The sequence below is a fragment of the Diadema antillarum genome, unplaced genomic scaffold (genome assembly GCF_040938485.1).
Source record: "Diadema antillarum isolate AM-2024a unplaced genomic scaffold, OU_Dant_1.0 scf00000036, whole genome shotgun sequence".
Taxonomy (NCBI): domain Eukaryota; kingdom Metazoa; phylum Echinodermata; class Echinoidea; order Diadematoida; family Diadematidae; genus Diadema; species Diadema antillarum.
The window spans coordinates 3980364-4124542 of NW_027270925.1; the positions used below are offsets into that span (position 1 = coordinate 3980364).

The 144179-nt window shown below is 37.8% G+C and overlaps 1 protein-coding gene across 1 annotated transcript; it reads right to left on the bottom strand.

The window, feature by feature from the left end:
* Positions 1-7041: 7041 nt before the first annotated feature.
* Positions 7042-114849, bottom strand: LOC139708346 (importin-13-like). The gene is given in 26 exon segments (XM_071620307.1): positions 7042-7862; positions 58148-58329; positions 67674-67763; positions 68574-68699; positions 71632-71684; positions 72403-72499; positions 74424-74561; positions 76046-76279; positions 76711-76845; positions 77650-77789; positions 78875-78943; positions 79744-79891; positions 80507-80596; positions 81126-81175; positions 83607-83745; positions 85774-85854; positions 91611-91730; positions 92934-93018; positions 93850-94069; positions 95409-95481; positions 96174-96326; positions 97606-97714; positions 99358-99416; positions 113429-113483; positions 113485-113539; positions 114846-114849. Coding segments are annotated over 26 exon segments (2799 nt in total). The 3' UTR covers positions 7042-7768.
* Positions 114850-144179: the final 29330 nt, after the last annotated feature.

The window sequence follows — 144179 nt, forward strand, 5'->3', positions numbered from 1 at the left end:
CTGCAGCCCCAGCAAAATCAAGTCATAAAGCTTTCGATTTGCAGTTGCATTGTCAATTAGCCATTGGCTTGAATTCTCATAAATCTATTCAAGGAATTATTAATCGCCATGTGAAAAAACAAATCTGGTTATGATGTTCAATTGGAATAAAATTCTGTCAAAAACTGTGACTCTAAACATTTAGGCAATAAAACACAATATGCTGTTTCTTGGCTTGTTCAAGAAGGAGAAATATAAATATAAATATAATATAAATTTAAATTCAAATATAAATATAAATATAAATACAAATACAAATATAAATACAAATATAAATGAATAAATGATTAGATAAATATATATTTATATTCATTCATTTATATTTCTATTTCTATTTATATTTATTTCACAAATAATGTCATTCTCCTGTCCACATCCATCCATGTAACATTTTAAAGCACACACACACACACACACGCACACATGCACAGTGATATTTACTTTGTTCGATGCAACATTTTGAATGAGCATCAAATTATTCATTTACACAAAAAAGAAAAACAAAAATCACTACAATACTTGATTGTCTTAAGATGCGAACCCCACTTGACTCACAACTCACACAGACACACATACAGTCTGGATAAGTAGTCTATAATGTACTTTTGTGTCTCCTGTAGTATTCATAGTTTTCATTATTTCCTATATTTTGCTACATGTTCGTTAGCTCAGCTATATATTTGTTCAACTATGATCTACATGGGGCCTACAACTTACAACCAAAGCTTTTTGGGAATCCCTCTATTTCCACCACAGTTATTAACTTGTATGATAACATTTCTTTTTCTTTTGTCATTAAAAAAAATATCCGTTTATGAAAGAGATTACTGTGTTTCATTAATTTGCAATTTCTATTTGGCATATCACTTTGGCAAACATGCCAGTAAAAAAATGTATTTTGTTGATGGATATGAAATAAATTCCATTACAGATTCCATTTGATTTAATTCTATCGATATTCCATTCGATTTTCCATTGAAAAATATATCATAAATATTCAAACTTGGCAAGAATCAATATATCATCCATTCAAATAAAAAAAAATATCAAATACGCATATGGAAAAAGCATGAATGTCACATACTGTACAAGTATACTGTAAAAGTGGATATTATATTAAAAGTGGATATATCTTCTCACCCGTGCTTGGCCGAGTGAGAAAGTTATTGAGAACACGCCACAACATTGCAAGCATGGTGCTTATCAAGGAAAGTTCATTGACCTTTCGACCTTCCACCATGTTAAACTTCCCCCATATTCAAACTTGACCGACTTTTTTTAGGTTATGTACCTCTGATGTGAGTTTGGTGGTCATGGTTCAAACTTGAATGAACTGAAAGTAATTGAGAGTATACATCAAATCGTTGACCACGCTGACGCTGACGACGGAAAAGTGACGTCTATTCTTGCTTACGCTACTCAGGCGAGGAAAAATGAAGCAAAGTCAGATGACGAGAAAAATATACTTGTTGACACTGCTTTAATTCTTGCTTGACTGATTTACAACAAATTAAATTCTGTATGCCTTATCATATCAAAATTATCAAAATGTCTTGATTCTCCTCTACACGTTGCCATTCCATGATATTTCATTAAAAAAAAAGACAAATACTAATTTCTGCAGTTCTTACAGTTTTAACTTAAGAACTGCAGTACACATATTGTGTGACATACATATAATTGTCATATGAAGAAAACATGATGCAAGAACAACGAGTAAAGATCAGTAGACCTATGTCATGAACACGAAGATCACAAAAACAAAAGATTAGAGTTTATAAAGTGTAAACATATACCTGCACATTATTTTAAAATTTTACAATAATCATATTCAATTTACAAGCTTCTTTAGACATATAATTGTGGAGTAAAAGATGACATGGCACAGCACACACAGTAATCACTATTATGTTAGACATGCTATATATTATAAGCAAATATAACATTTTGTCATACTGAAGAATATGTGTATGCCACTTGGCAGTGTATAGTGACATTAATGTGTCTCTGCAGAAATCATAAAGCCCACACAACTACACGAACACCAATGAATAAATTATACACACTTTGCTGTACATCCAAGACAAAGACACTTTCATAATACATTTTTACAAATGCACCAACTGTCATAAAAATTGGGATGACTGCCACACTTCTTAATACTAAGAGGCACCTTACCATGTGCCTACATGTGATTGAGTTTACAGATTATGGACATATCCAATAACCAATCTATAGCATCATTTTGATGGAAGTTTCAATACAAGTTAAGTTTACAAGTTTCTTTCATTTGCTTTTTAAAAAAAATTCAGACAATTAAGGCTTCCTGTTGAACACTTGTAAAGAGCAGGCAAACCGACTCTGTGTGCTGAGTTAACCTTATTTTCTCTAATTTATTAAAAAAAGTAAACTAATTAAAACTTTATGGACAACAGTCTCTTTTAACGCTTTAAACAAAATCACTACAAACACACACATTCTGTATAATATTCACATGTCTGCATCTGTCCAATGAAGGCAAAACTGGCAGGGTTTTAGGAAATAATGGAAAATAATGGGAAAGCATTTAAATCATTGTATACATGTGACCACCAAGTTCAAAACTCACAAAAAGCTGCAGATTAGGATTCTCTTGTAATGGACCCAAATATCATTTGACTTTACCAAACAATTTTTTTTTTAATTTCTCTACCTACTGTCAGCATTTGGTGGTTTAAAACAAATCCCAAATTAGTATATCAGTGTTTTTGGTCTGGACCCATTTTTTTTTTTTTTTAGATACTTTTGCACAGCAAGCCTGCATGACCTCAATATTTTCTTCTTTATCTCTTTTCTCCTTTTTCTATGAATCTGCACCTCGTATCTTTCATTTCAATCACTTTTTGAATGGGTTACAATGGTCCAATTTGAACAAGTTATAGGGATTTCAAAGCTCACAGCTAAGTCTTTTGAATATGTAGAAAGGTAGAAATTCATTTTGGCCTAATTTTTGTGGGTTTTGACCTGAGTGTTCTGACATAGATGTTGTTCTTAAGCTGTGAAACAATGGGGAAAAAGTTGTAAGCTTGCTGTATCTCACAAAAAAGCAGAAGTGTGTGTGTGTGTGTGGGGGGGGGGGGAGGGGTATATAGAAGCACTCACATTTTCAGATTCTGTTTATAAGCTGTGACAACTTTAAAAGGTAATAACATATGGACTATCACTCTGTGGGAAGAGTTTTGTTTGACATAAACAAAAGTTGATAATCTGCAGCTAGATTTGATAACAGATATGAAAACCATTTGTGATACTGACATTTAAACTGTGAAGGAGTGCCACATGAAAATATTTATCCATTGAGAATGACATTCGTGAACTACACTCCAAGACAGACATTCACATGTGGGAATCTGAGTAATTTGTTTTCTGTCTTGGACAGGTGGAGGCGGCATGGTTCCCAAGAATTCCTTCTACAAGAACAGAAACAAAATGGGAGACATAAGAATTAAATGTGTAACTTTCAAAACATAGCCATCCATGGAAAAAAAAGTACACCCTGTGTGTTTTCAACTCCAAGTGAAAATATTTGGATCCATTATAGAATCAGGTGATGCAGCTGGCCTTACTGTCAGAAAGATGTATGTACACATCAGAGTTTATGTGACAAACATGTATGTGGAAATGGAACAACGTAAGAGGGATGTACTGGGCTGTGGAGCAGCAACGTTAGAAATATTGCTTTGTCATGAAAACTGATGGATTGAAAAGATACAGTGGACTCCCGTTATACCAAAGTCCTCGGGACCGGCAGTTTTCTTTTGTTATATCGAAATTTTGTTATAACCAAACGAATAAACAATAGAAAAATATAGAGGCGATAATTTTGCAGCCTGAATATTCATTTCGTTGTAACCGGAATTTTGTTATATCCGTGTTCTTTACATATAACAGGAGTGCACTGTACTGAATTGACAGTGTACACATAACAATCTTGTCACTTTCAGACTAAAATGCAGAGGTGTCTGATGCATGTGGAAATATTAAGTCAGAAACACCAAAACTAACCTCTTTCCACAAAACTTTGGAACATTCTCCAAAACTAGATTAGAATATTTAAGAAGGATCATAAGTATGTGTCATACTCTTAAAGCAGAAGTTGAAATTAATGCATTTCATATCTCACACTTATATTCTAAGTAGCTCCAGTACCACTTTGGGCATTTCAATACATACATTTGTAAATTAATCCTTTTCAATTCTTTTGACTGGCAACATACAGTAATGTTTCTCCAAAGTATGTAAGACATTTACAACTAACATGAATGAAATCTGCACACAAAAGATAGATGTGTTTTCCAATCCTTGGACCTTACTCAGACAAATATTAACTTGATCGAAGTGCCAGTCATTGGTACTGGTATTTGTGGTCCAACAAAGGGTGAATAAATATAGAAAACCATTATTTTCCCTCCAAATAATTGCACAATGAGTTGGTATGTACAGAGCAAACTCTTAAACAATTTAACATACAAATGTCTACAAAGTGAGGTGCAGTTTTTTTGGTTTTTTTTTTTGGGTGGTTGTTGTATCTACCAGAGTGCCATGAAATATGACACACAAGTTTGCAGCACTCTTTTCTGTCATGCTCAGTCACACAATGATGAAAGGTGAACAAGTGATTGATTGGATTTGAATAACTTTTTCAAGTTCACATAAGTTTAGTTCCTTCATAAAATCAGGAATTTTCCCTTTCATTTAAAACAACAAACAAAATGAAATCACGGAAAGAAAATTAAGACATAGCGGCACTCTTGAATAGTCTTTTCTGCCATTACTGGAGAGCAGAACAACGAGACTTTGTGATAGTTTCTGGAATTTCCACCAGCTTTCGTTTTTCCATTTTGACTCGGCCTTTACAGTGGCATATGTCAATACAGGTGACTCCATTACAACAAAGTCCACAAGATGGGGCAGTTTTGTTTCATGATATCAAAATTTCATTACAACCGACCAAGTATAAAGCATATCAAGATTTACAGATGATAATATTTGGGACCTGAATTTTGACTTTGTTGTAACGAGGACTTCGTTATAACGTTAGAACCATTGTTCCTTAATAGTGGGAGTGCACTGTATACGTTAAACTCTATATGCCAATTGAGCAACGGTTGCTTGATAACTGTGATGGAAATTGCATTTCATTATGTCTCTGTAACTAACACCTATCTTCAGAATGTAATTACAGGAAAAGGTTGCGATTGGACTTTGGTCAGATGGGTAATAATGACTCTCCCACCCCCACACCCTCTTCAACTGATATCCTGTCCACTGTGCATAACTCCTTAGAATGGAAGGAAAAGTTGTGATTGAAATTAAACGATGAATTTGTCATTATGTGATTGACGGCTGTACCCCTGTGCAAGTGTAGTTTAATACACCAAAGTTTTCCTTTTGATCGTGTGGTACAAAGACATGTGAAAATACTTATATCAAGATCACACGACAACAGCTGGTATCAGCCTGGTTACAATGCAGCCGTGTTGAAAAAGCTGAGGGTAAAATCTTGACTCACCTTTCACATCGCTCATAACAATGATGGCTGGTGATGGAAGTACACATGAATTTGAATAACTTGGTTATTTCCACTTAACATTTCCAGCCAGTCAGCTAGCTTACGGAGCTTTCCTTTACGGTGGCGTCAAACTGTCCCAGAATTAAGACAAGATGGCAATGTGAATATGAAATTTTCAATTTCATGCGAAGTTGGCTCTAAATATGGTCAAAGCCCAATCAACAGCTGAAGCAAATATAATGCCCACACATGAGGTCAAAAGATGGCATCCAAACCACATATACAGACTACACGAAGATGCAAATCTTTATCAAGAAGTTTACCGAAAGGACACATGAAGGGAACACAGTGGCTACGCGAAGATTTTGCCACCGTTCACGAAGTTGCTGCTGGAGCCCGAGAAACTCCATCGGTGGCCATATGATGGCTTAAGATGCTCTCATGAAATTGTGATGAATGACCAGGTGTTTATACAATCAGAGCCGAAATTTGAACATTTCCTTTAAAGGTCCTGTTTACCTTTGGGAACAGTGATTTAAACAAATTTCAAGATATGACATTCAATGCATATATATGTGTAGGTCTGTTGTACCACAAAACATCCTATCATATAAAGTTTTCACGATAAAGCCTAAAATATAAGGAGATATTTGTATTTTTCTCAAACCGTAACTGTAGACGGTTTAGTCTGGAAACATTTTTATCATAACTATTGTTCACATTTTGTATATTCAACAATACTTAACAACGATTTTACGGATTCAGATTTTCACAGTGGTTGTTTCTATCCATAACTCAGATTTTAGAACTATTTCAAAGCACCAGTGCTGGGTTTTCGTTTCATCTGCAAATGGCAAATTATGCCTTTGATATCATGTGTCCATCTTTGTTCATTTTGCGGACAGTATAATGCCTGCATTAGAGTCCACATCATCCCTGCTATGCCTATCTCTTGCAAAGTTGTCATACCATATACACCATAAGGTGGGGAGCAGTCCCTTCACAAACTGTCTCCATTTTAACAGAAATCCATTTAGATGTGACGTTAGAATGCCACACACCACACTGGCAAACTTGTTACAGTACTCGGCACTAACACTCTTGAGCGTTTCTGTCATACACTTTTAAATGATTATCTCGGGGCTAACAATATATAAAAAAAATGCTTTGCCACATAGTGAATACTAATTTCTATCATGTCAAAATATGCTTACACGAGTCTCAATATTTATCATGTTATAAAGACTTTCTTCACTTAGCTGCCCCCCCCCCACACACACACACAGACACACACACACAATAGAAAAAACGTTTCAATTGATCTTATGAGTATCAGTTGTAACTGTATGGTTATTAGGGTAGAAAACAAACTTGAGATCACTACAAACTCTCTCTGATTTTCATTCATATTACCCTACATAATTATGCCCCATTGAATGCTGCTCCCCAGAGCCTATAGTGGATACTCACAGGAGATTGCCATCATACACAATGCCAAACTTTTGAACTTGTGATAATTGTAGTAACTAATGGCAACAGCCAGATGACACCCTATCAGCTGCAAGCATTTTTTGATGACCGCAATATTTGAAACCTTAACCCATTGAGGACGAGTCTCAATTAGCCTATACTTGGGCAAGTGTCTATGGGAAAACGCATGTTGTAGCAAAATCAGTCCGTCCTCAACGGATTAAATGACAGCCAACGGTATCAAGACCTGGACTTTATAACTGGACAGTACACAGACCACCAGGGGAAAGTGGCCGTCACAACACTTGGTTTCACTGGATTGTAATTTTGGCATTGAATCTGATGCCTGTTTGACAGGTCTTCAAAATCAACCCTTTATGCTAGATTGTAGGGGGATACTAAATTTGCATAGGAATCAAAAAAAGAAAGGATGCGATTCAAAAGTGGAATATTTTATGTAACAAAGAATAAACTTTCATGGCACATAACCCACTGGAAGTAATCTTTCATGGCAGAATATTAAGTACAGTTAGAAACATTCCATGTTGCTAGATGGAGGCCTACACCAAAGAATCGGCCATCTGCTGGCAGACTGAATCATTGCATCGTTACTACATTCACACCATCTCTGTGATTGTCTTCCCTAATAGGGAAACCGGTCTGTGCTGCTCCTTGCTCCAGCATCAGTCATCTCCATGGCGACGGGAGTCAGTATTCAGCGTACTCGGTGCCGTGGAGTCCCCGACAGATGAGACTGAATTCCTTCACCAGGGTCCTAACTTGCCTCTTGTTGGAGCGGTGTCTGCATTGGGAAGAAAACGAATGGAAATACAGACAATATAAAGCAATGTCAGTTTTTTGTTTTGTTTTTTGTTTCAAATACAGAGCCCTTGCATTTCAACAAACACAGTTACAACGAAATAAAATGGTTACAATGAATTTAAAATTCAGATCACAAAACTATCATCTATATATATTTTATACTTTACTGTTCAGCAATAATGAAATTTCCATATGACAAAAGAAAACTGCCAGTCTCACAAACTTTGTTATACCGGGAGTTGCCTATAATGTAAAAATATACATTTTCGGTGCGACCAGAAACAAATGCCAGAATAAAAGGTCACAAATACTTTTACTTGTTACAGTTGAACCTCTCGTATCCGGACAAGTCGGTACCGGGGCTCATCCGGATAAGGGATTTGGCCGGATACGGGAGACTCAATGCTTTATACATGTACATATACATACACATGTACTGATGTAGCCCATTGTAGTACCACATGTAGTAATGTGTAAACTGCAACCTTTTCATTGTTACATTTGGGGATGTTTGGGGATGTTAAAATGTAATATGTAATTCATGTGTGTTTGTGTAGAAGTTCTCAAGGAGTTGGGAACCCCCCTTTCCTCCCGTAATTATCAAAAAAAAAAAAATCACAGCGAGATTGCGTCCGTATAATAGAGAGATCCGGATAAAGGGAGGCCGGATAAGAGAGGTTCAACTGTATATAAAACATTAAAAAAAATATTTTGATGGCATGGAATTTAAGACCCGTGAAATTCATTTTACCTGGCGGAGCATGAAAGATTACTCGCACCAAAATTTCCACTTTTACAGCAATTATGCATCACTGCATTTCACACATACAAAAAAACAGTAGCATGAAAGAAGGACAATTACATCTAAAACAATATCATACATTCAAAATAATAATTGTGGCTGGTACTCAAATGCTGAAATATCAGTACGTTTATGCTAATAAAGGGCAATTTGTCAATCAGTTGCAATATAAAAAGATCAGGTGGAACACTGAAGTTCAGTGTGCTAAATCTAAACTTGGGAGTTCTTCATAGCTGACAACAAGTGCCACGTTATGGAAAAGATCTCATCCCTTAAAGGTTATTTTGTGTTGGTGGGTTTGTTTGAGATTAGCATAAGCAAATATCATGGACATGCTGATAGGAATGAAGTAAGTTGAACAACAATTCACAATGACTGACTGAAATCAACTAAACTTGCTATATTTGTAGAATAAACACGCAATAATTTAAATGAAAGACAATTCAACCTCTCCCATGTACACAAAAGTACATGAATGTTCTCACCTACTTTGCAAAAGCGATGACACCCAAACCAAAACACCAGGAACAGATTAGAAATCACTGGTTTGACCTTTTGACAAAAGTACAATGACCCTGAGCTACCTGGCGTCATTTGAACAATGTCAGCGCTCTACTTAGAGCGCAAATCCTTGATGTTGCAGTATCCGTGAAAACTAACATGGGGATACAGGAAGTACATTTCAAGTCTGTTGTTTTTTAGAACTGAAGTTACTTATTCAATACAAACTAAATGATGTACCAGCTGCAAAAAAGTACGATGAACCATGCACAATGTAGTTCAGGTACGTAAGCTGCATACATCAGTGGCCAAACTACCTATGGCAACAAAATAGAGAGAAGATTTCTATCCTTTTTTGTGAAGCTGAATGCAATTTAGCTTATTTTGCAAATATTTTTGATGTAATTTTTAGTGGAATACATGTTTACTACATCTTACATTTGTAGCATTATTATCATCATTGTAATAGAATTGCAGAGACTCCAAGCCTTCTGCTTTGAGGCCACTTTTGCTAAGTCTGTGCAATCTTTGGCTCTAACTGTGTGTGTGTGTGTGTCTTAAAGCTGTATCTTGTAATGCTTAAAGGCATTATATAGTTTGGTTGAGATGGGGCTGCAGGTTTTCCACTCTTTTTTTTTCTGAGAGATAATGAGAAACCTCTAATGAAATCTGAAAGAGCATGCAATTCTTACAGGAATTCAAAGTTTATTTGATGAAAAATTGGTTTTAAAATGGCTGAGATATATACAGAAACAAAGAGGTCCTAATAAAAGGTGGGACCCACCTTTGATAGGACCACTTTGTTATATTTTTTTTTTGATATCCTAATCATATCAAAACTGATTTTCATCAACAACAACAAAAACAAAAACAAAAACCTTTGAATTCCTCTTAGAATTGAACGCTGTTTAGTATTCCATTATCACTGGTTTCTCAGTGGCTCAAAAAAATTGGAGGTTTAAAGCTTCATCTCAACTGAAACTACAATATACCATCCCTTTAAGGTTAAGCTTTCTCCCGCCCAACTTCAGTTTGGTCATATACTGAAAAATAAGGCAAAGAAAGCACCAAAGAGCATCGATATAATCCTAGCGTTTCAAGGTCCCTTTGTGGGCCGAGAACCCCGGCTGCAAGGGATGTTGTGTTTTGCTAACATGATGTGCACTATGCAAACATAGTGCACATGTTCCCATAGTCATAGTCTCCAGCTTGCTAGGGAGTCTAAGCGGGAGAATCTCCCCTTTAAGAGGTGCTTAGGGCTGGAATCTCGTGATTTGAATCTGGTCATATATATTTGATATGACTACCAGTATTCCTCCACAGGCAGGAAACATGTCCACATCAGTTGAAGACAACAAATGGGCATCTGACTTATACATGACCCTGCAGTTGGTTAATCGCAGATTGATTCATCAAATTATGCCCAGAATTAAAATCTTAGCCCAGGTGTTTCATGAGAATGGCAATAGAACAATCATATCAGAAACACATATTTCATGTTCAGGGGAAAGAGGGAATGTGACTTAATTGAAACCTTCCCTTATGGATTGTAAGTGTGGCATGACGTGATGGATGGTACGCATTTGTTCAGTGCTTATAATCAGTTGATTTGAATTCTGTTTCCAATGAAAGGTAAGCCGTTACAGGCAGTGAACAGAGTTTGCGTTTGGGACACTGATACCCAATCTAATACTGGTATGCATAAAGTTGGGTACAGGAGTGTTCCTGAAGCGCTTGACGTTACAGTATACTAAGTACTCCTTTGGGTTTGTTCTTGCACAGAATAACGAAGACTTCACACAATCACACAAAGTGGCTGAGAGGAGTATAACTACAGGGCTGCCAACATTGGAAACTAGTTGAGAGTGAGACTCCCATTGGCCAATGCTATAATTTAGGAGTCAAAATGAGTGAGATCAATAGAAATGAATGCAAATGAAATAAAGTTTTAGAGTGAGAAAGGACCAAAATGAGTGAGAGTTGGCAGCCCTGTAACTATCATGGTGACCTTTGTGTGTAAAGAAACTTCTAACATACTATCTGTATGCATCTTAACCCATTGAGGACAGACTTATTTTGCTACAACATGCATTTCCATCACCTGCCCGAGAATACTTAGGACTCGTCCTCAATGGGTTAACAGCATGCACTGCACACCATTCGAGAGCACTCTAAACATTTGTGACAGTTTATACAGTTTGGAGCCTATCAGGAGTGCTCCTGAACCTCACCTTGAGAGGGGCATAATTCTAAAGCATTCCAGGGCCTGATCATATGTTCATACAGAGTTTAGAGTGCTTCAGGAGCACTCCTGGAGCTCTCTTAATGCCCTGTATAAATGAAATGACAGACACACACATGGGCGAAAATATCACAACACATGACCTGCTGGTCAATGGTAGACCCAACCTCACACAGCTGAGTTGTATAACACACCAAATTGTAAAAGTTTTTGCCCCTTGCAACTGCCCCCACCCTCCTCCCCCCCCCCAAAAAAAAAAGAAACAAAGAAAGGAAGAAAGATGAATGCTTTGGCTAACTGCAAAGGTCATAGAAAAACAAACAAACAAGCAAGCAAGAAAACACAAGCCCAGCGTGATACACTTTAATCGGAAGTCAGAGAATCCTGTACATACCTGCTTGTTCTATTAAAGTGTCAACTATCACACGTGTTTGCATCCCATGACAATAATTTTCTGCTACATCCATGAGCTAGATATTGAATCTGAAGGACTATGCACTGTTCACTGCTTCTGCCATTTCCTCTGTCATGAGGCCAACCCACTGGCTAATGTATGTACAGGCGCCACTGGAGATGTCATTATGTTGGATTTTACACAACCTTAAAACAATATTAGTCAATTGTCATTACTACTGGCAAATCTAAATCTGTGCACATTTCCTAGGGTTTTCCATGGACAAAGAAAATATTCAGTTTACCACAAGGCACAACAGAACAATGCTAAACTAACTCATAGTCTGAGTTCCAGACACTTTGTCTCTATCACAGGGCAAAAATGCTTACTGTAAAAAGAGGAATTTTTGCGTGCATTTTAATTTCGCGAATTTCGCGAGCGCCAAAATTCGCGAAATTAAAATGCACGCAAAAGCTTTTGTCTACACTACATGCATTGAATGCCAGTAGCAATTCGCGAAAATTTCATGCCACGAAAAAGGCTGTCGGCTCCAATTCGCGAAAATTTCATGCCGCGAATATATCATGTTTTACAGTATCTTTCTTAAGGAAGCTGCATGACATAATGTAGTTTGCAGCATTTTCTAAAGATAGTTATTTTTCTTACCAATTCTTCGATGTGTCGTAAGGACAAATCAGTATTCCCTGTGCACAAACATGATCATGCGGCTAGAACTCTATCCTATGGCTCAGGTCCTTTATGTACACATACAAACAGTACATAGACTCTGATGTACTAACATATCAATTATTCAACTGCTATCCAAGCTTTTTTGACGAGTTTCCCTTTCAAATTCCTCTTTTTGTTTCAGTTTCTAAATGGCTTTAATCGATCTTGGTGTCTTCAAAGGTGTTTGGCCATACAACTCAGTGGTTGTCATGAGCAATATTACAGAGTAACTGTACCTAGAATTTGACTACCGGTACACTGGTAAATCAGTCAATAGAAACTATTTAAACCAATTCTTTTAAAAACTTTATAAATGATTTTGCAGCAGCAAGGCAAGGAGACTTGTTGCCATGGTGATGCCTACATTCACAATACAAAACAAGGGCATATGCACTTGGTTTTTATCTCTCTCTCTCTCTCCAATATAATATGGATACATATATGTATATCATCTATCTATCAATGTACAGTCATGCCTGTCAGCAGTGGCCTTGTAAGAGAGGCAGAAAAAGTGACTGTTGTAGGCAGGTGGCCTCTATAGACAAGGTCTTTAACACAACTTTTCTTGGGAGGGGGGAGAAATTAGTGGCTGTACACGGCAGGTTGCTTCTAAGGCAAGTTTGACTGTATTTACATATATATATATATATATATATATATGCACATATATATATACATATATATGTATAAAATATATACATATGTTACTGGTACATAAAGAGTGTATTTGCTGACAATAATGTGCACTTCCAATACTTCTAGATTCCTTGACGATTTGGTGACAATCTGCTTTTAAAGTTTTCACACTTCAATGCACTCCCATTTTATCTAAGTCAAAATTCAGGTCCCAGAATTATGAACTTTATATCTTTATTTACTCTACTTGTTCTGCTAGAACAAACTTTCCAAGTGACAAAAGAAAACTGCCAGTCCCAAAGACTTTGTGTTTAAGGGGAGTTGCCAATAAATTTGTGCTGGTGGAATTGGTGATTCAAATGTGTTTTAAAACAACTTTTATCAAGATTCAGGAACTTGTCTTTGATAAATATTACAAACATTTATTGTCACTATGCTTCCATTTGGCTGTTTGAAGTCTAATCTCTCAGACTCATGATTTAATACTTGTATTAAATCCAACAAACATTTTGTGAAAACAATAATTGGGAAAGAGAGAGAAAAAAAACTTGTGGAGAAAATGCTGTGTGTAAGTTCACGTAACCTCTCAATTAGCAGGGTTTTATCAGTACTATCTTTAGCGACAGATAGTATATCTTTCAATTCTTGGAATGGGTATCATACCGCACTCATGTCCATGGTGTTCTATCAGCCACAAAACATCCTGAATGTTCTCAGTATGTGATACCAGTAGGTGTTGACACACCCACTGATAAATTCAGTTTAACACTTTACGTGCCAAGGCACCAAGCATTTATTTCTTGCTAAGCTTTTTTTCCTCAGTGCTCAGTATTAAAGGGATGGTATAGTTTTGGTAGAGGAGAGATTCAGATTTTAACTTTTTGTCAGATAATTTGAAACCTCCTATGACATGTGAAAGAGCTTACTGAAACCCACTGAAGACGAGTCCCGAGTATACTTGGGCAGGTGTCTATGGGGAATGCCTGTTGTAGCAAAATCAGCCTGTCTTCAACGGGTTGAGTGAAGCAATGCGGTTCAGTTCAACTGGAAGGTCATGCAGATACGATTGGGATTAGAAGAATAAAGTAATCTCTATTCTTGGCCAGTCAATTTCTATACATGTGTAAAGAGATGGCAAAGAAACACACTTGTTAAAGGAAACCAAAGTCCAAACATAGATAAAATTTGTGGAATTCTTGTTATATTTTCTTTATATTGTTGTCCATAATGACATCATGAACTGTAGCCGTCTTCTTATCCAGCCATGACAGCACCAAAACTTTAAGAATCATAACTTTTGAATCGATTTGTCTGTCTTTCTTCAAACTTTCACTGATGTATTCCACAAATTAGATATTACTGCTTCCACTCAATCCACATTAATAGTTGGGCTTTGGTTTCCTTTAAGGGTTAAAGGGAACTGACTTTTACTCTGGCTTTGACAGGAGTCACCGGGAACGGTTGGCTCGCACTTTCGGGCGGCCTGACCGCTGTCGTGTCCACACAATCTGATAGTCCCTATTGTAGGGAGAAGAAAAAGCTGGCCTTGAATAATAAGCTCATTTCATCTTGCAGAAGTAGATGATGTATTAAAAAATTGTATCTATGGGTGCATTTATCAACTCACCTCTGGTGCACAATTAAGGTTTCCAAACAACTTTTATGGAGTTTTGAACAGTTGATCAATGCAAAGCTGTTTTGATTATGGTGTTAGAAATGCATTTCTGAGACACCGAAAAAAGTGTGATCGCAATGCACTTTAGTCAGAAATGCATTTATGTAGAGTTGATAACTGCAAAGTTGTTTTGAAACGCATTTATAGCTTGGACCTGCCCACGCCAATCACTGAAAACTGCACATAAGAATCTCCTCTCCTTGGGTCAAACTGCACATTGGAGCTATGCAGTGACAAGGCCTCCCCATTGACTCTTGACAGAGTTGATAAATGCAACAACTCAAGAAACATGATCCGAAAGGCCTTTGGAAGTTTTGATAATGGGTATTGAAACACATTCAAACATGGGAAAGTTGATTAACATAATCAAGATCAGTCAGCAGCAATCTACTGATACATCGTATATATGCTACAATTATATTTTTTTTTTTGTGGAAATACTACTGCAGTTGTTAATGTGAGACAGAGAGTAACAAGAAAGAAAAAAAATGGAGCAAACAGATATGACTCCACGAGGTGATTATTCAATTGTTATTTTAAGCTTCTATTGATTGCTGCTTTGTAAACTCTTATCATAACAGCACCCACAATAGAGCTTGTATGAAATTTGATCACTTCTGTTGTGTAATAGATGGTCAAAATGTCATAAATAGTGGTTCTTGTTAAATGCAAGCAGAGGCTAAACTGTATGATGGTAATGACTTTATTATCTTGTTCTTATTTCAGTGCATCTAACTGCACATGGTTTCATTTACCTTGTGTACTTTTAATTATGCAGGTATATCATATAATTTACAAAACAAAACAAACAAAAACACCTATCCACAACAGTTAAAAGCAAATAACACAAGAAACTCTTGTGGCACAAGCTACTCTTGTGGCACAAGCTGGTCTTGTGAGCTATTGTGAGAGGTTTGACCCAAACCCAGAGGTTTGACCCCAACCCAGGGGCTAAACACCACTGATTGGGTCATACATAGCTTGGTAAACATCGGCCATCAGTGGACATACAGTGCTCCCAACATATCTGCGGAACAATCATGGCACCTTGCCAAATTCTCCCCGTCATCTCAGCAAATTGGCACTTATTGTTGTACAGGTGGATGATTCCCCTTTATACCAAGCCTAGCAAGTTAACAATCTCTGAGAGCAAACCAAATAGTGTTGGAGATATTGTTTATATCACTTATTTTGTTGTATCTGACTGAAATTAATCCATGTTCTGTGTGCCAAACATAATTGTCCTCAAGTAATATGTATGGCAATTGACTGTTTCATAAAAAAGAAAACAATCAAATGGTCTTTAAAAAAAAAAAGAATATGGAATTAGCAATACCATATGTCCCCCCCCCAAAAAAAAAATAAAATAAAAATTACAACAGTACCCTCCACAATGATAACTTCAAATATAGAGAAACAATCCAAATACAACTAGAGATTGTAATTTGTCATCACTGACAAATTAAGGTGATCCGATTTTTTTTAATCAATGATTCGAGTCCTGATAGTGCAAAGTCTCAGCTACAACATATTAAAATCTGAGAGAAATTCACCGAAGCATAAGTGAGCTAGTGCTCGATAAAGATAGTCATGTCAATTTTCATTTCCATAAAAATTGCACTCCCATAGAGATTACACGTAAACTGGTCAAATTTGACAAGGTTACCTTCAATCCATTTTTTCGAGGTGATGTCGTCATTTAATCAAAAATATGTAATTACATTACTGAAAGAGCATCTCATAAGCTACAACATATTGAAATTTAGATGAAAATTGGCAAAGGATAAGTGAGATACGCTCGAGTGAACTTGAAATTTGGTGACGTCATTTTGAAAATCTACTTTTTTTACTTTAGTAAGAAATTTGATATCTTTTAATCATTTTTCCAGCATTGCCAACCCATGAAATGACATGTACAACTCATCAGCTTTCAGAATATGTAAAGAAAATGGGGGGTCACCGTCCATCCTGACGAGTAAAATCGGGTTTAAAATTGGCGGTTTTTTTGGCATAGTTGCACTGTTTAGCGCCATTGACGCGCGCGCGGAATTTCAACTTTGACGGGCCCGTATGACGTCATATTGAATCGGATCGACTTGAAACTTGGTAGAAATATTCCTTGACATTTCGGACATCTGATCCGTGTGAAAAAATTGAAAATTTCTATTTCATATTAGCTGTGCGTGCAAATATGTGCGCGCGCGTACGCGTCCGTCCAATTTTTTCAATTTTTCAAAAAATGCTCTAAATGGTCTGAAACGTGTGCAAAAAAATTTTGAGCTCGATTTGAGCATACAAATATTTCAACGCGCGCGTACGCGCGCGTTTTGAGATAAAAATGAATTTTGAGAATATGAGTAGAATTCGCTTGACTTGAAATATATGTGACGTAAATTTCACTGAAATATTCCATTCCATTAATGAGATATGCATGAAAATGTGTTTTCATATAATGACGTCATAGTGACGTCACGGTCGACTGATCACTATGATTTTACTTGTGCTGTCGTCTTTGCGACATGATACATGTATGGTATAAGTTTGACATTGAGAGGCAATGCACTTTCTGAGCTAACCTCTGCACAACTTTTGAGGAGAAATCCTATACTATAATACTCGAAGTTGTTGTTGTTGTCGCGGCCTTATGTATTTCCTGTTTTATTTCGGCGTTGCTGGTTTCTCTATCTCCTCCCGAGCCGTCGGCTCCGGGCAGTTGCGACCGGTGCCGTCGGCCGCAGGAGAGTATCCTACATCGAATGGCGTGGGTTTCGTCCCCTCTCCGCCTCCGTGTCGACGTCGAGGACGAAAAAGAAAAATTAATTAGCTACATGCATAATGCATTTTTGTGCGTGACGAAAGAGCCGAGCGTTTCAATATTCACGGAACCTGCGCTGGCCTCCTGCTTTCTCGATCTTCCATCTTTTAGCTTGCAGAGACACTGGGGGATACTAAAGATGATGGTGCAGCGAAATCTCTGACATCTTCCGGCGGACGCGCACGCACACACACAATGTACCTCGCAGAACTCTATACACACTCTACATATAACACTGTGTGTATATAGTTCTGTGATGTACCTTTGCCTCCGCCTGTTACGTGTACTGAATGTATTGACGATGGTTACACGAATCTGTGTGTGCGTGACATGGACTACAAGGGCATTTACGTACAGTTCGCCATTATTGGCGTCCCCAAATGAAAACAACGAACGTTGGTTATGTAATTGTATTTTGCACAACTGCAGAATACTATATGCAGCTCAGGTACGTCATTTAGTTTGCTCGCCGTTTGCTCTCAAGTCCGGTGTCATTGTACGCAGACTGTTTAGGACGCGGCTAAATATATTTGCCGATCGTACCCTTACATATCAGATTACACGCGCAGCTGTGTCCATTCGTTTACTGCAGAGCTGCTGTAATCATACATATTCATAAGATGAGCGGACGTAGAGGAAAACCTCGCTTTGCCGACCGCCTATTTTTAAAATTGCAAGTGGAAATAGAATGTGTGGTTCTATGGTCTATCAAACCAAGTTTTGGTGACAAAAAAAGAGGGAGCAAATGAAGACGAATGCAGTGATGTATATATTCTTCTTTCTTCCATAACATGGGAAAAATATTAAAGAAAAAAATACGAGGTCGTGAGAACCTACTCCCACGGGTGCCTATTAAACCTGATGACTATGATCTCCCCCTCCCCAAATAATAACAATGATGATGATAATAATAATAATAATAATAATAATGATAAGGATAATGATAATAATGATATAATAATAACAATAATAGGAGCAATAATTGTAGGCCTAATATTAATTATGATAATGTACAATCTGAAGCAGATGTAGTTCTATATTGATATGATATATCAAGCCAAGTTTTGGTGATTAAAAACAACAAGGAGGGAGCAAAATTATGAAGACGAAAATATCTTATTTTTCTCTCATAACGTGGGGAAAAGAAACATGAAAAAAAACACACAAAACAAACCGAGGCCTTGAGACCAGCCGTGGATTCCCGCGGGTGCCCGCGTGGATCGATGCAAGAGCAGGGGGTAATCAAAGTCATAGTGTTAATATCTTCCCGTTTCAACGGGAACAACCTGTGGGCAGAACTTTCGGGGAATCTCATTTGCGTTTTTGGTAATTTTTCCCTGAATGTTTTTGTTTTTTGCCCTGCGGAGATGGAAATGGAAAAAAGGGGTGAGGGGCAACAAGACAACTGTTGGACTTCAACGGGTGCAAATAACCCCTCGAAACTCAAGTTTTATAATAAAAGCAAGTAGTGGCGGGAATGATCCCTACCAATGGACCGGATCGCCTGGCATATACTACAAAAATGTATTATAAAATTTCTGGGAAGGGTGGTCATTTAGAAGACAGCACAATTAACGAAAGAATGAGAAGACTTTTCTTTTTATTTCTTCAATAAAAATGTGCAAAATCGTATTATGAGAAAAAAAAAATAAAACCCCTCAGACCCGTGGATTTCCACGGGTGCTGCTAGTAAAGAAAGAAACAAAGAAAGAAGAAAGATTCAGTACAGATACAGAAGGTGATCCGAGAGGATACTCGGATCACCTAACAACAAATACATATGACCTTTGACCCACCTTTAAACTCCCAAGATGGCATCTGAGGAAAAAGTGGTTATTTTGTGAAATGATTCTTGCGACATCGTCTATACGTGTGCAAAATATGGGAAAGATAGGACAGGTATTCGCCAAGATACAAGATGAAACATTTATGACCTTTGACCCTAATTTACATGTACCCAAGATGTTGTCCGATCAAGTAGTTGTTATTTTATGAAATAATGTACGTGACATGAACTAAACATGTGCAGAATATGGGGGTGATAGAACGTGTTTTTCTTGAGTTATTGCAAAGAAAGTTGCAGAAAGAAAGAAATATCTCAATACATAGAAGTTAAGCTTTAATTTCAACCAAGTTTTTTATCGTGATCCCGACATCGTATGAAAAAACAAAATCGAATTTGACGATAACGCAAAGTCTCAGCTACAACATATTAAAATCTGGGAGAAATTCACCGAAGGGTAAGTGAGCTAGTGCTCAGACAAGATGGCATCTGAGCAATAAGTGGTTATTTTGTGAAATCATCCTTATAACATGGTCTTTACGTATGCAAAATATGGGAAAGAAAAGACATGTATTTACCAAGACACAAAATGAAACATGTATGACTTTTGACCCTAATTTACATACCCAAGATGGCGTCTGATCAAGTAGTTGTTATTTTATGAAATAATGTTCGTGACATGAACTAAACATGTGCAAAATATGGAAGTGATAGAGGCTGTTTTTCTTGAGTTATTGCACAGAAAGTTGCAGAAAGAAAGAAATATTTCAATACATCGAAGATAAGCTTTAATTTCAAGCAAGTTTTTTGACGTGATCCCGACATCGTATGAAAAAAATGGAGGGCACACTAACAATAGCCCAAAGTCTCAGCTACAACATATTAAAATCTTGGAGAAATTCACAGAAGCATAAGTGAGCTAGTGCTCGATAAAGAGAGTCATGTCAATTTTCATTTCCATAAAAATTGCACTCCCATAGAGATTACACGTAAACTGGCCAAATTTGACAAGGTTACCTTCAATCCATTTTTACGAGGTGATGCCGTCATTCAATCAAAATTGTGTTATTATATGAATGAAAGAAGATTAAATAAACTACAACATACTGAAATTTGGGTGAAAATTGGCAAAGGATAAGTGAGATACGCTCAAGTAAACTTGGAATTTGATGACGTCATTTTGAAAATTTACTTTTTTTACTTTATTAAGAAATTCGATATGTTTCAATCATTTTGTCAGCATAGCAAACCCATGAAATGACATGTACAACTCATCAGCTTTCAGAATATGCCAAGAAAAAGGGGGGTCACCGTTCATCCTGACGAGTAAAATCCGATTTAAAATTGACGGTTTTTTGGCATAGTTGCACTGTGTATCCCCATTGACGCACGCGCGGAATTTTGAATTTGACGGGCCCGTATGACGTCATATTGAGTCGGATTGACTTGAAACTTGGTAGAAATATTCCTTGACATTTTGGACATCCGATCCGTGTGAAAAAACTGAAAATTTCTATTGCATACTAGCTGTGCGTGCGAATATGTGCGCGCGCGTACGCGTCCGTCCAATTTTTTCAATATTTCAAAAAATGCTCCAAATGGTCTGAAACGTGTGCAAAAAAATTTTGAACTCGATTTGAGCATACAAATATTTCAACGCGCGCGTACGCGCGCGTTTTAAGATAAATATGAATTTTTGAGAATATGCGTAGAACCCGCTTGACTTGAAATATATGTGACGTAATTTACATTGAAAAATTCCATTCCATTTATGAGATATGCATGAAAATGTGTTTTCATATAATGACGTCATAGTGACGTCACGGTCGACTGATCACTATGGTTTTACTTGCGCTGTCGTCTTTGCGACATGATACATGTATGGTATAAGTTTGACATTGATAGGCAATGCACTTTCTGAGCTAACTCTTGCACAACTTTTGCGGAGAAATAAAGAAATAAAGAAAGAAGAATAAAGAATCAGTACAGATACAGAAGGTGATCCGAGAGGATACTCGGATCACCTAATTCAGGGTATGAAACTATAACTCATTGCCCACATCTTACAGAAAACCACATTCGATTTGCTTCAGTGGTCAACTCAAAGAGAAATGAGGATCTTTGCAGAGCATGTCACAAATCCCTTCTGTCCATGTTCTGTCCACTGTGTTCACACATTAATGTGCAGTTCCAAGAGCATCCAAGTGCTAAACTTGTGAGAAACAGACCCATGACATGTTTTACATAGATCCACATTTCTCTGTGACCACTTAACCAAATTGAATGGCGTTTTCTGCAAAATATAGGTAAGATGTTATTGTATTCACAATCAGGGGAAACCAGAAGTGTGTGACCATGTACTAACTATTGAACTTCACAATGGAAGAGTAATAGATAACTCACACTCGATGAAATGGTAAGTGCATGAACTCCAATGTTTCCTCTGACGAGGCCACTCATATGAGATTCATATTCATCTCTCATTACAGGAAATATCCAGGATTGGTCAAAGTCATTTCCAATGTGTATGAATGGAAGCTGAATTTTAGTGTGGATATATGCCTTGCACATCACATGTGGAAGTGATGCAAATGACTGATAATGGATATATATAACAAAGCAAGAGTACATTATACCATTTATGCAAGAGCAAAGGTCAAACTGATATGCACAAAGGCGCATCAACTTGATGCATTTAAAAAATACATATTACATCTCTTAAAGGGGAAATCCAGTCCAGTCCACGTTACTCAACAGTCTGATAAGAAAGATGTAGAGTAAAATATTACATGTAACAGTAAAATTTTGATTGAAATAGGGTGAAAAATAAGGAAGCTTTTGGAGAAAAACGGAGGCAAAAGAATAATAACCTTGCCGCACTCTAACTTTATTACCAGCTCAAGTGTGAATTTGGCACATGGATATTAGTCACTCCTCAATGTCAATTTCTAATGATATTTTGATGGAGGTTGGGAAAGTTTGCAAAAGGTCACACAAGTGTTGTGAACTGTTTTTCTCCTTGTGTAACATCCTAAATTGCTTTTGTTAAGGTTACAGATAGAGCAACCAGTCCACACAGGTTACCAAGCAGGCATTGTTTTGCAGTTGGACCAGAGAAACAAAACAAAACAAAACAAACAAAACAAAACAAAACAAAACAAAACAAAACAAAACAAAACAAAACAAAACATTTTCCTACTAGTATATGGTGTAGCAGTGAGAGGTGGATCTGTAGTGAGGTTTGTGCAATGTGTCCTCTAGAATTCTACATCTTGAATGACAGTCATCTCATCATCACTACAGTGGTGCATGGTACTAGGTGTTTCAAAAAACATTTCCCACTTTTGATCATTGATAGTCCAAAAACTATTCATCCGATAAATTTGTCATTGATATGAGTAATAGCTGAATAGTGTACAATTTTGTTGAAGGTAATTTGGATGAGAAAGCATGAATCAGTTTCATTAAATCTAAGATTGATTTTGAAGTAAGGTTTCAGATTTTGGTCAAATTTTAACCCTCTGTACAAAAATGAACTTTGCACAGGAACCAATGATGTGTATGTGAGTGTGTGCTGACAATGGCCCTGAACAATGGACATGCCTGAACCACCTGTTGACTCGGCGTCAGTCTCGCGCTCCCAGGCACATGAATGCTTAATCAATAATTCATGTTGATTGCCCTGGGCACTGCTAGTCTGAATTCATGCACGATAAAGGGTAAAATGCATGCACATGGAAAAAGTAAGCACATGCTTCCATCATGTGCTCGCAAACACCACATTTCATTCCAGCTGGCAATCATTTTCAAATTTTGCTTCACATATCACTAAATCTGGGATATAAATAAGCGTAAATGATCTAAAGTTTTTCATTTTAATACAACTGTTTACTAATATTCTGACAAATTTGTCGATTTTTCGATAAAAGAGATCATTTTTGGTAAAGAGTTCAGCAGCATTTTTCATTGGGGCGATTTGTTTCACAGTTGTGAGTGGATTTATTTAAGGCTCCGTATACACAAGTGTATACTCTCACTGATTTTCTTTGCTTCCTGTCACCTTGTTTACGACAGAACAGAAGGTATTCATTGGAATTTCGTTTTTCAGAAGTAGGGAGAGCACTGTCGCCACTCAACGACAGTATCGGCAGGCGTTTCACTTTACACAGATACTGCCAGAGGCTGAATAAAGACTAGTTGTGATAGTGGAATTTCTCATGAATAAATAATAAAGCATTGAAACCCTGGCCATTGTTTAGGACCATTGTCAGGGTGTTAACCACACACTCCCATACACACCCACTGACCCCTGTGCAAAGTGAAGCTTTGTACAGAGGGTTGAAAATAGAGCAAAATCTGGAACCTAACTGTGAAATTAATCATGGATTTCATGAAACTGATTTATGCTTTCATATTTAAACCACCTCCAACAAAATTGTACACTATTCAGCTATCACTAATATCAATGACAGTGTTATCTGATGTATAGTTTATGAATTATTAAGAATCAAAAGTGGGAAATGTTTTTTGAAACACCTAGTACTTCATATAATTTCTGACATAGTGAGATACCTGATATGACAAGGTAATTTTACAGGTCCCATTCCTTTATGATATTCTTTTGTTTTCATCAATGATAAAAAAACCCAAAAAACTCAGTGGTTCCCAGTGGCTTGTTATAATGGGATTCCCATTTACTAGAAATTTGCTAGATGTCGTTTGTTCTAAAGACTGAAATAAATGTCAACGGTACGTGTGTACACTTATTTGGAATAGCCATAAAATGTTGGATCTGTCAATGAAGTATTATGGTGCATACATTTATTACAAGCATAAACTTGAATGTCAATAGACATGAGAAAAAAAAAATACAAGTCAAACGAAAATGTAGACCAAAAAACATTATCTAATCTCATGGTGATTTCAGCAAATGTAATTTTAGATTTTGATTTGAAAGTTTCCAAACATGTACTTAATCTTATATTTGCAGGAAAGCCATTTCAAAGATCAGATCCACCATGCACAAAAGTTTGATCCCAAAACCAATTTGTAAATTGTACTTTGGAACAATTAGCTTGTTCGGTTTATGGGAGGATCACGACTGTGTAATCATATGAGTGATTCATGGACACAATTCAAGGTTAGTAACAAACTGGAATGTTGACAAGTATCAAGATTAACAGCATATTTCCCAGAAATATGATCATGGAAACCCAAACATTTGTATATAAAATCAACATGCATTTACGTAGATGGCCATACTGTACTTACACTTTGATTTAAAGGGGATGGCTAGTGGGAATCAGTGGGAATGCTGGAGGATGATTGTTCCAATCCTTGTGGGATTCAGTTAAGAGTACATTATATATCTATTGTTGTGTGAAAATCATTTGCTTCAGAATGGTCTCATATTCAAGTAATGTGCAGTTTAACGTTTCCAGGTTAGCGTGCCTGGTCAGTGACAGGGCATTAATCTGCACATTACTTGAATATGAGACCGTTCTGAAGCAAATAATTTTCACACAACGGTACAAACTGTAGATATATAATGTACTCTTCAATGAATCCCACAAGGATTGGAACAATCATCCCTCAGCATTCCCCCTGATTCCCACTGATCGGTTATTAGCCATCCCCTTTAAAGTCAACAACCATCAAAAAGAAAGAAATTGATGAACGTTCTCTGTGTGTGTATGTCTGTCTGTGTATGTGTGTCTACGTCTGTATCTCTGTAGCAGTGAATTGAAGAAACACTGATTACTTCTATACCTTGAAGGCATTTGGAACACACTGAGCCAAACCATACAGGCAGTATTCTCCATTCAGCCTACCAGTTTTCTTCAAATACCAATATTTCAACAGTTCTCTCGGTGCTGGAGTGTAGAGTTTGTTGACCCCAGCCCAGAGGGCTTTCCCTATTGTGTATCTTGGTCACACAATTCCAGCGTGGAAGAGCCGTGTGGAGCAGTCGGAAACACGAGGTGTAATGAGCCAGCTTCCTGCCAGATCGTCAAATGTTTTCCTCAGGAACTATCCTAAAATCTCTCCCCAAATCGATATTGACCACACTGGTGGGTTGGAGTGGTTTTGACCAGTTTTGTCACAAAGGACAACTCTAGGGTGTCACCCACACACACGAACACTGTAGTCGGCAGATTAAAGGATAACATCTCTGCTATCACACAGTAGAGACGCATCCTTTTCCTCAGAATAAGACGGTTAAACTTATATCTCTTTCTGATCAGGGAGGTGGGATGTCTCACCTCCCTGTTCTGATCAGCTCTACCTGTTAGTTTACTGCCTAGGTGCAGCTCCAGAGAACCAGGGCGGAAAATTCAGCCTACAGGCTACAGTACCAACCATGACTCTCTCCAAAAATGCCACTCAGACCATGGAACACTATCATACTTAAACAGAAATGTGATGAAACACAGATGAAAGTCATGAGCACAAAACTGTCAATCTATTAAAAAGGCCTATCAGTCAGCTGAGTGTGAGATCCATTGTGTCATCTCAAGGTGGTATCACACAACTCCTTTATAGTCACCTCAACAACTAAACCAGGGCAGTAAAAGCACAGTGCCCCTGCGAATCCGTAATGTTCAAGAATTCACCCCTACACCATGAAAATGAGGCACTTCTAATGACAATGTTTATCACTCTACATGATTCTTGTGTTGAGCAAATACTTTTAACACCTCTAATAAAGGATGATGAGAAGAAATTAAAGTAAAGCTATAGGTGTACAGACATGATGTAATCAGTGGGAATACAATGCGTTATAAAATGTGCAATTCTATGTATTGTTCAGGTCACATACATGGACTTGACTTCTCGAGACCGTGGACTGTTTAAGAAGTCAGATGCTATTCATAGAAAAGAGGAAAGCTTCACCTCTCCTACTGATTCTGGGAAGTGGTTTTGTAGTTCAGCAAATCATGATACCTGCTACAGCTTAATGTTCACTCATGTACACCAGGGAAACTAAATAAAAACAAACTAATACTGTAAAAGTGGATATTTTCGTGTGAATAATTATTTGCGCCTGGGCGGGTGAGATGATTTCCATGTGTTTTTAAGTCCGCAGAATCAGGACATTAATTACTGGTACATATGGCATGCAAAAATATTTGCATGCTCGCAAAAATATTTGCATGCTCTTATATTCTCGCTAACTTCTGGTTGGGTGCAATGCGTAAAATTTTCTACGCAGTGAAATTTTCCGCTTTTACAGCACATTTTTCCCTCAAGCATTAGCATGTAGAAAAAAGAAAAGAAAAAGGAAAGCATGTGGGAATTAGGGGTTCATGTGGCTTATTGTGGTAAGGTGCACACGATCCAAAAACAGGTGCAGAAGCTTACCATTAAAGGCATAATTTACCATTTGCAGATGAAACAAAAACCCAGCATTAGTTCTTCAACATAGTTGTAAAATGTGTCTTTGGGACAGAAACAACCAATGTAAAAATTTGAACCAGTATAATCGATGTTAAGTATTGTTAAATATACATAATGTGAACAATAGTTATGATAAAAAATGTTTCCAGACTCAACCGTCTACAGTTATGGTTCAATGAGAAAGATAGTGATACCTTCTCATATTTTGGGCTTTATTGCAAACCTTTTATATGATAGGATGTTTTGAGATACAACTGACCTACACATACTGTAAAAGTGGACATTTTCTCGCATTTTATGCTACACGAAATTAGCGTGAAAATAAAAGCATGCAAATATTTTTGTGTGCCATATGTTCCAATAGTTGACATCTTGATTCTGCGGAATTAAAAGCACGGGAAACTCTTCTTATCCGGCCGAGCGCGAAAAATTAGTCAAGTGAAAATATCCACTTTTACAGTATCCATCAAAAGTGATATCTTGAACACTTTTAAAATCGCTGCTCCCAAAGGTAAACAGGACCTTTAACATAATCCTAACAGTGGCATAAGCCCAAAAAGATGTGGTCACGTGACCAAGAACCAGAATTTTCACATCTTGGATGTGAGCAAGTATTATACCTTAGAAAGGGTCTGAGAAGGGATGGGTAGAACTTTGACGAAATAGACTTCTGATGTGGGTTCTTTTTCTTTGGGCTTTTTGCCGAGTTTGCAGGTAGTTGCTTATCAGCTTCCAAATACATTGTACTACCAAGACTGTGAAAATAACTTGTGATGCTGTATACTGTAAAACGAGGAATGTTCGCATGCATTTTAATTTCGCGAATTTCACGAGCGCCAAGATTAAAATGCACGCGAAATTTCTTGTCTACACTATATGCATTGAACGCCAGCGGCAATTTGCGAAAATTTCATGCCACGAAAAAGGCCATAGGCTCCAATTCGCAAAAATTTCGTGCCGCGAATATATTGTGTTTTACAGTATTTTTTTTCCCTATCAATATTTCTTCTTTTTTTTTCAATGAAAATGTTCAGTAATTTAAAGCTTGATCCAAGAGGGCATTAAACAATGGTAAGTGACAACTCACTTGAAACTAACACACGCACACACACATATGAAAACAACAACAACAACGACAACGACGACAACAACACAGCCAAACAATGCAGAGGTAAATCCTTATTTTATGAAACAGTACAGCAAACTCCACTTGCCAAATACATCAGCATGGATCGGGTGACTTCCACTGACGACCTCAGTAGTTCTGGGCAGGTTTTTTTTTTTCTTATTTCTGGAGCACGCTTCCTAGTAACATACTGTAGTACTTGGTGATACCACATCTGAATTATTTCATTTTGTAGCAAGTACATGTGCTGACAGTCGCAAAGGCAAAACTGAAATATGATTATGCTAGTCTGTATAAAAAAGAAAGAATAAAAGCCCCAGTAGGAAATGGATGTGAAACTAATGGTGTACCTGTCAAAGCTCTGGTGGATTTGTTGAAATCTACTGTAAAACCAGAATTTTTTTGTGCGCATGAGACTTTTGTGAATTTCACAAGGAGCCAAGATTCGCAGAAGTAAAATGCACATAAAAGTGTTTGTCTGCACAATGCATTAAATGCCAGTGGTGATTCGCAAAAGTTTCATGCTGCGAAAAAGGCCATACAATCGTAGGCTCTGATTTGCTTAAGTTTCGTGCTGCTAACGTTTTCTGGTTTTACAGTAAAACTGCAAGTCGGGACAGAACATCTTTCAAAATGAAAACTTCCATAAACTGCACCATGACTGCACGTATGAATTCTTGTATTTGCTGCAAGATTGAAATGCTGAAAACCTGTTCTTTATGCAGGTTACCCTCTATTTAGGAGCATTTACATCGGCATAAAAAAATAAAAAAGATAAAGCCACCCGCGAGTTTACCGGCCTTTCGCAAAGTGTCTCTTGTTACAGCAACCTCCACAAGTTCCCAGATCTTGGGTGAAATTTGCTATGCATGAAAAGGGGTATTAGAGATGGCTGATTGGCAGAGCATGGATAAACTCTGTGAGGTGAGTTAGCCTCCAGATGTTTGGGAAACTACAAAAGAGTTATAAAATTTCACCCAGATGAACAAGTTGAATGTGTGATCTTCGAGGATGAGGACAAATATGGTGCTTGTGCAAACATTTTTAGATCATCTGCAAAAACATGTGTTCCTGCAGGTGCTAACGATTTGTGTATCAATTTCAGATCAAACAATGTGTAACTTGAGTGACCCTCATAACACGACAAGGAGTATACCTGGTGCCTTGAGAAATGTGTTCAGCAAATATGGCCATATTCAATGACAATGACTCAGTTTCATTTTACAGCTCTATTGTTACCATCTGGTAAATACAGCAATATTTACCTTCCTTGTAAAGTCAATATTTTCTTTCGCTTTTTTTTTCTATAGGTTTCTCAGAGATTTTCTTGAATTTGTTGGTACCTTCGAGGGGGCATTACGAATCTATGACTTGTTCAACATGCCACGTTTATGTTTACACGCTACATCAACTGGAGTAAAAACTTAATAGGTACATGACGAGATTAAAGAACCGATATCTGTTTACCTTACACTGTATTCTAGGAGCTGTCCCACTTAACCTGTCTTACATCCTGAATATTTTGATCAAAATTAGTGGAAGGGTTGAAAACACACACACACAAATAAACAAAAACAAAACAACCCCCCAAAAAACAACAAACAAACAAACAAAAAACAAAACAAAACAAAAAACAAAACAAAACAAAACATGGTTTCCAGGCACACCTATTCTGGCAAATGTTGGCATCAGCCTCATCTCAACTAATGGCAAGTTTGTGTATATAAATGCAATTGTGAAAGTGTTTTCAATCTGAAAGCATTGGAACAAAAGATGTTGCTGATCTCTCCCTTGAAATTGGCAAGGCAGGGTTAATAACTTACCTATTGTGGGCAATGAGCACCCAGGAGAACAATTCGCTTAAAGTGAAGCACCACTCCATGTCCTTATACTGACTTTGTTCAAAAGAGTAAATTCACACAAATGGAACAAGTAGAGATTGAGAAGAACTGGACAAGTTTTTTTTTTGTTTTCACATTTATATGTCATCTTAGGAATTTGACATGTTTCAAAAACCCAGGAATTTAAGTCACAATCACAGAATGTGAATTCAACAAAGGGATGATGTCGAATACCTCACTACTTTTCCATCAGTTTGAATGTAAACACATCCGATATCCCTTATAACAATGCTATTCAGAAACCGAATTCCCTTCCTGTCAAAAGTTGTTTAATGGTGAATAGACAGTTTCTGTAAAGTGTAAAATGAGGAAGTATAAATTCTATAACTCTGAAGTAATTTCCACTGTATTGTTTTTCTGATCATATTCTGATTTATTAGTCAACTTTAACATGTAATACAGTATAGGCCTATACTGTATTACATGTTTCTATGCTGTACTACATTTTTGCTTCCTTTTTTTTTTTTAGGTAACTTCAAGCCAATTTCTACTTTAAGGCCATTCCAGGTTTTAGCATGCCAGGCGGTGTCATTTCATTGTTGCTAGCAAAACAGAAACTGCCTGGTAATGATACTAATTCACCCCATAATAATGCAAGTATGAACTGCCTGCTGAATGACATATAGAAAAAAAATAATGTATAACTTCATATCAATATACACACACAACTTAACATACATATAGGCCTACAGTCACTACACACTGTGGTAATAGAAACCATGTTCCTGGGGGTACAAACATAACTCTACTGTACACAAACCAATTCCTTATGTGCAAAACTGATTGGTCTTTACAGAGTGTACATACATCCAAATGATCACATGCACTGGCACGGAACTCTTCAGTACGTGAGGTCAATAACACAACAGTCTTTGTGTAAGACCCCTATACATCATGGCCTTCTCCTATATGTGGGACTATCACGGGGACATGTTTTTGCTCTCACGAACCCTCACGGACCAAAGGCATTACTCATTTTCTGCAACCTCAACCACGATTATTACTAAAGTGTTCGAATAAAACTTTTTTTTTTCTTTGTTAGGATATCATCTTTGCCTGATTTTTTCAATTCGTACAATCAAATACACAGTCAGCATTTGGTAGCCTTGAATTTTTGTTTTTAACTTCTATTTCTTCCTTTTCTTTTTGCATTGTAATGTTCATGGACAACTTTTCATTACCTGTAGAACCCCCCCCCCCCCAAATATTTAATCTGCTCAGTGTCAAGGAGGCATTTGAACCTGAGATGCTGAAATATCGACTGCACAGCCTGCCATTTTGAATTCACAAAACAACAGCTACAACCTCAAAACAAACAAAACAAAACAAAACAACAAGTTTAGAGATATGCAAATTTTTAAAAGGCTACCCAGTTTTAATCTCTCATGACATCATGGAAATATGTAGAAATGTTTTATCTTATTATTTTCAGTTGTAATTTAAAGCTTACAAATGGAACTAACAAAACACAGCAACTGAGAGAAATGTCAAACAATTGATTAATTCACTGAACTCAACTTAAGAAGAAAACACCTAAGTGCGTAAAGAGGTCCGACTTTCATTGAATACTTTGCTTTTGTCATTTCCACAAGCAGCTTCTTTCTCTAATCTCACTCAGTTCCAAAGAAAATTCAGGCAAAACACTTCCAAGAAATACAGCAACCATGGAGCAAGACACTGTTGACGAGGAATCATGTGTTCCGGGTAATCCAGGCCCCGGACTTCAAACAGCACCTTTAAGGTCTACTCCATTTAGTTTAATCATCAACATGTCAATATGTGCATTGGCAGCTTGGTGACAAGCTCTTCTGTCATCTCTATTTGCAACGGCCAATAGCAGGAGGGAGGGAAGAGATGAGAGAGAGAGAGATGGAGAGATACAGAAAGGGAGAGAGAAATATATAGAAAGAGGGAGAGAAATATATACACTGTAGAAAGAGGGAGAGAAATATATACGCTGTAGAAAGAAGGAGAGAAATATATACACTGTAGAAAGAGAGAGGGAAATATATACACTGTAGAAAGAGAGAGGGAAATATATACACGGTAGAAAGAGAGAGAGAAATATATACAATGTAGAAAGAGAGAGAGAGAAAAATATACAGAAAGAGGAGAGATTGAAGGAATAGAAAGAGGGGGATAGGAGAAGAGAAAATGAGAGGGAGGTATAAAAAGCAAGAGAGAAAAGGGGAAGATATGAAATCTAAGAAGAAGGGAAGATATGGGAAAAGATGGGGAGTGTTGAGAAAAGGGATAGGCCTACATGAAGGAAAATGTAGAAAAATAGAGGAAGGAAAAGAAGGAGAGAGAGAAAAAAAATGCAAAGGAGAGAGAGAGAGAGAGAGAGAGAGAAATATACAGAGAATAGAGGGGCAACGAGAGAGAAGAATCAAGAGTATTGAAATTACACATACTGTATAAGGATGGAAGAGGACAAAGTCCGGGGGAAACCACAAGTCAAGACTACAGCTGGTGACCTGGGAGAATGAAACACAGCATGCTCACTGAGAAAGGCCAAGTATATTTTTAGCCCATCCTGTGTTGTCAACAAGCACTTTCAGAAGTTCCTCATACATACATACATACATACATACATACATGTACATACATACACTCCCAGCCTGTCTATGTCATAACTCCAATCAATAGCAAAGACTTCTTATATTCACATTCAAAGATATTGACCAAACTAGGAAATATTATTCGAGTTTTGTGATATTACATCCAGCTCCATCTTAATTCCCTCCGCAAAACTCATAAGGTGTGAGAGATGATTCTTAGTTACATTGTATTAATTTGAATTTCTAGCCAAATAGCAATGCAGATGGTATTAAAATAAACACAGCTCTGCCTTTGACAAGTGGTACCCATGACAACGGAACATTCCATAAGCGTACCTAATACCCCCCCCCCCCCCCCCCCCCCCCCTTGCACATCTTCAATTACAATGTAAAGCCAGGAATGACAAGAAATGACAGTTAAAGGGTGTGTACAGTTCTGGTCGAGGTGTAGATTTAGCTTTTAACATTTTGCAAGATATTCAGAAACCACTCTATGAGATGTAAAGGGGCAAGCAGTTCTAAGGGGTATCAAAAGTTTATTCGACGAAAATCGGTTTTGAAATGGCTGAGATATCCAAAAACAAGGTGAAACAAAGAGATCCTAATAAAGTTGTGGCATGTCGCCTTTTATTATAAGCACTTTTTTTGATATCTCAGCCAATTGAAAACCAATTTTCCTCAAATAAATGTTGAATCCTTCTTAAAATTACATGCTCTTTCATATTTCATAAGAGGCTTTTCATTATCTCACTTACTATTGTAGGAATGTTCAAAACATGAATCCCTACCTCAGCTCCACCAGTACTGTACAGTCCCTTTAATGACAAGTGTTTGCCTCCAGGAAGAATGACTACAAGGGGACAAGGTTGGACCACAAAAGCCTAGACACCTGTCCTGTGCACACAACATGAGTACACACATACACAAACACACACACATACACTTGTACACACTGACATGGCCCCACATGCATGGAGGACAAACAAAATAAAAGGGAGGGGAGGGGGAGGGGGAGGGGGTTAACTTGTTTTGCAAGGCCAAGGGTTTAATTGCCAGTCAAATAGTTATCAACAGCAAAGCACATACACCTTGAAATGTGTGCATGACAACTGTAATGCTCTTCTGATAAAGTTTAATGTAGATGGCAACCAAAGAATCTCAGAAGGTTAACCCCCTATTGACTAACCAATCTTCACCCCCACCTCTCACCCCCACCTCCCCCCCCCCCTTTCACAAACACACACTCACATTACAGTACATACATTGTACATGTGCAATGGGTGCAAATCAAGGAGGTATACCAGTACCTCCTTGGTGCATATCAAGTGTGTGAGCTATAATTGCAGAACATGTCTGCATACAACATTCATGCCTCTTTTGTCCCAGAAAAGCACGCTCCACGTTCAAAGGCACTTTTATGCGAAGGGCTTCTATTGGGAGACATTCACATGTTTTTCAGCCCCCCTAATTCACTCTCTATTCTCATCACACTGGCTATTTGATCCAGAGGCAAGGTTAATGCTGCCCTGGGAATTATTTTCGTAAGAAAAAAATCACCTCCAGTGGCAAGGTGAATGCTGCCCTGGGAATTATTTTCGTAAGAAAAAAATCACCTCCCATTAGACACCACAGCAGACTGAAGTGAGGGAAAGGTTTGAGGCAGCTTGGGATGAAACCAAGGAGTTACTACGAACTCCTTGATGAAACCAATAAAACTGGAGAATATGGGAGGGTACAGACAAAACCAAAAAAAGCTTCATGGCCAAGTTTGAAACACCTGTGGACTATGATTTTGTGATGACATTGAGGTTTAGATTCTGCAGGAAATGTTGACTCATGATTTATGACCATAGCTACGTGAATTTCTTTCCTGATACGCATGAATGTGAATACCAGAAAAATCCATCAAGGGGCTAGGCTGTCAGGAAGACAATGGCATCATATATTGTCCAGCAAAGGAAACAAAAATGACAATAATGAACCTGAAGCTACTGTTGAACAAGTCCCTCATGCATAAAGGAGACTCCAGGACTGCTGATAATTATCTGTCATCCATGGCTACACTCCACAAAGTTTTGTAAGGCGTGTCTTCATCAGTCCAAAGTTTCAAACTATTGCATTATTTTGCAGTTTCAAAACTAGCCCTATGTCAAAATAGCACGCTATTTGTACGATGAAGATGCAAATAGTGCGCTATTTCATCGGGAAAATTTTCCCCAAAATCTTGGGCTACATGTAGTTCATGAACTAGCGCGCTAATTTGTAAACGAGCGCGCTAATTTGTAAACTAGCAGGCTATTTGGAGTGCATCTGCATCAGCCCCAAATTTTCTCAATCCCACCGTACTGTACGTGTTTGTCTGGGCTGTATCAGGAGCTTCTGAGAGAAGAAAAGAGCACTGGAATGTGAAACTGGAATTGAATCAAGTCCAGCAAAGGGGTTTATAAATCACACTTGGCAACTAAACCAGAACGTGCGAAGCTCTATACACAGGGCGTGATGACTATTCAAGGGTCGTTTTCATCAGGGTGTCTGTAAAAATCTACATGACTGCAGCTCATCCAACCAGCCTAGCTGGAAAGGAGAGCTGGAACCCTGGAGTTATGTAATCCTGTAGCCTCAGCTGGAGGACAAAGAAGGAAAGAGAAGAGAGAGTGAGAGTGAGAGAGTTTGGAGGGAAGCTGCAAAGGGGGGAATTCATGCCTTGTTATTAATTCCATCCACAAAGTCACCTTGTGGCATGTACAAGATGTTTATAGACTGCTTGTTGTGATTGCTACTGTGGTCCACTGGTCTCTTGTGCGCCTTTCTCTAGACACAACTTTGCAGTTTGAAAACAGGAGAATATACATTGTACAGCAGGGTAGGAATTAGCTTACGCCCCCCCCCCCCAAAAAAAAAAAAAAAAACCAACAAAAAATCAGTGAAGTACAAAAAGGATAGTATTGATAGGAAGAGCATAAAATTTGAGAAGTATCTTTTCTTTTCTTTTTTTTTCCCCTCACTGGGATATTTATTATTCTCTTTCATCTATACACATATTACAACATATTTCAAATAACATCATGTTTTTTTTTTCGAATTCAATACAATATACATCAAGAAAAAAGGTGTCTAAAAAAGACACCATTTTTTCTGAAACACTTGCAACTTATGATTTCTTTTTTTAATTGTAGTATCCAGAATGGCAAACTCATAAATTTGAAATGATTGGTATCTTTAATATTGAGACCAGATGTGCAGTATTGATTAGGCCTACATGATTATTTCAACATGGCTTACATACCATGTTTAATACATTGATGTCCCTACATTGAAAAAAAAAAATCTCAAATAAGAATGTAACATTTTCTCTGTGAAGGGTAATGCACATCAGAGTCTTTATGTGAAAAGGAAAGTATGATGCATTTGAATGCGGTCATTACAATGTACTGTAAGTGCTGTATCCACTTACTACAGGTCAAAATCAGACCTTGGCTCAATTGTTTCATTTAAAAAAAAGAATCTCATTTGTTTCTCTTACAATTTATGTAGATTTCCTGCACAATTTGTATTAAGGGCACACATTGTTTAATTGTCCCCATTGATAATTTGGAAAGTGCAGCAAACAACCAGAGAGAAAGGGGAAAACCTGCGCAATAACCCACTTCTATGTACAAGTGTATCTCATCAGCGGACATTATATAACAAATATGACACATGGAATGCCCATGGCCAATGGCATACGTGATAAAAGCCATGCCTCATAGATTGTGAGAAAGTACAACATTAGCCTCACATTCAGGCTGAATCATAATGTCTGTGACTGCAAAACTTTCTATCATGATCCTAAAATGTGACACAGCACAAAATGCACTTGTTAGCGAGCCTTAACAGTGTGACAGAGACTAAAACTTCTGCTGAAGAGCTGGGGGGGGGGGGGGCTATGTACTTGACAGCTTGATATATATATCCCATTTTTGGCAAAGACATTGATTTTCTCTCCATATAAGCATGATCTGCAAGATGATCACATTACTCATATTGTATTTCCTTCTACTTTCTCTTCTTTCTCTCTCTCTCTCTCTCTCTCTTTGAGTAACAGTCTTCCTGTTATTGCTCAGAAGACATTAAAAAAAAGGTCAGCACCTAATTGACCATGTACTAATCTTCCTGTCCTTTTTAAGTGGGAAAACCCAACAAATCCTTTATCTTGACATAACCTTACATTCTTATCACACACCAATATAACATCTGTCAAAGTATGCTTTGAAACACGTAGGCACAGTTTGGCCATGTCACACCTTTCATGTCAATATCAAAGCCTTGATGATCTTGATTCCATTCCTTGTTTGCAGTAATACATGGATGTAACTTGTAAGGATGTGTGCACCTGGTTACCAAGTCACAGGTACCAGCTACATGTTCATCATACAGATTTAGTTACACCATCAATGTCTCCACACTTTCAGTATTTTTTGAATACACAATTATGAGTTTGTTTGGGCAATGTAACCAAGGAGCTTCATGTCGAACCTCCTGGACATAGCTCATGTGTAACTTTGGGGATTTACATCATTGCATACTGTAGGAGACCAACCAATGCCTAGTATGTTTTGTATCAATTTTACTACCCTCATAATGCAATGTGCATCTCCCTTAGGTCACAAATTCTAAAACGTGCATTATTTGATATGTGGAACAGGTCTATTGTATGAACATTTTCTAGACAATATGTCTGATTTTCATAAACAAATAAATTTGGTTGCATTCTACGTATGGCATTTCAAAATTGATCTATTGAGCTCATAATTGTTCTAATGAATGAGTCTCACGTTAACCGAACACAGCCATGTTCACAGTTTGTAAACTGCTGGTGGGTTAGCACAACATAAAATTGAACATGACCTATCAATGTGCACACAAATGTTATCATTAACTTGAACATCACAGTCAAGCACATCAACAACGATTGATTGCTGAGCAAGTTGTGGGACCAGGAGGGTGTTTCATAAAGATGTTCATAAAGTTTTGCACGACTTTACGAACGACTGAAATATGGCAAGCCAAGTGGGTTTCCTAATCGTTGTTGATAGTTAAAGTTGAAATATGTAGATGTTAATGATTATTCTGAAATTGTATATTTGCCCCAATATACAAGAAATATTGATATGCAGTCATATGTACCTTGTTAAAAGGTAAGGAAAAAAGATGGGCACACATATTTGGCACCTCATATTCCAGTCGTTCTTAAAGTTATGCGTAACTTTACGAATAGCATTATGAAACGGGGCCCAGGGCACCGAGTGCAAATTACAGACAGCGCGATGCACATAAAACGTCTCGACATGTGACCTAAGGACACGTTTGCCAGTTGCTTTGTTCTTGAACCTGTCTTAGAATACAAATTGTACATTTAATACTGGTGATCAACAAGCCCAGAGGAGCTAATAGTACTTATGTTTCCCTCAAGCACAGACATAGACAATACCCAGTGAAATGTAACAACCATTAAATACCTTCATGTCAGTATCCCATTACAAGTTGGTTATATCATTCCTGCCACTCGGTGATCTAGTTTGAACATTACCTCCATGTAAACAGGGTGTGAAAGAATGCGTGTTCCATTCTTTAATAGTGCAAAGGTATGAAAATGATCAACTTTTATAAAATACTGTGGAAATTCACATGAAAACTATGTGTATGAGCTTCAGCCTCATAAACCCACTGTCTCTGTCATCCTTGTTATACTGTAAAAAAAATATATGGAAAAAAATTAGAATATTTTGTCAACATTTGCAGCATTACAATAAGTGATGCTAATGTCTATCAACTGCTGAAATTGCTACATGCTTTCCTTGGAAATAATTCATGAACACTTTTTGCAAAACAAAAGACAAAAAACAAACAAACACAAAACAAAAACAAAATCAGCAACTACTCCCCAGCCCATCGAAAAAGTGTATCATTATTGAACTGTTGCAACTTTGGAAGCACAAACACAAATAATAACAACAACAACAACAACAACAACAACAACAACAACAACAACAACAACAACAGTGATAATAATAATAATGATAATAATAACAATAATAATAATAATAATAATGATAATAATAATAACAATAATAACAATAATAATAATAATAATAATAATGATAATAATAATAACAATAATAATAATAATAATAATAATAATAATAATAATAATAATAATAATAATGATGATGATGATAATAATAATAATAACAATAATAATAATAATAACAACTTGGCTAAGATTTGTGTTAGGGAATGAGAGACCTGGGCCCTGTTTTATGAAGGGTTAAAATTGATTATATAGTTGTTTTCAACTGTAAGTCTATGGCAGCCTGTGTGGTAAGGAAATTTAAAATCGATTTTATCTTAATTTGATAAGATAGGGCCCAGGGATGCAAAAACCTCATCTGATTTGCATCGACATCACTGTTCTGGAGGGAAGAGGAATGTGAAACTTTAATAAATCCAAAACTATCTCATCTTATGTGAAATACTATAATGTATTAACGCTTCTTCCCTTCTATTCACTTCATCTCAATCCATTTCCTAAAGTCAAATTAACATGGAGTATAGGACTTTTGCTTTCATCTGTGGTTACCAGAGCCATGTTTAATTGTGCAATGCAGATTGTTATTCAAGTTTTGTTCTTTCTCTTCTTTCTCTCTGCCATTTAAAATGCAAGCATATTATTCCATCCAAGTTTCATTTTCTCTTCCTTTTATCATTGAATATCACTTTCAGGAAAAGGCCTACCCAAAGTCATTTACTTGTATGATGTGACAATGACACCTAACACATCTGTTGATAGATCTGAATGACCTGTAAATAGATATTTGAGGTGTGTAATCAAAACAACAGCAAATGAAAACCCTTGCCACAGGATGATGCATTGGGTACAGTTGAGATATATGCTTGGCATTAGAGGGCGCCAGATAAGAATGGTTTCCTGTGGAAGAACCCTCCCCTTCAAGAACCTTCACTGTGTTGCTGCAGAAAAACAGCTAGCTTACTTCAGTTAACTACTGTTACACATTTGTAACTCTCTGCACTGTACAACTTTAGAGCCACGTCAGACCAATTATAAGCATTTAATCACTTGACTGTGATGTATGTGAGGTTTTTAACTGTGTACATTCTCTGCTAAGTCCAGGACACTACCATTACTAAGTCAAGGACATACATACTAAGCTATGGCTTATTTACTGTATACGCTATATATTTCGCGGGGGTTTTATTTTCGCGAATTTCGCGAGTCGGGAGCTATTCGCGAAATTAACAACACGCGAAAATATTACCTTCCAAAATTAATCCCTTGCCTTGATGATACGAACATTTCAGTACTAGAATACCATGTCACGGCTTACCGATCACAGACCATACTGGCTAAGCTTGTTTACGCACGTCCACGTCTACTTCCGAATACTGTAGAGAGCCAATCCATTATCGCAAGGGGACCACTCGTCAGAAATTTAGCGCGATGGACTTAACCACTTCAAAAATGTTGAATTCTAAGTCACTAGTTCGCAGAGTTTGGCAAGTCTTTTTCATGCAGTGTATAACTAGTATCATTCTTATATGCTAGTAAGTTGAAATTTCACACTTTCTTTGCCACTTCATATTTTCTCTGGTCCCCCAATCGCGAATTTAACCACTCGCGAAAATGTGCGACATCGGCAATTCGCGAAAATTTATGTACGCGAAAATTATAGCGTATACAGTATGTCATCTTGAGTACCTGATATAACCTCTATACTGGTTTACCATGCATAACTGTATTCACTTTAAGGTTTGTCTATGCAATGTTTGTCACTATCTATATCATACTTTTATATTCCACTGACACAAAATGGCTTGACTCTTCCTTTATAACTGCACAGTAAGAGATAGATTTTTTAACTAATTTTCTGAAGTTGACCATAAAGAGCAGAAAAAGAAGAAGTTTTGTGTTGTTTGAAGGTTTGCATGGTGAAGTAAATGAGGAAGAAAGATTTGCGGTGACACCATGTGTATGTAGTCCTTAATCGGATCGCTGTTTGGCAGAAGAGCCTAGAAAGAGGAGAAACGAAGAGGGAAGCGACATATGGGGGTTGTGAGGAGGGCAGAAAGTGAAGAGTGGGAGACAGTAATGGGCTAGAGGTTGAAGTTGCACTAGTGGAGACGGTAGAGAAAGGAACACAGAGAGTGGTAAGGAAGAATAGTGTGAGAATCAAGTAGGATGTTCGGACATCGTTAGAAGGGGAAAGATGAAATAGAAGGGAAGAGGAAGAGGAAGGAGTTGAATGTTGGAGAATCATGGAGATAGGAGAGAGCAGTAAAGATTCATGAAACCAAGAGAAGAAAAACGAAGTCGGCGAACAGTGTGGCTATGGAATGCGGAATCAATGGAGAAAGGACGAATAATCCCTCGAAGGAAGGGTAAGTAGAGGAGAGATGAGAATATGTTGATAGAAGGGAGATAGAGAGAGAGAGAGAGAGAGAGGCGGGGGGGGGGGGGGGACAAAGAAAAGAAGAAAAGAAGAAGTTTGATATACAGAAGTCTAGCATCAAATTGCAATTCTACTTCATCAGAATATCTGGGTCTTATGTCAAGTTGCCCAATCAACATAGCATGGCTCCTCCTATCAATTGTTAATCCCATACTCAAACACAACGAAGCCAGCAGACTGAATGATAACGGGGCAAAAATCTGGAGGAGTACATCAGTGGGCCACATTACGTGACTGATGGAATTGCTTCGTACCTCCTTGGTAGAATCAGGGCCAGGCTTCAAGTCCATGGAAAACCTGTCAGACTTATCTTCCCGCAAATGTCAAAGTTATCTGATAAAGCAGCTTGAGCAGCAACTTATCAAGCAGAAACTGCCCAAAGTTTAAAGCTAGTTTTCTTCTTCTTTTTTCCCCTCTGACTTTTGGCGTACATTAAGACGTTACCTCTCCAACAACTACTGGCTATCAGAATGCATTAGTATGTCTATGTTTTGATTTAGTAATTCTGATAGGTTTAAACAGTTCACGAAAAATCTGCACCGCTATTCAGGTAAAGCAAGGAATAAGGTGAAACACCTTATTCCTTTGGCACCTACAGGTTTCTCAAAACTTGAATTTTCATTTACTGAAGTGAGAGCTCACTTCAGACCTATTCCTGCATGATTTCCGACAAACGCAATGAATGTGTGTTCATTGAGATAATTGAAAGGAGCTGGATAAACCAAGGATTATATAATCCAAGTACTGTAAAAGCGGGAATTTTTGCAGTACTGACATTTTCGCACATCTTGCGCAAACAGAAACTAGCGCAAAAATAAAAGCACACGAATATATTTGCTTCCAATGTGTTCCAGTAGTTGATGTCTTGATTCCGCAGATTTAAAAACATGTGAAACTCTTCTTTTCTCCCCAAGTGCGAAAAATAAGTTGCGCAAAATTATCCACTTTTAGAGTATAGGAAGAAAAATACTCAGGATTCTCACATCCCACATACATACAGACACACACACACACACAAACACACACACACACAAGGAGGCCACTGTTGGTTTAGTAACTTGAGGGAGGGGCAGCCACAAGTCCTAAAGGGTTAATCTGTAATATATCTTCCACCCCTTTGCCATAGGGGCACACTGGAGTCTTCTTTGCAAAGAGATGACAAGGCATTAGTAGAACAAAGGAAAAGTAAAACAAAAGACCACTCAGAGATAGCACTAGATATATGTAACAATTAATGAGCAAAGGTCGTGAGGAACATTCTAGAGGTAGAGGTATTGCAACAGATGTATGCAATTGGATGAATATGTGCAAAGATTAGGCTTCAGAGAAGCAAATGCTTCCAAGAGGTATACAGTATGAGCAAATTTGAACATGCACATTTCTGTATTGAAAGAAAAGTATGTGTTGAGCAAAATTAAAATCACACTTCTTGAATCACCAAATAGGGATATACATACATGTCATAAAATTACTTTAAATGATGGCAACAAAGCTGAGATTTCTTAATCACTACAGAGTCACAAACACTGGCTGCAAAATTAAGAGTTTTGTTCGAAATCATATATGAGGAGAACTTTCTGAATTAGAGGCATTTGTGTGTGTCTGTCTATGTGTGTGTGTGTGTGTGTGTGTGTGTGTGTGTGTGTGTGTGTGTGTGAGTGAAAAGTTGGCCACAGCTGGATATAGCAATAGCATACAGTATATATGTATATCACTATGTACTTTTGAACAAGCCATAAAAAAACCCCACAAATACATGATGGAGTAATCTGATAAAAACATCTGTGGCTAGCAGAGTACAAACTATTATCATTACTTTAATTATATACATGCAAACACACAGCACTAAATGGCACATTATATCACTGAAGGAATGCTATAATTCATGTAGTTCATCATGGAGAAACTGCATAATTTACTGCTTGTATTTCATCATGGAGACATTGCATAATTTACTGCTTCAACTCCGATATTGATCTGATTTTACTCAATGCAACTGACCATCATATTTGCCTTGACATCATAGCCATTGGCAATAGGAATTCTTATCAGCACCTCCTTTGGAATCGAGGCTTGATAAAGGCTGAAGGACATGACAAAAACAGCAGCAGCATTTAATGAGTCATTATCGATGACAGAATTTTACATAAAAGCAGTTTCAATGTGAAAAAAAAAGAGGAAGAAACGTTAGACAAACTGCTTAAAAAACAGGATGATGATGATGATGATGACGACGATTACGACAATAACAACAACAACAACAACAACAACAACAATGATAGAATACTACTACTACTACTACTAATCATCATCATCATCATCATCTGGCACAAATTGCCTCCATAAGACTGCAACACCATTGGATGAGGGAGATAATGTTTTTTACCAAAGAAAGATGCTGTTATTGGTTTTAAAAAATGCACTAATGAAGCATCACACACATTATCCTAAAAAGGGGAATTAATTCAGAAGTAAATTTTCAGATTCATATCAGTTGCTTGGAGGCTTGTTGTTAACAAAAGCTGATTGATATTTTCATTTCACATAACAAAAACTATCAAAAGAGATTCATGAACAGTATCATAACAGTTCACAGTTCATAGTATCCTAACAACAATATGGCCATGAAAAAATTATCTTTACACCACAAGAGAACCAATATTATCTGTGATAACTGATTGTGTTTTATGTATCAATACCTGATTATGAGAGGTGGTATTGATCGCCTTGATCTCAAGTAATGAAGCAATTTCACTGACAAAAACACCAGAACTATACAAGTGTAGAGTACCCTGTAGCCAATAATTCCAACAAATTACAGATGTTACACATGCAGTATTCTAACTTCTGAGGTGTAAAGTGTAAAATACCAAATGGAAGAAGGACCATGGGAACTTTACCCTCCCAAAAAACAAACAAACAACAAATCTATAGAAATATCTAACATCACAATGTACAAATATTCATACAGTGTGACATAACATATTTCTAAAGATGGATATTAATGAGTAGGCACTTCATTACAACGTCATTTTGTTGACCAGAGAAGAATATCTCCTTTCTGAGTGCCATGTCTTTTATAATGTGACCCTGCATCATAAAACCACCCCCCCCCCCAAAAAAAAAAAAAAAATCATCAGTCATGAATTCTTAGTTAAGGACAAATTCTGCAAAGAGTAGACTCTTAAGCTTTGAAACGATGTATAACTCAATACAAATGAAATTTCCTAAACTATCTAAATAATGCAAAGAGAGTACACACTCTGGAAAAGTGTTTACTGAAAAAAAAAGGCTTTGAAATTTAGGGTCTATTCACATACTTTATAACCCTCATACAAGCTGTGCTCTGTGTATCGAATGGGACAAAAAAAAATGGCATATACACCTCTACAGTATTAAACCACAATGAAGGGTGTAAAGCTGAAATTTTGCACACCTTATGAGGACATTTTATTCATTACTGATACTAATTTTTAAAGCACTAGCATTATTCTGTAAAAAGTTATTAGAGTCGAAAGTGAAGAGTGTGTAAAGGGCTTTTAAGAAAATGAGAAGGGGCCATTGAGCATGCTTACAAGTAACTACTATTTTACAATAAAGTGTCAGAGAAAAACTGAAAAAAAAATCACAATTTCTCAGTTATTTCATGATCTCAAACTTAAGAATTAGGTAGAAGAAGAACTGCTCTTTCAGGAAATATAAATAACTACAGATTGACTGTACAGTTTAGGTTGAACCCTTTCACCTATTCATAGTCCCAATGTAAAATCGGGGAGTGCAACTTTCTGTTGGTTTTGAGATGCACAGTCACACATTATGTTTGCATTTTTCTCTGTTTTGGTGTGTCTGTCATTAAATTAGAAATCATATTTCAAGAAACATGATAACAATATTGCTAGTTTAAATACATTCTTTCAATCCTTTTATTACTGGTAAATTTGATATGGCATGAGAACAAAATTTGTGGACTTGTGTGATCATCAGGCACATAAATCCATGCTATCAATTATATGGTACACACACTAATATACAGGTATATAATTTGGGTATACACTCAGATTAAAAAAAAACCCAACACAATAACAAACATAACAACTATTCTGCAATGACACTCCTGCCCCCTTTATAAAGAAAATGGTGTCTGAAAATGATTGAAAAGGGAAATGAAAGTGACTTTGACAAACAGCGGGCATTATGTCAATTTCACTTTGTCACAGGTGAAGCATAAAGAGAGTGAAAGAAGTGGATCAATCCACAAAGAAGGTTACCTTCATCCAAGTGGCTACAAACTATGGAAGGCCATTTGAGATCTCAGCTTCCAGGGTACAATGAATAACAGATCAAACTAAATGATAATTTCACTATGACTCATTTGCTTTTGAAAAGTGAGTTGACCAAAACAACTCTATTAATTTTTGGCCCCTTTTTGATAGCTGGTCATGAAATTCAATTCCATGTATAAAGTATTCATGGATGATGTGTATGAAGCTGTGATATACATGTAACTTCAATATACATGTAGGCTTTCAAGATTGGTGAGCCTATGTAACGTTACTTTTGTAAAGATTCAAGAAGAGATATACCTTTAAATCCTTCCAAACCGAGATAAGAAAAAAAAAAAAAAAATCAGCGAGTCCATTTTTGAGCTCTTGTTCCCTTCACCTGCCGGGATAAACAAAGAGATTACTATGAAATTCACCTTCACGGGACAAGCGTTCTTGGGATACAATGGAGGGGAAAAGATGGAGGCACAGCCCTGCCCAATTGGCAGCTGGTTGGTCGCCCGTATCTCTACGAACACTGCCCTCTGGAGATAACAAAACTTTGTTGTTTGATATCGAGCCCTCCTTCGCTTTTCTAATGTTTTCCTTCGCATCAAATTTGGCTGGGGTCCAGGGCTTTTTTGGGGGATGGTTGTTTTGACCATTGTCAAACACATTGTGAAACCAAAATCAACAAGAGGGCAACTATCGCTTCAGCATATTTGTATTCTGGAAAAAGACTATTAAAAGAAAAGGAGGAAAAATCAACTGACTGATTGACTGCTGGTTTTTATAAAATGAGTACACTATGAGCATATCATGAGCACTGAAAGGTGGACCTGTGCGCTATACAAGTAGCCACTATCATTACTATATGTTACTCGTTGTCAATCACTACAGAATAATGCCTTGAAGCAAATATTTAAGGACTTTGCAACGCCCTAAAAACATCAAGAGGTGTATTTACATGTGAATTACCATTGTATTAGTACCACAATAATTTGTCAATACCATTCACATTAGCGAGATACAATGGTAATATAATATATGCTGCGGTATTTCACTTGGTACGATTCCCATTGACAAAGTACCATGATATTTCTGGCCTGAAAGAACATCTCTCCAAGGTAAGCAAAACACATACACATGATCTCCCACACTCAGGAGATGTGAGAAATATGTTTGTACACCACAGTGTGCATGATGGTTGGTATTTCGTGACAAGTTTCGCACTCAAAGCTTGCATGCATATTTGCGTTCACACAAGAAAATACCAGTATTTCACCATACAGATGTATGTGTGAATAGGCCTAAAGCGTAATTAGTGTAGAATGTCGACATACCTGTAGAATGACACAAGAAACACAAATTCATTTCCAAATTTCGAAAAGCTCAAATTAAAGGTTTTTAGAGCTAAAGATACTTTCTTCAAGATAAGAAGCATATGCAGATGCACAGATGATACACACACACACACACACACAAATCAAATAGAAATGTCAAAGTTGCAATGCCAATCTGTCATCAATCGCTCCTCATACTTTTACATGAGGATCGGTGGAAGCAGGCATCATGCATCACTTGAATTCCTCTAGCAAAACCTGGAACAGGAAATTTGTGACAATGCAGTTTAAACAGTTCATCATGTCAAGGAACATATTTGTGGTATACGTGCAGGAATGCATAAAGTTCTTTGCTTCTTGCTTTTCCAATTTTGTTGTTCTCAATAATGACAAAGTCATACTCTCACAAGCAGTGCACATATTAAGTGATGAACCAAAGCTTTAAAAACTCTTTAGAAGTTTCTGTGATGTAGCCCTACTCATCAGTTAGTATGTTGCCTTTAGCTGCTCTGAAAATGTGTCGGCAACTAAAATCACTTCTACTGCACAAAGTTCTTAACTGTGAAACAATCTAAAAAAAAAAGAAGATGTCATTAGCAATGGAATACAATACTGTCATTCAATAGCTATTGAATTTAAAGTGCATAATGCACAACACTAATCTTTGTTACAGAACTCAAATTGTCCAACTTGTGTAACCATCCAAATGCTGCTGGAGTGAATGTCTAAATCACTGTAGAACATTTTGCCACTTGGTGCTTCTGTGTCAATGAAAGACATGACAGACACGTGAATTTCCATCTCAAATTGAACGTTTCTATCATTTACCAAACAAATCAATAGGACCATTTGCTATCACAAAGATCGAATAGGCAGTGGTCAGAATAAATAAACAGGGCCGTATCGTATTGCGAACAGCCAAAAAGTTGGGACTAAGAGATAAGATGTGTGCCTGGCCACATGTAAGAACATCTCTATAGTATTTTACAAATCTAGTATTTGATCAACATATTAGGACTATTTCAATTTGCATTGTACGTAGGAGCAGGGCAAAGGTAAATAAACAGGATTTAATGTGACAAGAAATGGGCGTGACCTGATCTAGAGGTAAGCTAACTCTCAAGTTATCTTATGCAACACACAAAGCCAAAAATTATGCTCATCATAGTATGAATACCTTTTCAGTCTGCTAGCACTGGACAAGGGGATGAGGCCTTACTAATTCTCAGAATACAAGAGCCTTCGTCAAGATTTGTAGAAAGTGCTGTTTACACATCTACACACAGCACCAGGCAAATTATTTTGAGGGCTTCCACAAATGTTGAGACAAACTAATTTTTGCATCTCCATACGGATCACAACAGTGATTTAAATGTGTTCGCACACAAGAATTATCAGGTTTTGCATCTTCTTGTTCATATCACCCTGACATCACCATACTCTGCAATTTCTTGCAGTCATACACAGTCAACTTAAACCAGGAAAAATGGGGCAAGATTAAAAACTAATTTCTGCATCATGCAGAGTTTAGCATTTCACAAAAGGTGATATTAATAGATGGTTGATACACATCAATTGGCTCATCGAAAGAAATCAAAAGCAATTAAACATCGCGTCCTGCCACCAGCTCCTGACATTGTACCAAAAATGATAACATTTATCTTATAAGTTATTCTACGGTACATCTTTGAAGATACACAGATGACATCGATTATGGGGTGCAAAGTCCGCGTAATGTTTGCATCTGTCCTTGAAGTTGACTTTCACAGAGGTTAGACTCTACCGTCTCCAATAATGTATCAGATTTATTTCCTACTAAAATAATCGACAGCAAAGTCATAAAACGATGACATTGAGTCACTGTGTGTGCAGTACCATGAAAATGCTATTTTCCATGGTGTAGCTGCATTAGGAACTTTAGCCTTATTAGTGTACAAAGAGTTTTTCTGTGTTTGGAATACAATTCAAAACATAACAAACTTGCCAATACAGATTTAATGGATCAATATTGACTTGCTCTACCCATTCTCTCTTCTCTCACAATGCATCATTGTCCTTTGAATAATCTATGCACTAGTCATTCAAGCTGGATTGACTTTGGTCAGATATGTGCCTTGTAACACTATAATAATGTTCTGGCATCATTATCTAAAGGGGAATTCACCCTAAATATACATGTACAGTGTATGTGTGGATCTAGTGATTGAAGTGATATTATACATCAGCAAAGTTTGAGACAAATTGGGAAATTTATTCATAAGTTATGAATTTCAAAAGTTTCAGGTGCCAGCATCGCTGGATTAAAAAGAAGTGATGGATAACTATTCAAGACTTGTTGAGTATGGACAGCATTTCTTGCACATTTGTATAAACGATGAGGCTTTGATTTACGATAAAAAAGATATATATAACTGATATCTCTGGAAATTTCTCTGTCCTTTGCTTTGCACAACTACTACTCTTGCAGGTAAGATACAGCTGTAATGGCCCAGTTTTGCACACAGCCCTGGTCCTATCAAAGCATGCACTCGGTGTGTGGAGGAGTTACTCATTAAAAAGCACATGACCAAACTCCAGAGGGGATATCTAGCCATTGTTTGACATGATGTACAAACACTGCGAGAGAGAGGGAGAGAGAAAGACTCTACCTACACGAATTGAGATAAGTGGGCCAAGGTGTAGTAGGACATTACAAAGTGACAATGAATGGCAAAAGCTAAAACAACAACAAACAAACCTATTACCACTCATACCTACACATCCTACAATGAAGCGAAACTTCATTTGGGGGAAAAAACAGGCAACTAGAATGAAATAGGAAGCTAACCACAGAATATCATTATAGAAAATATCTCCCTGCAGTAAACAAAGAATACAGTGCATGCCCTTTGTGACAAAGTCCTCAGGACCAGTGGTTGTCTTTTGTTATATTGAGAATTTGTTATAGCCGAACAGACAGAGTACAGTAAGTAACGATATGTAGATAAAAATTTTGAGACCTAATCTTTACTTTGTTTCATAACGAGAATATCATAATAACGGTGTTCACTATAACGGGAGTGCACTGTACTATGTGTCTCAGCAAGAAACAAAACCAAACTAAGAGTAAATGGCCATCAGGATCATTAAGACGTAGAGTAACTATCACTCCTCTATTAAACTGTCGCTGGGGTGACAAATCCCTTTATCTCATATTTTGGTGGCAATCACTTTTTTATTCAATTCTCAAACAATCAGGGAAGGGATATCTTGTTCAAATCCTAGCTGTCTTAACTTCCAAAATGAAGCCACCATGACATGTCAGAGGAAAGGCAATCCAATCCCATTTGCTATAGTGCCATGGCTGCCATGGCTGCCATGTTTTATCGCTCTCCTGAACAGTGACATTTTTGAGATACACTGTTTTGTCATCCCAACAGCGATATACTAGTACAGAAAGATAGAGATAAGAAAGAGAGAACAAGAGCACGCAACCACACAAGCTCCCGTATGGAGGCCAAAGCAGATTATAACACCATGAAAGTGATTACGAATGTCACGCAAAGATTCCACCAGTCACGTTGAGCCTGAAAGATTACCTACCTTGGTAAATAATGACAGTAAACCTCATATACCCCCTCAGAATCAAAACTACTGACATCTTGGGCAATATCACTGCCAACAGTGGTGACAGGGTTAAACAAATTGTAAATTTTAGAGGCAGCTTCGGGCGGTTCAGTTACTAATGGGTAAAAAAAACCCAAACACAACATTAATTTACTCACTTTTCAGAAAAGTGGCTGCAAGAGGTGGACTGTTGGAAATGTCAACATTAGAAAAAATAATTAACAACAATCAAACGACAATACACATAAATCCTCATCTCAAATTTTTTATAGCAAGAAATAATAGTACATATTTATAAGACGTGATATTTTTTTTGCCAAAAGATGATATTTCTAGGTATATTCTTTTTAACTCTGTCAAAGCAGATTATTATTGGTTTTTCTGCATCACAAGTGTATTTAGACTTTACCTCATAGAACAAATATCTCCTTCATCTTCCCTTTTCATATTAAAGTGTACTTCAACTAAGATAATACAGTATGAACAATTTTGATGTTATCATTAAAAAGGGATAAAACACTCATCAACTGAAAAAACAACACAAAAACATATCTCGAGTCCAATGTACCACTCCAATTGTCAAAGTGCCGAGGTTTGTTAAAACACAGAGATCTGCAAATCATTTCTGATAATGTCTGATATACTACAGAGTGGTGCAATACCTGAATTCATAGTTGAACTTTAACTTACAAGTACGATACAGTTTTGCCACTTTTAAGTTGTCAGGCACGTCTCTGTAACTGACAGTTTGAATTTGGGTTAAAGATCAGGTTTCAGAAACAAATGACTATGAAGCCATGAACTTGCAATAAAAATGTTAACAATTTGAATTGTTAATATAACTTTTTTGCTGTTCTACCCTAATCAAGTTTTGAAGGACACTGATATTTTTATTATTATAGATGAAAATCAAGGTTGGTGATAGTAGTTGCATGATGATCTTGTTATCAATGTCTGAGCATGAAATTAAATATGGGTAGATGTAACTCCTGTATACTTATTTCATTCAATGTTAGATTAATGAATTACCCTATTCATTGGTCGCAACACAAGCAATTATCTCCTATCCTTCAACACTGCATGTCGTGAGTAAAATCTTTCATTCATTCAAGGGCTCCATGAGCAATTACGTCATTCATTCAGCACGAAATACGCAATCTTTGCCATTCAGGTAGCACAAACATGAGTAAACCAAGGATGTCATTGACTTTAACAACTGGACAAACCAAGCGTGTGGACACATTCCACAACAAAATAACCTTTGAGTTATCGTGACCACTGACCGATGTTTAATATGGAGCAAGCTCGGATACAGTCAAAGTCACCTTCACAATGGCAATATCTTTCCTTTTTTTTTCTTTTTTCATTTTTTAAACCACGTGATGTAAAACAAGCACTTATTCCCCCTATAATTGTAGTGTCAGTGACTCCCTAACCTTTCATTATCTACCACAGTCAATGAGCAAAATGTTATCAATCTATGTGAAGGGATCATATCGTTTTGGTTGAGACCTAATTTCAGGTTTCTAACATTTTTTGTTGAGATAATGAGAAACCTCTGATGAAATATGAAAGAGCATGTAATTCCATGAGGAATTCAACGTTTATTTGGTAAAAATTGGTTTTGAAATGGCCGAGATATCCAAAACAGAGCAATTCTGGTAAAGTGTGGGACCCACCTTTCATTACGATCGCTTTGATTTACTTTGTTTTTGGATGTTTCAGTCATTCCAAACCCGATTTTCATCAAATAAACTTTGAATTTCTCTTAAAATGGTATGCTCTGTACTATTTCATAAATTGTTTTCTTGGTATCTCGCAAAAATTTAAAAGCCCAAATCTCATCTCCACCAATACTGTACCAGGTACCATCCCTTAATCTTAATCAGCCCTCATTGATAGCACCATCATCATCACCTTCCTTGGTTTGAATCTGTTCACAGTGCGTTTAGAAATACGTATCATCGAAAAACCAGTGACTGTAACCCTTGGAGTACCAGTTCCAGGGGTATTCATGCTGGAGGTATGTTGGGAAATTCATAAGTTGCATCATTTAAGTGGGCATTTAAAGCAATACCACATAAACTATCAACAGAAAGCAGATGTTTCTATATCCATGATTTTTGCTGTGAGACGAAAACTTTGATGAGAAAACAAATACAGCGGAGCTGCTGTGGTTCAGTGGTTAAGACGGCAGACTCTCAGTTGTGGGGTTTCTGGTCCAATTCCATGTGCAGCAGCAGTAGTGGTACACACTTACCGAGGGCATTTCATCCTGGTTACTGCCACGTCTACGTCAGAGACAATTTTTTCTGCGCATTTTGAATGGGTTGACAATTGCACTGCGCAAATGTCTTGGAGCAGCAAAGCACGAACAATATCGACGTTTAGAGTAAAATGGGATTTCACTCAACAAAGACCTCAAATCATTCTACCCAATGAGATGTGTGCACGATGTACATGATGATGATGGTGATGATGATGATGTGTACATTAATCAGATGCCTATAAAAGAAGCCTGATAAAAAATAGCTTCCCATTTCTATTTACTTGATCTAATTGAGATGAACTCAGATGCTCTCCTACATACGTAACATCATAAATATATCTGACACAATGAAAAGAAACTGACTATCATCCAAACAATAGTTCTGCCTCTAACTCTACTTAAACCTTTCTTTCCATTGCAAAACCTATTGGAAGTTTAGTCTGAATCTGACGTAAGCTAGTCCAGAGCCCAATGATATTAAAAAGGACTGTACAGTACTGCTTGATGTGAGGATTCAGGTTTATAACATTTTTTTGTGAGATAATGAGAAACCTCCAATATGAAATATGAAAGCATGTAATTTCACAAAGGATTCAAGGTTTATTTGATGAAAATTGGCCTTGAAATGGCTGAGATATCCAAAAAAAGCGATCCTAATAAAATTGACAGGCCACGACTTCTATTAGGACCTCTTTGTTTTACATTGTTTTCAGATATCTCAGTCATTTCAAAACTGATTTTCATCACATAAACTTCGATTCCCCTTCAACAGAATTGTATGCTCTTTAACATTTCATAGAGTGGTTTCTAAATATCTCGCAAAACGTTGCACGATGAATCCTCCCCTCAACCAGTACTGTACAGTCCCTTTCAGTAGTACACTGGCACAGAGTCAAAATGATGGACAACAGAAGGACTTGGGCGACAGAGATCTTTCCTTCCAAGATACTGAGGAATGGAATTTATTGCATAACCACCCCAAGGGCTGAAGGGCAGACAGTGGGCTGGGGGTGAGTGAGCGTTTGATGTGGACGACATTAATGACCAAAGCAAATGACATTCCGTACATGATGGCCGATAACAGGCTCCCATTCTTGACAGTTACCGTATCTGTAACAAGGATATTGGCCAGTTTCCACATTGTTGGGATTCCCGATAGAAGTGGACCTATCTGAAATCAAACAGAAATTGACCATGGAGGTCTGAGAAGAAGCGCAGCTTTTTCTTTGTCCTGACATTCACGTCTCATTCTGCTGGGAGTGCTGCTTCAGTCACCCTTCACTTTGGGCAAAAAAGGAGAAAAATAGAGGATAAAAAGCGCAAGAATGTCCATGACTTTGGAGGGCTCCATCCTGAGATTTTTTGTTATTTATCGGAAGGGGGGTAGGGGATCCTTGATCCTTGACCATTAGTATTACTGTACTCTCGTACTGTCCCCTCCCTCAAAAAAAAAATGATAATAGAAATAACAATATATATAATAAAACAATAATAATAGAAAAAAGTAGAAAAGTAGAAAAAAAAAAGAGGATAAAAAGCGCAAAAAAAAAAACCAAACACATTCCATGGCTCCTGTACTGAATACTACGTTGCTGTCAACTGAACAACTGATCCTACTGTAATTCACTGTGCTTAACCTTCTTTTATGTAAAGCACAAAGACATGTGGGAAATAAATTCAAGCAGCACTATGTAATGTTCTGTCTTCAATGTCTTGCTTCACCTTGAACAATCGTGACCTGCACATATACTACAACATGAATACTAAATAAATTTTGATGTACTATTCAATACAACTTTCACTGACCTGTTTGAAATACAGCAGTCGTAAAGAATAAGCTTGATTAAAAAGAAAAAAGCTCTCATTTCCTATTAACTTGCTTTAATTGACATGAAGTTCACATGCTCTCATTTTTCATCTCATGTACATGTCATGCTGCCCAGTTGTCAGAAATCATGAATAAATATGATGTAATAGGTACTGATTCACATCAATTCTTGTTGGGCACGTAGGTTGCGTAACAAATTTGAGATAGGCAGCAAAAAGTTTGTTCACGCTGCAGTGACAGATCAAATCAAGATTTCTCTGGCAGTAAGAACAATGCAGGAGCAATAACGGGAACCTAAGACAAATGTCAATATGTGCTGGGCAGAGATAACTTTGAACTGTTGAGAGGATCACACCGTTCTGCACAGTCATCTCTGCTCGACCCTTCTAGAGACTGTCTTGTGCTCTCAAGACTGGACGGACCGTTACAGACTGCCGTCACACAGAATTGGGCCGGGTTGCAAGGGGTATTGAAACGGTAAAGTCATAATTCACGTGATGCATGTCCTAATTTTTCTTCTCCTTTTTTTTTCCTGATAACCATTCTTTGATGGCATTATTTCCTTGCCAGTTCCGCAAAATATTTGTATTTCAAAATATTTTACAGAATATTCCAGATGCAAACATTTTTTTTTTTTGACAGACAAGAATGAAAGTCATGATCTCCAAATTTAGTTTGATTGCATACTTATCTCAATTAGTAATTTTGTGTTGTGATGACCTAGGGTCTTTTCAAAAAACAGTAATTATAGGCTTTCATTGGTATTGAACACAAGTGCATTTTATGTCAATCTACTCATTATTACGATGCAATGAGCATTGTTTACCAGCTGAAAGATATATAATGTGATTTCCACAGCAAGAGATGAAATGTAGTTCATCACATCACAAAGGAAAAAGAAAAAGAATAAAGAATCATAAACACTTGCATGATATCAAGTACGAGGACACATATCCCACATATATTTTTTGTCACTTTACAGCAAAGATTTTACATGGCAGTGTAGAATAAAAATGAAATTGGGGCTCATCTGTACATTTTCCATTTTTGTCATTACACTACTTTTGTGACCCTAAAATTATCCCAGCACAAACAAAACCTCTGATAATATGCACCAAAGAAACTTATTTCTTCATTTTTTCTTTGTGTCTTCCCTGCTCCAATCTTGCTTTTTTTCTTGACACAAATGATCCTGCTACTATATGGTCAGATAGGTTTATATTGTGATTGACTCGGAATTAGTGAACAAACAAAATTAAGGTGTCAGGTCGCGGCCGACTTTTAGCTTGATGCTTGCGAGCAAATGGGGGTAAATCAGCATTACTGGGCCTCAGAAACTGGGTTGCTTGGCATGACCTTTTGAATTCCTCTTCATTATCATTCATGACTGTTAAAGAATAAATCAGAGTGAATTACCACAGGCATGCTGTCTGTGCATGACAATACAATCATTCAGTTTAAATGAAAACCAAAATAAAACAAAAAGCAAAAGAGCAATCTCTTACTCTTCCCTCCATATTTTCCTCTGAGGGCTATTTCTGTGTCTTTACTTGAAAACTGTCATAACAACATGTGACTTCCTGCTATATTCCTTTCTTCCTGTATTTTTTCATATGCCTGAATGTTAGCACAAGGGTAATTGGGCTGGTTAGTAGGGGTGAATCACTGCTCATTTCTTCAAATATAAATATTTTTTCAGTTGTTCTGTTGTTGTTGGTTTCCTTTTTTTGGGGGGGGGGGTCAGGATGATCACAAGACAAAGATAGAACTCAAGGCAACAAACTGCACTCGTTCTTTGTTCAAACTGTAAAGTCAAAATCATGCACATGGAAGGCCCTGTGAAAGTGATATGACATGAACCCTTAGCACGATGGCAGCTGCAAATCCTGCTATTGGGAGTGAGAGTGCAGGTACAATTGTACTCTCGCATAATGACATCAACAGAAGGATGAAATATTGTATGTCAAACACATAAATACACATCCATAGGAAGGATGTCAGTCCTAGTCTTGAAATAAAATAGGAAAACCACAGAAAAAAAAATGAGGCTAAATGACAAAGAGGTATCTATGATGAGCCAATGAGTAAAGTTTGGTGCTAGTACTGGTGCTATCTCAACACTAACACTGGCAATAAAACCGAACTTGAAATCGGTCAGTGTTGGAAGGTTGACCTAAAAAATTATGACGTATTTCAGGTAGGTGGTGTTGGACCCGGTGTTAAATGTAGTCTGCTGAACAGAGCTCCACCAATGTGTTGGCGATTTACATGCTTTTTCCCCCACTGGCTAACAGTAGCCTCTAGGGATCACGATCTTTATAATTTCAAGTTCGGTGCTGGTGTTAGTGTTGCTTTTCAAGATCCACATTCAAGTCCATAAGTAGATGTACATTGTACGTTATACGTGCAAAGTCTTTGCTAATGCAATGATCACCAATGTAACATACATGAACACTCTAGACACAGCAACATAAATCTGAGCCTGGGAGCACAATTATGATCATTGTATCTTGGAGAAGATTTGAAATTTGTGGCATTTTAATCCATCTTCCTCATTATCTATCTAAACTAAGCAGTCATGATTACATCTTTTCATATTTGACTTTAACTTTGTGCCATCCCCTCTTTTGGTCACATGCAATTCCTGTGGACTTTGAAGTAGGTTTGATGCAAACACCAGTGTTGGGATTTTGATCAGTATCACTTGCATTCATCTGACCATTGGTGTTGGAGCTCAACTTAAGGCAGATATTTAGGAGATACATGCAGCACTAGCACTAGAGCTTTCCTCAGTTTTCACATCTACAAATTACCACACACACAAAAAAAATGGACTACGAGATAGTGTACTTGTAGAGTATACAAAATATGGTTTTCATTTAGAAAAGTATGATTAAAGGAGCAGCTAGCAAACCAGTGCCAAGTAGCCAAAATTCCCACTGACCAATATGAAGTAAAGGGGAAAGGCTGTATTTGGGCCTCCCTCACTTTTGCTGGCCTAACAGAGCTAATTCCACGGAGTTGAAACACACACCAACAACCACAATCTAGAAATGCATCCTCAACAAGAGATGGCGCTGTTGCACTGTTGGTGCTGTCTCACTGCTATCCACAATGCGACTGAGATTGTGAGGATGCACTACAGATAATATTTGCCAATAAAAACAGCTAAGCAAACATCATAAAAAACCCAAACATTGGCCACAGAACTAGTGACAACAACAGGCATAGTTAGGCCCAAAGCAAATTTGAACAGCAATAGCATTCTTTACTGTCAGTCAGCAATATTTACTGAGGCAAATTAAAGGTAAGAATATTTATCCATTCTTCCATCGATAAGCTTAAATTATGACAGTACACCATTTTTTATTTCTTTTTATTGCAACTATTTTACTCACACAATATGTATAGCAAGGAGACATCAAGGCTTTCACACTTTCTCTGATATATGGAAACATAAATGTACATAGGCATTCAAGCCTTAAGAAAAACAACCAAATGGGCTGTACATGAAGAGTAGACTACAGTAGGTTGTGGTGCAGATCATGAAAAAAAAGAAGTCACTGACCACTCAATATCTGAGAAAATAATGGTCTGCATGCACTCACACTCAAAGTACAAGCATTCACCCACCATGATTTTATTTTTGTTTTGCTGATGTGTATAAATATGAGTCAGAAATACGAAATATGATACATGTATTTTACAGAAAAGAAAACATACTGTGATATAACTATCCGAATCAGGAGTACGGGGTAGCGGACAAAAACGTACACACACAAACTCACAGCCACATACACAAATAGATAACAAGAGATGTATTGTTAATCAAACTTTATATGAAAGTCTGAAAAAAAAACACAGCCAACCTCAGATTTTTCCCTCACCTCAAAATAGTGTTCCCGAAGTGCTCTCTCTGCTCTTTGGTTGCCCGTGGCAACTCGAAGCTGGTGTTGAGCATGAGTTCGGTGACCCAACCAGAGAACTTGGTGAAGGAGTGCTTGTTGAGTGAGAAGAGGACGTCGGCTACATTGTCGACCATGTTCCTTGGCGCCCCGCCCGAAATAGCCTGTGATGCATGAATGATGAGGATGGAAGGTGTGACTGTGCAAAATTATGACAAACAACAATACGGTGCATTCCCATTGTAATGATCATGGTTGTGACAAAATTTTGTAACAACAAAGTAAAAATTCAGGCCCCAAAAGTATTTAGTTTACTTTGTATACTTCATTTGCTTGGCTACTACACAATTTTGATATAATGAAAGAACTAGAAATGTCGCTATGGCGACTGATGCCTCTGCCATAATGCATAATTCTCCCAATAGGTGTATAGTACAATGTCTTCACAATGTGTGATGACAGTTTCACATAACTGCAAAATATTGAAATGACAGGTTTGTCAGAAATATCTAGAATGTTCACTTTCCTTGAACTGGGTTTGCAATAATTGTCTAAGAGTGCATGTACAGTAGCTGTACACATATTTGGGCAACTGAGGATTTTTACTTGACTTCTGACCGACCCTTTTATAAGTTTATGCATTGAGGTATGAAGAAAGAGTGTAATTACAGTGCAAAATTTTTTTTTTTCATTCAAATCTGGCCTTTGACCCTTAACCTTTGACCTTCTGGCTGGAAATTTCCCAGAGAATCTCCATTAGGTAATACATGTATATATTAAGTTTTAAAACTAATAATGCAAGCATTGCATATACTAGTATATGAGGGAAATAGTAAAAGTTTGAGGAGTTGACCTTGACCTTTGACCCCATGACTATTGACCCATGACCCCTAAGTTCCCTAGATAATCCCTGCCAGTCAGTACATGCGTATGTACCAAGTTCCATGAAAATACATTGAACCATTTGCGAGAAAAGTGAAATTGTAACATTTTTACCTAACCTTTGACCTTTTGACCTTTGACCTTATGACATAAAACTCTCTCTGGAGAATCTTTACACAGTAGTACATGTCTACACTAAGTTTCAAGAAAATACCTTTGGGCATTGCATAGATATGGGGGAAATAGCAACATTTTTGGCATTTGACCTTGACCTTTTGACCTTTTCCCAAAGTCACGAAAATCTACTCAACTAATTGCCCCATCATACATCATCCTTGGACCAAGTTTGGTGAAAGCTGCTTCATCCGGTTTCGAGTTATCACGTAAACAGATAAATTTTAGGATTTGACCTTGATCTTTGACCTTTGACCTCTGTCTGATTTCACTAAAAAACTAATCAAGTAATTGTCCCATCATACATCATCCTTGGACGAAGTTTGGTGAAATTTGCTCGATCCAGTCTTGAGTTATCGCGTAAACAAATACAATTTCATGATTTGACCTTGACTTTTGACCTTTGGCCTTTGGCCGATTTCACCCAAAATCTAATTAAGTAATTGCCTTATCATACTTTATACTTGGACCAAGTTTGGTAAAATTCCAGTCAATATTACTCAAGTAATAGCGTAAACGAATGCGGACGGACGTACGGAGCGACGGACGTATGGACGGACGGACAGCCCGCAAACATAATGCCTCCGGCACCACTTTGTGGCGGAGGCATAACAAGTTCTGCTAGCCTCCAGGACTTTGATATAATGGGAGTGACCTTTACAGACATGTTTTCTGATTCCCAAAGACGTAAGAAATGGGGTGTACTGCTGTATACATCATATGTTCTACAGAATTTATTTATCATAATCATCTCTCGTTTTTGAAAATTTTGCAAGTCGGGTGCTGTTCACAAATTTAACAGTGCACAAAATTATGAGCCCTGAACCTGGCATGAATGCAACATGCACATGTACACTTTTCTCTCCACTGCTGTACTCCATAATCACAAATCTAAGCATTCATGAAATTGGTGAGAAGTCTCTCATCACTTAAAATTAGAAAATGTAAGGCATACACACTAACACTATTCCCAATGTGCATAATATTATAGAATAATGAATCTTTGACGGGGAAGATGTAACTCCAAGTTTTGCTTGATGGAGTCTAGTGATACTGAATTCCACTCTTGTAGAAGTCAAATTCCTCCTACAGTTGTGTGTACTTGCAAATACATTATCCCCTAAACTTATCTCTATTTTGTATACTTGCAAGATTTACATCTTAGTTATTACACAAAACTGTAAAAGCAAGATGTATTTTCGCTGCATGAAAATTTTGCGAATTCGAGCCGACGGTGACGAAAATTTTGCAAATTGGAGCCGACGGTGTTCAATGCATATACTGTAAACAGGAACTCTTGTGTGCATTTTAATGTCGAAAATCTTGGCTTCAAATTTCTGGTTTTACAGTAATGCGCTTCTATTACTGGCCATATTATAGCAATATATGATATCAATAAAGTTACACTGGCTTTTTAATAGTCAATGAAGATACCCAAGGAAAGGAGTAATCCTGGGAATCTGTAGCAACTAAAGAGAGAAAACAGAAGAGAAGAGGAATCAGTTTGGGACAAATGAATGCTATCTTTACAAGAAAAAAGGAGGAGGAAAGAGTGAAAGAAAAAAGAAAGATACACAAGCAGATAATTGAGAAATATGCAGTAATGCCTGATAAGCTCCATGAGCTTTGCTCCTGTCTATGTGACAATTCTCGCTATCGCCAATGACGTAAAAAGTACCCGGATGTGGCTTTTTCGTCAAGATTTAGTGCACTTGGTAGCAAGGGCACTTCCGGCGCGGGTCATAATTTGCACAACGCTAGCGTGCGCGTACGTGTACCTTACCTATAGCGCAGCGCCGATCACGGATACTAGTACAGTAGGCCGTTGTACCGCCCGAGCCAGCGAGTGGCCAGGCCTGTCATACTCGTACACTGTAGTCCCCGCCGCCGGCGGCCGGCCTTGCATTAGCATGCACCACTGCTGCACCCTAGGCCCTGCGCATAAGCTAACACATACCGGTACGGCGTACATCACAGATCAGTCATCTCTGCATACCCTGAAAATATGCTGGAAAATATTCACCCACCTGGATATACAGTATATCGTCATGGAATGCCCATCTTTTTTTTAAATTTGTTCTCTGTCGAAATGTCGCGAACACAATCGGGAACGAACAGTGATCTCGAACTTATCCTGGCTCCGAAGCAATTTCTTCCAAGTAAGTACGTACAATGTACGTAGGCACTTTAGGCCTACTACCTAGTGCTACTATAATATTACCACTACTAGTAAGTCGCGCGTGCATGTACTGCGCTGTGGAGTCACCCGCAAACTTCACCCACGCGGCCACGTCACGTCTCGCATGCCAGTAAGGGTCCTATTTCTGCAGATTTTTTTCATTTATTGTCGTGCGAACAACACATGGCAGCTTCGCAGCAACAACCAATAGTCGTATTAACAGCAATTTCTTAAGAATGGAGAATTTTCAAATCATATTAAAGCTGTAATTCAAGTCGAGAAAACCGGAAGTACACGTAGAATACAGTCGGTTGTGTGTGTAAATAGCATTAGTCACGTATCACGCGCGTACGAACGGAAGTGACTTTGCTACCGGACTATCCCATAATGCACCGTAAATGACGCTTAAATCAACATCCGGGTACTTTTTACGTCATTGGCGATAGCGAGAATTGCTCCAACGGAATATCTGCACGCTAAGCCAAACATAAATTTCACCTACAAGCATAATCCCCCAAACATAATCTTTAACCCTCACATCAAACAAAACCTAGAACCCCATTTATCACACCCCTAAACCCTAAGTGCTGGGAGAAAATAAGACCAGAGCAATTGTTGCAGAATCAAATGTTGCGTCAACGCCTGACTACCTGGTAGTCTAAGCTATTCAGGTATCACTACCGCCATACACTGTGTATCACAAAATCAACAAGTTGCATGCACTAGTTTCGCATTAGAACTCATAATGGTTGAAATGGGATAACCTAGCAAATCCTTTTATAAATATATATATACATATATATATATATATATATATATATATATATATATATGTATATATATCATTATTATAATTATTATTATCATTATTATTCTTAAAAGAGCAATTCTTCTTCTACATAATTTAAAGTTTTGGATCATAAAACCAATGGCAACTTGTGTTTTTTGCAGTTTTTCTAGAACACATTTTTTTTTTTAAAGAATAGTGTGATTAGGTATTCCAGTCTACCTAGGAGCCCCCTGTTCGTTTCTTAAAAACCCTTTTCACTTTCAACTCTCATCACATTTGAAAGGATGATGCTCCTGCTTTGAAAATTAGTATCAGTCATGAATAGAATGTTTTGACAGACCGTGCAAAATTTCAGCTTAATGTCAAAATCCCTTCTCTGTGGTTGCTATAGAGTTTTAATTCCTACTTTTGCCCCATTCACTGCACAGAGCATACACCTTGGTGAAATTGAAAAGCACTTGAATAGACTCTTAAACTTCAAAGCCTCTTTTCCAGTGTGTAAGTTCTTTCCAGGAAAGGACATTTTTTTTTTTGTATAGAGCTATACATCATTTCAAAGCTTAACCCTAAAAAGACTGGGGGGGGGGGGCCTAAAAGGCCCCCCCCTCGACATTTCGCGCGATTACTCAGCAACACGCAATGCTCTCGCCGCGATGCTCTATGACTTTTTTCTTTCGAGTTTCCTGCACATTTTGACACCAAATTTGTGACGCCCGGGGGTACGGTTCTGAAGTTACATAACTTTTTGTACATGCACGTGAGACCGAAAATGGCTCAAAAATGTGATTTTGTGTACAAAGTCAATACAAATTGAGTTGTATCACATGGTTCATATAAATATGCTTATTTTTACTCTCAATGGCTAAAATCAATTTGTTTTAGAAGTATTATGCTTCAAAAAGGGTCTGCCACAAATTTTGCTGAAAAAAACAACGAAAACAAAAAAAAACAAAGAAATACATAAGAAATTCATAAAACAATAAAATAGATAAGAAATTAATTTTGATACCGAATTTTTTTCAAGTACATTTGCTAAGAATGCCACAAAGAATATCTAGACAAAAAATGAGCACTTTTGGAGCTCTATTTACTGATTTAGATCAAAAAGTCTGATTTCTCGCATAAATTAGCATAATTAATCAAAATAAAATAAAAGAAGACTATTTTGGAAAATTTAAATATACGATCTTATAGATTACATCGCACACTACCATTGTGCAAATTTCCGCGGCGATCGCGCGATCCACGGCCGAGATCTTAAGGGGGGCCCTTTGGGCCCCCCCCCAGTCTTTCGAGCTACCAAAATAGCCCAGTCTTTTTAGGGTTAAGAGTCTGCTCAGTCGGAATCTGCCCAAAAGTAGAAAATCCATGTCTAGCAACTTTTCTTGGAGTTGTGATGTATGGTTACATACATTGCATCATGTTTCCATTGTCCTATTCACAAGACAGTATTAAGACTGCCCAACACATTTGTTCATCACAATTGAGACAAGACAAAAAGAAGAAGAAGACGAAGAAGAAGAAGAAGAAGAAGAAGAAGAAGAAGAAGAAGAAGAAGAAGAAGACGACGACGACGACGACGACGATGAATACGACGAGGACGAAGAAGAAGAAGAAGAAGAAGAAGAAAGACAGAGGACAGAAAGAGGGATTTTTTTTTTTCTATTCTGCAGATCCAGGCTATGAGAATTTGTAGATGATAGTATGCACTACATATTCAACTCCTATCTGCTTAAGAGTAGCATGCAGCATCTCTTCTTTCATTAACACTTCCTGTGCCAAGGACTTTGGACAGTGTGTATCATGCTAAGTAGTTTTCTGTGCCAATCAGCACTCAAGGCACACAAATAAGGCTTAAACAAAGACAATCTGTATCACATAATCAACTACAGTGAAGCACAAATGAGACTAAAATCCCAGGACAAACTACAGTACAGCTTCCATTCTCCGTGAAATATGCCCAAGGCATTCAAGATTACAAGTTCTAGACCACTAGGTACTACATCTAAGATAAATTGGACAATGTCTTTTTCATACACCTCATTGCAAAATTGTTCAGTTGAGATAGGAATATCAAAAACTAAATATGAGAAAGATATCTGCCAAATTCAAAGACATCTTTTCTGAAATCAGGATGAGGTTGCCCTCATCCACCCGGTGTGCCTGGTGCATCTGTTTTCTTCCCTGATCATTTTCTCCAATAATTCCGGGCATGTACCCAATCCTCACGGCGACCCGCACGTGTCGTCGTGTATGAATGTGATTCGTTGACACATTTCACACGTGATACCGCAACCTTGGTGCTGGAATCTGGGCCAGCCATATCTCGAAACAACATGAGCAAACTTTGCACAGGGAGGGTTGGGAAGGTTTTGCTGTTTTTGTTGGTGTTGTTGTTGTTTTTTAAATCACTCCTGCGAATAACCTTCTTGTGTCATTCTCCTCAGGGAATGACATGAACACAGTTCCTGAACATTGCAAGCTACATATTTGTGGACGGCTGTGGAGTTTTCGAAAATCCATTAATGGAATCATATTTCACTAAGTGTGGTATTGGTGAATCACTTTATATACATATGTGGCATATTTGCCACTGTTTGAGGGCCAAAGGAAGTGGCGAAAAACCTTTGAATTATTCAATAGTGATTAACAGTCCAAGGGATGTCATCTCTTTACTAACTAGTGCAGCGTGTTTCTGTCTTCATCACCGTGGGTGATTCTGTGTCACTTTCACGTTTTGGTCAAATGATACATGAATAAAAGCCTCCTGAAAGATCAGCAAAGCTTTTTTTTTCCAAATGGTTTCAGCTTTTAGAAAAGAAAAACACAAAAAAGTGGCACTTATATTTCTGAACCTGAAAAGGGGGGGGGGGGGGGGGCAACCAGTATTACTGGTTCTGGACACATCTGTCGAGTGCAAATGACTAGTATATGGGATGGTGCACCTGTTCACCAGCACACACATATTTTGCTAGAAATAGTTTCTTGCACATGAAGAACAATCACACTCTTTGCAGAAACATCAATCAGGTTTTTAACTATTCTTTTCTTGTCTTTTGTCCTAATTGTAGTTCCCTCTGTTCCTTTGATCACAACTTGAGGGTTTACTTTACACGGTGGTATCAAGCAGCTATCTAGATACACATCAACTGGGATGTGATAGGGATTCTAAAAATTGGCCTCCTGCCTTGCATTCTGTTGACCCTTGGAACATGAGGCGAAGTCGAATGTAAACTTGGATTTAACGATCCTGTTCTTTTTTATCTCGGGGAGAGAAATTCTGTTGAGACTTGTCAGCAGGGTCTTTGTGGACATTTCTTGCCATATAAAGGGGCAGAAGGAAGCAAGTGACAAAGTGCAAATTCTTGTAATTGAGACCAATGAATCTATAATGTAATCTAGCATTAGTGCAGTCTTATACAGGCCTTGATTAGCCATCTCTCAATATTAAACGCTGTGTGCTTCTTCTCAAATCCTTGGAATCCAGCGAGAACATGCCAAGTCCTGGTTTGGATGGTTTGTCACTTACTTCCTTTTGCTACAGTAAGGCTGTATTTAGCTTTGCAAGATTTTGAGTTTTCTCCTGTGGGGGGTACATTGTATGAATTTGTTAATCTACACCACAACAAGATATTCCTGTCAGCTTACAAAACTTGGTTTTGTTTCCCATCATACCATATCTCCTTAAACCTCATCGCCCGCTGCTCGCTATCATAATGTGACGGTTTCATGTGACCAACACGCTAGCACAGCATATCTTGTTCTCTGGCATTGCGCCATAGTATCTGTGCCACAAAGGGGGGGGGGGGAGAAGAAAAAAAAATTATCACACAGCACTTTCAGCGGCACGCACTGAAGGAGAGATAAACGGCATGGTCAAACTTCAAGAGCGTGTGCTGCAATATCAGATAAAGTGACACATACAGAAATTATTCATCCTTGATCTGTCAAACAATTCAATCCACAATTGATTACCTTTATCTTGTTACCTAAGGACTAACTTGTATGCAGAAAAAAAAAATGATAACACAGAACACATCTGAGGCTACCGCTATATGAAATATCTGATAACCTGCAAAGTACATGATGGGAGGGCTATTAAAGACAAAGCTCCCTCTTTTTTAATCAATCTTGATTTGAAATAATTTCGGCAATAAATGTGTGTAAAAATGATAATACTCATTATGCTTTACAAAATTAACATAAATCATACAATTGAATTCTCTCATTGTATACAACTGGTGGATATTTCGCAAGATTTGAACAAATACTGCTCAAACAAAGCCCCAATGTCACTGAAAAATCTGTAATAGATGTCACGGAATACTACCATGTAAATCATACTACTAAATACATATAAAAATATATCAAGTTCAAGCAAAAATTTCTATCTAAAGTGAAGGATATGATTCTTACTTGATTAATCTAAGAATGCTCTAGGAGCTAAATGAGCTGCTATGCATGACTTTTCCGCAAATACTAGGTTAGAGATGACAGTGCAAACTTAAGTTACGTTATCTAATCCTATATCAAAGGCTCCTCAATGACAAAGTTCAGATATTGCCTTTGGTGATGAGTATACAATATTTTCTCAAAGTCGTGTACTTTTCTAGTTCACATTGTACTTCCTTCACTCTGGATTGTGATCATTTTGATAGCGTAATATCTACACATATCTTTTTGTTGTTATATAATTTTGGGTAGATGACAGGACAGACCAATATGTTGTCTCTTACAGAATCTTTGCAAACATCAACCAAGCCACCTAGCCCACAAAAATCCCCTAATTCTGTGACAATGTAAACATAGCAATGGTGAAAATCCAAACAGAAACACTTAACAACTGCACTGAAGATTCCTCCTTTCCGAATTCCCCTCTTGTGGAAAGGTGATGTAACTATCAACTGTGCTGAAAATTCCCTGGCATAACTTCACGGTGGTTTGTGTTAAACAGGTTTTGATATGATACAATGGTTCTTGTTTTCTTTCATTGTCAATAACAGTGGAGTGCACAAGACTAACCAATAATTGGAACACCCAGGCACTCTTCAATTATTCCATTTATCATGCAGACACTAAATACTTGCACACCCACATTAAAATTCAGTATCTCTATCTGTTCATCTACAGATGTTGTATTTATCAATTCATCTGTCTGTAAGTCTGTCTATTTGCATGTACAAAAATATAAATGAATAAAACAAAATTAACATGTGTGTATGGCAAGAGACAATGAGAGACGGAGGTAAGTTGATGCATCCATACATGTCATAAACATACTCAAAGGAATGAATCTCGTAGTTACCCAACTCTGATTCATTCATTAATAGGTGACAGATGCATGTCAGCGGGATAGCTGAGGAGGCAGTAAATATCATTGTGTATGGGCCCTTTTCCCTCTGATATGCTGGGGTACATCTGCCAATACTTTGTCAACATTCATGGACTGGGCGTGGTCAAGGGATAGGAGATGGTGTACATACCTTCAGCATCAACTCTACGAGGGTCTTCCCGTGCTGTGTCAAGACCTCCCCTGCCCCAGGCAGCGTCTCATTCTGGGAAACAAAGTTACTCTGGAGGGGAAAAAAAAAGAGGGAAAAAAAGAAAGCGGAAAAGAATACAAATCGTAAAACCAGCATAAACATATTAAAACTGTGACTCATGGAAAAAAGGAGAAATTGGGACTTATTTCATGTATAGTTGGACTGATGTTGCGATAAGAATACTCACAATTTTAACATACACACATAATATATATTTCTCTTGCAATATGTAACAATATCTAATGTTTGCACTTATATGTTACCATTAATATCATTGTACTTAATTTCACTGTCTCTGACATATGAAACCAAAGAAATACTGATATAGATCAACATAAATTCATACTTGACTACTTGCTTAACTATATTTCTTGCTTCAAATCTATAGAATTGATGATATATTTAGGAGGGGAATAACAGCATTTTGTGTCATGTCAGAAAAAACAACAACAAAAATAAACTGTCAAGGAAAACCTAAAAGAGGAATCTAGCTCCACTCTGACACAAGGAAGCATGAACCAAAGAAAAACTCCTAAACAAAATAATGAGAGATTCTCCTCTTCTCTTTTTCTTCTCTCTTTGCAATTTCTTCTGTTTTGGAGATATCTCACTTTTCTTTTTCTTTTTTTTTCAAGACAGATAGATTTTCCTCTATTGTAGTTTTTTCCATGTAGCATCCCATCAATCATTTTCCAAGAGAATTTGATGGAGAAGTTTCAGGTTTTTGTCTCTTTCAAAACTTTTACCTTCTTGTGACATATAGACCCAAATGGCCCACTCTGCCTAGTACATAATACAAAGACTGAAAATTACAGCGAGTAAAAAGGGTATAAGACATACAAAGAACAGACAGCAGGCTTTCAGCGTCTGATGCTCGGGCAGCGTCACGGCAACCAGACCGCACTGGAAGATGGCCCCGAGGTTCAGCTCATCCAAGGTGAAAATTTTTGTGTGCTTCTTTAACAACTGGTAAAACAAAAAAGTGGAGACAGAGAGAATAAAAGGAGAATTAAAAGAAACTGCCGATAAGTCAAAGTATTCAAGTCATTGTTGTATTAGTTTAATGATACTTTTACAAAACATTCACATGAAACTGGACCAACCCCCCCCCCAAAAAAAACATACTGCTAATGTTGAACATAGGCTTTGTACTTCATCATTTTCAAATTTCTCTGCTAGCCCCTCCAATCCCACTCTTCTCCCCTCCCCCCCCCCCCCCATGCAGAGAAAAATAGAAACAAAAAATTGTTACATACACTATTTTGACAGTACTGCAGCATACAACGGTGCATGAAGCAATTTTTACGAATGTTGCATTCAAAAGCATTATCTGTGAGGTAAAGTGGTGCTTAAATCCAATTTTTTTTTTCTTTCAACAGCTACTTGAAATGAATCTTATCATTCAGGACAATGTTCCTGACATTGACAATTTTTTAATCTAAAGGAAAACGAAGCAACATGGAACACAATATTGTGAAAAGTTAAGTGAAATATATTCAAGTGATAATTCAACATATAATGGGCTCTGCAGTAAATGAGCTAATATCACTTTTGTTATCATTGTCACTTTATTTTGCATTATTGTCAAATAACCCAATGATAATTTCCTTGAACTTCATTATGGTCTTGCAACTCACCCAGCCCCTTTAAGATCTGACAAAATGAAACTCTGAATTATTCATGTAAACACTCCAAAGGGCACTCGTTGAGGTAGCACAGGATGGCTCTCAAAACAAAACAACGCACCTACAAGTACAAGCCATGTCGTCAAGCACGTGTCACCAACGCACGTGGGGTTGAGTTAAACTCTAAACAAAAAAAGGGACTCTTGCCTATCACTACCATCGCACTCGAACCCCAATAATTGTGGGTCATCTATTTTGCCATTCTGATATCCAAAGAAACATGCAAAGCTCAAGGAGAAGATCTGCGGTTCAAAATTTGCCACTTGAAGCCAGAATGAGAAAACAGGTAATGCAAAACAAAGTCTTGTTCAAATTAATAAAAAGAGGACTCAATGAAACTCTCTTGTGTCTAACTGGAAAATTACCTTACAAAATTTAGGGGGTCGTTGCAATATAGTGCTAACCCACACTTTTTTGTCAAAATTGAGTCACATGTATTTTCATAATCCTTATCCTTCACTCTAACCTCTGTGAAAATATCATATTTGAATTCGACCAATAAGATGGTAAAAAATGCATGCATTCATGTTTTATTAATGTACAATGTATGGACTTTCCAAACATTCAACAGTGATTATCTCAAAATGACTATTGTGTGGGTTAGCACTATATTGAACCGACCTCCTCAATTATGAAATCAAATTTTATGGTTTTGCTTTGTTTTCATGGAAGGAAATAATATAAAAAAATATAAACGGGTATACATACATTTACATATAAATACACATACATATACATTACATATACATTACATATATACATGTACATTTTTATGTACAAAAGCACATAAACTTTACACACATATAAAGAGAGATAACTAAATGAGATTTCCTTTCCACAACTGCACAGTATGTTGTGTCAGCAGTTGAGATATGAAACAACTTTCATTTGTTTTTTTCCACTGGTGAATCTTGAGGTCACCTCTGTCAAAACTGGATCCTTGCCAATTTGAAGAGATCAAAAGCAATCATATTCCCGTCTAACTAAATTGGCGGAAGGTCAGTTATTGTCACTGTCAGAATTATCAGTGTGAAGTGTTTTATTGTATCTACAGCGGTCGATTTGATGTAGAGCTATTGATGATAACAGCGGAACTCGAAGTCAATATCATTTAGCAATTAATCAATTATCAATGACAGTGTACTCCTGGAATCAGATAAGTTTTTCCTCAATTGTCAAGAGGCATGGAAAGTTACACGTGCACAAGAGTAAAATACAAAAATATTTACAAAAGCAGACAGACCTCATATCACTTCAGCTTCACAAAAGTACTGTACTTTATACCTCTTCATCCATAAATCTTTCATATCTCTCCGTCATAATCATGAGCTAGCCTTCTATCCCCCCTGCTCACTGTCTATTCAAGTACATAATTATTGTAGGCTACATGTGGATTATTTTGCGGAGTGGAAATTGCCTGAAAACATTGTGAAATTGTAAATGCTCAAATACTATGTTGGCAAACATCAAAATAAGTACAGAATTACTCTCATTTGCATGACTACAAGCATGTGGAGTCCAGTCTGAGTTGGCCCTTAGTATCAAAAAAAGTTTAAAAATCACACACAGTTACACTTTTACAACACAATTTTCATGTATCTTCTGCACATGTACACATGTCATTAAGTGTTTGCATTCCTAAATCAATCAATCAATCTAAGTAGCCATTCATCTATCAATCGAGGTATACATTATCTCTATTCATTGTACTCTCTTATTCTCACTTCCTTTCCCTGTCTCTATCTACTATCTGTCTATCTATGATATATCTTTATATATTTATCTGCCTATTTATTGGTCTATCTCTCTTGTCTGTAAGTTTTCATTAATCTATCTATATATCTCTCTATCTACCTAATCATCAATCTATTTATATTTCTGAATGTACACTTATCAATCAATCAATCAATCAATCAATCAATCAATCAATCAATCAATCAATCAATCAATCAATCAATCAATCAATCAATCTATCTATCTATCTATCTATCTATATATCTAACTAGTTATCAATCTTTTAATATTTCTGGATGCATGCATGCTTATCAACCTATTTATCAATCTATCCATCTACCTAGTTATCAATCTATCTATATTTTTGGATGTATGCTTATCAATCTATCTATCTACCTATCCATCAATCTATCTATCTACCCAGTTATCAATCTATTTACATTTTCTGGATGTGCGCTTGTACAAAAGATAGTGCTCACCTGTGCACAAGTTGTCATATATTCTTCTAGTACGTCCGTGTGTTCTCTGGCATCTGGCGTGACAACAGACGGCAGAAATAACAGAGAGGCAGAAATAACAGAGAGACAGAAATAACAGAGAGACAGAAATAACAGAGAGACAGAAATAACAGAGACAGAACAGAGATGGATGGAGAAAGAGAGGGAATGAAAGAGAGAAGAGAGAGAAAGTATGATTGATGAAAAGAGTGGTTACTGGAAAGTTCTGTGCACAGTATCAACATGCAAATTAGAGAAATACTCTCATTTTTGACTCTTCAAATCTAAGTTTTGCACCTTCTCTGACATATTTTTGAAGTTGCAGTATTATTTGAGTTCATCTGACAGTAGCATTCAATAAAGAATTGTTGACAATTTAAATTTAAGCTTGCACCTTCTCTGATATATTTTGAAGTTGCAGTGCTATTTGAGTTCATCCGACATTATCAACAAAAAAAAAAAGAGCAAAGAAAATGGGATTCCATCAGGACGTTTAGTATTGTTAAATGTTTGCCATTAAATGAATGATACTAAAATAAATGTGTGTAGACATCTTATTTTCATTTTTGCTTGGTTCATGATGACCTGCTATTGGTGCAATCCATTCAAGGTGAGCATTTTCACTACTCTCTTTCAACATGCCAAGCTGGTTACCAAGAGACACTAAAACAGTTTCCAGTTTGTTGAATAACAAATTTTCTATCTGTAGATGCCCTGTTGACCTATGGGAGCTGGACTCGTTGATGAACTTACTGTTTGGGAGCACCGATAACGTTTTAGAAGACAGCTGCAAGAATAGCGATGCAATTGGGGTGTTGAGTGACACCACACTTCCAAAGAGAATGATTATCTAGAGAAGATAAACAAAACATACAAAAAACACTGAATACAAAAAAAATATATATATGCAAAGGATTGCAGAACAATACCTTAATGTGTAAACCTAAATTGTTGTGGCCAGCTGAGAAAAAAAACAAACACTCTTGACTTTCAACATGTGACTTTGACTTAGTAGCGACCTTTTGCTGGTTAGCTATATTATGGTGAAGGTCACATAGAAACAAACTTGCTGTTTCCCTTTAGCACTGAGTTGTAAAGGAACCCGAGAGAGATAACTCTTTATTTGTGTATTCCAAAAAGGATCTATCATCCCTACCTTTACAAAATTAGAGAATAATCTTTTTGTTGTTGATGTTGTGAAAATGTCATCATTCCTTTAGATGATGATATGACATACACCTTACAGTGACAAGCTTGTGTTGGCTGGTGTTATGGTGAAGGTCGCATAGATACAATCTAGCTGTTTCTCTTCAACACTAAGTTGTAAAACACACACACACACACACAAACAACAAAGATAACATTTATTTGTATATTTGAAAAGGGATCTAACCCTCTCCTACTATTAAAACTTTACCATTTATTTATTCATTACTATTTTTTTTAAGCATCTTATCTTCAAGGGAATGATTTGGGATATTTCACTTCTGTGCACGCGATTACACTCAAACAATCCCTCGCACTTGGTCTAAATCCAAAGAACATTTCGGAAACACAAAAGGATTGATATCTCCGAAGTAATTGCTGAGCAGCCTTCAGTCTCGTGCACTTGACTCATTTTGCAACAAGATATCGATTCCTTTAGCGCCGTACAGATTCAGGCTGATAACACCTGTTTGAGATACACCTGTACTTGCATTGTCAGATAAATTTTGAGCTCCTGAAAGACCTAGAATCTTGTAAAGTGTTTTGCATCCATCCAGTTTACAAAGCTAGCTTGAACACAAGATAAAAACAAATCACATGTACAAGGAAGAAGAAGGAAAAAACAATAATGAAAACTTGGCCTTTGAGCCGTGTAGTGGTTTTCATAATTACAATGTAGATACAAAGTTCATCTTCTTAAATCAAATACAGGCAAATTGATTACAGTGAATGTGTCATTCAATATTGTCAAACCAACACAGAAGGGAGAAAGAAGGAGAAAGCCAACCCCCAACACTCCCCCTTCATCCCACCTCCCCTCACCCCACCCCCATTTTGTTTTTCTGAAATTCTGTTGAAAGAAACAATTTGCAATCACAATATAAACATCGGAGAAATTTACCAAACTATTGTCCTCATATGCAAGCCCTCCCAAATTTTATCAAAACCAATCCACAGATTAATCCACGGATAGCAACTGGTAGGAGAACTGCTATTGCCAAGTACAGATATTATTTTATCCTAACATAGCAGAATACAAGAAACTGTCTCTTGTACCTATGATTATGATGCCCTATATTAAATTCCCCACAACCACAAGTGATTACCTTCACCAAGGAATTCTAAAGTGCAAAGTAATTGCTACAAACATGACTGTGAACAAAATCTGTAAGATATATTTAACAAGCGTATTAAACTTTCAGCAAGGCGGGTGGGGGGGGGGGGGGGGGGGGGGTGGGGCGCTACTGTATACGCCATATATCTAGCAAGTCTAATTTTTCCTGAATCAGGACTTCCTGATGATTCTGCATGTGGTTAAATTCAAGTTCGTGGAGTGCAGTATTGAATAGAGAAATGTATGCATGAATGTCATATTCATGTCGGAATCAAAGTCAATATTTTTGTGTGTCTTTAAATTTGTGAATAGTACCTGACTCCCAAAATTCGCAAAAATAAAAACCTTGCGAAATATTTGCATTTACAGTATTTTCTATTTAAGAACACTATAATTGTCAAGTCCTCAAAAAAAAGAAGGGTGATAGCTTCAAATATTCTGTGCCTCTACTCACCTGCTGGGCAAGGTCTAGCATGGTTGGCTGTGGCACAGTGTTGTACATCTGGCAGAGGAGTTCACAGAGCTGGGGCACCAAGGGCTGGAGGTCGTCCAGCAGAGTCCTGATGGCTCGTTTCAGCATCTCACACACCGACTGCAGATTGAATGCAATGGGTGGAGAAAGTATGAACATGATTATTAACTCATACACAAACACACACACACAAACAAAGCAATTATACAGTTTACAGTGAATGTTATGTGGTTCTTATCTTGTCCACCATGTTCCCCCCCCCCACCCACCACCAAAATCGCACATTTTTCATGTACCTATTAGTAGCTTTGGGCTGCTAACTGTAACACATCAAACTCTGGAAGATTTTAATGAGCTTTCAAGGATACCACTATTCTACAGAGATAGAAGCAAAGTTTTTTGCTTCCGGCCACCCACCAAAGTGTATTGGATCACAGTCTGATGAATGCGACTTGTGTTGTTGGACTGACGGGTAAGTGTCAGACATGTTATGCGTGATCCTAACCAGACGATCTTGCCTCATCGGACCACACCCGGTGTGTCTGACACTGACCTGATGGTTGACCAACACATGTCGAATTCATAAGAGTGTCATCTGGTACATTTCGGTGGGTGGCCTGAAGCAACAAACTTTGCTTCCGACAAATGACCGATGAGAAAAAATCTCTGTGGAATGGGGGAAGAAGTTATCAATGTATTACATGTGTCTCAGTTGATACCAATGCCAATATCAGAGAGGCTTCTACATTCTTCAGTGAGGGGACGATGAAAGAGATCCTTTTGTAGGGAGCCTTCAGCAAGTAATCAGGGAGACTTGTTAGGCCTGGGCTCGTTTTATCAAAAGATATAATCGATTATAAATTTCCTTACTACACAGGCTGCAATAGACTTACCATAGAAATCAAATATATCATCAATTATAACTCTTCATAAAACAGGGCCCTGGTATTTTCATAGTGGGTCTTTTAACTATTTTATTTTTTCAACACTCCTTTTTCTCCTATTCTCATCATCCTTTCACCTTGCCCCTCCTTCCACTCTTCATCTTCTGCCTTCCACTCTTGTGTCTCCTTCTCTCCATCTTCCTAATCGTCCTTGAAATCTTCTTCTCCCCTTCCAACTTCTCAGGTTACTTCTCCTTCCCCATTCTTCCTCTCTAACCCTCTCCTCTCTCCTCCTATTCCCCTTTCACCTTCATCTTGCTGCTGCATCATTGTCATCACCATCACCACTAGCCCTTTCATCATCATCATCTTGAACAACATCACTATCATCTTCAACATCATCATCATCATCATCATCATCATCATCATCATCATCATCATCATCTTCAACATCACTATCATCACCCTCATCACCCTCATCACCCTCATCACCCTCATCACCATCATCACCATCATCACCATCATCACCATCATCATCTTCAACATCATCATCATCATCATCATCATCATCATCATCATCATCATCATCATCATCATCATCATCATCATCAAGATCTTCATTGTCATGTTCTTCATCATCATCACCACCATAATCATCATTGTCATGTTCGTCATCATCACCATCTTCATCCACTACCACCACATCCTCCTCCACCTCACCTCCACAATGGCGGCATCAGAAATCCACATGCTGAGGAGTTTCTCCACAATGGGGAGAATCTTCTGCAGGATGAGGAGGACAGGCTGGGTCTCCTGGGCCCCCGACGGCGACTTGGGCTCGATCTCCACCTGACCTATGATGGACTTGTCCTCCCGCTTGATGTCCAGCGAGGCACACAGGTTGGCCATCATGGCCAGCTTTACCAGGATGGTGGTCTTGCCCGATGGAGATGGCTTTTTCATACATAAAGAGTTCGGTCAATTCATGTTAAACAATCCTGTTTCCAAAGAATACTTTGCTTTGTTTGGAGAGATTTGTTTTGTGAAAAAAACATATATGCACAATGGCTGGCTCATGCTTGAAAAGAGATGCAAACTTGGCTGGTGTTAAAATAGCTACATATAATTATCAATGTGACATACAGTACTTGTGACTCTATTGATAAGAGGACACTACAGTGCTGAAAGTAAATCTAATGTCTCAACCCCTTGCATTCATCTTGCATGCTGGAATAAAATCATATCATCTAAAAATATATTCATGTTCGGTACATATATTCTGATAGAGTCTATAAAAGAAAGGTATGTCTAAAATGTATGTATGCTCCTACTTTGTGATTTTTTAGTTTTGAGGACATACTTGTATAATTGGGATGTCTACACACCTGTTGGTTGGCCACCTCTTCCAAGGATTGGACGTGTGGTGTGAGGATGACCTCCAGGTAATTCATGATGTCCGGTAGAGGGAGGGACGAGAGCACCAGACCGATGACCGACATCAGACGGGTGGACTCCCTTGACTGGACATAGTGAACAAAACAGAGACATAGTGGCTATATATAAAACAGATCTATACCGTAGCATACATATGCATAGAGCTGAGAAGAGCTTGATCTCTCTTGATTGGTCAGCCAAAGAAATGAGGCAAGTTAGTAAATCTCCTTCCTTAATTTTGGGAACAGCTCATGCAAAAAAATAAAATATGAAAAATAAATATATAAAAATTTGCAAATTGTCAAACGAAAATCTTGCTTACAATTGTAATCAAATTTTACAATATATTATTCAATCGCAAGTCATCTTGCAAACTACATAGATACACAGAGATAAGCAGAGAAGATTTATGAAGAGATGATTTGATGACATGGATAGAAAATATGACTGTGGCACACAGATAGATAGATATATGAATACATATATATATGGGTGAATTAATAATTCAATAAAACAATATGCTGTAAAAGCAGAAATTTTTGCATGAGTAATTTTTTCACGCTTGGCAAGGTAAGATGAATTTACGTGGTATCAATTTTGCGGAATCAAAATACTGTAAAACAAGAAATATTTGCTGCATGGAATTGGCAAAAATTCATACACGCAAAAATTTCTGGTTTTACAGTATAAAACTGTACAGTATTACAATTAACAAGTAACAAAAATTGTATGCTTGTATTTTTGCACTCGCTTCAATTTGTGCGAAATGCATAAAAATTTCCACTCAGCAAAAAACTTAAACTTTTTCGGTGCAGATGTATATAAACATATACATATATACATAAAAGAGCAAGAGAAAGAGAGAGAGAAATGGGAGGTTGAGAGCTAACCTTGAGTACACTAGACATGAGAGCCTGCTGGCTGGCTGTAAGGATGGATTCTGCATGGGGCCTCATGCCTGGGATACAGTCTGAGGCAATGTCCTTCAGCGACATCGTGGCCGGAGCCGCAAGCTCGGCGTCGTTTAAACCTATGAGTGATGAGCAGGAATGATTACCATGTGCTTCAGTGTGTGATTTAAGTTATTGTAATACAGTCTGACCTCTGTTATCCGACCATGTGGGGACTGACATCGATAGGCAACGCTGCAAACTGGCGCTGGTCCGACGGTCCCAGACCAGAAAAATCAATCACTGTCGGACCAGCATCTTTTCGCGGATTGCTAGATTTACTGGTCTGACATGACAGGTAAAATAACAAAAATTACACTGTTGGGGCCAGTTGAAAAAAGTACAGGACTAGTAAATTTAAGGTTTGGACAAGTAGGAAAAATATGTTAGTGTGCAGCCCTGCCATAGGGGTTAGCAATTTGGCCAGACATGGGATAAAAATGGTTTATGTACATAAAATGTACAGGAAGGTATGCACACCCCATTACAGAGACTCCAACTCTCCCGCTTTCGATGGGAGATCTCCCGCCGAAAGCCCATTTTTGCAGAATCTCCTGTTCTCCCGCTTGAAATGATTTCTTACTTAATTTCATTGTATGTTGAAAAATAAGCCTTAAAAAGCGCGAGAGAGCTTTGTAGAACCCTAGACAGCAAGGGACTTTGCGCTCGTGATGTTGGAGTCTCCCGTTTGCTAGGGGTTTCAGGCGGGAGAATCTCCAGATCAGAAGGTGCTTGGGGTTGGAGTCTCTGCCATTACAGTTCAAATGTTATCATTTGTATTCTGGCTATTCATCGACGATCTGTCCACAGCAGGTCCATACACACAGATAGAAGCAACACACTGATTTTAATCATCTACAGGCAAAACAAGAGAGAGTTTTTGCAATTGGCATCTCTTAAAGAGATCCAGGGAGGGGAAAGTATCATCTTTCCATAACTTGACGCATCTGTCTTTCAGTTAGTGCACTGCTCAAAGAAACATCTCATCTCTCCAATCTACTTTTAGTGCAATAATTTGCCAAAACACAATTTCCTAGGAAAAGAACACACTACATTCACACAGTCACAATAATTTGTTTTGATGTATCCATAATTTGCACATTTGTATAAAGCTTGCATGCACAGTATATTACGATGATAAATTTTGTCTCAAGAGTTAACCCACCTGATAATAAAACGGGAATCACGGAGCCTAGGGCTTCTGGCATGTCTGCCAACCACTCTGAGTAGGCACCTGGTAGATGGAATTCATGAAAGAAAATTATATATGAGAATGGAATACTTGGCAAAAAATCATAAATGAGTTTATTCTAAAATCTGTGATGACTCTCAACATAAATCTGCAACAATTTCCAGTCAACTTCTTGGTGAAGTCATGATATACATCAAATTCCATGCCTCTAACTTTAGGCATGGTTCTTTTCTAGTACATAGGTAAATTTACAACAGTAATAAGATCATCTGGAAAAAAAAAAGGTTTAGAGGCAGCAGGTAAAGGTAATACTTGAAGATTTAGAGTGTATCAAAGTCATAATACCAATGCTGTATTAAAAAAAAAAAAGATCTTGTAGGATGTACAGTATACCATTGGTACTTATTTTATAATAGCAGCTGTGCATATCTCATAATAGAGACAATATTTGAATAGTGGTGAAAGTTAAAGTTTGTGCATGCAAATCACATTGGTTTTTTTATAGAAATACAAATATTGCATTAGAGAGCGTTATTGCTCTATTTTCTAAAATCTTTTTATTCACAGTTTCCATTTCCATAGAATTTTTTTTTTTTAACCCAGTTATGAAAGCAAATCACTGCTGGGGCTGAAAGAGCAAGATCTGAATCATGAGCAGAGAAATTCTGGTGTTCTATTCCGGGATAGATGAAGCATATAACACACAAATCAAACCATAATATTGATGATAATAGGCATAGCTTGGGTAGAAAATATGACATCATCACGATTTGTGAACACTGTCCTAATTTGGTGCTGCAGTGACGCTGAGTCAGTGGCAAAGAGTTTGGCAATGTACTCACCCAGCATGTAGAGGGCAGTAGACGCTAGTTTGACGTGCGACATGTTGATGGAACCAATGAGTTGCAGGAGGTTGGCGGCACACTGGTCATCGCCGTAGTCTCCGCCTTCTGCTATCGAGCGGAATGCAAACAGGCAGGCCTCTACATGCTGTTGTCATGGAGACAAGAATGCTATGTAAGAACTGCAGATTTGCTTACCATGTCATCAGAATTGAATTTGTACACTGCAAGTGAGGTTTTTTTTTCTCTTAAAAAAACAACAAAAACAAACATCTACTTCAGCCTCTCCACTGAGTTACACCAACCTTTATCCACAGTCAAAAGACTGATATATGACAGTTCACACAGTAGAAACAAATGAATGAATGAAAGGATGAATGAATGTCTGAATGAACACATTAATTCAAATAAGTAATGTAAGAAGGAATGAATGGATGGATGAATGAATGTATGAGTAAATGCATAAATGTATGAAAGAATGAATGAATAAATGAATGAAAGAATGAATGAAAGAATGAATGAAAAATCTAAATACAGTGAATGGAGACTACAAGTATACAAATAAGATAACATAATAATGTACATTAAAGGTTTCTCTTTTTTTTTTTCAAGGAAAGGATAAATGAACCTGGGAACACTGCATCAATGCACTGTGCAGGTTTAAAACATCCCAACTTCTCAACATTCAACTTTATGGGAAATAAAGATGTAAATGTATCTGATGTGCATGGGTTGTGTGAAAATGAAATGACGTAGGATTTACCTGCCATGATGATTCTTGTTCCTGTATCCTTGTGAGAGATGAAAACAGGTGATTCAGGAGGGGATCCTTCAGCAAGGTGTAGCAGTACATCTATCCAGAAAAATACAAAATGCTATAAATGAATCCACTACAAGGATTTCAGTAGAATACATGTAGCTGCAATAGACCAGTGATAGATCTGCAATACCTAGTACTGAAATGATGTAAATACCCAGTTTATTCAAATATCCTGTTGTATCAATTTCAGGCTACACAGTCATACACAAATGTGCATAATGGCCATCACTAAAAGGTGGATAAGCATTTGTATAACATATTTTCTACATTGCAGGAATACATCTATTCACAGTTTAACATACAACATTCCATTTTCAAAGAATCACTGTGCACACATACTGAGCTATTTCAGCAAAATACTTGATGACAAGAAACAGTTTTGACGAACTGTTGCAGATTCTTGTACCGATTTATGTGCTTTAACCTGTAGAAGATGAGTCCCGAGTATACTCGGGCAAGTGTCTGATAGTGTGCAAAATGTGTGTTGTAGCAAAATCAGCCTGTCCCCAATGTGTTATTATTAGCCCAATAATGAAAAATTTTAATAGTCTTTACAACTCACTAATGTGTCACCGATGTCTTGTCTGTAGCATCTGAATTGCTCTTTTTCATCTGCAAGAGAAAATGGTTAAAATTGAAGGGTGATTCGAGGGTTCAGGGTTTAGAAATGGTATTTCTCAACCAACAAACGAATATCAGTTGAACAGGAACATTTAGCTTCATCCAAATTTTATCACAGCTTTTTTGGAGAAAGATTGAGCAACTACAAACACCGATATCAAACTCTCCTTTTACCACTTTATCCTACTCCTACTGTTCTAATGACTCCACATTACATAATATTGCCTTGGGAAAAGCTGTTTTCACTAGATATGAACTTTACAAAGTCACAGAATAGGCAGAACCTGCACGGGCTTAGATTATCTAAATGTACATCACAAAACTAATTCCAGATATACTAATTTGATTTGTCAGGTAGAAGTTATTAATTTCTTGTTTTCTACATATGAAACGTTTATGCTCACTGCCACTGTGTGGCTTAGGTGGGCGGAGTGAGGTTAGGGTGGCTTCACATGGGTGGAACTAGGTGGGGAGGAGTTAGGTCAGTGAGACAGGTGGTGGAGTTTGGTGGGGTTGAGTAAGTGGAATGGGGTTAGGTGGGGTTAGGTGGGGTGGAGTAAGTTTGGATGGAGTTAAGGCAAAAAAAAAAAAAATGTTGTATGGGCGTAACATGAGATTTTCAAATAGGGTCGGGCGGGCGCATTTTTTATTGTTATTTTTTTTTTGCTACCAGTATTTTACGTGTAAAACTTATATTTAACAAAACCCCATTCGATAGAGAGGGTCTGTTGTATCCAAAGTTTGTTATATCACCGGTTTAAAAGCAATAAGTGTTGTATTAAAAGAGAATCATATTTTGGACATGGAAACACACCCTGGCCCCCCACTCGAACCCATAGGAGACCGCATGTGTGTTCCCGTTTTCAACGTCTATGTACGGAAGATTTGTCCCTAGAAATTTATGAAGGGGGGGGGGGGATGTTTTTTAGTCTTTTCCGTAGCTAGGGGTGTCCATTGAAAATTCTTTCGTAGATGGGGGGGGGGGGGAAGGGTCTGTTGAAAACTCTTCCGTAGATAGGGGGTCAGAGGCCCCCCCTCAAAAAAAAAAAAAAAAAAAAAAAAAAAAAAAAAATTGGACTGATCTCCAGAAGATTTTCCCTAGAAATTTATGAAAAGGGGGGGGGGGGGGGTTATTTTGTCAGTTTCTGTAGATAGGGGGGTCATTTTCTGAATGTTTTCCCTAGAGGGGGGGGGGGGGGGTCTTTTGAAAATAGGGAACAAGTATAGGCATCCACCAAAAATAGGGGGTGGGGAGGGGGGTGAAATTCGAAAAGGTGGTTTTGGTTTAAGCCATGGGGTGGTTTAAATTTGAGATGCGTTCATTGGACCACTTTTGAAATATGCGCTAAATCAAGTGCGTATTTTCAAAGTGGTTTAATGAACTCCCCTCCAACTTAAACCACTCCATGGCTGAACCATGTTCTAAATTGAAAGCACCTTCGAGAATTCCACCCAATGTTGTGACAGGCATTTGTTATTTCAGAGTTTGTGTTACGATAAGGTTTTACTGTATTCACATGGAGAAATATAGAGTGAAATAAAACATCATAGAAACATTATACTTTGTAGCCATGTTTATTCTAGGAGTCCAATTTGTATATCAGTATGGTCAGGGGATCAAATATCGCGTGGGACCTAAATTTGCGCAGTTAAATTTAAAAGTTGCGCACAGTACTCTGAGGTGAAATATGACGTCACTTTAAATGCAAAGTCAATGGAAATATGTGATAGTTGATCCCCAGTTTGAAACGTGCTATGATTGGAAAGACAAGGAAAATGTTGCTGTTGTTGTTGTTTTTGATAATTCGCAAACCCGTATCACGCCCTCTCTTGGTAAAAACGATGTATTTCCTTCTTTTTTCTTTTTTTTGGAAAAGTTCAGGGTCGGGTTTTTTTTGAAGGGTCGGGCGGGTAAAGCCAATACAACGATTTTTTTTTTTGGCCTAAGTAGGAGGACTTAGGTGGGTGGAGTTTGGAGGAATGGAGTTGGGTAGGATGGAGCTCGGTGGTAGAGTCAGGTGGGGCGAAATTACCTGGCATGGAGTTACATGAAATGAAGTAGCTGGGGTAGAGTTAGGTGGGGCAGAGTTAGGTAGGAATGACAATAATAATAATACATTCAACTTCTATAGCTCCATTTTCCCTTCTGATTGAATGCTCTAGGCGCTTTAAAATACACCAAAGCAAAAAGACTGAAAATACATATACCATAAAAGAAGAAGAAGACGAAAAAGAAGACATGAAAGTCTGTCTTCAAAACGCAGTGTCAAACAAATAGGATTTTAGGTTACTCCTAAAAGAATGAGTTAGTAGATGGGTGGAGCGAAGTGAGGGGGAGTTAGTGGCATGGGGTTATAGGTGGGATAGAGTTAGGTAGGTGAAGGTTAGAGGGGGCAGAGTGGCATGGGATGGATAAGCACACCTTCTGTCCAACTGTTGTATTCCTCGTCATCTGGATATTGCACTTTTCTGATCATGATTTCCACCAGCTGAAGGAAGATGGGGGCATAGGTCTGGATGTAGGACTCCAGCTTGTCTGCCTCGGCCGAAACAATGTCATCCTATCAAACATCCAGACAGAGAGAAAAAATATCAAGAGTGACTGCAAACTCCATCTCACGTCTTATCGTTGGTGTTGCAGAATGGTTCATGCTTTCAATATCATTTAAAGAAAGAGAAGGACAATTAAGTGGTTGGACTCCAGTGAACCTGCTTCAGGTGAACAAACATCATCTTAAAAATGAAAATGAAATGCATTATGAGGAAACTGGCAAAGTTCCAATGCCCAGAAAAGCTCCATTACAGGTTTTTAGACAAGTCCATGAATCCTTACAGGAATCTACAGGGTCTTAGTTTGATTGATGACAGCATGGAAGAACAAATTGAATTTCTCTCAGAACAGGATACAAAATTCATCATGAAATACAAATTACCAAATTTGAGTCAATATTTCCCCATTCAATGGCATTACTTTCAGTACATCAGTGGTAAGTCAACACAGATCAAATCTTCTCATCCAAGTGTGGGTAAAAAAGGAATGACATGGAGCAGACAATAGGTGGCGCCATTTATCAAATTAATACTGCCCAACCTCTTCTCAACTCATTTCACACTGTGATCTTGAGAATAGCAAACTCTACATCGACAGTACAGTAGAGTTGGGACATAATCACTGGTCTATCCATTCCATGGTAACCAACTTCAACAAAATCTCATGCATCATCTCCTTAACCCTTAGTGTGCTTATTCACCGATTGGCCGGCAAGCTGGAGTGCTTTCTTCGGTGATTGGCATAGATGTCCGAAAATATGAAGAGAGATTACATAATCTCTCCTAATCCATATTATGTCACCATGGCCTTCCCATTAGACTCAGGCACGATGCTACATCTTGACTGGACTTGATAACTATAGACTGATTCTGTGACGCGCTATGTGTATTTTTGGCATGGGCAGCGCCATTACTGCGGTGTCGTAGCCGACCCCCCCCTCCCCTTTCCCCCACCCCCTTCCGTGCACGGAATGAAAAACTGATGCATGGTTGTTTTAGCCAATAGGCGTCTCGTACTGAGTGCTCGAACGCTTGCTTAGGTGCGCGAAACTTTGTTACAAGTGCGCGATAAACATGTTGCCCGGGGGGTGGGGGAGAGGAGGGGGGGTCGGCTAAGACACCTCAAAATGAGCTTATGGCTGCGCCCAGTGCCACAAATTGTCTGCTGTCCTCAACGAACCCGAATCGGTCTATAACTATCTGGTAGGTCAAGTTGAGCTGGGGTTACTTAATCCTGACGGAAAAGCTTGGCAAGTTGAGCTGAAATAAGTTAAGTGCGTGGGCACACATACCCCCAGTTCACATTAGCCCACACGACGCAGGGAAAGTCCAGCGCTGTGGGACTTTCTCCTCAAAAACCATACTGTGAATGCTCACTGGGACTTGTTCCCCCCCCCCCCCCCATCCCCACAAAGCAAGTTGGGTCTGGGGACAAGATTTGAAGGGGAGAGTGACTATGGGCTGTAATTGATAGCGTCCAGCTGTATTCATCAAATGTGTGCATGTATGATGTCTGGTTTCAAGTGGCAGAGCTCACCCCAGGTCCAAATTGTCCCCGCGGCTCGGGGACAGTCCAGACAGCAGTGTGGACATTCAGTCATAAAAAAAAAAGATAAAATCTCTGGTGACTGTCCCCTCGACGTGGGGTCTAATGTGAACACAGAGTTTAAGGGGTTGTTTAGTTGTGGTTGAGACCTAACTTCATGTTTCTAACATTTTTTTGTGAGATAATGAGAAACCTCTGATGAAATATGAAAGAGGATGTAAATTTGCGAGGAATTCAACATTTATTTGATGAAAATTGGTTTTGAAATGGCTGAGATATCCAAAACAGAGTGATCCTAATAAAAGATGGGTCCCACCTTTTACTGCGATTGCTTTTTTTCACTTATCAAATAATCTTTGAATTCCTCATAGAATGGTATGCTCTGTACTATTTCTATAAGTGGTTTCTTGATACCTTGCAACAAGATAAAAGCCCAATCCTCATCTCCACCAATACGAAACCATCCCATTAAAAGGTTGAGGAAAGGACTTACCTGAAGAAGATACCAGAAGCCAAATGGCATGTTGCTGATGGTCTCATCCACAGGATAGTGACCAGGAAGAGCTGTGAATCCCTTTGGGTGTGGAAAATTGTATGATAAAGACATAAATGGAAGAAATTTCATCAACTTTTGATACAGGACACAATGACAGACTATTTAGACAGGGCAGAGCCAGGCAAAAACTGCCTTTTTTTCCAGTCAAGGTTTTCTCACTTGATTCTGGTACTTTAGACCATACTTAACAAAATAAGCTTCTGCGCCATCTTGAAATCTGTCCCAAATCCAAGATGGCCGCCAAATATCCAAAATGGCCGCCAGAGGACCTAAAAAGTGCCTTCTGTGGTTAAGATTTGTCTGGGGATGGGTTTTTTTTACTCTATTTGATGATAAATGGTAAGAGGAATAAGATTCAGTGAATTAGAATTAAAATCAGTTTCTTTTTTATTGCGAAAATCCAACATGGCCGCCAGACGCAGCTCCCGAAATTAATAACTGTCATAATAACCGGAGGGCCAAACCCTAAAAACTTGCTCACTTAACAAGTGAGTTCCACTCTCTCTACAAACTAAGTAAACCATGCTTATTTTCAAATTCTTATTGTAACAAACAACATTCCACTGGTCTACCTCAAAAAATTTGTTGCGATAGCCTCCAAATCCAAAATGGCGTCCAAGATGGCCGCCATATTTACTGAATTTGCTATTTGAAAGATAGAATTTGATAGAAACATCAGATTTCAACAAATGTGATGTCATATGAAAGAGAATAAAATTTCCTATAAGTTGATACTATTTTTGTGGGCGATTGTGATAACTGAATTGGGATATAAAGGAAAAACACTCATTTTTTGATATTTTTCTGAAAAAAGGAAAATCATGAAAATGCTTGATTCAGCATAAATCAGAAAAATACTAAAGGATTATCTTGAAACGTTTTTAAGAATTTTGCTTAACATATAATTAATATTTGGAGAAAATTAGGGGTCAGTACCATTTGCGGTTCAGGAGTTATAATGTCTCAAACTTGAAACTCACTATGTAAAAATTTCCACTTTAGCTGTGACAAGACCGTGTTGGTCGTAAAGAGAGTCTGCACACGCCAAGACTACTACACGCACTACTGGCACTGACGCTTGTAGCAGTGCCAGTGGTGCGTGTAGTAGTCTTGGTGCGCGCAGACTTTTTTGACAAACAAGAGTTTGTGCCTGCAAACTAACTTTTCATACCAAGTGGTAGCTCAGGTGACACTGATCGTTATTATTTCAAAGTAGATTGTTCTGATATGTTTTTATGCCTCCGCCAACGAAGTGGCCGGAGGCATTATGTTTTCGGGTCGTCCGTCCGTCCGTCCGTACGTACGTCCGTACGTCCGTCCGGTTTTGTTTTTGTCGATATCTCAAGAACCGTGTTGTGGTTTTACATCAAACTTGGTATGAGGGTATATCCTGGGGGATAATACTTTGTTTGTATTTAAGGGTCATGGGGTCAAAGGTCAAAGGTCACAGGTTATTTTGTGAAAAAAAGGTTGAAATTTCATGTTTTTCTCCATATCTCGCAAATGGTTAAAGGTATCTTCATGGAACTTAGTATATATATGCTTGTACCGATAGGCAGTGATTATCTAGGAAATTTGGGGGTCATGGGTCAAAGGTCAGGGGGGTCAAAGGTCGAGGTCAACTCCTCAAAATATCACTACTTATATTTATGCAATGCCTGAAGGTTTTTTTTTTAAGTGATGTATGCATGTATTACCAAATATATATTCTGTGGGAAGTTTTTGCCAAAAGGTCAAAAGTCAAAAAGTCAAAGGTCAAGTGAAAGTGCTTAATTGCACTTTTTCCTCCATATCTCGAAAGTAACTCAAGGTATCATCATGAAACTTACATATTTATGCATGTTCTACCTGACAGTGATTCTCTTTGGAACTGTGAGGTCAAAGGTCAAAGGCCAGGTTTAGATAATGCTATTTTACCATTTGATACTGAAATTATACTTTTTCTCAATACCTTGAAAATTACTCAATGCATAAACTTATAAAAGGGTCAAAAGTCAAGTAAAAATCATCAGTCCCCCAAATACTTGCACTCTGACGTTTTAATCATTCATCCAATTGAACCTAGTTCTAGGAAAGTGAACATTCAGCACATTTGTGGCAAACCTGTCATTTTGATATTTTGCCAATTGTGTGAAACTGTCATCACACATTGTCAAGACATTGATTTGTGGCAAACCTGTCATTTTAATATTTTGCCAATTGTGTGAAACTGTCATCACACATTGTCAAGACATTGTACTATAGACATATTAGGAGAACCATGCATTATGGCGGAGGCATACCAGTGGCCGTAGCGACATTTCTCGTTTTTTACACTAAGCTGTCAACAGTTATCAATGTTATGGTTTCTTGAAAAGAAATGGTGATATCTCCGTATGTTTTAGGCTTCATTATAATATATATATATATTTTTTTTTTACATGGTAGAATGTTTTGTGATACAACTAACCTGCACATATAAATCGAATGTGATATCTCTTCCAATAGTAAACGATACATTTAGTGTGTTGCGTCAGAGTCAAATCTTGATTAATAATTTGATATACATTTAGAATTTCTTGTATTGCTGTCTATCATATATATTGTCATTGTTTAAACCATATTGAAGGTTTTTTTAATTATTTTTTTTTGGGGGGGGGGGGGGGGTGGAGCTCATTTTAGTGTTTGGGTAAGCCCCTTTCTTTGATTTAAAAAAGAAATGCTTCTGTATCAAAGATATGCTTTTGTACTTGTATGTTACTCTGATGTTGTAGAAACGTGAATGATGATGGCATATGTGTAATAATATCTGATCCGTACATGTCCTTGAAAGCCCTTCTGATCCGAGCACACTCCCCCCCCCCCCCCCCCCCCCCCCCCCCCCCCCCGAAAAATCCGACATGGCAGCAATTTCTCAAAGTTGCTTTTAAATGTGTTGTGCGAAATTACTTTTCAGTATATTGTTCAAATAACACTGTCCAAAATGATTATTCATGCTGTATATTCACATTTCTGAGGGGCCCACATTCTACAAAAATGTGGGCCCTTCCATTTTTCGAATTATCCACAATGTTTACTTACTTCAAATCACTCGAGTTTTATGATAATCTGTAATGATTGTAAGGTGCTACAATTATTGTATTCTTTTCATCCTACACAGTTTTGAGCACCTGATTTTCTGTTACCAAAAAAGAAGAAGTGATGTTTATATGTTCTTGTCGAAAAATGAAATAAAACATTGAATTGAATTGAATTGAATTGAATTTACAAATAAGCATGCTGAAAGTGTACTCACTGTGAATAGATTTTTCTTTCATCGTTTTAGGCTGATTTCATGTGGGTTATAGTGTCAAAATTGAATTGAACTAATGCCATTGGTAGAGGCTTTCACATTTTAGATATCAGGATCACTCGAGAGTGAAATGTTCATTTTCATTCCTTTTAGAGTGATCTCAGGGATCACTCAAAGAGTGACGAGTGATCCCTAAGGTCACTCTAAAATGAGTGAAAATGAAAATTTTCACTCAAAATTCACTCCAATTTTACTTTAAATTTACTGATTTCCGTTATTAACTCCTTCAAAAATGAAACTTCCACTCAATTTTTTTTCTTTTTCGGAGTAGAATATCACTGGTTTTAAACATATCTCCATAAAAACCCATGACGGTTTGAAATAGCACTACAATGTTCAAAATATATAAAGACTATAAATAGATAGCACAACAGACAAAATTGTACCAAAATCAAAATAATACATTTAATTTGGCGCAATAAACTATGTCAGCATTGATGGCCTGCAATCTTGAAGTTTTTGAGTGATTGATCCAAATTTTGTTTTAAACTTTCTATAGCATGGTTGTTTCAAGCTTCTACCTCTATTTGAAAGACATTTTTTGCTTCATCTCATCTGCTCCAGAACAATCTACTTTGAAATGATAGCGATCGGCGTCACCTGAGCTACCACTTGGTATGAAAAGTTAGTTTGCAGGCACAAACTCTTGTTTGATAAAAAAGTCTGCGCGCACCAAGACTACTACACGCACCACTGGCACTGCTACAAGCGTCAGTGCCAGTGGTGCGTGTAGTAGTCTTGGCGCGTGCAGACTCTTATTACGACCAACAAGGTCTTTTCACAGCTAAAGTGGAAATTTTTACATAGTGAGTTTTCAAGTTTGAGACATTATAACTCCTGAACCGTATATGGTACTGACCCCTAATTTTCTCCAAATATTAATTATATGTTAAACAAAATTCTTAAAAACGTTTCAAGATAATCCTTCAGTCTTTTTCTGATTTATGCTGAATCAAGCATTTTCATGATTTTCTTTTCAGAAAAATATCAAAAAATGAGTATTTTTCCTTAAAATCTCAATCCAGTTATCACAATCTCCCACAAAAATGGTATCAACTTGTAGGAAATTTTATTCTCTTTCATATGACATCACATTTGTTGAAATCTGATGTTTCTATCAAATTCTGTCTTTCAAATAGCAAATTCAGTAAATATGGTGGCCATCTTGGACGCCATTTTGGATTTGGAGGCTTTCGCAACAAATTTTTTGAGGTAGACCAGTGGTATGTTGTTTGTTACAATAGAATTTGAAAATAAGCATGGTCTGCTTAGTTTGTAGAGAGAGTGGAACTTACTCGTTAAGTAAGCGAGTTTTTAGGGTTTGGCCCTCCGGTTATTATGACATTTATTAATTTCGGGAGCTGCGTCTGGCGGCCATGTTGGATTTTCGCAATAAAAAAGAAACTAATTCTAATTTCAATCCACTGATTCTTATTTCTCTTACCATTTATCATCAAACAGAGTTAAAAAAAACCCATCCCCAGACAAATCTTAACCACAGAAGGCACTTTTTATGTCCTCTGGCGGCCATTTTGGATTTTTGGCGGCCATCTTGGATTCGGGACAGATTTCAAGAAGGCGCAGAAGCTTATTTTGTTAAGTATGGTCTAAAGTACCAGAATCAAGTGAGAAAACCTTGACTGGAAAAAAGGGCAGTTTTTGCCTGGCTCTGCCCTGTCTAATTGCTCTAGTACAAGCTGAAATGAAATACAGTGTCAAATGTTCCAGTGTAGTCTTGGTACAAGGAACTACTTTCTGACTTGAAATGCTCTTCAAATGTTATTTTATGTTAGCAAACGAGGGCTTTAAAAGTGAGCAAACTGCAACAATGGCACAAAATCAAAACTACGAAGACCTTGGGTCAGAACAAATCAATGAGAGAGAGAGAGAGAGAGGATTTGAAGTGATGGCAGTCTTCACATTTAGTGCCTACTGGGTAGCATGAATTAAAAGGTCAAATTGCATTACCTACGGTTCTTCAAATGAAAAAGGATGATCAATGAGTATAATTGTTTATAAGGCCTATATCTGTTGCAGAAACATCATCACCAACTTACAATACAAGGTCTTGCTTCATATTCAATTTAATAACCAGCAGTCAGGTTAATTTACTTGAAGTTGTAACATTGCTCTGAACTGTTCAGCATTGACTCTATTCCAGTCATTGGATGTAAATATCGCATAATGATACTTTAATTGGTTTTATGACATTTGCTCCTGCGACAATTGCTCGCATGAAATATCTGCATGCTGGTAAAGCCAAACATAAATTCTACTGACAAACAATACCCCAACCCTAATCCTAACTCTCACACCAAACTAAACCTAAAACTCTATCACTACCATAAACTTAACCCTAAGTCCTTCACGAAAATAAGACCAGAGCAACTGTCGCAGGAGCAAATGTTGTGCCACTACTCTTAATCACACACAACTCACTCACCATAACTAGGCTGGTGAACTCCATAGCCCGCTGCTTGTCTTCCCCGGTGCTCTCGACCAGTATCTTGGTGTGGTTCTCCCCCAGAGTTACGGCTAGCCTGCACAGTCCCTGTACGGTGTCCTGGATACAGAGGAGTGTAGAGAAGGCACGGAATAAAAAAATAAATATTAATATTGTGTTTGATTCCCAGCTGTAAATTTTTCTTTACAATCCCGTTCTCTGGAGAAACATGCACATCTCTTCCTCAAACCTTACCCTGAGTAAAGATGGTGAGGCCAGCTACAACTTGCAAAATAAGTTCATAAGAATGGTTGACAAATATAGATATAAAGTTCTCTAAACACATCCAATAATTGTATTTATACCTGTGACAGTTTCGACAATGGGCTGTCATCTTTCTCAAACGATGGCTAATCGGCAACTGATAATTTGATCATTTGAGAAAGATGACAGCCTGTCGTTGAAACTATCACAGGTAAATACCAGCTACAACTTGCCATTAATTATACAGATGTATCCATAGGTCAGAGAACTAGATAATTACTACAAGATAATACTCACTACAGCAAATACCATGACATGAGCAGAGGGCATAAACTTGCACTTTCCCAATGACCAGTAGTACCTTACTCTAATCCATTCACCCTAATAATTGGCCATCCACAATTTGTATGGAAGGGTCTCCCAGCCTCCATTTTGAACGAATTTTTTTTCAATCTGCCAAGAGTATTTACAACATATTCTAATAACATATTCTCATAAGGCATTGTAGCCATTTTTGTAACATAGCCCCCCCCCCCACACACACACACATATGCACAAATTGACATTTATCATGCCATAGTAGCTAGAGAGAATACAAAGGGAATCTATTAATCTTGCAAAACATAAGCAGCCTACTCTCTATAGCCTCATAAGAACAAAGTTTACACTTGTAAATTCTTATTGCAGACCGTGAAAATCTGATACCAGTATACAGCTGTACCTGTATACGATGAAAATAACGTCTTGAATACCACTGGCATCACACATCAATCAATTTCAAATCAATTTAATTCAGCTTGTGTGCCCTCCAGTCTAACAAATTGATCAGCACGTTGAAATCAGGGGGACTGCAATCAAATGAAAAATACCACATCGTGGAATAAAATATATGCACAACATAAAATGCATTGAAAATGGATGAGAAACAATTTTGAAGAATTTTGTGCACTCGCGTGAGGTCTATGAATGTTTTTTTAAAAAAAGGATGAAGTTCATTGATTTCAGCTAAAATTACATTTTCTGTGCATAAGAGAATTAAAATAAAACATTCTTACTCACCATATTCTTTTCTCTGACTGATGTGGCCAGCAAGTCTTGTAGCTGTAAGATCTCTTGTATGATACTTCTTACTATTGTAGGATATCTGTGGGAAGAGACAGATTGTAGTTGGGCTATCAAAATCATGTCATCTCCTATGAAATGTTCCACAAAGAGTCACTAGGTCAAATGGTCCATTGTGATCGCTATATCATATGCAGGGTTGCAGAACCTGACAAGTCTGTCATATGTAAACACATTTCAGAAAAGAATAAAGACTTTATAATCTGTCTTCATTTCCTGAAAATATTTTCCGAGTCTAATGAAGAAGAAGAAAAAAAAAACACCATTACATTTCACACAAGCACACTGGTTCGCAACTCTGCAAATGTACTTTCTGTCTGTCTGTAACCATTATTGTCATCATCATCATCATCATCACCATCATCACCATCATCATCAACATCATCATCATCATCATTATCATCACCATTCTCATCAATATCACTATCATTACCATCATCACCAACACCGCCATCGCTGCCATCATTGCCACCTTCACCACCGTCCTCTCCATCATCACCACAACCATCATCATTATCATCATCATCACCATCACCTCCATCATCACCACAACCATCATCATCATCATCACCACCATCATCATCATCATCACAATCATTATCATCATTATCACCACCATCATCATCAATCATCATAACAATCATCACCATCACCATCCCCATCACAATCATCATCATCACCAACATCATCTCCATCATCATCATCATCATCATCATCATCATCAACATCATCATCATCATCATCATTATCATCATCATCATCACCATCATCATCACCAACCATCACTATTAATCACCATTATTATCATCAACATCATCCCCACCATCATCATCATCATCCCCATCATACTTACTTATGGGCTGTGGGTTGGGACACGACACTGATGAGGGAGTCGATGCAGCAGTCAAAGAGCTCGGGGTCGTGGATGAGTTGGAAGAGGAGGGTCTTGAAGGACTCCACCTCGGTGAGGGGTACGCTGAGCTGCACCCAGCTGGAGAAGCAGCGCAGGGCCTGGTGTCGGATGTGACTGGGCGAGTCCTCCTGCTCTAGCAGTGACTGGAGGAGGGGCAGAACTGGAGGATGGTGGGGGGGTAAATGTGAGATAGATTAAAGGTCCTGTTTACCTTTGGGAGTAGATATCACATTTGATGTATATGTGTAGGTCAGTTGCATTAGGAAACATCCTACCATATGAAGTTTTGCAATAGAGCTTAATATATGAGGAGATATCACTATTTTTCCCAATAAACCATAACTGGATACGGTTCAGTCTGAAAACATTTTTAATATACCAGTTTTGTTCACATTTTGTATATTTGACAATACTTAAAGGGGAAGGCTAGTAACTGATCAGTGGGAATCAGTGGAAATGCTGGGAGATGATTGTTCCAATCCTTATGGGATTCATTCAAGAGTTCATTGTATAGCCATTGTTGTGTGAAAATGATTTGCTTCAGAACGGTCTCATATTCAAGTAATGTGCAGATTAATGCTCCGTCACTGACCAGGGACGCTAACCTGGAAGCATTAAACTGCACATTACTTGAATATGAGACCATTCTGAAGCAAATCATTTTCACACAACAATAGATATACAATGACCTCTTGAATGAATCCCATAAGGATTGGAACTATCATCTCCCAGCATTTCCACTGATTCCCACTGATCGGTCACTAGCCTTCCCCTTTAACATCAATTATACTGATTCAAATTTTTACATTGGTCGTTTCTATCCCTAACTCACATTTTAGATCTATTCTTAAGTCTTAATGCTGGGTTTTTGTTTAATCTGCAAATGGTAAATTATGCCTTTAACCCCTACTGCAATTTGTTTGCTGATCAGCACTTCTGCTTGCTAGATTGCGTACTTGCTTGCTTACTGCTCTCCTTACTTTGCATGAGCAGCGCAGACGTCATTAAATTTGACTGAAACAAGGAAATAAATAGATAAAATTAGAAAAGCACTCTGAGAGCACAGACTTTCGCCAAGCAGCTAATATCCATCCACACACATATATGCTTAAAATTGTCCAATTCCCCAATATAAAAGCCTTTTGTTTACGTCATCAGCCTCCAGCTGTGTGGCACCTTGCCCGAACAGAGCACGTGCTTTAGAGCACGTATGCAAACGGTATAAAATATACGCAGCGTGAACGCCCAAGTTCATTGATCCTACCTGCAAAGAGATAACAAATCCTTCAAAAATCCACAAAAATTCTGGGATCACTACCAAAATTCAATCATCTTTCCTTGCGTCATTATCAACTGTTCTTACAAGTTTCATCCAAATCCATCCACAACTTTTTGAGTTATTTTGCACACAGACAAACAAACAAACAAACAAATGCCAATGAAAACATAACCTCCTTCCTTGGCGGAGGTAATAAAAAGTTATATGAGTTTGAACTCACCATGTGTCATGCCTTTCTCGAGTTCATGCCTGACTGTGCTTTTCCTGTGCTGTGACATGGGTGCTGTCTGGAACTGTGAGGAGATCAAGAAAAAGCCACGTTAAGCAATATTTTTGGGAAAACGTAAGAGGCATAAATACTCCTGGATTTGACTTTAGAGCCATTTCCTTTGAACAGGAGGATAGGACCTGCTAACAAGTGGATTAGGTGCGTGAGGGGAAAAGTCTAACGGCATCAGTTTTAACTGAAAAGAAAAACTTTGGGGTTTAGTGTGGGCACATATTATTCGCTTCTCAAGATATAGATCCAAGCTGTTCCTAAAAACGTGCAAAGTCAGGGCATTTTCTGTTTCAATGAGATCATTCATTGACCAGTTTTAGCTCTTTTTTCTAATTTCTTGCTTCCCTGTAAATCTAATATAAATTTTGTTCTCTCTCTATATGCATCCATTACTTCTTAGGCCTGAAAGGCATACTTTTTGTGGAAAAGCTATCAATACTTTTTAACTTTCCTGAAATAGACATGTGCAGTACTATACAATTTGCGAAGAACAGTATCTTTCATGAAACCTGTAGTATTTTGGGCAAAAAACAAAAACAAAACAGAACTACATTTGTAAATGCTGCCAAAAAAGTGACAATTGGCATCTCTGATTCTGTTGATCTGTCTGATACACTGTAGCTTTTGAAAAGGGGGGGGGGGGGGGTAAGGGGGGGTGGGGGGGGGGGGAGGGGTGGAAACATCACACCACACCCCAGTTCTTACCTCTTCTGGGAGGACTGTAAGGAGTTCAAGGAGGGCGGAGCACCTGTGCGTGGAGTCCAGGTGTGGAGTCCTGGCCTGCTGGAATGTCTCGATGATGCTCTTGACAGCATCCGGCCACACGTCTGGCATGGTGCTCAGCGCAAAGGACGACAGCTGTCGGGGGAGAGGGGGTCAAAAGGTCACCGAGTCGCAGCAGCAACTTTGCCTGCCTAACGCAATCTCGTCTCTTCTCGGTGGCAGGTGGCATCCGCCCTCAACTTCAACTATGCTTTAATTTTTTTTTAAGGACCAAAACTTTAAACACATTCTTCAAATGCCATTGCACAGGAAAGGAAAAGAGGTGCAGTTTTGGGGATTATTGTTTGTTCCATTTTTTCCGAGGACATAAACATACCACCCATTTAATTTGCACTGGTTTTAAAATAGATGCATGACAGGAAATTCACAAAGATTATCAACTCAAAATATTCGTTTCCATGGAGATCATATGCAACAGGTGGCAATATCTATCAGAAGCAAGACAAAAAGAAGAAAAAGGTCTGTGTACTTTAATACAAACTGTACCACACTGCTTGGATCAAGTACTATTATAATGCCATTCAGCTCAGGGAAGGAAAAAATGTAAAATTCACACTTCTAAACCTCTAGATTGAAAGCTGGTGCATCATTCTGTTGACTTTCCCTTGGAACGTAAACTACATTTTTATTTTTTTCTGATATTCCCAATATATCACGCTTTTCATTCACAAATCAAACTGTAACGAACCATGGCAGCCATTTCCCCTTCTATAATGTGGTTCTGATTCCTGGCACATAAAATTATGGCATCAAATTATGATGTTACACGCAATATCTGCTGAAACGTGTATTAATCAAGTTCATTCTCGTTGATTTTAGACAAACTTGACAAGAGATGAACCCTTTTAGATTGACAATCTATATGAAAATCCAGTTTTTCTTTATCACGAAAGAGTCTTTACAAACTATTTTATCTTTCGATACTGTGGTTGAAGAGATTTTAAATATCACTGAATCTGCCACATACAATGTACCTCAGATTCCATTGTGTCAGTTTCACCGTAAAATCTCCTATCAGCAAACACTCACAATACACCGTGTTGCACATTGTTCAAGGTGGCTAATATTCTGAATACAGCATAAGTAAACATATGTTTCATATGAATTCACCATACAGGTAGGGTTTTTTTTTTTGGTGGTTTACTGAAAGATACGCACTTTCACTTTTCCTATGCATTTTCATGCTTTCCAGGCAAACAATATCTGACAAAGATAGGATTTCTGTTGCCCAACAGAGAAATAAAGTTTGAAATATCCAAAGCTCCAGGCACTGACACATGTTAACAGGTCAGTCTTTCACAGGCCACACGTCTAGCTTGAACCCAAAGGGGTCATGTGAAAAGGTGGTGCCTACCGCTACGCAAAGTCTGGTGAGTACGATTCGCGTGCCGAGGGCGGAGTTGAAGATCTGCTGGAATAGCTGTGTCCTGAGCACGTCATACTGCTCCGACGGAACCTCTGGCCTGCGGGATGAAGACAATGGGCCACAAGGATTAAAGGGAAAGTACACTTGTGGGTTTCAAGAAGAAATGTTGTGATTATGAATGGTATCGGCTGAAATCACAATAAATGTCAGCTGAGCAATTTGTAATTTTTCAAGTGGAAGTACAGGGCATGCAGTTCGGGAAGGGTAAACTTGCTTGCAGGAAATGCTGCATACACGGTATGTACATTATGACTACTAGCATGGTAAGGGCAAGAATGAGCTAATCGATCCTTACTTGTTATTTTTTGAGCAGGAGTACAATCAATGTGTTCCTTGCTCTTTTGAGGCATTTCCACCATGATATTTAGCCATATATGGCTAGCAATCAGTAGGAAGCAGTGGTTTATGTGTTGCAGCCACACCAGATCAACATTCTTTATACAATGTATAAGCATTTAATACTTATTGGAAATAAACCCGACAGTGTGGACCCCTCTAAAAATCAGTCTTTGGCTGACAAGGGCATTCCACCCCAAAAGTGGAAGATAATCGTTAAGTTGAATTAATTTGAATTTGAATTGAATTGAATTTGAACATGAATTGAATACACACAGACTCAAGATTTCTGTTTTTGATCAATCTAAAAAGCACAGCCAAACCTAATTACAAAAAAAAAAACAAGAACTTTATAGCGTGCTCCACAAATGCTTTCTGTAATACTCAAATAAGCTGAATTATGTATTCATTTTGGAGCAAGCGCCATGAGCGCCTGACTTGGTGGATACCGGCGCTATACAAGACTTCATCATCATCATCATAAGTGCATACCGGAAGACTGGCAAAACATGAATATTCATAAGTATGAGGGAGGAGATTTCTGCAAACGTCAAAAGCAGCATTCCCAGAATTTTAATGTAACACACTTATTGTACTCCTGATCTTGAAACAAGTGAGGATCAAGCTCATTCTTGCAAGATTATTAGTTTTATTTTCTTCAGGCGCAACATAAATGATCATGGTACATGGTAACACATCAACAGTTTGCTTGATATTATTTTGTACAAGACTTTATATCTTACTATAAGAATATTATCATAATTTCTGCACTGGAATTATTTTAAAGTTGGTGGAATAGGTCTCCCTGAAGAGAATAAATGGTGAGCTTCTCTAGACTCAAAATGTCCACTCTATGAAAAATGGGCAATGAATAAACACTAACTTAAATTCTCTCAAGACTGGATTCTTCCATTATGTATACTTTGAGTGTTTTTATACCTGTAAATTTGATTGATCAACTGGCATTTGAAACATTAACAACTTGAAAAATCATTTCGTTCTGTAATTAACAGACATGAAATGTTTATAATTGTCTCCAAGGAGGGAAATTGATAACTTTTTTTCTTGAGAAGGGATATCATTTATTTCTTATTTCACTGCTGTTGTTCTCAATTATGACTTCAACCACTTGTGAACTTTGCCATACAGGTCTTGATGTGCAAAATACTTGGAACATACACAACAGCATCTGACTTAAGTGCAACAAGGATCTTCACTACCTGCATTCATTAACATTTGAGCATTTGAAAAAAGAAAGAAAGAAAACAAACAATAATTCTGCACACATGAATGCTATAAAATGGTTTGTATTGCATGAAAACTTTATGAGCAAAAGGCACTCACCAACTGCGGGATATTTTGCTGTGAAGTACGCTTGCTCCGAAATACTGCACTTCAGGTGCCTAATACAAAAGAAATGAAAAGAAATGGCATTTTCAATGCTAAATGAGTCAAGCGAGTCATGCATTACAGAAAATATATGTATATATATGGTATGCATTTTCATACTTGGTATGATGGGCATATGTGCGTACATGTGTTTGTATGTCTGTGCCAATAAAGTACTTCACTTGGCTCAATGTGATAACAGTTAGAATGCATTTTTTTCTTTCTCCAATCCCTAAAGCTGCCCAACCTGCTACATAACACTGTGCCTCTTTGCAGAAACACACCATCAGCACATGCAAGGGCTCGGACCCAAACGCGAGCTGACGGGTGTTAAGAGCGCTGTTTGTTCAAGCTGTGATGGGCAGTCTCCCTCTCTTTAGTTTGACGGCTATCGGCACGTGCACCTGGCACAGCGAGGGAGCCCTGCTTTTTGTCTCCATTCTCACACACACACACACACACATACACCCACATGCACAATGCACATGTATGCCAAACATACACTTATACACAGACAAACAAAAACAATGAAACAAAAAAATAAGAAACACAAGCATAAACAATAACACACCGATGACATCTGACGAACAGACAAAATAGTATGGGGTGGGGTGTGTGTCAGTATTGGGCACTACTCACATCATGATCTTGAACCAGGACATGGGGTAGTGAACGAGTAAAGGGGGGGGGGGTATGAGGACAACCACTGGAGCGTGTGTGAGTCACATGAATGTTATTCACAGGATATGGCAGTCGCACATATTCAGGAGCAGTCTAATGGCAGTTGACTACTTAACTTGCAGTAGAACAAAGTCACTTGACACACTTAGCGACTGGTCCAACGACAAGCATTTTCTCGTGTGAATATCACATTCATTTAATGACTTGCAACATTCAAATTAGCAGCGATGCTCTAGTCTCCATTTCAGACACTTACAGTACCAACTGAGAAGAATACTTGAAATAATGCTATATTTTAACATTTATGATTCAATGAAAATGTCACTTTGTGTGATCATGTCCTGAAGTTTGTTTGGTCAGTAAATATGGGATGTGTACTTTGTTAGTGGTCACTGCACTAGATGTGAATAATTTGTGATTATCAGCAGGGCAAAACATCTTGCCCCTGTAATGTATGCATGATGGTCCATGGGGAGTGCTCTGAGTTACCACATGATTATGATCATGTTCAACTGATGAGCACAGCTTGAGTAACAAGCATAAAAGACATGGGAGGAGCGTGAGTTACCCTTTCTAAAACGTATACTGCCTCCTGCCCTGACCATCACAAGGGACAACCCAAGCATCAGGGGGGACTTCCCCCTGTCTTATCCAATTACAGGACTGCGGGCAATTAGATTAGCTATGGTTCAACTGAAGGATGTCTCGGCATTAGATAGCAATTAACTGTCTAACCTGGCCTAATTGGCAATCTTGTGGCACGGGTAACGGTTTTAAAAATGCAACTTGTCTGCTGACAACTAGCGCACGCCTCGAGGGACAGCGAAGCATTCTCAGGTGGTGCACGGGGGCGACTTTGCCTAACATAGCACATCCTATGCAGTTGATTGATGAAATTCACCAGCTCTTGGTTTGTAATTTAAAAAGCTATGGATGGCCACTTGTGTGTCCATCATTTTATTCAAATATATGCCAATGCCATGATCTCTTAGAATAATACAGAGCTGTCATTCCTAACATGATCTCAATAAACTTTGAATTTAGGACATAGCTGCCCTTAGTCTTGGTCCTCTACAGCACTAATAAGGTAGAGAGGAAATTAGTGCTTCTTATACAGTTTAACCCGTCGAAGACTATTCCCGAGTATACTTGAGCAGGCGTCTATGGGAAATGCACGTTGTAGCAAAATCAGCTCGTCCTCAACGGGTTAATGTCATTGTGCACTAGCTGTATCTTTACTCTCATACAAGGAATCTCAACATTCAGCAATCTTGAACAAATTCCTCTGGTAACTCATACCACAATGCCACATACACCGTAGCTGGCATATGTACGAGAAAGTGAATACGGTACTTGATAATACATTACTCAGTTGCTTTTAACTTTGTTTGCCTGTTGTGGGCCTACAGGAATAAACTCAACCTCATCATCACTGACTCATACAAACACTTTGCGCTGCACTGAAGTCAACAAATTTCAGATCCAACCAAACGGCAAACAACTTCCGGCAAACCTGGCTCTACTTCCCTCAAAAGGTCAAACCACGAAATGATGTCCGCTGACCGCATCACTGGAAGAGTAATACCAACTCCTCGCCAGGTAGGTTAAGATGGTGCATTCTGGACTGCTCTTCAATGCACATCAGAGTTGTGAGGCAGGAGGTGGGGAGGGATGGGGTGTTTTCTTTTGATGGGATACCACAACACTTGTGCAGCTACGTCGTACCAACCATATCATTCACTTCCCATTTTGATTCGTATAAAGTACTTTCTGATCTCATGCCAAATATGTACTGTATGTCCCTGTTTCAGAGCAAAATCTTTTTAATCTTGTTTGAAGACAGATTGATCATAAATCCATCAAGGCACAGGATAATTTTACAGCAAAAATCTCATCTTGTCTTCTTTACATCAGCCTGTAATTTTAACTGTGTATACTATTTTGTAGAAATATTGGAAGGAACTGGTTAATTTTTTTTCTATCTGCACAAAATCAGAAAAAAAAATATCATAAAGATTTGCTGATATGAGACAGAATCAAACATATCATATTTGCCTTAATCTTCTAAAATTCGTCACTAGTTTCATGGTGTTATACGATCAGTTTAAAGGCTGTTGATCATTCTGCAACCAATATAAACGCTATATGATAAGAAGGCTTAAGAAGGCTTTTTATTCTTTCTTACAAAAGATTTATAATGAATATTACAAATAATAAAAAGATGTATAGCATCAAACAACAGAAATATAATTAATGGACTTAATGGGTTAAACTTTAAGCACCCAGATGGCTCATTAAAGTAACGTGGCCATACCATGCAATGGGAAGGGCGGCCTGACTTGGATACTGTAAAACAAGAAATGTTTGTATGCATTTTGATTTAATTCTTAAATTTCGCGAGAGCCAAGATTCTTGAAATTACAATACAACCGAAAGTTCTCAGCTCCACTATATATATATACATTGAATGCCAGTGGCAAATTTCGAAAATTTCATGCGCGGATAAGGCTGTTGGCTCCAATTCGCGAAAAATTTGTTGTGTGCCGAGAAATCCCACACCAAACTAAAATTTCTGACATTAATCTGTTTCCCTGTTCAAGAATGTGTCTTACATTGAATACCATTCCAAATATCCAAACATACAGTGTAGATGCTGCAAGGACTTCACTTTTCAACTGACCAAGAGCGAGTGTCCAAATGACATGAATTACAGATATTGCACAATTTGCACGTGTACCATAGCCACTGACATTAACAAAGGGACCGTGTATGAAATAGGCCCTGAGGTGACCGAGTCAGCCGTTAGCCGGCACCAAGGATGTGGCGATAATTGGGTCATTACCGCCAGGAAGTATTCCCACAATTGATTGCCTCCACCGTCTCGTCACATCTCGGAAACTGATATCTTCATTAACCTGCGAATATCATTTGATGAGCGGTAAATATGAGATGATAGCTCAGACCTGTCCGCAGAGCGCTTGCTCATTTCAAGATGCGAGCGCGAGATGATAAACAACGCACTCACGACTCTGACGCTCGTCAGGGAAAGGTGAGTGTTGTTTTGTAGACCCTCCCAATTGCTGTTTGCTTTTCTAAAATTTCACCTGTCCACACCGACACAAATCTGAAAAGACTGACATACACAAGGCCTATCTACATGATGGAAATCAATCGCTCATCCTTTTGTATTTTTCAATAATTGTCTGATTTCATTACAACTTTCCTCGATAATCAGCTTCTCATTTCATTTTACTTACTTCTCTCATACTATATAAACATCTCTTTGGCGTATAGTTATCTTTGAACATATTTGACAATCATCCCTTAAATCACCATTGGTCATCTATTTTCTGTTGATGTCAAAGGTCATGAGAAGGGCAAGGTGCAACTTTCCTTTGAAGTTTGCTTTAATTTTGTTTTTACTTTATTAGTAATGAAGACAGGACTTATTATTCAATTTTTTTTTTCAATTTCAATTTCAACTTATGTTCATATTTCTCACAAATAGCACGAAAAAGTATAATTATACAATACCAAAATTATACAAAACATAAATTAGATGAAACTTCACTGGAATTTACAAAAGTTTGTCTTGGTACAAATGTATAAACACAAGGTCTGCATACATCAGAGTTGAGCTATGGTCATAATGTGATAAATATGATGGGGCCTGAGTAAAAGCAAGCTTTTACAGCTGCAGGTCCTGTGATAAATCAAATTAGGGGGAATATGAAGTACAGATATTTTTTAGACCAAACTATGACTGGGGGAACCGATTAAAACAAAGAGATCAAATAAATGTTACTAAATAAAGTACAGAAATTCCTTCTACAGCCTAAAAATTCACAACTGATACCGTGTAATACCTTCATCCAATCCAATAAACCTGCATTTATCCTGAACTTCTCCCTGTACTGACCACAATATGCAAATATGCATGTGTCTTTAGATATGACACACTGAATTTATATTTTCATCCTTGGAAGCTCTACATTGTCTCTATCTTCAATTTTAACTGCAGAATAAAAAACAAAACAAAACATGAAAACCATTATTAACATCAACTAACCACTTCCTTATGTTTTTGCAAATGTTTCAGTAGCATTAATGTGCCTATATGTGAAATAAAACATCTGTCTTGGTAATGAACAATGCAACCTTCACTGGGCATCTATTGCAGGATGAACATTAAATAGATGTGATTAAGCAAAAGGGGGCACAAGATGGGGTGACAGAAAGTGTGTGAAAGTGGGGGAGATAAAAATATATAGACAGAGAGAAAAAAAGATAGAGAAAGGCTGAGAGAAAAGGGTGGTAACATAGATTAAGCTCCTAATCCTAGGAAATTAAACAATCATAATGACACAACGTTTCCACTGTCCACATTACACCTATGTGATGAATACTATCCCACATGAGCATGAGGGTTCGCTTTAGTGATTCAGTGAGCCAAAGAGTGCTTGCTTTAATATTCATGTAAGTTGGTTGTTTGCTGTGGATGATGTTAAACTTCATCATGAGAGACGAGGGATATCTAATGGTCTCTTTGCTTGTTGGACTACTTCTGCATCTTGTCGTACCACAATGTGAACGTGTCGCCGAAGGAAAAATTGAGGTTTACAACAACTCCACAACAAGCGGAGAACTCTGAATCAGAAAAATGATAGACAACGACAACAAAGGAACGAACACATTGCAAACTCAATCACATGAGGAGAGTTCAGTCTTCATTGAGTCAAGGGCATGGAGCGAGTGACACTCTCGATTGGCTGTGCACGACTCCAAACAAGCCACCCTTCACTCGCATCAGGGCAAATTCGTCTAGACTGACAAATCCGAGTGACAAAACTCTGCCAGTCCTTTCGGATCAAGAGTTTAATCCTGATGGCTGTGAGCTTAAGTCATTTCACTCGCCTTCCGCCCCGCAGCCACACTCCAACAAACAAACAAGGATTTTTTGTTTAATACACACACACACACACACACACACACACACACACACACACACAGCCTTCACAGCTTGTCATGACAATTATATTGCCCCTTCCCCACACACAAACACACACACACACACACGCACACATAGCAGAGTCTGGTTCAATCCTGATTCAGATGGGATAATCTTTAACAAGATCAATGTGACACCATCACATCCCTTTTTATACAATTTTCATTCTGTCATTACTGGATTGACATACTGCCTGTCGAACCTCTGCACAAGGAGCCTTCAAGAAGATACAAAAGCAGTTCTTAAACAATCATGGGGTTACAACTTCTATCTAGTATCCACTTCACTGCATTTCTGGTGCATAATATGCATATCAGGTGTCTGTAGGAATGCAGGCATGGGGTTAATATCATACTTTTCAAAATAGGTAAATTTCTCAAACCTATTAGTAATACATAAATTGCTATACTCCAAACTTTATCTAATAATGAACTCGAATTTTAGTGCATATATTCATGACAGGTTCATTGAAACAAAAGTGACAATGTCCTTGAACCATACTGTAAATGTGGATATTTTCGTAAGGGCAATTTTTTGCCCTGGGCTTGGAAAGATCACTTTCCTGTGTTTCTAATTCCGCCAAATCAAAACATTTAATAGTGGTACATATAACAAGCAAATATATTGCGTGCTTTTATTTTTGCACTAGCTTGTGGTTGTGTGAAATGCGCAAAAAATTTCAACACCGCAAAAATGTGCACTTTTACAGTATTTCAAGGTGGTAGACATCACCCAACTGCAATGAAATGCAGACTTCTACAAGGGACAGAGGGAAAAAAGTCTTCAGAGATTTAAATTCTTCCTTTCCTACTTGAAAAAAAAAAAGAAGAGGAAGCTGATGGCGATCGATGAAGAAAGATAGAGAAAAAGAAGAAGGATGAGGATGAAGAATATGGAGAAGAACAAGAAAAGAGGGAGCAGAGAAGGAAAGTCTGACTGTACACTCATAGATGTACATTTGTGGGTTGTTGTTTTTTTTCTGTTCGCCACAAAGTACTTGAAATGATATCCCTATAAGGAAATATAGTACAACGTCAAATAATGTCAGCATATAAAATGTGTTATAAGCACATATTCAAAGGCGTAGAATTGTGGCCATTTTGCCATTTCAAAACAGGAAGCACATTTGGGCGGCAGTAGTCATTCCGATGCTTATGGCTTCAGTATATTGAAAATTCCTTCCATGCTTGTGACAGCTAAGATCAGAATTAGGCTATCTGCGGAACATATAGCTACAGCTAATCAGAAAAAGACCACACAGAAACAGACAACATGCAGAAAAGATCACAAAATGAGTTGGAAGCAAAACATATAGAAATTCATACAATGGACTAATTCAGATCATAAGACCTTTATATCACATGTAAAAAGATAGAAAAGGTGCCCGTAAAATCACTGAAAGGTATTGTTTACCATTGGGAGCAGCGATTTTAAAAAAGTTCAAGTTTTATTCTAGAAACAATTTTATCATAACAAATGTTCACATTTTGTATGTTTAACAATACTGAACATTGATTATACTGATTAACAATTTTACAATGGTTGTTTCTATCCCTAACTCACATTTAAGAACTATTTTGAAGCACTAAAGCTGAGTTTTTTTGCTTTTTCTGCAAATGGTAGATAATGCCTTTAAAGTGAAGGAAGAGTGCAATGAAGGAAGTCCCTTTTCCACAACACACCTCAGATATGCAATACAGGTGATTGATCAGTAAACCGCCAGTAATCAATCAAATAATAGCAATGAGTCACATCGAAGTACCTTGGTATGTCTTTTGAGGGTGTGCCCTCCTACCGACTGATGTCTTGTGGAAGTCAAATCAGGCATTTCCTCATCATGAAATGACTACATTATCCATGTACACATAAGTTATCCCTTCACAATGGGCGGAGGGAAGTTGGGGGGGGGGGGGGGAGGGTTGGGTGGTTTCAGTTGTCTTCCCACCCAGTCAAAAATTGTTACTGACAGGTTTGTTTCTCACACCATTATTATTCATCTGCCAGTACTAACTAAACAGCCTGATGGCTCAAAAATAGGAAAATGGTGCATCATAGGCAAGTTTCTGCGACTTTCTACTTTCCAACATACTAGTATGGTAAAGGGCTACTGGCATGCTGAAATTCTATTCAAATCTCAGTTTTGTACGACAGCAATCATAAACTACCTGTAATTATTCCATTTAAAGGGAGTAATTGCTAACCAAGCCAGCATCATTTCAACATCTTGATATAAGCTCTCTTTACAATCATATACGTATTTATAGTTTGCTAGTATACTTTAAAAAAGGACAAGTTCACCTTCATGTACAACGTGTGGATTGGGTGAATGCAACAATATTCGTAGAACACATCAGTGAAAGTTTGAGGAAAATCCGACAATCCGTTCAAAAGTTATGAATCTTTTAAGTATCTGCGCAATTACGGCTGGATGAGAAGACTACTACAGTGTGTAATGTCACATGCGTACAACAATATAAGGAAAATAAAAAGAGAATTTCACAAAATTTTACTTTTTGAATAAAGTGCACATTTCTTGGACTTGTTACTGACGTACGTTAAGGATAACATTATTCGAATTCCCCTTGCCTTCTGAAAGAGAGAAGTCGAGTGTTCTTTTGTTATGCAAGAAAAGTGAAAATAAGGTGAATTTTCTTTATACTTTCTTTATACCGTTGTACTCATGTGACATCACAAGCTATAGTAGTCTTCTCATCCAGCCATGACTGAGCAAAAACTTTTAAAATTCATAACTTTTGAGCGGATTGTCGGATTTTCCTCAAACTCTCAATGATGTGCTGTACTAATATTGCTGCATTCACTCAACCCACATGTCTATGAAGGTGAACTTGTCCTTTAAAGTTTGGTGTGTACAGATAGCAGCATAAAGTGGCTCTTGCATCATATGTGGCATTAAAGGGATATTTTGAAAAACAAACATTATATTTCATGTGATATACTGTAAACGTGGAAATTTTCGCGGTACATTAATTTTCGCGGATTTCGCGCTACGTTCAGCTAGCGCGAATTCAAAAACGCGCGAATATATCTTCGCAATTTTCTACGCACATTTTGAACGGCCTGAATTGTGTGCGCTTCGTCGATGATACTGCTACGTAGTACAGACATGTTTACGCATATAGCAGTATCATCGCACGCACCGCACGCACCGAGCCCACGGCCGATTTGTGTGCTACATCCCCGCGACTACAGTACTAGTACTACAGTACATGTATCGAGTAAAATACATGTACAGTGTACTACGTAGTTGAGCGCTTGTACTCGCACTCGCTTTTCATACGCTGGCATCGCTGGATGAAAACAGCGACTGTGTATTAACCCGCTGCGGAGCGCGAAGTTAAGAACCCGCGAATATGTTTTCGAGCCGCTCAGCGCGAAAAATTAATCGCGCGAAAATATTGGCGTTTACAGTAATGACTTCCATAATGGTTGCCAGGGCTTCTTGATATATTATGATATCTTTAAACTATACAGTCGAAGGAGAAATTGGTGGTGCAATTACTTGGCAATTTCCATGCTCACGTGACTTCAGTGAACTTCTCACTGTTCATGCTGTAATTTGATATATGAGAATATTTCTGAACATCTGTGTACACATCCTCCAATATATTAATGTTATCATTCTTATGTTTGTAAAACAAAGTACTAAATTTCAGATAATTACCACATCAAAAAATATTCTATATTTACAGAGGTATGCTTAACATCTCTTCCTCTTTAATGACAGTCTTGTATAAACAACTAAACACAAACTCATTTTCTTCCTCTGAAGTGTGAGCTCTGGAACAGATTTCATCGCATCACATTACTGGAAACTTTTTCTTCTGTTTAAAATGATCCGTTAATATATGAAAATGAAATATTGTATAGATGATGACTGGCGGGGGAGGGAACATACTGAATGTTCCACCCAAAGGGTTTGAAATGCTATTGAGGGACTTACAGCCTCCCAAACTAGCATTTCAAACCCTGAGGGTGGAACGTTTGGTACAAAAGCCATCATCTGTTATATTATATGGGTTAGTTAAATCTGCTTGTTCACATTGTATGGAATAAGCAAATTTGTCCTATCGATTGCATGAAAAATATGATCGTTCAATCGTTTGGTATCGTTTGTCATTTGTTACGTGAAAATGTTTTCCCCTGGGAGAACATTACAAAAATGTTCTGCCCATGGGCGAACATAACCAATGTGCCTCCATCACGTGACTGTGTTTAGCCAATCACTAACCGGTACATGTATTTGACTAACCCATTTAATATAATCTGCTGTTTCACTCCCTGAATCACATCCTTACTCCCCTTCAGTTTGCTCAATTCGCACATCTCAATCTGTCTACTTTGTTAATAACTGATTCATGTGAAGCGATACAATATCTGCAGCAACTAGTTGGAGTTGCTAATCACTGAGTGCATTTGCAGGGTGCACTGGAAAAGGTCAATGTTCTATTCTTTTTTTCTTTTCTTTTTTACTATAGCCGGCACGAATGCACAATTTTTGCACTGACTATGCACTTGTGAAGTCTTTTGCTGGAAGCATTCATGTCTCTCACTATAACTGTGATTTAAAGTGCATTCTGTTGATTGTTGTCGTGGCACAAAAAAATTATGACATCGAGACTAGGATAACGGTACTGTCCTGAGAAGTGAAACCATAGACTTCAACTGATACTTTGAGAGCTTGGCCAAAAAAGAGCTGAAATCTTCTCTTTTATGTTTGCCTTTCAAGTGGCATATTTTCTTCCCCCCTCTCTCTCTCGCCACTCATGTACGATACATGATTGCAAGCTAGTAGCAAGATCCAATTAATGTTATATTTCCTGTTATTACTAACAATTAAGAACACTCTCCCTTCCTATAACAGCGTGTTACTCCTGTGAACTGGCGCAACTTAAATGAGCTGCCCAAATATCTCGGCAAACATTCGCCATCCATAAGGAAGCAAGCAGGAAAACGCTGCCACAATTGTACAAATGAGAAGCTTGCAGGGAGTGGTGGGGCTATAGATATGACTGTGTGTAACGCATGTGCGCACATGCACATGATATGTTGCACAGACACACAAAGAAGTATATTTTAGGTGCGTACATATTGAAATCTAGTGACACCAGTCATATTGGTTTCACAGGACACTGACTAATGAGAAACTTCGGGGGATAGGGTTAGGGCGGAAGGATGGGAGGCAAAGGATTATGAAAGAAGAAAGAAAACAAGATTATGTCGGAAACTATTTTTGATAGATCCCTTGGCAGACTTACAAACCACGGGCATGATACAAGGCCAGTGTAGGATTAACGGTGGCATTGTCAATAAAAATTTGCATCTTGAAATTATGCCCTCCCCCCCCCCCCCCAAGTTTTCTCTTCGTCCGATCATTTTCAAAAGAAATCAGCAAAGTGAAAACAGGTGGGATGTTCTAAGATGGGGGGAAGAGGACACACCCATCAAACATCAAGCTTTAAAGGAAGTATTCAGCAGTGAAGTTTAGCCTCTCAACCCTCCCCCCCCCCCCCCCCACAAATACAGCACTTGTGTACTAAACAAAATATAGCGCTTTGAATACTCTGTTTCCCGCGGGCAAACATATTCCTGAACAAACACTGAAAATTACTTGTAACAGCACTACTTTTATATGACATATTAGCTTTAACAAGTTGACTGAGCTTTGAGGTACAAGTACTAGTATGTGATTTTGCTTTTAATTGCTAGTACTATCTGAGAATATAAGGCATTACAGAGTTAACAATCTGGAACAGAATGTAAATGTCGCAACTTTGCAGTCCATTTTAGATCGGCTGCTTTAATGTAAGGGAACACTACAATAAATTAATAGATGTCTACATAATAGAAAGTACATGATTGTGCATAAACATGCAATTTCAGAGCACATGTTCCTTAAAGGTACTGTGTACCATTGGGAGCAGTAATTTCAAAAATGTTCGAGATATCACATTTGATGCATATGTGTAGGTCAGTAGTATCACAAAACATACTACCATATAAAAATTTTGCAGTAACGCCTAAAATATTAGGAGATATCAGTATTTTTCTCAATAAACCATAAATGTAGATGGGGTAGTCTAGGGACATTTTTACTTTAGTTATTGTTCACATTTTTTATATTTAGCAATACTTAACATTGCTTATACTAATTCAATTTTTACAATGATTGTTTCTATCCCCGACTCACATCTAAGAACTATTTGCAAGCACTAAAGTTGGGTTTTTATTTCATCTGAAAATGGTAAAAATTGCCTTTAATGATGAGGTTCGCCAACTGCCCGCGGTGTGTACCTTTAAGGCATGAAAAGCCAAGCGATCCACTGGCTCAGCTCTGCCCGGCAGGGGCTATCACATTAATGTGGCTGCCCTAATGGCAAGTTCCGCTCAGCACGGGGGAGCGCTCCAGACATGCCCTTTGGCTGTGAGGGTGCACGCAGCCTATCACGTCATTTCGCATTACAGGGCCCCGAGGACAAAATATAGGCCACAGGCAGGGTGCTCGAAACGCGACATCTGAGCCAGAGACGGACAGGGATTAGCTGGCAACATTCACAACTCAATCCCAGGAAATGCTACATGTAGTTCCACCGATTTGCACATTGAATTTCATCGAGTGGATTTCTCCTGGGCACTTCAGTACTAATAAGAGAGACTCTTTTCTTCATGCTACACAAGGCATGTGGCATGATTTGGGCACACCATTCCAAATTTGGCAAAATTTTATCTGCAGTGTGCAGAAAGCATCAAATACATACTTGTCAAAGCCAATGGACCACGCTGTCAACAAAGAGACGTTAAATTATTTCTGAGAGGTTTTGAAATTTCCTTTATTTCCTCCAAGCTGAGAGTATCTACTTGTCCACTCACACAAACAGAAAAAAAAGAGAAGCTCTCATTACCTCAATTACTCTAATCTTTACAATTACAAATTAAATGTAGTTAAAATTGCATGAGTAATGCTAATTTCTTTTTAACCCGTTGAGGACGGTTTGATTTTGCTACAACACGCATTTCCCATAGACGCTTGCCCGAGTATACTCGGGACTCGTCCTCAACGGGTTAACATCTGTAATAGTGAAAAGACCTATGTAGGTTCTAACTACTTCCAACTCAATGTTTTGTAGCTAAGGTTAACCTGACAATACAATAACTGCTGTGCATTAGGGTGTCCAGTTTCACAACTAATCTGTCCAAAACAAAAGAAGATAAAGAAGAAATTAACTGCTCCTCATTCATAGTACTTCAAAAGAAAGTGGTTGCTGTATCTGCCAAGTGCATTAAAAATCTTCTATAAAATGTGAAAATGGAAGGTTGCAAAGACCTGATAGGAGATGTCTTTGTCTTCAAATGCAGAAGAACGTGTGTCAAGTGATGAACGGGCAGACACGCATAGGGCTTGCCACGCTTCCCAACCACTCACCACAAGACACGTAGCCCGTCAACATCGTGTGGTCTACAACCAGAGTCAGCCGAGATGCGGCAGGGTGACACCAGCCTAGCACACGTGCGACTTTCAAACATGTGATGACTTTTTCATTGCTGCAATGACATTCTTTTGTCTCTCCTTCTTTGTTGTTGTTTTTTTGTTGTGGTGTGCTTTGTTTCTCCTGAGCGACACACAAATAGCATACCCTGTAGCTGTTGGAAACATCAATTAATTTCTCTTTCAAATGTTAAGGCAATCTTGTCACCAGTTTATTGAGCATTAGGGGAGATCCTATGAGAACCCTATCAGTGTCACATGTACCGTTTCCATCTTAAAACCCAACTAAAATCACACATACTGACTTCCAAGTAGAACCTGCATATATGTGTTTTGGGTCAATGACATTTATCCCCCATTTTCTTTGGTACATTTATGAAGAAACAATCCTCCCTGCTCTCAAATAGTAAGTTTTGAGAATTACAGTGTCTAGAGTGAGTCAGTACTCTTTCCTCCTTGTTTTTTTTCTTTTCTCCTTGTTTTTACTTAAAACTTCTCCTAATACTGACCACATTTTCCAGTAAAATCTCTTTAATGCATTTGATAAGCTGAACAGTTTCTCTCGTGCTTCATTGTACCTCATGTTGAAAGATACCTGATTTTCACAAGTAACTTTCATACGAACCTGCTGAGCAAGGAGACTTGTGATTTGTATAATGCAAGGTGACAAACCTTGTGACAAATTGGCACTGAGTCTTGTGCTTATTCAGCAGAGGGAAACAAAGTAAAGCCTGTACCCCAGAACAAAGACAGAATAACACCCATCCAAAGCCAGAGAGGGCTATTCTGGAAAAAAATGGGTGTGGTGTGAACGTCACCTTCAGCCAGTTTACCTTGTTGTGGTCGAGCAGTGCCCAGGCAAACTGCCAGCTTGGGGGGATCGCTGAGCATGAGGAGCCAACGCTGTGCGGAGTCTTTCACATCGGCTGAAGGATCATAGTATACTCATGGATAGCCTGTTGGCAATGCAACAAGATAATATAAACATACACATTATGTCATACTTTACTCTCTGAAAACAAGACTTGTTTGGTTTCTAACTATATTAACACACAATACGCAAAATTATGATCCCTTATCCTGTCTACTAATTCACCACTTCCAGTCTATACATTAAAGCACAGTGCATCCATACTGTTCAGGATGATTTCAAATGAAAGAGAGAAAAATCGAAGAGAACACTTCAAGTTTCATCAATGCTGGATGTAAAGAATGAAAGATAGATCTTTGAGTTTCATGTTATGAAATATTAATGCTAGTTCACATCACATTATACTCGATATATACCGTAAATACTCGATATTCAAGGGTTTAGCAGGTCAGCTTCTGGTAGTGCTGCTTACTTCTGGTGTTCTACACCACCTGCAGTAACATCATATACCGACATATCATCATGAATCCATGGATACTTTGTTGGATTTGGATTATTTTCCTCTAACCAACATATCACTGCTTTGCAATGGAACCCCATACTCATACACATCACTTTTGTCTTACCTGTGATTTAAATCAGTGTTTGAAGCACTTTTGCTACCACGCAACTTACGGCTATGACGTGCGCAACAGCTTGACTACCTCTTGGCATATTTTGTGTGTGGCCACAGGAGTAATCCAAGCATCAGAAACAAATGACAAATGACAAAAATCACAGGTTTCTACAGTGAGGGTTTATACCACAATTCACGACAGCAAAATTCATGCAAATCTGGAAAATGAATATCCCACCTTGTACAATTTTCTGGCTATACTCTGGTGGTTTTTGGCACATTTTGTATAATCTCTCCATTTTTGAGTGCATAGGAACATTATCCCTATGTGTTATGCGCTATATATGCATTGTCAATATTGTTATTATTACTATGGGCCTAGCAACTTTCATCGTAATTCCACATTCTTATAATGTCACAATTTTTTCTGTTACAGAGCGAACAGCCTTTATTATCATTGTCAAAAAAAACTTTTTTTTGTTTTGTTAAATTTTGCTTGACAAAGCTTTATTTTCAAGTTAAAGGCATAATTTCATATGAATATCATTACTGGAATGGCATTATATGCATTCGCTATTCAATCTTAACAGATTGTTCTTTCAGGACCACTTGTTGGTGTCACTTAGAATTCCTTGGTTGATTCACAAACAAAAAAGTGAAGCCTGAAGCAAGCTTTCTTTCTACCTGTATACCATGTATGGTGTTACATCAATACCATTTCCACAAGTCAATTGCACTAGAATACTGTTAGCAATCCCCATACCCATTATGGTTCACAATAGAAAAATATCACAAATTGATGAGCTAGACATCATACTTTAGTGAAGTAGCAAAGTGGTTGTCATTCTGCCTTCAACGGCTAAGCTTTGATTCCCGTATTCACACTGCAATGAGATGTTTTAGGTAAATGACATCTCAGCTGATACTGCGGTGTACAACTGTAGTTTGTGTGCTAACAAAACAAAGCTCCCAACTTAAAAATATCTTGTGTGATTCATTTCTGCTCGAGTCTTGTTGTTCAGCTAAGGTTAGGGGCTTCTTGAGGATGGAGCCAATGCAAAGGAGGGCCTCCATAAACCATAATGGGCTTTATACGAACAGCAATGTTTATGATTTATGCCTATTAAAGGCACTGTGGTGAGGGTTATTGAACAAAACACACCACCATTTTACAGTAAATCCAGTTGACAATTCAAATGGTGAAAGTTTAACAGACCTGTAATTGTTATTGCTCTGCATGAAACGACCTCAGTTGTTTTACTTGTCCTCTGAAATTTCATTAAAAAAAAGCAAGAAAGCACTACAGAAATGGAATAAAAAACATATAATGTACTGTAAAAGTGGAAATTTACATGTAATTTTCACCCTCGATCGGGTAAGATAATTCCGCATGTTATGGATTCCGCAGAATCAAAATATGAACAAGTATTCCAACAAGTAAAATACTTGTGTGCTTCTATTTTTGTGCCAGTTTAAATAAAGCAACAGTTTTGTCGATCTTGCATACGATATACACTACGTCTAGAGTATAAAACATAATGTTCAATAGAATTTTTTGAGCTATTATTATCTTCTCTGATCAATATTAGGCCATTCAGTTGAAAAACAATTTGATCTGTAGATGTTTTTCCATCGTTGCATGCATTACCCCAAGATGTTTCATTTTGGCAAAAATTCTAATAGATTGTGTCTATTTTGGGGCAGTTAATCTCTCATATAGTATTCTAAAAGATGGTAATGTATGGGGGGGGGGGGGTAATTCACACTGGAAACAGAAAATAAAGTGAAATCCCTAAAATGTACCCTTTTACTGTGGAAATGCCCATATGTGATTACCGTATAAGCTCTGCCCATGCCTGCTGCACAATAATTCTGCATTTACAACCAAAGCGCACAAGTGAACCCCAAAAGTGTGACCTCTCTTGACCTCCAGGTGTTGCGCGCGGATGCGTAATTGAATTCATCGCACACAGCGTATAGTCAGCATACATACCCAACTGTTACTGACAAAATGTTTACATTTATATGCGATGGGGAGAATTCTAAACTCTGCATGAGCAAAACCCAACAAACAATTATGGTATTTCCTATTCCTCACAGAAGCATGACTTGTGTGTACAACAAACAGTGATGCTGCATGCTGTTGAACAGCACAACATAGTGTATTACTTTACATGTCATGCATTATCACAAACCTTTGCTTGGATCATGCAAAAACTACTGAAACAGTGGACATTTTTGCAGCCTGGGTATCTTTTTGCTCTCGGCAGGGTAAGATGAATTTTGCATGTTTTAATTCTATGGAATCAAAACATTGAATAGAGTTACATTAAAAAAAAAAAAAAAATTCATGCGCATTCATTTTTGCACTTTAGTTTCTGGTTGTGCGAAATGTGCAATAATTTCCGCTTTTACAGTAGACACTCAGGTTAAATATTTGCTATTAATTCTGGCACTCTTGCACATTTCACAGCACTGCTGTGTATGTATCATACCGACAGCTGCGCGCTACCAACTGCTTGCGAAGATCGAGTACAGCACAGAGCATTCCAAGCGATCAAGTTATTCCAAAATGTACCAAAGTGTACCTGTCTTCTACCAGACTTTATAAAAGACTCAGCAGGAAAAATGTTAGAGTTTGAAATATTTACAATGAATTTATACATGTTTGAAAATTATTTATGAGGTGGTATGAGACTGCACTAGCATTTTAGCTAGCCCGGTATAGCGGGCACGAGTGCATACGTAACCTTTGAAATCAAGCCCGGTTCATTATATGTTAAGCATACACAATGTGCAAATGAAGACATGTGCATTCACGATGTACAAACATACACATGCTGTGATGATTTCTTGATAGCATGCTGCACGCAGACCCGTAAATGGTGGTTGGTTTGTAGATCATTCTTCGCCTAGAACCTAGTGAGGTACTGGGTAGTGGATTATATGCGCTTTATCAATATTGCTGGGGGATATTCTGAGGGATGCCAAGTTCAAAAAAATTTTATGAGTGAGATTTTCATGACTCGGCATGCGAATGTGCGTGCGAGCGAGGGTGTGGGAGGGGTTTTTTTCCCCCCTGTGGACTCCCACAGTAGGGAGCTTTTTCAATTTTTAGCTCTTAATGGTGCGATCAGGTGCATACTTAAGTGACTATTTTTTACTTATTTAGAAAGACAAAAGGGAAATATACCTTTCATTGCAACTATCGCTTTAATCTTTTGAGCTACGCTCATTATTATAGGCCCAAGTAGCAGACTTCGCCCGATGCGTGAGAAAAATGGGTATCATGCGTGAGATCGCCCCTAAATGCTCGAGTCTCACGCAGAATGCGTGAGACTTGGTAGCTCTGTATTCTCATGGCATGCAATGTGCGCATGACATCACGATCAGTACAGTAGGTGAATTTCCAATGCTTTTTTTTTTGGCCGCCCCAGAATAGCCTTGATCAGCTTTATATCAAAAAAAAAAAAAAAAAAAAAAAAAAGTTGTGGCAATTTGATAGAGGGCAAGGACTTAATTCTACATTTCTAGGAACAAAAGTTTTAGATATTTCAATCACCATTTTCAAAAACAGTAGACAAATGGATCTAGATCTGGTTTAGTTTTAGTATTAAAAAAAAAAATCAATTGCATTTGTAATGGAACACTAAAATCAGATGCATGCGAGGATCAGAAATTACTTTCTCATTTTAACCGTTAGATCCTGGTTGGCCTATTAACAACGTAATTATGAGTGCTCTGCTCCAAAAAGGAAATTTTCCACTGCTGATAAAAATAGAATTCCATCTTCTTTTTGATAAAGTGTAAAACATCGATGACTCGTAACTCGAATGCCCACATTGGGGCCCATGTATCGTACCAAACTTAGTTCTCTTTCTGTATCACTCCAATGCATCCACATGGCATGCCATGGAATTAAAAAAAAAGTGTCTGATAAATCTAGATGTCAAGCTTGCTTGAACAGTCTAGTTAGCACATAGATGTCCAGACCTTCTTGTGGCACCCTTCTTGTACAGGTCTAACGTTAGAAAAGTCTATCCTAACGTTAGTTATCTCCTAACGTTAAGTAAAATTCTGGCTTGGAGTGATGTTTATAATCCATCCGCATCAGAAAGGCAGCCTTTATCATAAACTCAGCTTATACAACTGCCACAGAGGTTTTGAATTTAAATCTGACACAGAAAAATGGCCAGGGAATTGATGACTTACTGCCACACAAATGTGCCAAAATGTGTGAAAGGACAATCTAACATTTACCTCAATTTCAGTAATTAGTCTAGCTAGCGTAAAATTCGACCCTCAGGTCCGGTCCCCTGTTGTTACGAACAACATGCACACATAGTCATAGAAAATACAGACAACAGAACTGAGCACAGAACTTGACGATTGCCCCTCCTCCTCCCTCCCTGCACAGGCACGCTCAGCTAGCTACACACGCGTGTGCGCGTTTACAGCTGCTAGCAAGCCTGGGTTTCTGTAAAAGGCCAATCCATTACACACGTTGCTTTATCACATTCACACACACACACACACACAACACACATACACACACACACACTCACTCAATACATGGCCGATGTACAAATCGTGAAACCGAACGGAGTACGGAATCGCATGTCCACTAACAACCACTTCCTCGTTTTGACGCCTAGACAGCAATGACACCCTGCAAAAATCTCAAAAATAATAGCATAAATTTCTAAGATTCATATGCACTATGCACACAGCTGAAATGACAATGCTTACCGATGCTACTATGTGAAATTCCTCGCCTTTTCAAAGACTTCGTCATGCATCTAAAGCACGGAAATCAGACGTACCGTGTGTTTTTCATGCGTGTGGCTCAACTCATTACTATGCAACAAATGGCCTTTCGATATGCTAAACATATATCCTTCCGCGACTCGTGTGAGTGGAGTAAAATAGTTCTATAGTCTCTACATTCGAAGCGTAAATAAACTAACTGGTGGTAAATCCTATGTCAGCTGTATAAGATATGCCATTTATTGTAGGTGATTCTACAAATGTGAAGTGAATCTATTATCCTTTCAGCCACATTCGATCTGATATGCAATTAGAAAGCTGTGATGCGTCCGAGCCTGTTAACTCCGTGAGGCCCGCTCGCTGTATGCAAATTGCTGATAGTGATATGACGTCATGATTGATTATGCTTATGATGTACAACATGCGTTTTCTATAAAAATTCGAGATAAAAATTCTGGATGATATTATTGCATCACAAACAGGCGTCTAACAAACATACATCCCATCGTTCGACAAACCATATAAATGCGGAACTGATCAAATATGTCTGTCGGGTGGAACATCTCACCGTCACTACTAGTGGTCATCACAGTTATATTGAAATACAAAAGTTCTAGCAGTCGTAGCATGTTTGTTCCCGGAAGACGGAGTTAACGGGAACAGAGTAAACATCGACGGATCTTCCGGTTACCGAGACTGGAGTTATTTCTGCTGAATGTTCTAATCGCGAGGTCTTGGAGAGGGTCGTTCGTTAAATTCCCCGAAAGTAATAAAGGCATTGCGCCGTACTTCCGATTTTCCGGGAAGTAAATACCGATATGTCCTCTGTGAATACAATCTTACCCCGCGGTGCACATGCAGAAGTCGAGCCTTTGAATTGGCGCTGTTGCCTCCAAACCACCCACGCATTGCTTGCTTTCATTCATGCGATCGCACGTGGGCAAGAACCTCCGCTGATGTTTTGGGTAGCAGGCGTTCGCGAAATACAATTAAATGTCTGCTGATTTGAACGCGAAAAACAACATCCACTTATCGATATCATATAAGCCTGTTAACTCCGGTAAAAATATTGACGGAAAATTCCACTCATGTTGAAACTGAATTCAATCAGCTGAGTGAAAGCAACGACAGAACAATAACAGTTTCTCTAAATACGACGAAAATAATAATAATAATAAAGTTATGGATTTTTTTTTTCAATCACATAGGGCCTATTGGTCGAGGCAATGACAAGGCAGTAATGTGATGGTGTCATAACTTCCCCGTTGCTTTTTTTGTTTTTCAACATGAAATACGAAATCACTTAGGCCCTATCTCGATCGTCATTCATACGGCGACTGTAGGATAATCTGGCAGAGAATGTGAGGCGTGACACTTTCTATAGTCCTCATATACTTTCTTCAATCTTCAGTCCTCATCCTCTTTTCTTTTTTTGACGATATTCGGTATATTTTAAGCAGGGAGGTGAAGGAAGTGGTATAGGAGTATATTATAGGCAGGTGATGTATTCATGAATTCCCATTTTGTTCCCTAATAGGCCTATACTCCTTTCCTAAACACTACTCTAATTAGATTTCAATGAATAGTAAGTTTATATGGTTTTTGTACTGTTAAGATACAACCAACTAAGACAACTACAAAAATGAAGTTTATCTTTCATGGAATATTTTTCCTTGTTTGTTTTATGTGTGATATCTTGATCTATTATATACAGTTTTTGTTTTTGTTTTTGTTTTTGTTTTTGTTTTGTTTTGTTTTTGTTTTGTTTTTGTTGCAAATTATCCACCGAGGCAGGGCTTCGTTTAAACAGCAACAATAATATCGCATCTATAATTTACTAACTATGACAGCCCTGTCGCTGTACACTTATTTACAAAACGATTCAGTTGTGACTGCCTGGAAAGAAAAGGTGAAATTTCATCAATTCATACATTTAAAAACTAGCTTTTTTTACCCTAAGTGAATGAAATTTCCGCTATCTCTTTTGTGTTCTTCACATACAGTCAACATGTACATTCACTTATACATAGTTGCCTGTCATTGTCTGTCGCGTTCTACTTTATAATGATATAGGGAAAAATCATGAAAGAGAAATAACGTAAATATAAGCTCTTCACTATAAATTGATGAGATAAAACTTGCTAATTACAGTGACGGCAATCACGATAAATCTATTTCGTATTAGGAGAGAAGAAAGAGACAGCTCATACATTTTTTAAAGGGAATTAAAAACAATCATGAGCAGCCTTTCGATATCATCTGTATATATATATAAGTGCACTGTCCCGCCTCCTCCCCCCCCCCCCCCCCGTCTTTCCTAGCTCTTGTTTCTTTCAAACTTCCCTTCCGTCGTCAATTCAAAGTTCAATTTTTGGTGGGATTGAGCTAAATGTCCGTATCTTAAATCGAAAGCTAAATTCCACTATCTATATCATGGTAGGTCTATACGGTGCAGGGCCTATATAGTTGTTTTGAAGTATACAAGCGAACTTCAATGTATTTTTATGTGCTGTTATCGGCTGTGGCGCAATAGCGTGCTGTTACTTATATAATGAAATAACTCTTCTCACATTACGCGAACTGACTCTCATGAAAATGTATGATTAACAGACAGTGTGCGTTTTAAGATATATCCACAGTCAGCATTACGGGATAAATATGTAATGCAAATGCGTGTTGACCTGTGTTGATTCATGATACCAACATCCCCTATGTGGCCAAAATGAATATCATAAATTAGGCCTCTTATAGTTGTCATATATATGTATATCTATATATATTCTGTAATATTTTTTCACTATTCTTCAGATTACTTGGATACGCCCACAAATGAGAAAAATCCTTCCAAACCAGTATTCTACCAGTGACATCATCTTTTGATTCACTGCTATATAATGACATGATTAGCAAAAGATATTGTATTGCACCTAACCCTAGATTGAGCATAACTTACATTGTGTCTCCATGCAAATATGATTTTTATAAAGACATTCAAGAAACACGCTAGTTAAGCTCGGTATATCTTACAAATCAAGGGGAAGGTGTATTACAAAATTAAAAACAAATTGTCCATTGTCTATCGTCCATGGTCAATCTACGTCAAAAAAAAAATGAAGATGTTTTTTCCAGCCGATAAGAGGTGCATAGAGCAGTTGAATACACACTGCCCATGCATATCTTATAAACCAAAAGTCCGCAACGAATCTTTATCAAATGCACTGAATAATGAAGACATGGGCACTGGACAGGTCTATAGTGTCTCAGCGTGACACCTTTTATCCTTGGATTTATACCTGCTCCAAAGATGTATCCAAGAAAAAAGAAAAAAAATAAGGAAAATATATTTCATTCATCAGTCGTACATAGTCATAGTGTCAGTATATAGGAACACGGTCTGCCTCGAGCCAGTTAACTCTGCAATGGTTGCGCATCTTCACAATTTGATTGCAACTGCCAACGCCACGCCCACTATTTTTGCTACTGTTGCCATGACAGTTTCAGGCACTGTTCTTATACAAGTTCATGAATCAGGACCGTATCCGGGCAATTACCCCCAGAGGGCAATTACCCCCCGGCTAAATGCTGGTTAGTGGTAAGGTTAGAGTAAGGATTAGGATTAGGGTTAGGTTTAGGGTTAGGAGTTTAGGTTAGGGTTGGGATTAGATTTAGGATTAGGACTAGGATTAGGGCCAGGGGAAGGGTCCGGGGTAATTGCCCAGGGGGTAATTGCCCTAGACCCGTCAGACCACGGGCGGAGCCAAGTTTTGTTGAACCATTTCCAGGAATATTGAAGGACCAACGTCCAAATATATGTACTCCGTCAAAAACCCAACAACAAACAAACAAACAAACAAACAAATAGGCCTACACGTACCAAAACAGTGCGTTAAAGCAGTGTCCTGATACGGTCCTGATGCCCTAGACCCATCAGGACCGTATCAGGACACTGCTTTAACGCACTGTTTTGGTACGTGTAGGCCTATTTGTTTGTTTGTTTGTTTGTTTGTTTGTTGTTGGGTTTTTGACGGAGTACATATATTTGGACGTTGGTCCTTCAATATTCCTGGAAATGGTTCAACAAAACTTGGCTCCGCCCGTGGTCTGACTGAAATCTGGCTGGCAAGATGACAGCCATCGGCATACGCGAGATTACTGAAACACCGTGGTGTCAGTCACAGAGGTGAAGCAGCTACTAATATGTAAAAAATCAAAGAAAATATTTGTTGCTCGTTATATCTGCATTTCATAGGTGATTGTCAACAAAATGGCATTCCTTATGTTCGTATGGGTATATGATTTTAGTGACGAGGGTAATACCGCATGTATGACAGATATATGTGCAGGTAAATAGATGAATGACATATTTCCACACCATGCTAACAATAAACCTTTCAAACTTTACAAGTGACTACAAGACGACAGGAAACCATAATGTAGGATTACACATATTAAGGGAAATATAGTAGATACACTTTGTAGAACCCGAAAGCACACGGACCGTGAAAACGGGAGTAGGTTCTATTGGTCAAAAGTTGTTGCTACTGCTGTGTTGTTGTTGTTGTTTGTTTTTTTCATTCTTCTATCTGATTTATAATTCTTCTTCTTTTTTTTTAAATAGATATAGGGTCCTAATAGGTATCCTATTAAAGTCCAGTGTTTCCGGGAAGAAGACAGTATGAGGATGGTTGCGTAACAAAATGAATGGAAAGCGTGCAGGTCTCCTCTTGACTGTACAAGAGGCGTATAATCCTTTCGAATTTGGTTCTGACGCCATGTGTCAATTTTCCTTCTATCACATCAGCTATCTCTCTCACCTGCATGCGTGGCCGATGTGCAATCTTCGACACTAGCACACAATGATCACATCGCGTATTATTTGCCTCTCCGGGTCAAACTTCACAGTCCGTGACCACGAATCCTCCTCCTGCAATGCGCTGCATGCACCGGAGCCGGAAGTGAAACGGATCGACAAACAGGAAAAAGCGGACATGCAAATGGGGCTCCCCATGACACACCGCCACGAACTTTGCACTCACTTCAAACATAAATCTCCTTTCGCAAAGGAACTGCTTCACCCAGCTAAGTCATGTTTTAACAATAGCTGAGCTCGTTGACTTCGGAAAGTCCTTTGTGCAAATAATGTTCACACTTGCTCGAAACAGTTCAAATTCCAGAAATGGTGCTGTCACTGGCTCGTGAACTATAACGTATGAAAAAGCGGGTGCTTTCTTGTCTTGTTTTGTTTTTGTAGAGGTTTCTGCCCATAAGGTTCATTATGATGATAGACCCACAACCCCATACAGATGACATCAACAGAATACCGACGACCATTATCGGCCAACAACCAGAGCGCAGAGGGCATGTTTAAGGGAATGTTGCGAAATTTGGCCTGATATTTCATTACATTATATCCACTTATCGGCGGTTGTCACCAAAAATGAAAGTTGATAAAGATGTTACATAATATACATAACTATATGCTACTACTAATGATAATGATGACAGCAGTAGTATGCAGTAGTGGTGGCATAGTAGTAAAGTAGCATAGTAATGCTAATAATAATGGGATAGTATAGAAGTAGTAGTAGTACAACTTAGTACGAGTAGTAGTAGTAGTAGTAGTAGTACTCTCTAAAAAAAAATTGAGTGAAAATATTCACTCTTAAAGGAGCGAATACAAAAAAGAGTGAATTTAGAGTATAATTGGAATGATTTTTTTGTGAAAACGTTCATTTTCACTCATTTTGGAGTGACCTCAGAGATCACTCCTAAATCTTCGAGTGATCCCTGAGGTCACTCCAAAATGAGTGAAAATGAACATATTCACTCAAAATTCACTCCAATTTCACTTTAAATTCACTCTTTTTTTGTATTCACTCCTTTAAGAGGGAATATTTTCACTCGATTTTTTAGAGAGCTATGGAAGTAGTAGTAGTAGTAGTAGTACGATGATAATAACGATGATAATAGTACCAGCAACATCATAATTTTTAACGGTAATAACGATTATGCGTTGTGGCTGATCAAAATAACATGCAACCGTAATAATTTTTATCACCATTCCATCAAGTCTGAACTATATCAGCTTGCCCGGTTACATCAGGGATATACGCCAGGGAGTATAGGATAATGCTCGTTTTCACATTTCTGGCATTCACTATCATCTTGTTACGGCGTTGATGGTGACAATGGGGATGACCCTGAGAAAAGAATTTTTTTTCATTATCATCTAATTTTCTAGTGAACTTCCCCCATCTGAAACACACATCAAAGTCAAAGTTAAGCCTCAAATGGGGCATAATGACAATATAATGATAACAATAATAATAATAATATAGACTGAAATGAAAATAACGATAAACATTGAATCGCGCTGCATGCTGATAAGCAAGTGCAATCATCCATGCCATCTCGCCCAAAGGGATCTTGCCCCATTCTTCAAAATTATCCCGTTGCTATGTATCCCCATTGTCACTCACTCTACTATCTAGTAGAGAAATATTTACCCGCCATTATTACCTTTTCTCTCTCTTCTTTCTTTCTATAAAACAACAACAACATTATTACCTTCCGCCAATCCTATAAATATCAACATTATACAAATATTGCCTTTTTAGATGTGTGTGACAGAACACCTGACATCCCCGCAGAAGTCATGTCTCAACAGCAAAATAAAATTCTCAAGGGACTGTCAATCACGTGATATATATTATAATAATACCACAACAATAATAAAGGCAATATTTGTTATATGATAATGGTCTACATGAATACACTTGTTTCATTCATTTTAGCCCCATCTGTAGCCGGTCAAAGTCTGAAAATATATTTCCTGACTGGACGTGACGTCACTGCTCTCAATATAACGATTTCAATCCCGGCTGTTTTAGTCACGTGATTACATTATGACCAATCAACGACCAGTATTTGCGAAGACCATAAGGTGTATTATCAGTTATCATGTCAGACATGGTCCTTCTCAGATAGCACAAGAGAGAGAGAGAGAGAGCCTCCCAACACTGAAATCGGACGCGAGATGCAAACAGAACAGCACGAAGCATCAGGAAGAAAAAAAAAATGAAGCTATAGATGATACTGGCGGACCTGTAGATAATCAGGTCTGAACAACATCCACTTCCCATCATATCACTATGCATAGATGACGTACGCCCAGGGAAGTGGGATCCACCTCCCAGGTCCCCCTGGCCAGCAATGACGTTGTCACCTCGCAAATCTTAAAGGTGAGATACAGTTTTGGTTTAAATGGGGATATATAGTTTAGGTGAGATATTCAGTTTTTATTTTTTTGTGAGATATTTAGAAATCATTTGATGAAATTCTAACAGGTCTACAATTATTAGAGGAATTCAACGTTTATTTGATAAAAATCGGTTTAAGTTAAGCAAAGCGATCCTAATAAAAGATGGGCCTCACCTTTTATTAGGATTGCATTTTTTTTTTGGGGGGGGGGGATATCTCGGCCCGTTTAAAACCAATTTTCATCAAACAAACTTGGAAGTCATATTACAATTACATGTTTTTTCATATTTCACAAGAGGTTTCTCATTATCTCAATAATCATCATAAAAAAAACGTTGGAAACCTCAAACCTTGTCGCTACCGAAACTGTACTATCCTTCTACCTTATTGCGAGATCATCTAAAACCAATTACATGAAATATTAAGTTGAAGTGCATTTAATTTTAAGATAAATTAAAAGTTTAATAGATGAAAATCGGTTTTGAAATGGCCGAGTTATCCAAAAATAAAGTAGTCGTGATCGAGACCCACCTTTCATCGGTTACAGCTCGTTATTCCGAAGATTCGTTATTCCGAAGGCTCTTTATTCCTAAGATTCGTTATTCCGAAGGTTCATTGTTCCGAATTTCATTTTCGGATTAACGAATCTTCGGAATAACGAACCTTCGGAATAAATCTGCAAATTTTCGGATTAACGAACCCTTTTTCGTTTTCGGATTAACGAACCTCTAGGTATAGGGAATTCGCGTGATTCGGATTAACGACCCTTCGGTATAACGAACGTTCGGAACAGCGAACCTTCGGAATAACGAACAGCACCCCCTTTCATCATAGGACCACTTTGCTTATTGTATATCTCGGCCATTTCAAACCGATTTTCTTGTATACTCTTAAATATTTCATATAAAGGGTTTCTCGCAACAAGGTAAAGCCTGAATCCCCATCTCAACCAAAACTATACAATCCCTTGAAAAGGCACGTTTACCAAAATATTTGTATGGACTGGGTAGACGCAGCAATATTAGTTGGAACACATCAGTGAAAGTTTGAAGAAAATCGGACAATCCGTTCAAGATTATGAATTTATACATAAAGCAAAATGGGAATTCCACAAAATATTTTCTTTTAAATGACATATTTTCTCGACTTGTTACTCTTCCTACTTTCTGAAAGATATAAGTCCAGTGCTCTTTCATTTTGCTATAAACGTAAAAACATATTGAATTCTGTCTACATTTTCTATTTATCGCTGTCCCGCAGTGACTTACATGGCTGTTGAAATCGTTTCATCCAGCAATGGCGGCACTAAAACTTTGTAAACTCATAACTTTTGAACGGATTGTTCAATTTCCCTCAAACTTCCACGAATGTGTTCTATAATGCTGCATTCACTCACTTGTGTTATTGGATATGACGCAGTCATAAAAAAAAACATATCAAAACAAGACAAAAACTTGGATTAAAGGCCAATCCTGCAGCATAAAAATGTAACACGCGATGGGACGTGATTATAAAGCATAATATTCATTTCAATCAAGGAGAGCCTGATCAAGGAAATTCATTTCATGAATTCAATCTTATGATTTCCTTTTTTTCTTTACCAATACAGTTATAAGTGCAGAAATGTTTTGCGATATTCATAACTTCGCGAATTGTCCTACAGCACACATTAATATACCAGCCTCCATGGGGTCAGTTACATGTTTATTTCTCAATGACTCCGAATCCACGTACACATATTTCTTCACCTTTTGGGTGTAAAATTATTCATCTTATTAATCGAATCTCCAGCTCAGAGTGTTAATTGCAATATCTGACTTTTTGAGACATTTTGGAGATTATTATTTTGTTATAGAGGTGGTAATATGTGAAATGTTCTTAGGCTTGTTTCTTAGTTTGTTTTGCTTTTGTTTTGTTTTGTTCTGGGGGTAATCTTTGGTTAATAGTCTGCAGGGATGTCCATTAGATCAGTCACTACGCTCAAAAATGAAATGATAAATCAACATTAAAATTGTCTCCTCCGATCGTTCTGAACATGTTAAAATTAACACTCAAAATATTTGATTTACCTTTTCTGAAATGGTAGTTCAACATTTCGAGTGCTAAATTTAGCAAAATGTTGGAGGAGTGACATCATTTAAAATGTTGATTTACCATTTCATTTAGAGTGTACACTAGAGTGACTGACTGATCCGGTGGCAGACATTTTGAAAGCACACAATCCACTGATGACAACCCAGGACTCTTCTTGTTGCATTATAAAACACCTGCTTCTTCCCACGATATCACACAGGACTGACAAACGATTTAGTAAAGATGTAAACATTAGTGCTATAGGTTCAAAGTTTAGGTATATGCCATGACATGATATTGTGGACAGTGATCATAATAAATGAATCTCCATGAAGTTTGTCCTATTGTATTTTCATTCTCTGATGAGGGGCATTTATACTTTTTCCTTTTCTGCTATCAGAATATGCCTGTTACTTACGCGCGTGTGTGTGTGTGGTTATGTGAATCCATTCTATTTTGCTGTAAAACTGCATTTTCATTTCACTTGTTATCTATTCAGCAAATGAGATATGCTCCGTGTTTTTATTATCAACCTTTAATATTACTTCTGCACGCTAAACAAAAAATAGTGCACCGGAAGGAAAATGTATCCAAATTTTGCAAGTATTTTTTTTTATCATTGTGTACAGAAATACCAATTTAGCTCACTGTCCATATATTATTTGAATGAAAACAAGAACATACCATTTTTTTAAGTGTTGTTGTTGTTGTTGTTTTTTTTTTTGGTGTGTGTTTGTGTGCTCGTCCATTCGAGCAAGCTATCCGTCAGTCAAGACCGAATGACGTCATGAATGTCTAGGAAGTGTTTTGCACATCAAGTCCTTTCTAAAAATAATTCCATGATATTTTCTAGAGCATAATATATTTCTCTAGATATAAATCATAGGCTCTCCAAAATGAAGCGGTTATCATGGAATAATCAGCTCGTTGACGGAGAAAGAGAAGGCTAACCATTTTTGTTTTCTATTTAGATGTATAGATATAAAAACATATTGCAAGCATGTTTTTCTTCCAAACTGGAGCTTGCACAAACAACAACACCGCAATCTGTATATATGAGTAACCTGCAGATGAAGTAAATCAGTTTTGAAAACTAGATCACAAGATTGCCTGTTTTTGTATGTGAATTGAAGATAAGCATATATCCATGAATTATAATGCATACTAAAAACGGCTTATATTATTCATGGACGAGAAGAATTTGCTCGATCTTTTCCTCCTCTGTACGTATATAATGAACAATAGTCACATTTTTTTTTGTACAAACAAACACATCGATCGCAGTCAGATTCAAATTGGATGAGATGATGTCGTGACCTTTTGAAAAAGGAAGGAAAATCATGTTTTGCTCGGTCGATAATTCAGCAAACAACAACCAACCTTTTCCCTTCAAAGGTCATCATTGCCGAGTCATTTCAACTCTAAGATTTATTTGATGGCATAATAATCATTATAGTCTTTGAGATGTTTTCCATTAAAAAAACGATCACATTTCGTGAAGATGTATGTGTGTGTATATTAATGAAAGACGCGTGAGACGCTTAGGACAGAATCATCTTAAATCATCTCATTTTAATCATATTGTGTTCTCATGATTGAGAAGGGTGATTTTCGTTATTTCGAAGGTTCATTAATTCGAAAATGAAATAAGGATCGTTATTCGGATGGTTCATTATTTTGAAATACACATATTCCCTATATAGATGTTTGCGAATTTGAAAATGACGGAGAGGATTCGTGAATCCGTACATTATTTTGTGGCGTTGCGTTCAGAACGTTAGTTATTCCAATGGTCTGTTAATCGGAAGATAAAATATAAGGTTTGTTATTCCGAAGGTTCGTTCATTCGAAAAAATGGGGGGGGGGGGGGGGGGGGGGGAGAGGAAAAGGTGCGTAATTTTGTTTAACGAATCTTTGAATTACAACCTTTATTTCGTTTTTTGATTAACGAATCGTCGGGGACCTCTTTTTACACGTCCGGAATAACTGACCTTCGGAATGACGAACTGTATAATAACCGACGAGACAATGAACGTGAAGGTGGAGTGCAATTCCTTTGAAACTTTATGCAGGTTTTGCATGTTTGCGCTATTTCTCAAACAGCGCATCAGTTTGTTTCCATCAATCGTTCTAGTACAGCATATGTAATTTTTTTTTTCATCTCATCTCAATTAATCTATATATGAGAGACTTTTCACTCATCACGAAGACACACATAAGAGAGACTTCATGAAATGGAGCGACTTTGGCCATTCTGAGATTTATGTAAAGCCTTTTATGTAATGAAACCATGAAACAGTTTATAGAAAATATTATTAAAAGCCGACATGAGATATCAAGCTGAGGCAATCTTAAAGATTTTCATATGTTTGCACGAAGAAGTGATGCTATAGATCGCATGCAGGCAAACGAGAGAATGTGATGATATTTGTGACTAGCATTAGCTGAAGGTCCTCTGATTATTTCGTATTAGTAGATAATGCTGTGTAAATCCTTGTTATTGTGAATAATTTAGCAGCCACATTAACGCCTTTCGTAAATGAAATTTTTGCCGAGGTGTTATACAACGCCAGTGATACCTGACGCGAATGATAATTTATCTATTCATGTGTTACCTCCACCAAGGAGATTAAATATATGTTTTTGCTGGGTTGGCTTGTAGGCCTTTGTTTGTTTGTGTGTTAACATAATAACTATAAAAAAAGTTACGGACGGATTTGGATTAAGTTTGTAGGAAAAGTTGATTATGATACAAGGAATAGGTGATTAGATTTTGATAGTTATCCGGATGACCGTCTGGATTCAGAATTATCATATGATTTTTTTTTTATTCATTTACTTATTTTTTTATGTGTTTTGAGATATCAATGTGGTACCAAATACTAAGAGTATATATGTTCTGACGGTCAAGGACTAAAATAATGGATATGATATGAATGAGAGATTACAGGGTGGAAATCACAATTATAGGTGGAAATGAGCCGCTCGGCAGAGGTCCGCACTCTCCGAGTGTCTTCCTAGCTATTCAAGTTTACAAAGATATCTTGCGAAGACTTCTGTGCAGGTCATTACTGGAGACTTCTGAGGCGATCGGACATACATCATCACATTGTAAATCTTCTATCAAATGTCTCCACCATCATGGTTTGATGAACACGTGCGAAGCGAGAAATTTCACATTTCTGTTGTAAATTCCTTACCTTATGCCCCATTTTAAGTGAAGTTTAAATGATTGCCTTCGTCAGACTCATTTACAAATTCAACTGGCACATTGAGTGGTATTTCAGGTTTTTTTTTTCTTAAAATTTTACCAAAGCGAGCACGACAGTTCACCCGTGTTGTGAGGTGAAAATACTGTCATAAAAAGTGTATAGATGGATATAGAAATAGATAAAATAGATAAATGAATAAATAAGTTAAATGTCACATTACATCGTCTTCGGGTAGAGAACTAAGATTTCACATTGTCTCTCTGGTTTGTCTTCACTGTCTATTTTAAGAGGAGAATCTCACACATACATCGGAAGAAGTTTCTATATAACAAAACCACAGAACGATTAGATTCTCGAAGCTAACCAGTTCTGCCACATCACCTGCAGTATTGTAACCTTCAGATTTCCGCGTAATGATGAAGAGTTGTGCCAATATTGTGATGTCTGAAAACGTTATTGAGACTATGATGTGCTTATGAATTAAATAATACTGGAATTAGATGCACACTGATACGTTTATTAAAAAAGAGAAAGAAAGAATACAATCACGAAAAGATTGCTCATTAGTAGGACCTAAATCTCAACTGCAAAATATAAAGGAATTAGGGGTCCTTTTATTTCAATGTTCACCCTCTTTTATGAAAAAAAGTAAAAGGGAACTATGAAGAGGGTTATCCACACTTATCTTTTAAAAATCCCATATTTACAAAATAATGATGGAAATAAGCTAGGTTAAGCATTGTCATCGGCAAAATGTAAATGATATGCATGTTTTATGATGTTCTCCCATTAAATTGACATAATTCTGAATCTTGTTTTGCATTGCTTCGTTTTGTTTTTCGTAAGGTCTGTTCAAACTGAGGTAGTGCTGATTCGAATAGAACATCCTGTTTAGTAATAAGTTCGTCTGTCAAATACTCTACTACTGCACGTCTGTTTTCACAATGCCCATCCGATCTGCTCTATTTTTACATGACGATTCCTGCGCTTTGTTCTATGTCAAGTTCTTTCTATGGCTAGCCAGCTGGCTCGCTGTAGCTTTACAGTCCAAGGTCTTGCCTGCGGCGGGCGAGCCGTGCGAACGACTGTACGTGGCAGGGGTCTCGACACCGCGACCTGTTTGCTCGCTCTCTTTTCCCCACACCTCGCTGTGATTCGCTCGTGCCTAATTGCGTCAAGTTTCACACGGTAATAGTTGACGCTTTTTCCCCCTTTTTTGATACCCATGTGTCACAATCTGGAAGAGTTAGGTCCTCTTACAGTTTCCCTGCATGACCTCAAGTAAAATTAGTAGGAAAAAAAAGGAAAAAGATACTGAGAATGAAAGAAGTGAATGAATGAATAGGAAGATGAAGAAAAATAACCGCCCCAATGAGGAGGAAGAAGTAGAAGTAGCAAGACTAGTTAAGTATGAGACTTCTAGTGGTAGGAAGAGACGAGGGGGGGAGGAGGAGGAAAAGGATATAAAAGTCATGAAGATGGTTGTGATAATGAAGAAAGTGACGAATGGAAAGGACAAATAAGACCATTTACTGAATCAAGTATAGCCCTTGGAATATCAGTTTCCTTTGGGAACATCAGTGATGTTGTTAGATAGGGGCACGTCTTGCAGAATGATAAAGTAGGCAAAAGAGGAAGAAGAAATTGGAAAACTCAGATGAAGGAGTCATGCCTCAAGATTATCAGTTTGTCAAGACAATGGCATCATTAATAACCTGCTCTTTGACGAAATAATCCACTTCAGATGACAATAAGTGTATGTTCTTCGCCTATACTCGACACAAGATGGCGCTATTGACGTTTATATTACGCGACCTCGGGTCTCGCACATCTGCTTGCGCTGTTCAGGAATGGAATTTTGTTATCCCTCTAGACTACACGTGTCTTCACTAAAAATTTCTAGATGTTATAGACTTTGTATATCTAAATCAACCACAGCTAACCTAATGTCAAACTGGCATTCTTTCCTTTTTTTGTTATTATTTGATACCTTTGACACAAGAACTTTTGACAATATATATATATTGTATTTCAGGCTCAACAAATGTACGATGTATGTATATCAACTAAAAGTTGGTGTTGAGCCACCCAATCTATCTTTTGGTGGCCTGACCAGGCAACTTTCATTAAAAATGGATTGCTACTTTTGCTTTTATCTCGGGCCACTACATATCTTTAATTTTGGGCCAAAAGATTTCAGTGCCCTGAACAGACAAGTGGTAAGCCCCGATATAATTATATACTAGTACTTGTATATATTCTATCTATCTATATATCTACCCATCTATCTATCTACCCATCTATCTATCTATCTATCTATCTGTCTACACACACACACACACACACACACACACACACACACATGCACACAAACACAAACACACACACACACACACACACACACACACACACACATATTGAAACAAAGAGAGGGAAAACTGACCAGAAACAAATAACATAATGACCAAAAATGTTCATATCTATTTTTATCAACTTGAGATATTTGCAATTGAATCTGCAGAAAAACAAAGAAAAAAATGAATATATATGTACATTTTTGATATCTTCAAAAACATTTGTCATTTAATGAGTCAGGTACAATTGGAAAGATTTTTAATTTTCTCCATTGATGATGACCTTACTTTAATAATGGTGAATATAAATTTTTGCATTCAAATTCTTCATATAATAGCATACACACACACAAACTCCCACACATACACCCTCGCACAAATACAGTCAGACATATCGAGACGATCAAGGCAGAAAACTCTCGCATAAATATGCCACACACACACACACACACACACACACACACACACACACACACACACAGACTGACTGCATTAATCTAGTTTCTCGTGTGGCTCATGAGCAATATGGATGTGAATGCAAATCCTGGCAGTACTGTACCTCCCACACATATACTACCCTTTGTAAATACCAGATCGGACGGCTCGGCAACTGAGATCTATTTTGTCTGTATGGTTGATGAGAAGTGCTCAGATATTCATGAGAGAAATAATCATTACATCTTTTCTTCCTACTAGTCTCTTTCTTAGCACGTACCACACATGGTGTCTGACTGAGACAGTAAGGACTACATTGTACATGTATTCTATCCGCCAAGACTGCCATCTTAGAATCCTTTTGACATTGTACATACATGTGATGCAACATTTGGTACCAGGAGGTACCATCTCAGAATTGGCCATTTCGCTGAATTTTATTGTAAGCATTCTTATTCTATTATATGTACTATTATTATTACTTTTTTTTTTCACTGCACCCTGGATTACAGGACAGAATGGATAAAAGTAATTCTCACAAGCACAATGCAAGATTTTGTTGTGTTAGTGGTCTTAAAGGGTGTGTACAGTTCTGGTCGAGGTGAAGATTTAGCTTTTAACGTTTTGTGAGATATTAAAAAACCACTCTATGAGATGTCAAAGAGGGGTATCAAAAGTTTATTCGATGAAAATCGGTTTTGAAATGGCTGAGATATCCAAAAACAAGGTGAAACAAAGAGATACTAATAAAGTTGGGGCATATCGCCTTTTATTATTAGCACTTTTTTGGATATCTCAGCCATTTGAAAACCAATTTTCATCAAATAAACGTTGAATCCTTCTTAAAATTACATGCTCTTTCATATTTCATAAGAGGCTTTTCATTATCTCACTTAGGAATGTTCAAAACATGAATCCCTACCTCAACCAGTACTGTACAGTCCCTTTAACCCGTTGAGGACAGGCTGATTTTCCTCTAACATGCATTTCCCATAGACACTTGCCGGAGTATGTTCGGGACTCATCCTCAACGGGTTAACACCACAATACATTAAATAAATCCTGCAATTTATTTCATTTTTTTTTTTGGTTCTCTATGTGATTATGGTACCAGGTATTATAACCCTACACAGTTGCGGGACCGGGGAAAATAAAAAGGAAATAAATAGAAAAAAAAAATGACAGGGGCGCGTGCCTCCCCCCCCCCCCTTAATTTTTTTTAAAGAGAAAATTGTGCCGATGCCTTCGTTGTTGTTGTTGTTGCTTGTCAGCTGATTAAACCCGGAAGTGGTCCCAGAAATAAATAAATATATATATATATATATATATATATATATATATATATATATATATATATATATATATATATGTATATATAATTTTTTTCCCCCTCCTCTCCCTTATGGAATTCCTGGATCTGCCACCTTGTCACTATGATGGCGGCAGTGTGGCAATGTGATGGGTCCACACATGAAAATTTGCAATCTTGGGCAGAGAGTATGTGGATTAAAATGATCTCTTTCTGAGTGACTGTCCAAAATTACACTTTAAAAAAAAAAATTACACAAAATTTATTATCATCAGATCGTTATTGCTTATATCTCCAAAATCTGGCCACTATGATAGCACGTGTTGATCTGTAGATCTTGGGTACGGGGGGTATAAAGGTATATTGGCTTATGACATATGATCATAATATGCTACCCAAAGAGATCGAAGGAATTAATGTAATGGCTGGTAACAAACCACTACAATATTTCACCTAGATCCCAAATCAAGGCTTTCCTCCAGATGAAACAAATTGAAAGAAAAGAGACAACCAAGATATGAAGTAATCAACCCTGTTTGCGGCAGGGTGCCTATTTCTGGCAGGGGCATTTTCATTCATAGATAAAACAGCTAATGAACATCACAAGTGCTTAATCTCACTTTAGAACACAAGCAGGAGTTACTCCCAAGCGTTATAGGAAGCGACACCCGATTGGGCCTTTTCATCAATGAATGAAATGGCCCTTGCCGCAAATGGGCACCCTGTACAAAGCCTGCCGCAAAAAGGGTTGTATACTCTACACTCTACATGTCCGTAACTCACTGTCATGATTGTGTGCTCCAAGCGTCGGAATTTGTAACATTATTCACTTACACTAGCCCCTCTGCTGTTCAGCACAAATATATCTGCTTTTCAGAGAATGAAACGGATGAAACATAACTGTGCCACAAACTGGTCTCTCTTTTCACAGGGCTTTATTGACATTGTATTCCCATTTTAGAACCAGGGGCACTATCCTTAGACTTGCGTGATATGTTCACAAGTTTGTTGTTTGCTTTCAAGTTGCCCTTTCCATCATGTTTTGCCTGGGATTAAAAATAAATATTGAAAGATGACTGGGATACTAGATGGTCCCACTCCTCTCTAAATGTTCGCATAAATTCTATTCTACGAAACTCAGAGCACCATATTTTAACTTATGCAATATGTTATTTGCAATAGTAGAGGTAAACCTCGTAATAATGAGCTTGCCAAGAACCAGGCACCACTTTAAATAATGTGAGTTTGGCAGTCCGTACTTTCCATCAAATGTATCTGGGCCCTGTTTAATGAAGAGTTATATTTGATTATACATGTACAATGTACATGTATAGTTGATTTCTATGGTAAGTCTATGGCAGCCTGTATGGTAAGGAAATTTATAATCAATTACATGTATATCCTTTGATAAAACGGGGCCCTTGTTTCTTTTCAGCATGTTTCCAAGGAGGTACTCGTTACAACAAGGAAAAACCTGCAGTTCCTACGACCTCATTATAACGTGGCTCCATTGTACCTCTAATTATTGTCCCTTGTGGGTACTAGACAGTATCTTGCATTTTCTTTCAAAACACAGTGGAATAAAAAAACCCCCAAAACCCACAAAGTTAAAGATACACTAGATAAGACACCAGACAACAAGTGTACATTGTTTGACAAATTTTGTCATTTTAATTGTCATCATTTTTAGGCCTTTACATACGAGGACAAAATGAGGGATTTGCACTGCTACATGTCTTCAGTCAACCACGTCTCCATAAGTTACCGATACAAACAAAATAAGATAGAAACACTGCCTGCAAAACAACAATGGAAAAAAAGAGGAGAAAAATAAACTCAATAAATAGAAATTGTACAAATGACTTATCTAGTAATTGGCAGCGATTTGTTAATATCATAGGTATGTGCAATATTCCTACCAGAAATGTACAGACTCAACCCGACTCGATCGTGAGAAAGCAACAACACCACCGAAGCCAAACGATTTCAAGTATTCGCACAGGTTTTGAAGCCAATGGAAAGTTTGACGAAAAAAATCACACGTGGTGCACCTTTAAATGACAGTAATCTCACTATCTCCATAGTCGGGATAATATCCATGCACAGAAAAATGCTGTGTTGTACAAAGTCCACTTTAACACTATAATGTAACTCCAAAGTTCCTCTCTTGGTAACCATAAACACATGCAAACACACACTCGCGCACACACACACACATAAACACATTTTCAAGTTGTAAATAATAATTAAATACTGGGCAACACAAATGAAAATGCAATCACAGACACGAGCGGAGAAGAAAAAAAAAAGAAAAGTCGAGACGATCACCGAGAGAGGAATACTTGAAACAGAATGGCTTCCCACGGACGTTGCACCAACCACGTCCATGGCTCGGCTATCAAAGTGGCCAGCAGGACTGCAAGTTCAATATAGCTACAAACTGTCGATACAAACAAACAACCCTGCCTGTCTTGCACGCATCATGTAAACAGCAAATGCAAGCAACAAGATTCATTCCCATATTATGCCGTCTGTGGTGTCCACTGACTGATCCTCAAGGAAGTTGAGAGCCATACACACACACAAACCAAGAGTTTCTCTTTTTTCCCTTAAATTTTAAATGTACATGTTTCCACTTTGGTACTAGTTTTTGTCCGTGGCCATCTCACACTGCTTGCCCCTCCCATCTCCTCTCACGGCCATTTTGTACAGCCATGTCCAAAGAATAGGTTGTTTGCCACGTAGATCTTACTACCTTTGACCAGTTTTACAGCTAGACCACGTACAGTGGGTGATGGGGGTAACATACAACTTAAAAAAAAAAAAAGAGAGGGAGAAATAAAGGCTAGAGAGCGACAGAAAAAAAGAAGCCAGGATACAAAGGTTATCTGTGTCTCTGTCAAAAAAAAATAACAAGGAAAAAAAAATAATTGCCTTCCATCAGAACATGATAACATGCTTAGTCCAATAACAAGGGGACTTACACAGTTTTGTACCACTATGATGCACATTTCCATGGCAAGCGAGTGGAATATTTTTTCTCTACAGCACTACAGTGGAAATGCCAAATGTAAACAATAACATTACTCCCTTGAAGGTAACACTGATTATGCTTTTACAGACACTACAATATGCACATGTACAACACCACAAAACATGGGCATGATGTGGCTATTTTCTTCTTTTTTACACCGTGTCAAAAATAGAAGGAAAAAAACCCCAACACGCAACATTTATTGTGAAATAAAATGTACATGCATGGTGGAAAAAAAAAAGATGAAATGTGAATTGTTGGGGGCCATCAAAGAGCCATCAAAGTATGAAACATCCCCCCCCCCAAACAAACAAGGGGTGATGGTACCATAAAACTGCCATAATAGTCGGGGCATACTGTGCACAACTGTGGGCACACATATATCATGTCACAGTCCTACTCCTGCAACACATTAATTGCAGAGTGAGATGGGACAGCATTTGGACAGGATAGGTAGATACAAAGCCCTTTTTTTTTTCTTGCTACGCTTCCCAACCAACAGCACAAACTTCCCCAGTGTCTTCCTGTGAATTCAAGAGTTCTCCTCTACAGTCATTCAAAAAGAACACAAAGACCTCGGACCAGAACGCACTGGTCAACACAAGAGATTATTAAACAGTTCACACACCTAGAACAAAGTGTTACATGGCATTGCCCGTATTATACATGAAAAAAAAAAAAACCACACAAAACTATCTCTTGCTTTCACCATCAAGAAAGGGATATACTCTATAAGCTGTTATTTTCGCAAGGGTTTGATTTTTGCGAATCACAGTTGGATCGCGAATTTAACAACATGCGAAAATGTCACCATGTGCTAGGTTAATAGTGCATTTTATAATAGCGTCGGTGTCAATACGCGAAATCAACATCTCACGAAAATGTCTGTGACTTCCTCATTCACGAAAATACCTGGGCACGAAAATAACGGCATATACAGTATACTATAACATGTATATTATAACATGTATATGCCAACCCCGGGGATGTTGTGTGCTCTTGAATTCTTATTTAAAAAATCAAGAACCAAAATTCTGGATTCCGATTAACATTTTGCAGTTTCCTCAGAACGATATATAGACAACATCGGAATATTCCTTGAAATTCAACAGAATGGATCTCCTACAGTTAGATAACCAGTTTCTTGTTCTACAGGAGTGTTCACATGAAAATATGTAGCACATAATATAGAATGTCACACCACAAGTCGCAGTCTGTACATCAATACTACATGGAAAAGTACAAAAGCCGAAATATCGTTTTTGACATATTTCATTTTCACATTAAACTTACAGAATTTGTCATTACAAAAAGTAGAGTGGGGAAATTTCCTTATGTTCTTGACAGTGTGGGCTATCAAAATAAACAGAAATTCTAAGACCTAGCTACAAGGTACCACTGGAATATACATAGGTTTGAGGGATTTTTTTTCATTTATATTCTCCTGCAATTCAATAAAGTATTGGTCACTTGGTTATAAAAGTCTTTTTGTTTTCTTTACACAGCTCTCAAAAATGTTTGCAATACCTCATGTCAAGATCACACATAAAAAATAGTGATTTTTTCAGCATGTTGGTAATTTGTTTTGTTTTGCTTGTTTTTTATGTCGTTTCACTAAAACTTTACTTGGGCTTTGACTCACCATCAGACACTTCACAAAAAAAAACAAAAAAACTGTAGTCGTAGAGCAGATGACAGCCGTAGGTCTTGCAGATCACTTTATACCAGACTGCGACAAGTATTCAGCAGAAAATGTTCTAAATTCATTTCAAAACTTCTGATACACTTTGGTCCCCACATGAAAGAAGAATATTTACCTCACACAATCCTCAGTACAAGTGTGCCTGCTCCAGCAGAGTCAAGTAAACAGTGGACAAAATACTGAACATTTCATCTCATGCCACACAATTCATAAATGTTTCCACCCTATCATAAAAAAAAAAAAACAGTTTTCAAACATTTACCCTAGCTCCACTGCTAAATTCCCTTCCAAAATATTATTGCTCCACATCATCAGCAAATACTGCAATATCCAAGATGTCAGGATTTGACCAAATTCTAGTTTTGTTCATATCAACCTGCACCTACGAAGAAGTTTCGCACAGTGCTTAAACACTTCATGTGTTTTTATGTGTTTTACTGTTTTTTGCTTCGTTTTGAGAAAAACAAATCATTACATGCTTGATACTATGGGTGACCCTGAAAAAATTCTGAGAGAAATGGACAATGGAAAAAAAAAAACCATCAGTTAATGATTATGAGTGGATTAAATTTGGTGCAAGAGTCCTGTGGCACATTTTCATTGTGTGTGTATAATGTATGAAGAGTTTGAATGCAAAACAGATACAGTAGGATCTCGATTATCCGGCCATCAATTATCCTGATTCTCTGTTATCCGGACGTCAACTCGCTGACATTTTCTTTTAAACGTTTTCACATATTTTCAGTGCCATATCTCACTCAAAATGAACACACGTTCAACAATTATCGTGTGATTACACAACGGGACATATTCCAGTCTTAGCAGCGGACTGTTATTTTACGTCAGTTCGTGAGAAGATTTTAGAGACTGATGCCACGCTTGTCACTGGCATCGAGTGCACAGCAGTAGCTACAGTACAATGCAGTGGCAGTAATTCCATAAGTTGCAATATCGACCTCATTGTCGGTCGCTATCAATCAAACAGTATATGAAGGGATATTTTACTTATATTTCCATTTATTTCCACATCAATTCCTGAAGTACGAAACATGATGTGTATACTCCTATAGCATGACATGCTAGAAAATGCTGTATTCGAGCATACATTGCATCTCTCTAATCTGGTCAAGTCTATTATCTGGACGCCCAACGATCCCAACATGGCCAGATAATCGAGGTCCTACTGTAAATGCCATTTTCAACTATTTTTTCTTTTCTAAGTGAGGTCTTCATCAAATAGAGAAAAATCAAATTTTTTCAATGATACTGCACTCGTTACATCACAAGAATTGCTTTTGAAGATAATAACATTATCACATATACTTCAATCATTTTTTGTTTTGTTTTGTTTTGTTTTGTTTTGCAGCAGCTTCAAGCTCAAATACCTCAACTTGAGCAAAATGGATGTATCGGTTTTGCTTTTAAACTCTTCATGTGTACACTGGTTCACCTAATACATTATATCAAAAGTCCTCCAGCTTTTCACCATTCATGGAATAGCAGCATCAAAGCTGTGGCAGAGGAAGGCAACCAGTCTTGCTGATGCAAGATAAGCACGAGTCATGGGGGGGGGGGGGGGGGGGGAGGGTTGGTGGGAAGGAAGAGGACCCAGGACCTGCCCTGAACAGAACATAGGAGCATGTAGGTGAACACTCTCACTGGAACAATGTGAGGTGTCTGGGTTTCTTTCAAGGGAATTCAATCTGGCCTCACAAATACACATGTACTGCAATCCGACAATCTCAATCCTGGTAGCCATAAATAGTCTTAAGAAATAAACAAACAAACAAATAATACAACAAACCATTACAGGGTAAGTACAAAGTAGCATACATATGTGCTTAATATCATGATCCTTCTTTAATACAGCAAAAATATTGTAAAAAAAAAGAAAGAAAGATGGCTCTCAGTGACAGAATTTGCAGTTTTTCTTCTTTGTGACATGGAATGCCGACTATCAACACCTTAAACATCGAGATAAAAATGAAGTCTACACAATAGGAACGGGTGAAGTTTACACAGCTATATGCTGCAGCAAATTCCAAAATACCAATCACGTATAGAGTCGAGCTGTCTTGGGAACTATTGATGGTATAATAAAGCTACTGCAGTGGAAGGAGGCGAGACACACAATTCGGGAACTGTCTGTGAGCCGTGGGCCGGCAGGACAAGACTTCAAGCTTACTTCGTTACTTCAGTAACACTACTTGTGTTTGGGAAGATTGGTATGTGCCAAGGACTCTAGCTTGTACAAACCATAAGGCATGCGTATCAATTGCACTATCTTGTTGATGAGAGTCTCAACACGTTTCTCACAGGGTCCTCGGAAACAGAGCAGAGGAAACCACATGGGAAAAAAAAGTCTTGGGTTTGGACGAGTCCAATTCCTAGCAGCGGGAAGATGCTTAGACTCACAGGCATTATAAATCTGACATAATATTGACACACTTCTTTTGGAAGGAGCTGACGTCTACAACTGAAAAAAAAAAATAATAAAAAACACCTAAAAACAGGAAGGCAAGGACAAGTCCTTCAAGTGCAGTACAGTCATAGCTAATGAAGGTCGTAAGCCTTGAGCACTAAACAAAGCCACACATAACTGAAAGAAAGTGTATGGAAAAAAAAAAGAACAAAAATAGAGACATTCAAGGTGCCAGATGAAGACAGTTTACTGAACCAAAACAAAGAGAAAACGACTCTAGGAATTGTTTCTCATGTACAGTGCAACCCTTTTCTTTGTTTCTACCATCTTCATAATGACTTTTTTTTTTCTGTAATATTGTACAAGAACATATTCCACATATTTTTGTTTTATTTTCTTCTACTTTACAGTTTATATACAGATAAGTTCATTCTTTTTTCTTAAATTCAATCCTCTCGTATTATGTGTAAATCGTAAATGGCTGAACACAGGCATTTTCAACACCAGCAAAGACTAAACATCCCATTCTGTTAAAAAAAAAAAAGAGAGAAAAAAAAGTGCTGTATGTTGATCATGGCTACCGAACTGCATCACAATTACACATGGACATGTAGTGGTGGTATCTGCCACTTCTGAAAGCAAGATGGGTCGTAGGTGGCGCTCTGCTGTCCTCACGCTGTCAAATATTCAGGTGTGGCACGGGCTGTCTGCTCCGGGAATCATCTCCCACGTCTTTGTGCCGCTGACTTTTGGAGCCTTGTCGGAGCGACAAGGTCTCAATCTGCAGATGTACTACGACGGAGCAGATCCTTACGGTACGTACATAGCTTCCACATTTCCAAGGAACCAATACATCCGGTTTCATTTACAAGAAATCTGTTCTGCTTGAGTTACTTAAAATAAAACAAGATCAAAACGTTTATAAAGACTGATCAGTAACCACAGAGGAATAACTATCTATTTGTCTTTGCTAACTAGGAATATTCTGGGTCTTTTTTTCTTTTTCTTTTTTGAGTCCACACACATTGTCTTCTGACCGTACATGGATTGTTGTAAACACGAGAGGTGAACTTGCTCATGCTGGCCCACAAGACAAAATGTCTAGTTTACCTCTATGCTTTTGAAGTCAGAGGGACCAAGTAGTATGGCGCTATTCAAGTATGTCTGAATCATTCAATCAAATTGAAAAGAATTTTTCAGAGTAAGCAAAACTTTTTTTTTCTTTGGTGTATGTGTGTGTGTAAGAGAAAGCACAAACAGTCTCCCTAGCTAGTAAAAACCAAATAGGGACTCTACATAATCATGCTCTTCCAACACAAAATCCGTCTGTTTGGTGAACTCGTGTGCAAGAAATCCTTGAATGGTGATCATGCCTTCAAAGAGGCTCTCCTCTCACTAATCATAGTAAAAATATTGCAAAGTTTGACAGTGATAAAAGATCTGATATTTTCCCCTTTCTCTATTTACCTGCTTTTTTTTTCTTCTTCCTCTCTCTTTTAGGTTCACATGGCAATTTTGGTGGGTATCAA